Genomic DNA, 119,733 nt, shown 5'->3' with positions numbered 1-119,733 from the left:
GTTAGTGTCGTCTGCGTAAAGGAAACAGTCTTCATGTAGGTAATCATGGAGATCATAAACATAGATAAGAAACAGGAAAGGTCCCAAAATAGAGACCTGAGGAACGCCTGTTGTCAGTGCTCTAATGCAAGAATTAGAGTTGCTGAGTGATACGTATTGTTTCCGGTTTTCCAAATAACTGGTCAATAAGTTCAAAGCTAAGCCACGTATAGCGTACCTCTCAAGTTTTTTAAGCAGGATCTGATGATCTATTAAATCAAAAGCTTTTGTCAAGTCGATAAAGATGCCCATGGTAAGTAGTTTTGCTTCGATATTACGCTTAATCTTTTCAGTGGCATTTACCAACGCTAAGGTTGTGGATTTCCCCGGGCGAAAACCGAACTGGAAAGAGCGTATGCTATTTTTCTTCATTTCATGGAATGGATGTAGTAATTTATGTTTTTCGAAAAAAGAATTCAAGCCTCAGGAGCACTAATTTTTCGAACACCTTACTAATAGACGGAAGTATGGATATATGACGATAATTACCAGCCATTGTCCTGCTGCCTTTTTTGTAAATTGGAATAACCTTAGCGATCTTTAACAAATCCGGAAAAGACCCCTGGGAAAAGATATCATTTGCCAAAGTCGCCAATGGTGCAGCGAGCAAATGACCAAATCTTTTCAAAGGAGCTACCAATATGCCATCGTGGCCACATGAATTTGACGATTTCCTTCATCAGGTGTAGATGGTCCTAGGAAAAGGCTATGTTTGTTTACAGGAGGTAACGGAAACGTTGGCGTGAACTCGGTCAGCTGAGGAACGCTTTTCGCAATGTAATCGTTAAACTCCTCTGCCACGGCAACGGGACTGGTTAGAAGTTCGTCATTGCTTAAGAGTGAGATAGCAGTATCAGCCTTGACATTCCTTTTCGACAGGATGCGATTACTCCCGTTCCACATGGCTTTGGGGCTATCATTAGCGTCAGCGATAACTTTGGAGTAGTAGTTCAATTTTGCTACTCGTAGAACATTCCCAAGGAATCTAATCTATCTAATATGTTAGGAATCTAAAAGCGTGTGTAACATATTCCGGTTGCAGAGATTTGCACGTTGCCACTCTCACTTTGATGTCAATTTTGTTTTGGAATTTGTTTTATTTGCACCGCTTTTTAGTTAGATGTATTTGGATCTTGGAAGTTCCATTCAGGTTTCCAATTCTTTAACACGTAAATAAAGCTTCATCAGCTGGCCTGCAGCGTTGTGGTGAAGTTCACCATCATCATACGCGCCATGCATTCCGAAGAACTACTTCTCCTTTTCTTCTCTTTTTCACATCTCCACTGAGAAAAGCGCTACCCTTCCGTTCACCCGGAAAGAGATGCGCCGGTTCCAATTACACATCGGAGGATCCCCCTTAAGGCAGGTCAGGCACCACAGGTTCCTCGGTGTTGTGTTGTACCGCAACCTGTCGTGGGCAAGACACACTGACTATCTCATTTCGAGGACGCAACGTTGGGGAAATCGGAAATGTGATATGTCACTTTTCCGGCTTCCGCTGGGGATGTACTGAGCGAGACCTTCTTGCACTCCACAAAGCGTTTGTTCGTGGCTCAGTAGTCTACAGTCTTCCTGCGTTGCACGGAGTATCACGGACATCCGAACACAAGCTCCGTTGCGTCTTGGCGCACAGCTTGCGGACCTGCCTTGGCGTTCCGCGTTGCGCTGAGACCAGGATGGTGGTAGCCGAAGCTAGGGAACTCCCAATTGGCGTCCTCCGCCAGAGAGAAACTTTCCGCCACTATTTGCAATTGCGCGCTCACCATCGCCGTCACCCACTGGTACAGAAGCTTCGTAAGCGGAACCACAGCAAAATCGCGCAGCGTGCGCAAGAACTAACGGGCCCTACACCTACCTTCACTGTTGCCCCAACCGCCTCTTGAATACCACCATGGACACTGCCGAAACCAGGGCTCGCAACCATTATTTTTTGTGGTTCAGTTCAAGTTCCGGTTCGAAGTTATCGGTTCGGTTCGGGCTTGGGTTCAGAGCAACCAAAATAAAGAACCGGTTTACGTGTGCTGTGCTAGTCAGTGCACGACATGTGAGGGGTAATATCACGTTCCGGCGATGGCTTGCTCCTCCTTCCACCCTCTTACTCCATCACCTCTACACTTCATAGGTATGAAGAGCCATGATGCACTTCACGACAGTAGATCATCCTTTACTGTACCGAAAAGTGCTGGGAAATGACATACAGCGTACCACTGAACTCCATTGCAAAATGCTATAACTAATTACCAAAGGAAAACAGGCAAGCAAGCGGTCTCGTGGTAGATTGGAGTACCCCAGAGTCCCATGCGCAGGCCGGCAAACTGCTCCCCGTTGAAAAGAAGGCGAGAGGCCGCTCCTGTGTTTTCTTCCTCCATGCTCTGGACCACACGCCAACCTCTTTCCCGTGGTCGCTTGAGATCTGTGTTGCTTGTGGATATCACTGTGGAGTATTAAAATTTACGTCGCCTTCACGATGCGACGCTGAATGAAAGGAAGCAGCCGAGGCAACAATGCAAAGTCTAGCTGTCGTGTAGCACATCTTTTTTTTTTTTTCTTTACACCTAGAATCACAAAAATGTACAGGGATGTCGTGAACCTTTTGGAGGTGAGCTTGTAGGAGGAGCATGGGCTCATCATTTCTTGGTTTATCAATTTGTCCGCTCTATAAATTCGGGAAGATTCCGAGCTGGTGCGCGGCAGTCGACGGCAGGTATAGTCGTTTGTACCGTCTGGCGAACCGGTTACCGCAGCATATTTTTTCGGTTCGGTTCCGGTTCGTTCAAGGGGAGACAAGATTGTTTACGGTTCGGTTCGGCGAAAAATAACGGCTTGTTGCGGTTTTCGGTTACGGTTCAGAGGTTTCGACCCCTGGCCGAAACCATCCATTTCGTCTCACATCCCGGGGGTTGAGCGGCCGAAGAGCCAAACCCCTGCTCCAATCCTCAAGCAGGCTACTCTGGAGTTGATGGACGCTGCATACGGAAACCAAACCGCCGTATATACGGACGGTTCCTGCACTACCGGCGGCTCATCTGCGGCATTTGTAATTCCAGAGGAGTCAATTTCACGTGGGTTCCGCCTATCACACCGCACCTTGGCCACCTCTGCGGAGTTGTATGCCATCCTGTTATTCCTCAAGTCTATTTTGGATCACCACCCTCGCCTCTGGGTGATTTACACAGATTCGCGGGCAGCGCTACAGTGCATAGACAACATGGGCATCCGTGGCTCCTTGGCTCCAGTGGTAGTGAACACCTTGACGACGCTCAAGGTTTTAGAAGACAGCGGCCACTGTCTGACCTTCCAATGGGTCCTAGCCACTCATGAGCTATGGTGGTGATAGACATCCTGTGCGCCCTGAAGTCCCTACAAGATCGCTCCCACTACGTTGCCTTTCAGTGGGTTCCAGGGCATTGTGGAATAACTGGGAACCACGAGGCCGACGCTGCCGCTGCACACCCACAACGGCCTTCTATGCCCATTATACTCTCGAGAGGAGACAGAAGATCCCTCCTCAGGCATTTGTCCGATTCCTGGTCTACCCTACAGTGGCAACACGACATTCCAACTAGGTCCTCTTTGGGAAGTGTAGACTCAACGCTGTCATACCGGTTGCCTGCAAAGCTTCCTCGTCCTCTGAAGTCTCTCATCCACAGGCTACGTCTGAACGTGGCCTTCATTCCGTCGTATCGATACCAGCTAGGCTGTGAGGCTAGCCCTATGTGCAACGAGTGTGGTGTACTTGCCAACGTTGAGCACATACTCCTCCGCTGCCGGACCTATATCAACGAGAGGCGTACACTGCAGTCACAGCTTGCCACCCTTGGCTGCCGCATCCTTCAACTTGTCGACCATCCTCGGTCCTTGGGACACCGCGGTCCACTCCAGGGCGGCCTTACGTCATGTGGTTGACTTCTTTGAGGCGACAGGCCTAAAGGACTCATTATGACCCCAGCAGCGCCCTCGGACATTCCCACCATCACGATCACGTTCAGCATCGCCATCGCCACTTCGATCATTCCCGTCATCTCTCATCGTCATTACTCATCATTGTCACTACTCATATTAGACCCTCTAGCTATGAGGTAGCGTTACACTCTTAGAGTGGAAAACCTCCCCACTTCATCATCACAATATATATGTTGTATACAAGAAAAAAATGGCGTTCCTTCACGATTTTTTTTGCGGACGATCTATCGAACAGATTTTTGTTCTGAAAACGGCTTTGGTATCTGGTGACCGAAGAGATCAGATGTTCTCATTGGAGCAACTTCGTAGCTTTTTATAATTAAAAAGTTAATTACTGAAAGTTAAGTAAGGCATTGCCTTAGGAGACTGTTAATGCCCCCCTAGGGAGTGCCCTTCAGCATATGCTATATTGCAATTGATTTCATCTCGGAAAAAGTGATTGATATATTTTTTAAAAATCTGTTCACACTTAGCGTGGACACCCTGTATCTTTGTAAATACTACATTTTCTGCGCGCGCCAACACCAAGGCTTCGGCTGTTCTGGGGCACACTAATAAAGGTATTATTATATTCTTAATTTATTATTATTATTATTATTATTATTATTTTCATCAACTTATATTGTCGACCGCGCTCAGATCTCCTAAAGGAGCGATGCGAGGAGGCCATGTACCTGCCTTTTGACTTATCCTTCCCCAATCTTCTGCTGATGATAGCAGCGTGGTGGCACCTCAAAGTATTCTGAAATAATAGCGAGAATGAAATAGGGGGAAGGAGGGGGTGGCTGAACGGCTTTTCTTCCGCCGAATCTTGCATAAACTTGACAGAGAACTGAGCTCGGTCGACAATTTGCGCATCTAGAAAGGACGGTTATCGCTGTTTCTTTCTTTCTTCCCTTTTTTCTATCTTTTTTTTAAATGAATAGCAAAGAAGTAGGGAATGCATTTTGCAACGAAATGAGGTAAACCCGACATGAGCTTTCTGATTTAATTAAAAAAAAAAGAGTAAGGTTGACTTTGTAAATTTCGGGGATCGACTCGGAAAATTCACTGTATATCGCCTAGCGAATTTCATAAAAACCATGAGAAATAATGGCAAAAGCTCCTCCGATATAAATAGTGCTGACCCCGTAATGTTCAGACAAGCGGATTTTTATTATTTATCACGTTAGGTGGAGCACGCTACACATATCTCTCAAACAGCAGCTATTTTCTACATTACAGAAGCGCACGTGTTAGATTCGTGGCGCAGTGAGACCAAGGACACAAGGAGGCGTAGCTTCTGGGAAATAAGGACGATCAAGATATCAGAGCAGTTTATGGACTTCCGACATAACAGCCACTGTCAAATACCAGACGTCCGTTCCGTCTGCTTCCTGTTGAAAGGAACAAGTCGCACGTCGGGGGCGGATGTCCTTAACTTCTGTCGCCACCGAATGCTTCACTTGTCGTTAAGCTGTGCATATAGCGCGCTATCCTGGACCGGACGCCCCTCAGGAAGAAAAACTTGCATCCACCACTGCGCACGCTCGTTTCATATCATTAGCCCATACAGTTTCATGTAGACTGAGCTTCGTTACTGAGTCACGAGGAATGAAGACGATAATCCTAATTCTCTTCGTCCAGGTGGCGCCTCTAGTACACTCAAAACCGCAAGCAACAGGGTGTACAGAAAATGAATTCCTGTGTGTCGACGGCAGAAGGTGCGTACCTCAAGACGAAGTCTGCGACTCATTCCGGCATTGCGACGACGGCAGTGATGAACTCTACTGCGAGACGTGCAAGGGCTTTCTGTGCGAAGACGGGAAGTGCATAGACGGTGAATGGAAATGTGACGGTGGTCGGGACTGCGCAGGAGGAGAGGACGAACATGGGTGCGCCGTACGCGAATGCGGTGAGTACGAGTTCCTTTGCAAGCCCAAGAACAGATGCATGAGCAACTACCTCACCTGCGACCGGGAGGAAGATTGCCCCGATGGATCTGACGAGGTCGATTGTGAAAACCGTACCTGTCCTGGATTCAAGTGCAAAAATTTTGAATGCAAACTGAGCAGGTACAGATGCGACAAAGAACAGGACTGTGCAGACGGATCTGACGAAGAAGACTGTCCTCTACCCGAATGCGAGGAAGAAAGACAGCTCTGCAAGCCGGAGCTTGAGTGCGTAGATATTACAAGCGTCTGCAACCTGATGAAGGACTGTCCCGACGGCTCGGACGAGCGCGACTGCGAACATTACAAATGCGAAGGAGGTTTCAAGTGTGGGGACCATATGTGCATTGTGGGCCAGTACAAGTGTGATGGAGAAGAAGACTGCGAGGACGGGTCTGATGAAGACGATTGTCCAATGCCTCATTGTGGGGAAGGCGAATTGCTGTGCGAAGAGACAAAAAGATGCTTGCCGTCAGCGGACATCTGCGATTGCCCGGATGCGTCTGATGAGGCCAACTGCATAGATTAGGTAACGGTGTATGCGTTCATTCATGCTTTCCTTTGGAAGTTCAGCTTCCCAGCGACTTCCGTATCGTTCTGGTCTGGATGACAGATGTCAGCGAATTGAATTCGTAACGGTTCTACACCAAGAACAATTCAGTACCATCTCGTGTCCGTTGGGTTGCTCGTTTCATGACGCGATTGGCAACGCTGGGCTTATCGTATTGCTTATCTAGTTTGATTGTGCCTAATGCATGGCAAGTACAACGCGTGGTCTTTGTTGCTGAGTTATTGGTACAGTAGCTGTCATGGTTACAGTTCTGGTGGTTCACACATGTCACTTCATGCCCACCAGAATAATGGGAAACGCATATCAGAAGGTCTACAATGGGCATGAGTACGGGTTACAGATATATTAAGTTCGAAACCTTTAAAACGTTACAACATTAAAAGCAATAATCACATAACTTAAATTTTTTTACGGCCATTGTCTTGGAGCAGTTGGGTAACCGAGAGCGCATGGTTTCTTCCGCTTTAAGCTGAAATGACTAAAAGGAATAATGTTGTGCAGCAGAGAAACAACGATAGAGGATAGAGTCCGTCAAACGTCTCACTCGGTAGGTCTATGCGCCTGTTCCACGCCAAATGGGAGGGTATTATTCAGCATTGTTCAAGAGTTGGAACTGGTAAAGGGCTCATCTATGTTGTAGTGGGCATTGAATCGCAATAATAGTTTCCGTGGCCGTCCAGCACTTTGGAGTGAACAGTTGCGAAATAAAAAGACAAGGAAAAAGCAGCACCCACCCGGACGCAGGGACGGACCGGGACGAAGAATGGTAAAAAAAAAAAAAAAAAATCAGTGCACTGTGCCGGACGGCCCACGCGCATTAAAACGTTGCTGCCCACTAGAAACTTAGTTTAATGTCCCGTTAATGTCCATATGTATACCCCTATGTATATGTCGAGAAAAAAATGCTTCGTGGTGAAGATTTAACATTTGATGTCTGTTGAACGTACACCACTGTGTGCATCTCCACTGCATTTTTTGTTCTTTTTTGTCCTTTGCAGGAGCCCCTTCTAGAGCTGATCCTCCACCATCTATCTCTCTCACCTTCCGCTTGTACGTGGACTCAACCTGCATAACGCAGCAAGCTTCTATCATGTGGAAAATAAAATACGCTGACACACGGTGACCCACTGCGATGTCATATTCAACGTACAGCTCCAGTCAACCTTAATAATAACACTATAGGAAAAAATTGGTTTCATCTCCAAGCGCGATTACAGCAACCTATGGGGCCATAAGGAAATCTTGATTGAACAAAGTGATTGTGTTACTTTAACGCAAGGATTTCGTTCACTTAAAGGTGTTCTGCACAGTCCGAAAAACGCTGCTACCTTTTCATGTATCTCATAAAGTCCCCGAAGGAGAACAACTCTGGAAAGTTTCGTCGCATTTAGTAGACTCAAACATATTTTAATATCATTTCCAAGTGAGTAAAAACTCGCTGGCTCTCAGCTGTTGGCAACCTGTCCTGCACGAACGGAAGCGGCCGCCTTCGCGTCTCCGCAGTCGGCCGCAACCTGCTATTTGGCTCCGCTGCGCTGCGACTCTCGTCATTATCTTGCGAAATGGCCTTCCAGTCCGGCTCACCTTGACCGCAACTGGCTACCCCGAGATCGGAAGGGCGCACGCCTGACGGCTGGCATGGAGGTGTGACGTCGTATTACACAAGAAAATGGCGCTTCTTTAGAAACGGCGAAACCGAAACCGAACGGTTAAACGCAGTTAATTACCAATGTTCTGTAACAACCACAGAAACCAATGCTAGCGGACTATGAGATTTGAGGTCACGCAAGCGTTATGCACCCAATGATCCGACCGGCCACCGGAGATGTATTGAGCTGTGAAGGTCACATCTCCACATTCATGCCAAAAGCTCTGAGGTCAGAGGAGTACAAGCAGGCTGGTAGACGTCAAGAACAGATTGAAAGCGTGCAGGCATATAACGGTGCTGCACAAGGTTAGAACAAGGACCTAAGATTGCGGCAAGACTGAGCGGCTTGTTGTTTTTACGGGTCAGTTGGGATTGGAGTGCACGTGTTGGAGTATTGCTCTCTGCGAACTGTACAGAGGGCAGTAGATGAGAACGTGTTTGATGTTTGCCACCATACCGCAGTTGGAACACGAACTGCAAAAGTTCGTGAAACGAGAGTGATGTACCGTACCCAACATTAAGTACACCACAGAACTTCTGTAAGGATCAAAGATATTCCAAAGATTGATGGAAACGCGGGCTTTGCTGAAAAGTCAGCGATGAGTGCAAACTGAACGGATGTTCACTTGGAACGAAGCTGGGTGGCTTCCTAATTCGCGCATACTTTGGTCACGTGGTATAGTAGAGGAGGCGATTAAACACAGAAGGACGTAACACCATGAGGTCTTCTCGTCCTGTGTTTTCCCTCGAACTGAAGGCAATGATAACATCAAACAACACGAGCCTCACAACGCCCAATTGCATACTTCAATTGGTTAAAGACAGTTGAAGAAAAGGCACAAGAAGTGGGATTCGAACCAACACACTCCGGTTTCCAGGCAGACATGCTACCAGTTACAGTCGGAATCGAAGGGTGTGGGTTCGAATCCCACTGCTTGTGCCTTTTCTCCAACTACCAGTACCCAACACTGTAGTCACTCACAAGCCAGCTATATCAGAGAAATACAGATAGTCAACGGACGAGAACCTGCGCGTTCAGCAGGCTATGGCAATGTTATAGTGCTGCTACCACCGCGGCCACCGCATAGCCGTGGAAGCCTGTCCGAGGCGGCGACCACCTCCTGCGGCTCCAAGAACGCAGAACTTGCGTACAGAAAAAAATTAGAAAAAGAAATCATGGTGCGTTCCTAACTACATTTTCCACTACAACAATCACGTTTGCTGCTGTTTAAGAGACACATGTCTAGCGATTCGTAAAGAAACGTACGAAACTACGGACCAGGAAAGACAACCTCGGGATAAAGTATGGTAATGACGTGTAGGAGAATACTATATCCGAGAATAAAAATGGAAAAAGGTGGAGTAACAGATCCTGTTTTTTTTTCTTTTTTTTTTTCTGTACGCTCCCTAAAAGTACCATTTACGCTCTTTGTTGGGTATTGGAATCTTGGCAGCGTATAAAAACGACTCCCGGAAGAGCAAAGCGTACTGATCACAGCGAAGAAGAGCAGAAAAGTGTAAAAAGAGAGAAGTCATAGTTATACTCTCTTTTACTGTTTTTTTTCCTCTCTTCCCTTGTGGTGTATCACGTACACTACGTCACCCACGACGTCACCTCTGCCCATATAGGTTAGCCAGTGACTTGGCGCGACACTCCCTTTTGCGACCAGTGTGCACACACTGAACGGAGGAAAGCACCCACAGGACGATCGACGCTTGCAGTAGCCAAGAAGCAAGAGGAGGAACGCGAGAAGAACGGAGGAAGGCGGATCTGAAGGTTCGGAGGCGATTTCACCCACACGATTTCAACAAAGGGGCACTTTGGGCGGTTCCTCGACATGATGAATTATTTTCTGCTTCTTTGCGTCTTGCTACGTCAACGTGTCTTATCCTGCGTCTTATATGGACATTGCTAGCAGCGGCGAAGCTCGCCAGTTACCTCATTCAGGGATAGCAGAAGCAGCATCGACAAAAACGCAGTGTGTATTTAGCGATCTAGACATGCTCTCGAATATGGATATCCAGACCGTATTGTACGCAATCCCCCGATTTATTACGATTTTCTTCTTACTTTTTTCGTTTACTACGAATTTTTCCTCCAAACTCTCGGCACAGCGCTCTTCGGCTATATGGTCCCTGTCACAACATGACCTTGCAATTTTTCCTTGATCCGCGCCGTTTTTTCTATGTACATGTTCCTCATGCGACACGTGTACACAGCAACTGACCATGACTACAGCAGCTACAAGAAAAAATGTTCGTTGTGGTATCAGTTTCCTGTTGCCTACTGCATGGGGACGGGCGGAGCTATGACAATGCTTGTTGCTATCCTTTGCGGCTCTGCTATGGTGGTTGCTGTGACCCTGGCAGCCCCGTACAACGTGTGTGACGTCGATCCAAGGAAAGGTGACATAGAAACCGCTCATTGTATCTCCACAGAACCCCCATGTTTACCCTGCAAGTGGCCTAGCAACCCTAATGTCTTAGCATTTCAGGGGGCTCTTCAACTTTCTAAGATATCGATGTAGCATCTTCTCATTGTGGGTGTCCTCTTTCACGGTCCCCAGTCCGTACGTTCTTAAAGCATAACTTCACCGCAGAACGCGCTCTCGCCAAACATAAGTGACCGTTGTCGTGTTCTTTCATGATTCCTTGCAAATGAAAGGCGTATACGCCTCTTTGTGACAATTTGCGTTTGTTACCTGCTCGAGGAAGGTGTAATCCGAGATGTGGTGGGTCTTGTTCGTCAGTCGACCCAGTGGGCAGTCGCCACTGCGCTTCTCCGCTTTCTCCTATGCTTCCAACCTTGTCAATGCCTTCTGATTGTGTGACCCTATGTGTGACTTTTCAGTTTACCCAAGCAGCACAATGTACTGAAAGTCGGGTGCAACAGGGGTGGACGGTATGTGTCTTATCAATGTTCTTTAGTTTCACGAGTTTATTCAAGGCCTTCCACCTACCCGTCCACCACTATTGCACTCGACTTTCAGTACATTTTGCTGCTTGGGTAGTTTTGTGTTCTTCCTTTCCTTTTCTTCTTTTCTTGTCTGTCTTCCCTTTTTCTTTTCTTGTTTGTCTTCCCTTTTTTCTTTTCTTACTTTCCTTTTCTTGCCTTCTTTGTCTTTTTCTTTTCATCACTTTGTCTTCCCCTTTTCTTCTTTGTCTTCTCCTTTTCTTTTCTGCTTTTCCTTTTCTTTTCTTTCCCCTTTTCTCCTTTGTTCTTGTCTTCTCGTTTTCTTCTTTTCCTTCTTCTCCAATGTTACATTTTTTTTATAGCAAGTCGACCTCCGTCTAGCTGACCTTTCCTTTCTTTTTTCTTACTAAAATCTCCCCCCCCACCCGAGCTCTCGACACAGATTACGAGCCGTAGCCGTGTCGTTTTGTGCAGTGGTTGTCCTGTTCTAAGAATGCATGCTGAAAACTCCGTTCCTGACCATCCCCCATGTCATCGTCATCACGTATTTCTCTCTCTCCCTCTCCGTTCCCGACGTTCAGATTTAGGTCCCACAAGCCCGGTCGCTCGCGACGTCCTGTGGACGACACTACTACGCATTCAATATGGGCGGACGGGATTATTGCATTGAGTCCAAGTCCGAGTTGCTGTTGTGGTCGTCAGGGTGGCAAACATATTAATTTGGACGCATTTAAAAATGCGCTTTACTTTGAAATCGCCATCGAGGAGTATCCTCAACGGTCGTGCAAGCGGGCCCTTGTAGTTATAAAACGACGATAAACACCGGAGACACGGAACAGAAAAAAAAGACAACACGACACGTTCTGTTCTGCTCCGTGTCTCCGGGGTTTATCGTCGTTTTACAATGTACCAGCTCGCCTGCACCCTTGCAAATTCTACCCTTGTAGTTATTTACATGCTTTGTTCCTCAGAAGTCTTCTTGGAATTTCAGCTCATCCACGTCGAACACGTTACTGATGCGGATTTACACGTTTTATGCGGATCCGAAGCAACTTTACAAGCCTAAATAGGTTGCTCAACTTGCAAGAGCGCAATAACTCCTCGTCTCTTTTCTCAGTTGCCTAGAGGATTTCTTTTACTTTCTTTCTCGCTGTAATACATATGAACGTCATGGTCGTTGTGAACCGCCTTGTATTGCCCTGTCAGCCTGCGGGCAGATCCCATTGAGCTGAAGTCACTTGTTTGTGTGCATTCTGACGTCGGTCTCTCTTTGTTGGAGTTTTAATGGCGCATTGACAACAAAGATCATAATGCGCTATCATTGTTGCCCATCCAGGTATTTTTGTGGCAACTGCGGTGGGACGTGCTACGCACCATTTTTTCAAGGTGTGCTGGCTACCGCTTTTAAAACTTCATGTGAAACCGGATGCCAAGGTATTCGTAGACGTAAGTATTTCACGACATTTATGCGAGACTCATGCTTTCAAAGAGAAAAAAAAAATACATGTGACCAAATCAGAAGCCAGAATGATAACACTCAGAATGATAAACGGCTCCGGGTGTGCCGTATGGTGAAGTTCCTAGGTCTCATACACTCTAAGTAAAAAGGGAGTAGTTTTACTCCTTTTGAGGACTAAATGCATTGCCACAAAAAAATAGTCCCTTTCGGGAATAAATGCACGGAAGTAAATGAATGTCACAGAGTAGAGACTGCATTTCACGCACTGTGGTGAGAGTCCCAGGTACATAACTGGTGTGCATGCATGAAAATAATTTGAAGCAAACCGTCAGCCGTAATATATCGAGTTTTATAAAATCTTGCGCCATACATAGGGCAAAATTTGCGAAGAAAGGTGCGCTCTGTGTGGCTGGAAAATTGCTACGTTGGCTGAATTATACAGCCTTATGCCATCAAATTGACCAAGGCCACATATTTACGTAGATTGTCGCATTCAGGAGACCGTTCGCGAAGTTCCGTGACCATTTGCAGTCCTGGGGAGTAAATGTCGGGACTAAATGTCGGGTTAGGGGACTAAAATAAGGAGTAATTGCAATCTAGGGGAGTAGAAGCTGCAATTACTCCCTGTTTTACTCCCTTTTTTTTAGAGTGCACTTGATCGCGACCTGACGTGGTCCGATCACGTGAAGATGATTACAACAAAGGCAACTGCCTCAATTCACTCCCTCAGCAGTATCGTTGATGCATCCTGGGGTTCGTCCTGCATTGATCTTCATCGCGTCCACCAGGTCGTCGTGCTGGGGACAGTGCGTTACAGCCTCCCTGTCTTGCACGCCCTCAGCCACACCAAGGAGCGCGAGCTACTTAACACCCGGGTCCGCGGCCTCCGCATTTGTCTGGGAACACCACGAATATCATATCCTTACTGTACTCTTGCTGAAGCACGCGAAACGCCTGTTCCACTTCTGCGGGATGCTGATGCCCTTCGGGTATATGCGCGCAATGCACTGTTAGAAAAAAAGGTATTAATAAGGTATCGTATAGTCCTCGTGCGGACCTTCACAGGGGTATAGAGCTATACCCCTAAAGGTATAGCATATAGCCCTTTGTTGAGGACTATTTTTTTATACCTGTAACCGAGGTATAAAATAATACCTAAGAATGGCTAAGTTATTGAGCAGGCGATCTATACCTCTAAAGGTATAGATTTTTTCTCTGAGTGTGTTACCAATTGCTCTCACCACTACATCTGCCATATTGACGGGCGTTCTCGGACTTCCCATGTTGGTGGCCGTTGTCTATATGCGCTGCAGTAAATCCAGTTAAACTTGTCGTCGTCACCAAAGGTTTCATGTAAATGCTGCAGACCATTTAAAACACTCTCGAAATGCACGTCTAAACATGTAGTGTGCATCATTCATTCGAAGTGCCTGGTGCCTGCCAAAAGCGACGGCACTTGACGCGCTGAAATACACTGATTATGTAAAGCGTATCAGCACTTATTTTTATTCAATAGTATTACTCTAGTACCAGCACAGGTCCTCCTGCACCTAGATTCTGAACTTTGCGCTATCCCGTAACGCTTGCTAAACGCTCGTGGTCCAGCGTGACGGCAAATGCGCGTGACGGAATGAGCGCGCAGCTTTTGAAAAATAGCTATAACGATCGCAATGTGCAAGATTGAGCCCCAATGCTGTAAGCCGACGCTATAAGACGAAGAAAAGAAGAAGGAAACTTCAGTAGTCGTCGTCCTTAGTCCACGGGTGTCGCGCAGGAAGCTCTTTTATGCCCCCTCCTCCCTAGAAGGATATGCTATGCAGGCGGAAGGTGGACGGTTGCCGTGTTGTGCGACCTCAAACTCATCCGCGGGCTCGTGATTCGTTCGCTTTCACGTCGGGGGCATACGTTGCGTTGCGAGGTAGTTATGTGTGCTACATGCTACTGAAATGATGGAACGGCCAAATAAAGCTTTTCTTCACGCCAAACCCCACAGCGCGTTATCCTCTCTAGCGTTACATCATTACTCATGAGTTCTGCTCCCACATTTGTCCCATATCTGAAAACCATTACGCGCAATTTAAAATTCTCCCCACATTTTCTTAGCAGTCCAACGGTTGCTGTCAGTGTATACCTTTCGTTGCATCAGCAGGGAGACTGCTAATGTTTCTCAATGTGTTTTGGTATGACCCCCGTATACAATATAATTTCTATACTACCGATATCGCTTCAGATTTCAACCTATGCCTGCGCCAATGGATACAAGTGCGTTGAGAAGGTCGGAGAAGATATTCCCACGGTAAGAAACAGCCCGCGAATATGCACACGTACATCTGCACATCTCGGTGAGTGAAGGGTGCTGGGGTGCACGGTACTCGAAATATGTAACAGAAAAGTGGCCGAAGCTTTGTGACCGTAGTACACTCTAAGTTCGGCCCAAGATATGTACCGCGTGAAAGAGTACCCGAACATGGGCCACGCGGTACACACGAGGTGCAGTCCTCAACCAGCAGGTACAGTGCTGGACCACCGCGAAATTCAAGAGCCAAAATGGCTCCAGCTGCACCTCATGTGTACCGCGTGTTTCTTGCGCATGAGCACGTACGCCTTCTCACAATCTGCACACGCTGCAAAATATGTCGCGTGATTCCGAATACCAGTCAGCATTCCAGGTGCGGCAGTACCATAATGGCTCTGCAGTGTCATTCTTTCAAAAATGTGCAGTAACTGCAACCCGTGACCGTGAGGCATCGCGCGTTTGGGAAGAATGCGCTTCTTCACACTGCTGGCAAATCATTTTGTTTTGAAACGTCGGGGAGCGAAGACGAGCCGGGTCGGTCTTTGGAGAAACTCGCTCGTCGCTTTCAAGATTGGAGTCGTTTAAGGTGCGCATTATATCTATGAAGTAATTCTTCGTCCGCAGAGGTATTCTCGTTCCTCTTCGCCCTGATTCTTGTTGTCCTGATCACCGGCTGGACACAAAGACTAAGGGATGGAATAACGAACTCTGTGCTTCATGCACGAACTTTGATGCTTAATTTAGAGAAGCGTAGATTGCGCTTTAAACCTGGATTACACAAGCAGGCAAGCATGTTTCTCAGGCAAGGTTTTCGGCTGTCCGGTATTTTTTTCTTTCTTTTTTTTTTTTCTCTTGGGTTACGTCCAGGCGATGTCGTAAAGGGGTGAGTCAATTATTTTCTGTGGTTGGTATTACTTTCTGCGGAAGTTGGGAAAGAACAGGAATCCAAAAGTGTGGAAAAGATAGAGTGACCACCGAGCAGCCGCAATGATGAAGGAGAGGTGCAGTGGTCAGCGTTCATCCATGCGCTGCCTCGTGCGTTCGACGTTTGTGCATCATGACAGCGCACGCTCGCGATGGACAAGCACTCTTGAAAGGCATGTCATTTTCCAATAAATGTATTTGTTTGTTATATGTATCGTGCCACTGCCTTCCAACACCGCTCCGCCTCGGCATTCCTGGTATCCAATCCAATCCAAGTTGTGTTTTTTAGGCTGTGCTACGTGTATGAAGTGTGTTTCAATTGACTGCCATCATTCAATTGACGTCCGATTCCGTGAGGAAGGGATATTGAACCGTACGGTGCAAACCTTCTACTGCGACATGTGAGAATGACGTACGGAGCTTGCAGGGCATACCGTATTTATCGTGGCGGGACCCTTGTGGTGGCTACCGATGACGACGGCGATGTGCCCCTGCTGCCACGCGCTGCTGCGCTGGCTCGTCAGTCTGCGTCAGTAATGCCGGCACCGTCCTAGCGTGAGGCCACGATCATCTGCCCGCTGGGCCATTCCATCATCGCCGGTGAGGACTCATGTAGAGGAAGACCACCTCCTCTACATTTGGTGACCCGAACGATGAACACCATGTTCGGCATAATTCGGCCCAGTACCATCGCAAAATTCCTGCAAGCCCACCTACGAAGCCATCTCCGAAGGTACGTGCATCGTTCTACCGAGGAACCGCTAGGCGACGACGTCCATTCACCGCGGCTCCACTCATCGCAACGCACGGCCACGCAACACCATGGTTCTACCCAGCTCGCTCATCTACTCAGCTCGCATCGCCATGGTCTCTCACTCTGCGTCACGTCGCCACATGCTTCGCGATGGCACTCCTCGGGCTTTCACCAGCGGCACCTTCACGAGCATCACGCTCCTATACCGGTCCCGCCGTTCGGCCCTTTTACAATCCCAAATTTGGCAACCTTCGCGCAAGTGCAACACCAACGGCACGCTGCCGCGCAGCCTGGAGGCCTTCTCCCACTTCCTGTCCGACGCTACAATGGACCGCTATGGTAGCTCTGTGATACGGCAACCGATCGACCCTGATGCTCTCCACGTATCCGCAGCCTCACCTGTCCAGACCCACTGCCACCACTCTCACCCGTGCATTGCATTCAACATCCTCTTCTCGTTCTCGAATGGCTTCCTGAGCTCGGCAAGCGGACTGCCTGCATACCGACCTTCTGACTCTCTCCTACAAAGCACGACCAACCGGCACACACGCGCCTCACAGCTTCATCAACCATCACTTCTGCACGATGTTCACCGCACACCGGCGCTCTTTCACTGCCGGCCGCGACACTCGAGCCTCGCGCTCACCTGCCGGTCGCGCCAGTCACGGCATCCGACGCCACGGCACGCTTCAGCCGGCGTTTCGGCAGCTCTTCACGGCTCGCACAGCCTCACCCTCTCCTCCCCTGGGACTCTCAGAGCTCTGCCTCCCGTGCCGGTAGCAGCACCCCAGGACCACCACATCGGCAGCGCCTCGCCTCACTCTCTTCCTCACTTTTCTCGGACTAAAGGATAGAGGTGCAGCATCGAAGTCATCATCGGCTGTGACGCTTCGCCAACATGTGCCGTGCCGTCAACCTGTTCAACCGTGCATGTGAACCACGGTCGCCCTCGCTGCCCTCCTCTAGTGAACTCGTGGACATCTTGTGCTTTATCGCCGCTCCGCCTCTGAGGTGGGGAGTGATGTGGCGGCCGGTGTACAACGACGGGGATAGACACGCGCCTGGAGCACCCGCTTCTCAGTTCCACCGGCGCGGCCATGGAGATAGGCCACCGTCATCGCCGGTCGGGACTCATGTAGAGGAGGAACAACACCTCTATAATTGGTGACCCGATAACCCTGCCGCACACTATTTCGGCAAACCTTACCGCATACACTATCCAGCAACTTGACTCCCTTCGAAACAAAGCGGTTTATTTTTAGCACGTATTATTTTAGCATCATTAGTTTAGCTCATTTCATCTACTTCTCTTTATTGTCTTTACGTGGGGTTTACGGCTTTTAGAACGGCGTGGAAAGATACGCAGTCTTCATTTTTAAATTACTTGATTACCGCGATTTTAAATACGTCCCCTGGGCTGCATTACTCCTCTGTTACCCGGACCCTCACATTCATTCAGTCATCTCACACTGAATGAGCTTCAGCGCAGTACTGACCCCTTTGGAGGTAAACTGGCCTCCATACTTTTATTCTGTTTCGCAACAAATAAGATAAGCTCCAGGGAAAACTCCAGAGAAAGAACGACCAGTGCAGGTGTCCCACGGTTTTGCGCCTGAGGCCTTTGTTGTCCACACTTTTCAAAAACCCTTCACCCTTTGAAAGAGCGTGTAAGAAAACGAGGGAAGGAGGAGGGAACATCGTGACGTCAACAACTGCCCTGGCAAGGTGATTGTGTGACTTGCGACGTCATAGGGCCGGCCAGGGGGACGGACTGGGTCGAGGAAGCGTTACCCTTGGTCACGGAAAGCGTTGCCTTGCGTTGGCTGCTTCATTGAGCTAAACTTGACTTGCTTGTTTTCCTAAGTTCTTCGATTGTTATCCTAATTTCGGCATTCTGTATGCGCATCTCATATATTTGTGTTAAATAAATAAGCAATGCATATAAATACCTTGCTTGTGTGCTGTCGTTCGTACGTCGCTTTATTGTTACAGAAGCAAGGAATGGCGGGTGGTGGTTTCTGTTTTGTATACTTCCGGTTCCCGTTGGCTCGCAAATGCATCCTATATTCTTTACGATTTATTTCTTTCGCTAGCAAAGCAACAACAACAACAACAACAACTTTATTTTGGCTTTGGAGAGTGGGGAGGTTAATCGCCACAGGCGATACTCTGTCGATACTACTTCGATGCAGGCGATACTACTTCATATCGTTGATTCAAGACGACGTATATGCGGTAAACATGTTCATCCGTGTCCCTGGAAAGCAAAGGGTTGGATGTGCCGTAGACGACCTCACAGATAGGGCATGATCCACAACGTTTACAGTGTGATACCGATAGCACTGCCCAATTCTACACGAACTCAGAAGGGCCGTACGTACGCAACACAATGCACAGGGCTCGCTTCGCTCTCTTCGCTGGCCATCTTTGTTCCCACCATCCGCCCGTTCCGCGCACTTCTGTTGTGCCACGTGACTTCGCAGGGTTGCTCGGAAACGGAGCAGTTCTACTGTAGTTAGCCGACACAAATTCCTCCACGAACACTACTGTCCACGACCAACAGATGGCTGCGCCCTGCTGAAGGTCGCAAGGGGGGGGGGGATGCGAGATTCCTAGAGTCAATAGATAAGCTTCGCTTCAGAGTATCGACACTGTGTTCCAACAGCGAGCATGCGCCATCTTGTTTTCGCGCCACGGTAGTCACGCGCACGAGCACTTCAGGCGCATTTTAGCGGACGATGCCATATATCGTGAGTGAGTGAAATGTTCCTTTCACATGCAAGCAGCTCATCAAGGTTGACGGCCTTGAGCTCACCTTGACATGGTGAAGAATATACACAATATACACGGTGGACGCGCTCTGGTGGATGATATATAGATTATCGCACAACAATCACACACGCTTCTCTATTCCACAGCGAGCATTACGTTAGCGGTCTTTGATCCTCAACTGGGGACGGTGTGGTTGCGCGGCGCGGTGCCGGCGCGCGATGTCTGTTCTCTAGAGTCATCCTATATTATATCGATGGGGACATCCGTCGGAGGGTGCTTTCTTTGAGTATCTAAATTTGATTGCGCAGTGACAGTGCACCGCGCAGTTGAAATATTCTGCTTGGTGACTCCCGATGATGGACAACTTGACGAATAATGGCGCCGTAAATGCCACGTCCTTGCTCCTTTAGATATTCCTTCTTCCTGAGGGTATCAGAGGTCGGAACATTCTTTCTTACGGATCATGTCTAGGTCTCTTAAGCCATTTACATATTGTCCCAAAGGATCATGTATATTAAGCCATGTATTCTGTTCGCCACACATCTAATGGCAAATTCTACGTGTACTGTGGCTGTACTGTTTATTTGCCTGTTGCACAATGTAGACTAGAAGTTGTATGTGCCCCACAAACTTGCACCCACTTGGGGTCTGTAGCATTTCGCAACTAAATTAATTAAAATACCTTCATCTTGTTTTTCGCACAGTACTCCGAATGTATGATTGAGATGTTCTTGGCTCACTGGGTAAGTGGTTGTTCGAAAGTCTTCTCTCTGAAAGAACACCTTGTGATCAGGAGCGGTGCTAGAGGGAACCGGATGTCCTTTACGCTATCGTCCTCTCCGCTGAATTTTCTGGAGCGGGAACACCCATTTCAGGCGCTTTATATTCCCGTCAATGGTCACAGAAAGGCGTACGCTTTCTCCTCAAATCACGCGTGAGCCTTGACGGATAATGAGCCTTGACCTCGGAAGACCTCTACCCGAGGAACTTAACTACCCACTACAGAATTTTTTACGAAGGAATAGCAAGCCGTCCTTTCTGTCTGACTTTTCAAAATAAACATCCCCCCCCCCCCACTTGATAATGTTACGTGGTGAATTTTTTTGTTCTTACCAGCCGTTTTGATTGTTACCATACGCTCCTGTGTCCCTTCAAATTTATGAGAGCGCCTTCATAACGTTATGTGGTGGTCTTTACGGAGCTTTCACCTTTTCAGCAACGGGAAGCTCTGCATCCGTAATGAAAAGAAATATATTTTCATTTTCCCCAGATTGCGTTGTCTCGGTCTTTCCGCGCCACCCTCAACACGAATGCCGCCACAGTTCCCGGTGAAGTCGGCCCAGGAAGCATGCTAGCTCCCCCTGTCTCCTTCCGTCTCCCTCTTCCCGTTTGTGTGTACACCGCTCATAGTCATAGATGCTTCGCGGGTGCTGGCATGGAAGAAAACAAAGAATACTGAGTTCAGGATGGCATGATATGCATGCGTAACTTATACTTTCTACGACTGCGTTGAAGAAGATTCGCTATTGAGCTTTAGTGCATCGTACGCCATCGCCTTTGCGCACGCAAGGGATAGCGTTGGTGGGTCTGCGCAACGTGCAAACAGTAAAGGGAGCGTCGCGCATTGCGCAGAACCACCACGCTATACATAACGTACGCAAAGGCGGTAGCCGACAGTCACTCTGGTGGTTGCTTTCTGTAGTACACCCTCAGATACGCCTGCCCCTTATCTGAGAAAGAAATGGACGGGTACTCAATCGCATGCGCCAGCCACTGTCCAGCGTCAATACGCTGCGATTGTCTCTGTGTAGGGGAGAAGGTGAAACCTGGAGAAACCACGTGGCGATGTGTCTGTCCAATCACAAGGCACCAATAAGGGGGCATTCATAGACCGGCATGGGCCAAAGCCACCTGGATAGAGAAGACCTGCTTGCTGTCTTTGCTAATTTTCGATCGACTCACGACTTTTAAATACGATGTCAGTATAGCTGTTTTTACCTCGTTTATTTCACGTGCACAAAGAAAACCAGCTTTGTGTGTTCTTTTCGTTCTGACCAGCGTGTGGCTGGCCCTTTACTTTGTAAGGGCATAGGTAAGCTCACACGCGCAACGTGTCAGCGATCAGTTCTGTAGTTAGGATGGACACCCTGTATAGCTGAGGCTGATTAGTATGTTATCATAATATATGTCACTTAATCAATGCCACCCAAAGCTGTAGTTGATACCTAATCCTTATATGTATTCATGCGTATGTCTTAGACATTGGTATAGTCATAACAGTTTTAAGTTCCCATCTTTGTTATTTCGCGACTCCAAAAAATCCAGACCATTCGTACAGGGCACGACTTTTTCGGCAAGCAACAGTAAGGCTAAGGAGGTAATAAAAAAAGAAAAAAATGCGATAAAAGTAGATAGAATGGCGTAAGTACAGGCTAGCTGGTGGATAAACTCCATGATAGGCATGCCCATCGCTCAGATTTGCCTGTCATGGCGGAAAAAGTAGTTTTTATGTTTATGCACAACATGCAAAGTTCCGCCCTTAGTTACGTATGAGCGTACGTATTATTTGAACCGGTTACCTGTATTTTTTTAATGCTCCAGTTACAAGATGGCGTCGGCTGTTTCGGTTCCGTTCAGTTTCGGTTCGTCAAAAATGTTCTGGTTTTCGGTTCGGTTCGACTCTCTGGGTTCGACTACCGTGTCGGGAACGTCAAAAACTACACCCAATTGCCCAAGGGTGGGCAATAATTTATTCCTCATATGTAAAGTACCTGATAAACGAAAGGATAAGATAAAGAGATGACGCAGCAGTTAAACAAGACAACACCGGCCGCATCCCATTCGCAAGACGTATAGGGAGCATAGGTCGGCGCAATCATGGTCGCACTGCCTTATCAAAGCCTGGTGATCGCGATCATGAGTGCGATCACGAAGCACTGGCAAGGCTGCCGCGATCATGATCGCGCCGACTTATGCCCCATTAGGGCATAGGTCCTACTCTAGTACTCTAGGTAGTCCACAGGACTACCCTCTAAGGCCTCTGCTATGATGTGCAATCGTATACTTTGCATTACAGCCAAGAAGGCACGACTTTGATGAACACGACCTCAACCTTGCTGCAGAAGCGGTGGTAAGTATATCCCAGTAAACCAAAAATATCCCAGGTACGTCCCACAAAGGTCGCACACGTCGCATATGTCCGTCACATCCACGCAACGTTACCCGTACGTCCACAATGTGACTTCGAAAATTGTCAAATTTCTATATCCCTGGGACATCTGGTAAATGTAAAAAGAAAGGAGCAAGCGCACGTAATTTTTCGGAGACATCTCGGACACGTGACACTTAGTGGTATGACGTAAGCAAACGGGGAAAATCTGGGGGTTTACTACTTTAGTTACTAAGTAACCACATTATAGACGGTAGCTTGAGTTAAAAACATGATATTTGTCAGGATGGGGTGTCAGGAACGTTCGCAGGTATACGCTGACATCGTTTGCGGACTCAGAAGTTAACAGCAAAGACGTCACCGTTGCAAACGTGATACGCGCCACGCTACACTTGATGAATGTACTCCAACAATTTGTATTTCAGTATATGCTCGCTCTGGTATCTCTTGAAATTCGCGTACGCGGTGGAGGCGCCAAAAAGACAGCCTGCGTCTCATATGGTGAAAGGCGAAAGCACATTTATTAACGCGCGGTCTGCATTGGTCTTGGATTATGGCTGAAAGGTCGTAGGGCACCCCTCCCCAAGTGGGGTGTGCTTCCAGTAGATGCTTTCTTTTAAATTAGAATGTGCAGCATTCATTTGCTATAGCAATCAATCACTATCAATTTCAACACAAAAATAACATAACTTTTAAAATACCCCTGGAAAATCCAAATATCCAAAATAGATGTCTATGCGACGCTTCTGGGATATGAAAACAGTAGAAATGCGGCAGTCGCATGGATGTACTTTCTATGTACGTAAACAGGCTCTCTGTGAAGCTCCCATGGATATTTAATTTGGATGTTAATCCAATTTGCGATATCACCAGGATGTACCTGGGATGTATATGGTTTGCTGGTAGTTGTCCTCCTTGCTCGGCAAATTGGGTTCGTTGATACAAATTTAGTCGCTTATCATTTCGGTGCCCGCGAGAACTTTTCCGTACAATGAACACCACTACAATGTACCACAAACGCGTACCACAAACACACAACCTAAGAACTGCACGTTCAAGCCCCGCCCTAAGGTCGTTCCTATTAGCCGTAATGCCCTGCCGCGTCACGACACAGAAACATAGGTGGAAAGGCTAGAAGTAAAGCTGGGGGAGAGACAGTGGAGGGAGGGAGCAAACGAGCAGGACCCTCTCCCAATGTCCGGGAGGCGCCATGATCGATATTGTGGATTCGGCCGCAGCCATTCCACGTGTGAAGATCAGGCACGTTCGGTGCAATGGCATCCAATCCAATGCAAGTCGCTGCCGCTGGGCTTTGCGTGCCACGTCGTGTGCGAAGTGTGTTTGTTTTGTCTGCCATCACCTGTGCGCTTGGATTTCGTAGGGAACGAGTACCGCACGGTTTAAACCTTATGCTGCGACATGAAAACATGGAACACGGCACTCGTAAGAGACACCGTGCGTAACACGCTAGGCCTAATGGGTCACATGTTGAGATGCCCCCATTCGCTGGCTTGGTTCCCAGTTACTATGAGAGTTCTATGCGTATCGACAGAGCAGCACGAAGAGGACAAAGCCATTCTGTAGAAGACCTTGGCGCTGCACCAGGTATAGCACTGCAGTGCTCTTCTAGAGCACTAGAAAAACAATTTTGTTTTTGTGAAACCCTTTTTTTTTTCTGTTGCTGTTGCTTGGTCTTGTGAATGAGGAAGTTACGACAGTGCTTCGTTGGAGTTGCCGCCAACTCAGAGCTTTCTCGGTGGGGCAGGAAGGAGTATTCCGTCGCGCAACGGGTGGATCTGAAGCGACCCGCGAAACGCGAAAATCCCATCCGAACCGAACAGTGAAACACGCTTTCTCTGCGAGGGACCAGAAAAAGCCGCTCAAAATCTATCAGTTAAATTCGCAAATAGAAAGGGCGAACGCACCCGGGTTTACAACCAGAGACGAAACGTCATTCTGTTTGCTGGTTGACCTTATGTGCGTGTAGCCGAAGGTTTATGTCAATTGTAATAATACCTTACCATAAAAGTTAGGCGAGACCTAGGAGAAAATTAGGCGAAGACAATATCGAAGACCAGAAAATCGTCAACCGTTCCGAAGTAGTTGCTTTCCGAAAAGAAAAAGGAAGAATAGAAGAGAGAGAGAGAGAAAACAAACCCGCGTCTGATTGGTTTTCCCGTGGACGCCGCCATATTGAAAGCGCAGCGCCGTCTAGCCAGGAGAACTGTTCACCGTCCAGGATACGGGGAAAGCAGACGTGTCGTGTGCTTTCCGCACACGCATGCACGAATGAAAGGAAATGAGGGTGGGGAAAAAAGAAGAAAAAGAAAACTGTGCTTATTGCCTGTATTATCTTCATTTCGTAGCGCTGCATGTATCCAGTGGTGCCAAATATGGAGGTCATGCGGCATCTGAATCTATACTTGCGAAGACTCACCGGCTAACGGCAGACACATTCCCACCTGAACGTTGTATTGAACCGGTATATTCAAGGAAATAAACTCATGATTCAGGAACGGACGTTGTGCCCTTGTGTGGGTAACTTTTATAGCTGTTATGTGTTTGACCATGGTATCCAAACGAGCAACTTCATATCGGGCGAGATGCCGTCGGAGACACGAGTTCAGTATCAGCAACACCAGCGAGAGCTGAGCACTCGTGCCCAGTTGAAGTATTACGATATAGAACCTTCCCCCGTATACCTGCGCCCCCGTATACATCATTGCATCACGCTATACATGCAAGCAGCTCTGCAGCGACCACACCAGAGCCTACCTTGACCAGGATGTTCAACGAAAGGAAAGTTAGCTAGCAAGCAAGGTGGTGACGATCCATGACTTGAAAACCCGAGACGAGGTAGGGATGAAAACAGACATACACAAACACGGTCTCAAAATGTTCTCAGGATGTTCTCTCTTTTCGTTGGTTCCTATGAGCAAATCAGCACTGTATATCCTGACATGTAGTCAGGTCTGTGCCATGAAAGTGACATGACAGAACATCGCAACACATTCCAAATTGCGCTGGAACTTTGCAAGAAAATTAGATATGATAGTTTCGTACTATACAATGCCCATTTCGCTGTCTTTGCGAACTGCCAAGAGGCCATCACAGTTTCATGTACATGGCTCTGCAAAAAAAAAAAAGAAACAATAATAATAAATTTTCAAAAATAAAAAGCTCGCCATCTCAACCTCGGGTTCACCCAGGTGATGCTCGACTTGGAAAAGCCGGGCCTTTCAACCATGTTGTATAGGCTGTACATCCGTTTTAAACAGCCACCTTTATTTCGGAGCTGCATGACACAAGAGGAAATAAAGCAGACATATCAGAAAATTCAAACACCTTGTAAATGTACCACCCATGCTTGTTATAACATCCATCAGTGCCACTTTCCGAGCGTCAACTCGCACAGATCACAGCTACGAGGTGTTCCGCCGCACAAACAGAAAGTAAGTCTGGGAAAGTACTTTGCGGCGAAAGGTCTTCCCGGTTACATTTGTAAAAAAAAATGTGTCATGCACCAAGCTGCCATTGCCCCTAATTGTTCAACCAAAAACTGCTTCCACTGTGTCCTTTTGACACATCGACTGGGACACCTCATTTTTGGACGCATAAGACAAAATGTGGTCCAGTCCCAAATGTTCTGCTCTTTGTGATCAGACCTACCACCTACTACCTACTAAGTAAAGTAACCACTTTACCACCAAGTGACCACCACCAAGTGGTCACTTTACCTAAGTAAACTTATCAAGTAAGTACCTAAGTAAAGTGACCACTTTCAATTGACCAATTTTCACTCTCAGACTCTGTGACCTGACAGCAGAAGGAAGATATGCAGGCAGCTGCAGTGAGCGGCAGTGCAAGGGAAAGCGAGAAAAGTTAAAAAGGAGAGGGTAGAAAACTCGAAAACACTTGCGAGTCTGCCTTCAATTAAAACTGTTTTCTACAATATTTTAGCTCTAGGATCTGATGCTCTGAGCATAACAACCAAACTTTTAATCGTACAAAGGAACACTACAACACAAAACATAGTTGGGAGGGGCGAAGAATGTCTTCGTGTGCAAGGTACTTGCGCGGAATTCAGTCTGAGACTCGTTCGCGGAAGCCGATTCCAATCTGTGAACTTAACTGCAAATAGAAAACAGTTCACTGAAGGGAGTTTCACAACATAAAAGCTACATAAATATTTAGAAAAGTGAGCTCTTCAACTCAACTACGCTTGTGTCACAAGTGAGTACTTGGCACGTACTGAGAAGGGAAGTAAACGCATGGTAGGACAACGTCAAATACCGTTTTCGGTTCCATAAACTGGAGATGTTAACTCACAATATTTGTTAGAAATGTGCTTTTCGAATACAACCGCAGAAAGCCTTCTCTGGGAAACTTCTCGCAATCTCTTCAGACAATAATGTTACTACACCACCTTTGACCATGACAAACACCTTTTTCACCTTTTCAACCATTTGCCGTCCGTCACTTCAAAATTATTAAAATATTGTCGCCTTCTTTTATTTCGGAACGACATGTGCTCTTTCATTTACATTTAACCTAAAAACCATGATGCTGGGGGATGAGCCAACTTGCAATAGCTCTGTTTTCTTTGGGCAACACGTTTCATGAACAAAGTAAAAACGAAATGTATATTCTGCTGCAAACAAAGCTTTTTAAGTTAAAACTTTGGAACTGAGCTCTGATGCCTGACCCACACACCTCCAAAGCTGACAAGGACTGCAATTCCAATGCCATCACCTGACTTGGTTATACAAAGGCAGCTTAAGCCACTGATGAGACAGTCAAAAGGAAACACCAGCACACCATGTATAACCATTGTTCTCAAAGGTGCTATAAGTCCCGGGATGAACTTCACGACACAGCACTCGTAATGTTGATAGCAAGGTGAAGTCATCACTGCATTCTGATAAACATTCAAAATTGAAGTGCTTGTTCCTTGAAGTTGTACTGGTTGTCACTCCACAAATGATGCACCATTCAATGTCCTTTAATGGGGTACCTAAAAGCATAAAACAGTTATTAATCACACGCGCAGTATATCGGGTGCCTACGTTTTTGCATGTGGACTATGCAACGAGGCGGACATTGACACGGAGAGCATGTTGCTATCAGATGATTCAGTAATTACTGATTCAGTAACTTTTTAATTGGCTGTTTGGGAGAAACGTGAGATAGCCGAATTGGAGCAAGTCGTCAGTTAAAGCCACACTTTTTTTTTTTTTAAGTCCAGAGACGACCACATACTTTGAGATATCCATTAAAGGGGTTGCGACAGGTAATCCCATGCCATCCCAGCTAAAAGCAAAAACTAGTGTTCTGCGTCGATGTGAACTTGCATTGAAAGTTTCACAGTGAAGACGGCAATAGAAATGGAGAAAACGGGCACTGCGGACACAGAAACTCATGTGGCTCTGACATCACAGACCTTAGCTCAGCCAGTGAAGTCACCCGCGAGAGGTCACATGCTTACGGCTGCCAATGAAAATGGACGCAACTCTTGAGGTCTGTCTGACGGCTGCGCTTCGTACGGAAGTGCGTTTGATGACTTGTACCTCACTAAGTACGACATGCAGAAGAATAATCCTCTTTCCCTCTGTATTCTGGCGTGCAATGCGATGCGTCCACGATGTAACGAACCACATCTGTGAACGTGCCTCAACCCCTTTCACAAATCTTTGCTACGCGAATAGACAAAAACTGTAACTGAATGTCAGCAAAAGCATGAGCAGATATCAGAGCGCTCACCCACATGCTGTGTGCCAGTCACAGCGAATGAGCTAGGGTGGATTTGAATTGTAAATTTTGTAGGATCTCCATGAAGAACTGTGGAGCGATTCGCTTGAAAACAACCCAATTTTGGTTCCCCTAAATTGCAATGGAAGATGCGAGCGGAAACCTTTTGCCCTGTATTAGTCATTGCTAAGGCCCTTCTTTATCTGCGATTCCACGATTCTGCAAAAATTTGCGGAATTGTGGGTCTGCCGCGGAATATGAGGTTTTGCGCAGAATTTTACAGAAACCGCGTGCTTAACTCAGTTTATGCGCGAGATGAACGGACTTTGCTCGTGCCGGGTTGGCTTGAGTTACAGCGTAGATGTGCCAACCGGATATGGCCGCCAAGCCTTGATATGGCCCCATCTGTGTGCTGGAACAATGCTCTGACTCCTCTCTCTAACCCTCAACTCTCTGGGATTCTGGAGTGGAGTGACCCCTGCTTTGGTGTCCATACTGTCAAGTACCTCTGTGTGACAATAAACTCTGTACATGCAGAGAGGTCACTTAGCAAGTACAATTTGATAGTTAGCAACAAACGTCACTCCCTCTCAGATGAAAGTACAATGTGGCTTGTTATGCTAAGTCACAACAGTTTTTGGAGTTGCAACCGTGTTCCTCCACACTAAGAGGTAACAGAGAGTATTTTCTGTATGAACTAGGGCAATTTTCCTTTTACCGCGGAAAAATGCAGAATTCATAGTTCCTTGTTGCGGAATTCAGGATTTGCCGCAGCAGAAAAGGAAGGGCCTTAGTCATTGCTCACTGAATACATAGGCTCTGACGTTTTCGGGAAATATTTTCTTCCAAATTCATGGTGCAAAAATCGGGCAAATAAACATGCGCTCTAAATTCATGCGACTTTGGGTGGAAAAACTTCCAGTATGCTAAATTCAGGGAGGGATCAGGCTCAGTTATTCAAACTGACTGTACCGGTTTGTACAAACAGTGTTGTAACTGCATTTGCCGCCTAGCGAGTTAGTGTGTGTGTTCCGACAGACACCTCCGTGAGGGCAATTTGCCGGGTAAAAATCGGGTTTCACCCTAAAGAGGCAACCTTGAATTCGGGGTGAAAATTCAGGGAAGAATAGGGTTAAACACTAAAACTTGAGGCTCTACATATACAATAGGAAAGCTTATAAGTAGGGCCTGACTTTTTCGGGTTTTATTTTTGGCCAAATTCGGGGGTAAATATCGGGAGATATTTTTTATTTGAAAATTCGGGTGTATTCGGGTTAAATCCCGTTACGGCATATTCTGTCGTCAGGAATTCGGGTGTATTCGGGTGATTTTTTTTTGTTTAATAAAAATTTGTCTTAACATGGAAGTAATGTTTAGCAATGTTATCAAACTTTATTTTAACGCACGCTTATGAGTGTGCCACGCGACCCGGATGTTTTCGGGTAGATTCGGGTTAAACCCGAATTTTACAGATTTCGTTCTGGGGGTAAATATCGGGCGGATACGGGTTTAACCCTAAAAAGTCAGGCCCTACTTATAAGTTGTAGAGGTCTTGAGCATCACTGTTGTGATGCTGCTTGTGATGAGGCTCTTGAATGTAATAATAATTTGTGCAACCACAAATGTACAGCAAGCTGTTCCAATAATTAATAGAAATATTGAACGAATATGTTTTGGGTTTCACATATTCCTGAGCTGCCAACGATACACTGTCCTCGCGTTCAAATAACTCCTTTTCAGTCGTAAGGAAAATGCCCAATCTCCTCTTCCGAAAAATACTTTAAAAAAAAGAAGACTCTCTGCTGTCATGTGTCAAGGAACACACACACCATTCAGATACACATGCTTTTCTTGAGGACCCTAGGAGCTTCCGTGTGTCCAGAGTATTAGCGGTTCTATTTAGGGTCGATTCATACGATGCAACTTTTTGCTGCAACTTCGTTCCCGCTACAGTTGCGCGCAACCGAAGTTGCACCAAAAATGTCCCTTTCATACGGCAAGCAACTCGGAATGCCGTAGTTGTCACCGAGCTCGCCAGATGGCGCGAAAAAACATAACTGCCATCATTTTTGTCCAATCTCACCACGACTTCCGCTCGTTACGGCTTCAATCCGTTGCGAGTTTGATAATTTTGCATAATTTCCACTGGTCAGCGATAAATTCGTCGTCTCGCGTACTGCCGCTGCAATAACTGACACGTGGAAGCCCTCCTGATTGGTCGCGCTTGCGAGGTGGAGCCGTGCGATCGACAGGCTGCAGCCAGGGTTGCAGGAGAAATCGCTCGTGAAGCGATCGACTGTGCAACTCGAGTTGCGCAACTAGAGCTTCGCGTTCACACGGTGCATCCTTGCTGCGCGCAACTAACGTTGCATCGTGCGAATCGACCCTTAAAAAAACAAGACCCGACTTACATGCAGACTTTGCTGCAACACACTTCCGCCTCAATGCCCCATCCGCGGCGCGATCACCGGCCGTAGGCTCTGTGTCATCACGGGGTAGGAGACCAACGGTGCAGACGGACTGCTCATTGTAATGATTGTCTGCGCGAGACTCTGCGATAGCGACGCTGGCAGGCTGGACGATATCGATACCGGCACCACGGGAACGATCGGCGTCACGCTCTGGGGTGCCGGTGTCAAGTCTGCTGTGCTTGCCAGCGGCGCCACGGGTTGCAGGGCAGCCGTCGGGATCACCCCCAGTGGCTGAGTCGTCGCAGCGGCCTGCTTGCTGAGCCTCAGAGCCGCATTCTGTTCCAGAAGGAACTCGTTTGTCGCGGTGAGGTCGCCGACTTGCTTCTTCATCTCCTCGATCTTCCTCCTGAGAATCGCGTTTTCCTGCTGCAGCACGCGGTAGGCCAGGTCGTTGTCGTCCAGCGCCCTCCGCTTCGGTTCGGGTTCGTCGTCCACGTAGCCCACGTGGCGGAACTTGCAGCGTCCCGCGCGCCGGCAGTCGCCTTTCAGGAAGTCCTTGCATAGCGGAAGTTCGTTGGACGAGGCGCTCGAAGAGGTGGAGTTCGTCATTGCCGGAGGCAGTGCGACGTGCAAGGGAAGCCTCCCCGTCGCACGGTATGCTTCTTCCTCCTGTCTGGTACAGTGCAGAAACTTGCAGGAAGGACGCAGACACTCGGAGTTCTGGAAGTCGTGGCAGAAGATGGGCTCGGTGTGGCGAGGGGAGCCGACGTCGTCGCTGTCTTCGGTTTCGGGGTGAACGAACTTGCAGCGCGCACCGCGGTGACAGACCTGGAGAGAAAAATCGAGTCTACGTTGTAAAGGACGTGAGGGAGGCGACAAAGACGAGGAGGAAGAGATAGTTTGTAATTGAGGCAAGGATGTGATTAACCCCCCCCCCATAACTTTCAAGTCTTACATGTTTTGCAAACAAGAAGCTAATGTAGGGCGCAGATACGAACAAAAAGGCACGGGACAAAAACTCACAGAGAATGCTGTAAGTGCCAACCATATTTTCCGCTGTTGAACGTGCACCCCGCCTTTTCCGAAAATAAAGATAATTTGAAAAAAATGTTTTACGGTTAACGCACACTGATGCGCAATGTGAACCAAGAGGTGAAAATACCGGCACTAACAGAGCACTCTCCATCATAAACTTCATGCACTCTCCATGAGCGTTAGTGTTCGCAGTAATCAATGTCTGTATGTCAACATGGTATACCATCTTCTTAGTTTTTACGTGTATCCCCAATGCAATATGTACTCGAAGCCATGAAACTCTGATGAGACAGAGTCAGTGTCGTAGTAGACCTCTGTCCACATGCCGATTTCAGTCTCATAGTTTGTTCTCAATAATGGCCAGTCTTCTCAAATGAGCAAACACTGAACACAGTATCACTGATACCTTGCTTGACAGCATGTCATGTTTTGTCCTCCAACTTCACTAAGTCGCTGTACGATGTCTTTGTGTACTTCCGCTCCCCAACCATCCCCTTTTCCTACTTTCCCCCCCCCCCCGAGTATTGAACAAAACTTTCACGCCCCATCGCAGGCAGCTGTACCAGGGTGTGAGGCTGGAGGTGACCAGACATCCTCCTAACGGAAGCTCCTCCGGGAGAAACCCTCACATGTGACACACATCGGAACGCACACTGCGACAGTTCGTAACACGACGGAAAGGACCTCTTCCGACGCTGCAAACACATAAACGGATGATCACAACACAGGCCCCGGGGTACATAAGAACACAAAAGATTCACACGTGGCAGCTGTCAAAAAAGCCAGACAGGTGTGGCCCATTCAGGAAATGGGCCACACGCTCTCTCTCATCACATTCGCTCTCGAACGGTTGGAACGCATCTGCCCAATATGGCGTGTATCCCAAAGGAAGTCTGGCCATTACTGGGACCTGCCTATACCTGGAGCTCCACCCACCTTTTGAGCCCTCTGGCCAATCACGAGCCAAAATACAGTTCGCTATTAATCCCAGGCTATCCAAGCTACGTTACCCTGTGTTCACTGGGTGCCGACATTTTCTGGGATACTGGATTGGATTAGATTGAAAAGGATATTCCCTGATGACCTACCAACATAGCGGATTTTGCGTGCACTTTTAAAGGCGCCGTCTGGATGGACAGGGGTATGGGGTGTATACCGAAATACAAACCGTTTAAAATAAATCATTTCAAAATAAATGCCCAAATATCCCCGTGTACAAATAAATCGTTCAGAATAAACTGTACAATATTAAATGGCAAAAAATAAATCATTCAGAATAAATCGTACGATATATGTACGACTTGTACATTAATTTTGATGTAGTATCGCGAGGTGAATTCAGTTCTCAGCATATTCCCACTTGTCAAATCCAAGTGAGCCAGTTCAAACCGCACCAAAAAACCCTCAATATTCTATTTCACGTGCGCACTACGTTTTCGGTGCTGTATTGCTCCGCGAGGTCACCGCGATGTTTCCACAAGCAGTTCCCTCGCGAGCTGCTGCTTGTCTCAGTGGGATCTATGATCAGCTGGGAGAGCGAAATCTTTCCCACATCCAGCGCCTAGAATTCGGCGTTGCTATACGTTTCCAAGGATACGGAGAGACTCATGTGGATTATGTACTTTGAATGGCATTGTTTCGTGTTAAAGATGCTCGCTAGAAGCAAGACAATTTAATATTTGGATATTGTGAGCTACGTTCTTTCACCGAGCACAATAACTGGAGAATGTTCGTCGACCTGTTTCGTACCCCTTTAATACCGCCGTCAGATGTGCATTTGAATTATCGTAGAAGTTCTAGCGGCCAAAAATGTTTTTGAACTTAAATGATATCCTAAATGTTCAATAGGTAGCTACGTATTGAACGTGCATTTTCGTACGACCGCGCATGGTGTCGATACCGTGCCTGTGCATGATGTCGAGAGTAGAATAGTAAATTTGTGACAACAGCCACATGTAATGACTATTTTTCGGGTATCGTAATTTCACACGTATGAGCCGCACGGCAGATAAGCCACGGGACCCATTTTTAGGAAATTTTCGGGCAGATAAGCCACACTCTCGGGTAAGTCGCGGGCAATACGACACAACCGACTTGCGCAACAAAGGAGACCGCAGAGAAGCCCATACTTTCCACGGGCCTGCAACTTAAGTTAAGTTCCAACTTACTTTTAACTCTCATTTCACTCACGTCCACATATTTTCTTGCTTCCTCTCCAGTTTCTTTATGGCATTTTTTACCATAAGACGTGATATTCAATCAACGACAACATTTTATTCAGGAAGTAAGAACTGCTGCCATTGAAATGAAGCTGTACCATTGTGCGCCCACAGGGAGTGAGATGCAAAGCGTTCAAATAGCCCTCTACCAGAGACACATCATCAAGACGTTAGTAGACAGTCTGCAACCGAAACAAATTGGAAGGAGAGGGCTGGGTTCCACGACCGGGCAGTTGTTCGCTGCCACCCATTGAAAGCAAAGTAGGACCGAAGGTCGCGTCCCTTTCAGGGACCATCATAACCCCCCCCAAGACTATGGCTTTCGGGTGCGACATTGTTCACCTCTGGCCTCGAGCGTAGTTCAACTCTACCAAATTTGTAGCACTGTCAAACACTATGATGTCATTTGTTTACCAACAGGGAGAAGTCTATTGTTGGACATAAACGAACACGATGTAAGTGTGTTGCACTCCTCCGCAGGCAAATCAAGGTCTAACTGAACTGCTCACACACACTGCACCTGCGTAATGCTATTTTGTGTCCGAAGTAACTTGGATATAACTCATTCTTTTTTTAAGTAACTCAGTAACTGCGAGTTACATTTCAGGCTGAAGAACTTCGTCGTTAACTTAGTTACATTTTTCACACGGTAACTTAGCTCGTAACGAGTTCTTTTTAACTGGTAACTTCTCAACCTATGCTCTTTTGATCGTTGATGAACATTTTCGCATGTGCCATTCCTGAGTGCAGGATGTTCTATGAAGCCGAAGAAATACTGTACTTAGTCTCAGGGAACCCAGAACATGAAGCTTCCTCACACATCAGTCTTTTTTTTTTGCTTTCACCGTGCTAAACGACAAGTAAGACAATCACCTTGCGAAGGAAGTCGCGGCAGACGCTGCTACACGCAGTGCCATCGGTTCCGTTAAGAGTCATGCTGCCTGTGTTGGTGCTGAAATGCACTTCTTGCACATCTCCCATGCTTCAACCACTGGCCATCCTCAATGTTCTGTCACACAGCTTCCTCATAAGCTTACTATGCTCATGTTCATTCCTGCAAGGAAGACACACATACTAAAGAAAGTGTATTGCCAATTGGAACACAAGGTTGCCTAACCCTATAATTTGATATCGAATTCTAATAAATAGCACCGAATAGGAAGAACACTTGTGAGCGCCTGAGATACATGCAAGGATACTTTGGCAATTCCGGATAAATTTTAACGCAGATTTACTTTTTTTTTTTACTTTAAACACCTTTAATACTCAATTCAATCGAGCTACTAGTAAAAATGCAGACTACACATATTTCCAGATGTGTAAACGAGCATCGACTGTTGTCGTTTTTTTCATGTTCTCCTGCTCCGAACCGCTTTCCAGAACACGTTTTGTCTCCGCGTAACTGTGTCCACTCTTCGTGTTTCTTCTAAGCAAATAAATTCATTATGATGTTTCTCAACGCGACCTCGATTGCGCATCGATAAACTGGCTGTTTCATGCATGCGTGTCAAGGCGTCAAAACGCATTCCCAACATATTAGCTGACGCTTCAAACAATACGTGATCCACGTCAGGCATTACCCTTCGGAAACATCCCCCCCAACTTCGAGTGAAGACAGCGCAGAGAGTGCAAAGAACGGTAACGAGCAATGCCTAGCAACTATTCCCTTTCAACAACTCTGCGACTTCGGTTTATTGTATCTGCTTTGATCAGAAAACGCCATTGCGGATGCAGACAATAGTGATTGCCCGGTAGCTGGGATCCTAGCGCTACCACGAACCAGCTACGCCGAGTTCTCAGTATCGTTGTGTGCAGGCATGAACACTGGACAATTAGAAGCTACGACTGTTCCAAGGAACTCACATCCGCTTGTGAAATACTGATGAAAGCAGGGGTAGAAAAACCGCTGGCAGACACGCTACAAAAGCTGACAAAACAAGCAACAAAACATCGCGTACTTTGGGCCACCTAGCGCCAAAATAAAATAAAGTTTGTTTCGGTTTCGGTTTGCGCGGCTCTTGGCTGCTGATCCGTTGCATAATCTATTTCACGTTGGGAGTCCCTGTTCAGGGGACCTTTCTTTTCAAAAGTAATTTCATAATTGTGATTACAAGTACGTGTTACGAAAAATAATTAAATTTCAGTTAAAATTACACTGTAAGAATTGTAATAAATTATAGTTATTTCTGATGAGTTATATACGCGTACGTTGCTGCATTTATTGCAATATGATACCTTTGGTATATGGCTTTATTCTAGGTCCCTAACGAATGTAGTGGAACAAATGAAATGACTCTCACAGTATGACGACTAGAATCATGTGCTCAGTGAAAACACAACGACGCTTGAAAAACCACCACAGAAACGTACCAAATGTAATGTTGTGTTCCCCGAAGAAGCAATAGTTGCAGACATGGTGAAAATGAACCAACGTTTAACACGGGGTAGAATATCGATGTCGTACCGAAGGTAATTCCATGTGAATTACGAATCGCTCCAAAAATGTAATTAAATTTCTGATATAATTACATGTTATCAAGTGTAATTCTGCAGGCAATTAATTACAAAGAATGTAATTAAGTACAGTAATTGTATTACTTGCAGTTTATTACAGGTCTGCTGTTCAGCTGTACAGCTGTAATTGTCGCTGTGGAGTGGAATATCAACATCCAGTTGTTTACGTGCATGGTACCAGCGCTTGCTGTTGTCAGATTTTTTTAAACAGAGAAATGCCGTTTTAATTACAATAATTGGCTATTTATTCGTGATTAAGCGGGCCACTCTATGACCGCACTCGCGACCACCCGGAGCGTTGACCTAATTACTTTTCACTAAGGAACTTTTTTATTATGAAAGAAAGGTTCGAGCTAATACGGAAAATAAAGAAAGAAAGATTTGGAGGGCCTTCTTGTCCCTATTTCCGTCGCCAAGCCACAGTTACTGTCAATCATTCAACGTGGGGCGGACAGCGGAGATGCAGGCTGCTGCTGCCAGACAGACATCAGAGCTCGCGGTGACGACACCTTCTGTTGGAAAATCAGAAACTACGAACAACATATAAGTACGAAGCTTTGAGGGTGCTTTCGAAAATATGTAGAAAGGCCGTACGAAGGTCGTGAAACACCGCCGAGTGATAGCGTCGCAATCGACGCGCACGCCACCTACAGAAGTAGGGTGTCCCTAGAGGACATTTTTGGCATTTATATTTTGCCGAATGTTTGAGGTAGGTTAAATTACAATCCGAAACAAAATATATGGCAAATTTTGTCTTTAGTCGGATGTGATATTTTAAATGCGGAACATGATGATGACGAAATCACAAGGGAACACCACTCCTTGCAGTCAGTGGCGAGCCCGTTGACTGTTTTACTCAACGTGCCCTAACCATTTCAGGTGCTACAAACAAGCGCATCCCAGAGATTATCGACGCACCATTACGCTTCTTGGGACAACGTGATAACAACTACACCTAGTCTCCCAAGCAGCACAATGTACTTAAAGTAGAGTGCAATAGGGGTGGACGGGTAGGTGGAAGGCCTTGAACAGAATTCTGAAACTAAAGAACATTGATAAGACACATACCAGTCACCCCTATTGCACTTGACTTTCAGTACATTGTGCTGCTTGGGGCTGTGCTCTCTTCGTTATCACAAGGCTACAGAACACCGATAGCTTTCTCCGCCCATGATCGCCGCTAGGGGAGCAACTATATGCAAACAAGTCCACTAGTCACATGTTCGCAGAGCGCATAAAAGAAGCCGTCACCAGGACGAATCCTTGCAGTCAGCGGCAAGCCCGTTGACTGTTTTACTCAACGTGCCCTAACCATTTCAGGTGAGGAGATTGTAAACCTTACGTTATAGTTGATATCTCTCTGCCACTGACTGCGGGGATCAAATGTCTGAAAAAAGCTCTGATGGTGGCGTATGTCTTGTCTGTCATGAAGAAATCGTTCCAGATTGTCTAAATCTTACCTGTGCGGAGTGTAGGTTCACATATCACTTGGGTAATTGCTCCGGGGTATCAGAGAGCACTTATCGCAGTAAGCGCGGACCCAAGCCGCACAATGTACTGAAAGTCGAGTGCAATAGGGGTGGACGGGTAGGTGGAAGGCCTTGAACAGATCCTTGAAACTAAAAAGCATTGATAAGACACATACCGTCCACCCCTATTGCACGCGACTTTCAGTACATTGTGCTGCTTGGGGAGTAACTTTTGATACTTGGAAATGTTCAAACCTGCCGGACAACCAAAAATAGGCAAAAACCGCCAGACATAACGAGTACAAATCTCGGTCAACAGCTGTATGAGATAAGGCAAATGTTATCAGCACTGCTGCCTGTTACTGCGAAGGCCGATGACCTTGCTAAAACAACAGATGAAATCAAACTGTCGGTGGAAGTCATGTCAGAAAAGTATGATGAGATATTGAAGAAAAACAAACAAACAAATGGAGCAAGAAAAGGCGCTCGAAGAGCTTGGAACAAAAGCTAGGCGCCTTGAGGAGAAAAGTACTGAAGAACCGGCTCAATTGAGGCAGGAGTTGAACCGACTGGAACAATATATACCAGATCGAATAACATTGAAATTCATGGCGTTGACGTATCCCAGCATGAAGATCTGCACGCAAAATTATGTGAAATCGCAGATAAGCTGAAGGTCTCGCAGCCAGGGGTAGATGATATTGAGTCTGTACATAGATTACCATCAAAGCCCGGGAAAACTCCACCTGCTATAGTTCGATTTGTAAACAGAAGAGTGCGAAATGAATGGCTGGATAACAAGAAGAGGCTGCGAGAAGACAGAGCTAATAGGATCTACGATGATGAAAACATGACCAAAGAGAATAAGAGATTATTCTTTCTTGCCCGAAGCAGAGTAAAAAGAACGTAAAATAAAATTCGCTTGGCATCGGGATGGCGTGACATACGTGCGTCCAGCATTGAAAATCTTGAAGGAAAGTGATCTAGATAAAGTATAACCCCACGGTTTTTGTTCCACATGTTACAGGGTCCAAGTCATTCTTACATTGAGCCTGTCTCTCTTTGTAGACTTGCAGTAAGAGTGCGAAATTGTTTGTCTGTCTGTCACCTTAATGCACAAAGCTTGGTTGCTAAGAATGAAAGTGTTGAAACATTTCTTGACTCATTAAAATTTAATTTTGACATACTTGCTTTCACGGAAACATGGTTCAACCTGTGATGATGTGCCAGTAACTTTTTCTGACTATATATATATATCTAAACGCAGAACGGATAAGCGTGGCGGCGGCATCGCTATATAACACATGTCTGCATTTCACTAACTGTGATGCATTGAGTTTAATAAATAATCATGTGGAAGCATTAGTGATAGAGACATCTGGTAATATTTTTGCGACAGTTCACCGTCCGCCTTCGGGAAATCGAAACGCATTTTTAAACCATATGGAATCTATCTTCTTATATGCAGAGTCAGTAAAACTGCCTGTATACTGATTGTAGGGGATGTAAACATTGATCTGTTAGGAAATTGCATTGCTAGGAACGATTTTGATGAGCTCATTGAATCATTCGGTTGCTTGAACAACATTTCTTTACCTACTCGCCCCTCATCTAATACATTGCTTGACGTTTGCATCAGTTAGAACACACCAGTGTTGTCGGGAGTGTACAGTGTCTACTTAAGTGATCACTTTTTTTTGCTTTGTAAAGAATTCAACTAACATACCGGCACATACTCGACAACTGACTAGATACGATGACATTATTAATGTCACATCGCTAGATGATTTTTATTCACGTGTCTCCAGCATAAACTGGGATTCGTATTACAACGAAACTGATCCGAATGCACTATACAGTGAACCCTCGTTAATATGACCCCCGATAATCTGACATACACGCTTGACGACCATACTCTTGGGGAACAATGCTGTGAAACCTCTGCAAATCCTCCCCGTTAATATGACAATTCCGCATTATGCCCAGAATTTTCGGGAACGACCATGGTCATAATAACGAGGGTCCACTGTACACTATATTTCTTGGAAACTTTATGAAGTGTTATGACGAAGCTTTTCCTGCACGTGAGCTGTCTAGACCGCCTAGAAACGTAAGAAAACCGTGGGTAAATAACCTTCTTTATCAGCGTATCAAGCAGAAAAATGCACTCTTCCAAAGGTTTATAAAAACCAGGGATCGGAACCGGTATTTTTTTCGGTCCGGTCCGGGTTCGGGTTCAGGCATATTGGTTCGGTTCGGGTTTAGCTCCGCTGAACCGAAATTATCAGCTTGAACCGGTTCAGGGATACCGGTTCGGTTCGGGTTCGGCTCAGGGAGAACCCCCCCGCACATACACAGACAAAAAAAAAATCTGTCAGCGGTCGGGGCATTTACAGGGATTGGAACAGTTACTTTTTTCGGCCTCGGTTTAACCGGTCCACGGGCAGTAATTTTGCTACATGCAAGCAAGCTTACGCTCACCGTACACGATTGTAAGAGAAAGGTGTGAGATAACCGTTTCAGGTGAGCAAAAAAAAAGGTCGGTCAGTAGTACAATTAATTCACCTCTGAACCGATTCCCGAACCGGTAACCGTATCAATTCTTTTCGGTTCAGTTCCGGTTCGGCTCAGGACAAGCAAAAAAATTGTTCGGTTCGGTTCGGGTTCGTCAGAAAATAACGTTTTTTTTCCCGTTTTCGGTTCGGGTTCAGTTCTGGTTCCGATCCCTGATAAAAACACGTAATACTGATAAGATAAACGACTACCCGGTTAAAGTGGGAGCACCTTCCGTCAATCAGCCTTCCAGTTATCGGTTTTCTGCTCCATCACCTGAAGCATCAATATTCCTATCTCCCGCGACTTCTCACGAGATGGAACGTATCATACGTGGTTTAGACAATTCCTCTGCAGCCGGCGCGGATGGGCTCAAGGCTGTTCCGATCAAATGTGTAACCCACCTGATATGTGAGCAGCTGTCTTACATGTGCAATTGTATATTACAAACCGGAGTTTTTCCGAATGCACTAAAAATTGCAAGAGTAACTATTATCAGTAAAGGGGGAAGTATAAATGATTTGAGTAACTACAGACCTATCTCTGTCCTCCCCGTGTTTTCAAAAATTATTGAGAGTGGTTAATAATAGGTTTTCAGAGTATCTTTTTAAATACAATATTATATCCCCAATGCAATATGGCTTTCAAAAAGGAAAATTAACAGAACAGGCATTACTACGTGCCAATGAAAAAATTGTGCAAAATATTGAAAATCAGTTATTTACTCTAGGAGTATTTCTTGACATTAGGAAAGCGTTTGATTCTATCCAGCACGACATACTACTAGACAAGTGCCACCGCTCCGGCATACGAGGTAAAGCAAACGATCTCGTAAAAAGCTACCTGGAATCTCGCTCTCAGTACGTAACGGTACACGGCTTTCATTCTGATAAACGGCTAATCCAATACGGAGTTCCGCAAGGATCTATTTTAGGACCCACCCTCTTTTTCCTTTACATTAATGACATAGTAAACATTCCAGGCACCCCTGATATAACGTTATATGCTGACGATACTAATATATTTTTCTCGCATAGTAACTTACAGTATGTATTTGCAACCTGGCAAACTGTTATTTAGAAAAACTGTCATCTTGGTTGGTCTCTAACCGGTTATTAGCCAACGTAGAGAAGACAAAATTTATCGTTTTTCGACCAATTAACAAAAAGCTCGACGTCGTGCCCTCCTTAATCTTAGATTTGCGGCCAATTGAACAAGTAAAGGAAATTAAAATACTGGGTGTATGGTTTCACGAGAACCTTTCTTGGACCACAGACGTCAATCACACTACGCGTCAATTATCTAAATCAATTGGAGGAATGCATCGAATTAGGAGGTTGGTACCTCAGCCTTTGTTACGAGACATTTACTATGCCTTGGTGTACTCAAAGTTATATTATTGTCTGCTAATATGGGGTAATACAACTGTAACTAATTTGAACAAATTACATGTTCTCCAAAGAAGGGCTGTCCGCGCTTTATGATGAATGCTGACTACTTTACGTGCTCTACCGAACGCTTTCGGAATGCTCACGTCCTTACGCTTGGACATATGTATACACTAAAGCTGGGAATACACATTTATAGGGAAGTACGGGAAGGACGTATATGCCTCACGCATATTCCATTCGAACGTCAAGAAAGTTCATGACTCCAATCCTAAGGACTAACTACGGTAAACAGAGATGGGTAGAAATCCAGCGAACCGGTAGAGATGTAGGAAGGGAGTTGCCTCAGGACAGAAGCCGCCGATATTTCGAACAGAGACTGTTCTTCTTCTGGGCACCGTCCTCATCATTGGCATGGTATTTAAAGGGTTAGGTGTGACGTGTTTAAAGGTTCATGCGAATTGTGGGTCAACAGCCCGGAGGGAAGAAAGGTCCGTACGGGTTTTTACGGCGGGAGTGAATGGCTGCTTTGTTAGAGTGTGGAGGGGATTATGTGAACGTAGTGATCTAGGCTACACACCGGTTGCAGAAGAATGGAAGGTTCACGAACACATGGACGAAACGGGACAACAGGCAAGAATTCGCAAGCATAGCGAAAGATGAGGAGGTTAGTGGTTACGTGGGGAAAATTCCAGAACGAGCAAATCTTTTTTTTTTTTTTTTTAAATATATATTTGTAATACAAAGTTGTAGCATGCAATAAAGAGAGCAGAAAGCAGTGGCCATGCAGAACATAACAGATGATAATGGAGGTAGATGGGAAAAGCATATTTTATTTGTGAAGTGTTTCTAGGGTGCCTTGTGATTTGTTGATACCGGACGGGTGAAGAGCGTTGAACTTGTATATGAGATAAGACTCCCTATCACGTCTGTCACGTGTGGATCTAAACCCGGTTTCTAGAATATATAGTTTAATGTTGTCAAAATTGTGACCAGGAACGTTAAAGTGTTCGGCGACTGCTTTGGGGAGTTTGTTGGACGTGTCGGTTCTGTGTCCGGTAAGGCGGTTGTTCATTTGTTGGCCGGTTTCACCAATGTATTGCATAGAGCAGTCGCCGCATTCAATGCAGTATATAACATTGGAGCTTGTGCATGTGAATGCGTGGTTAACGGGGTGGGTGTAATTGCTCGCAGTGCTTTTGATGGAGTTAGCGTGTTGAACGTGCTTGCAACGGTAAACAGAGCATGTCATATCTGATACCACTCTTTCAGAATAAGTTTATCCACCTTCTAACACAACACTATACGGACGTGCAGTTTAAACGCATATTGTGCGTTTACCTTGAAGGAAATTTCAATACTTCTCTTTAAGCTGCCTTTATACTATCACCATCGTTAATAGTTAAACTATCACCCATGATTCATAAAACGTTGATTATCTTCCGAATGGTTCAGAGCTCACAATAGTGTTTGTTGTATGCAGTACACGTGATGTATATATGTTTCTTTAGGAAACAGTATTGCTCTCGCCTGCAATGTAATTGTTGCAAATGGTCACTGATTGCTACTTTTTTTTCTCTCTCTTTTGTTTTCTGTTTTTTTTTGCTTGCATGTTGTGTCGGTCCAGCTGCCTTGTCAGGCTTCCGCCCTTAACGGCTGGTTCACATTTCTGTAAGACCAGAAATGGAAAAGTACTAAAAAAATATATAGCGCATTAGTCCCCTGTACCCCTTCTATTGTGTTATGAGATTTGCTAAGGCTGATCTATCTTCCCTCCTCCTCCTCTTCTCTCTCTCCCTCTCTGTCGCACCTATAATATATATATATAATAGGCCTTATATATATATATATATATAAGGCCTTTTTAGGCCTTGACCTGTCCTAGTTCTTCTGAATTTGCTAGAGCTAACGAGCTTGGAAGAAAGATGCACTTTAGAGAGACCATGTATCCAGATAGTTCTTTTTCTTTTTTTGTCTGATTTCCTTTCCACTGTGATGACACGAAACTGTTGGTAAAGATGACGTCTAGCACCGTCTGTCGGAGATTTCCGGCGCACGTGCAAGAGTCCCAGGTGGTGGAAATTATCCGCAGTCCTACCCCGTGGCACGTACTGCATATGTATCCATATATCTATACCACCATAGATCTATACCACCAGCTCGCTTGCTACCTCCCTATCCTCTCGTTATCTGCATATGTAGTCCCACAAATATGGACTGACTCACCTTATGCGTAGATGTCAGGTCTGGTTACGGGAAACGGAAATGAGAAACGTTACATACCCGAGTTCCTCAGGAAACGAAAATAGAAACTGAAACAATTTGTTTTCCCCTTACCTTTACCGGAAACAGTAACGGAAACGAAATTACAAGCTCGGAAACGTTAACGGAAACGGAATTCACGTGGTGAATTCACGCGCGGGACTTCATCCGGTGAGTTTCCGCGCGTACAAAACCGTGCAACCTCACCACTTGGTACGACTGGATACATGCAGCGCTGAAGAAATTGAAGCAGTAACGACAAAAACACAGTTAATGGCGGCAGCACAGGGCGAGATCTGCAAAATACATCGGGACCAGGGTTGCGGAATGGGACCATCCATTCCATTCCAATTCCATTCCGAGGAATGGAGATTTGGGATAACTCCATTCCTTTCAATTGCTCGGAATGGAAAGGTATGGCCAATTCCCACTCCTGGAATGGCTTGGCAACCCCATTCCATTCGTTTAATTCTATCAATAAAAGAAAAGGGACCGGTACGTAACCGTGCTGGGTAGCCTAGCAGTGATGGAGGAGATTGACATTACCCAGCACGGAAAAAGCACAAAGACAAGGTTATTTCGCCCTTGACCGTGTGCAGGTGCGGTGCGTGTGTGCAAAGTGCGCGAGGGCAAAAATCAGCGTGTTCAAACCGAAACTCCTGCCGGGCACCCAGACCATTTCATTCCGCCTGCGAAAAAATGCCCAATTCCATTCCATTCCATTCCTATGACAGTTTCCCCATTCCATTCCAATCCCATTCCGGGCTCTGACAAATCTGAATAATTCCGGAATCATTCCAACCTCGGAGTGGCAACTCCGCAACACTGATGATCGGTAGTGTCACGTGGTTGAATTTCGTAAAACAGATTCGTGTAACCTCGGAGACGTTGTCTTCACAGTTTCTTTCTTTTTTTTTTTTTGTGCCGAGAGTAACCGCATCGGGATGGTTTAAGGTATGTGTGCGCGCCAATTAAGTATACCGCATCATGGTATATACCAGGATGACGCAGTTCAACTAGCCGTTTACCGGAGAGATTTCTGCAGGGTGAGTTATGATTGCGCATTGCAGCCACCCGGATTTATCGCTGATTCTACGAAGTAATTTAAGCGTTTTCTTTTCCGTGCAGATGGTTTGGTTCACTTGCTTAGACCGGCGTAATGCGCTATCGATGGTGACACCAGCATATTTACGTGACGCGCATCTTGGGATGGGAGTATTATTAATGCTGAGGCTAGGAAAGTCTTCGCCCAGATAATTTCCACAGGGAATGCAAACCATGCATTTTGACTTTTCTGGCGACGCTTCCAGCCCTCTCGCAAGCAGCGCCGCATTGATCCCGTTCAAGGCAATATCAGCTGTGTCACGAGTTTTCCCCTTGTCTGTTCCCACGTAGAGTCACTAAATAAGCTACGCTTCAGAGTAGCGACACTGTGCCGCCATGTTGTTTCGGATGATCTCCAGCGCCATCCATTTAGCGCTCTTCGAAGTGTCGTCTTCTTCCACTGCTGAACTTCACCTTCATCTATTTCTACTGCCAAAATAGAGGTGGGGCTGGAGGTCATCCGAAACAACATGGCGGCACAGTGTCGCTACTCTGAAGCGTAGCTTATTTAGTGACTCTGTTCCCACGATGCGGAGACAGATGTCGGCCGCGTAGACATCAATTCCTCGGCGGATCTCAGCTATGATTAGGTTGCACAGTATAGGTGATAGATCGCTGCCTCATGGGACCCTTTCACCTCATGGCAAGCTCAAGGCCAACCACTGCACAGTACGGTTGTCTGGTCTTTCTAAGCAGGCATGCAGCATCCAGGGAGATATTTCGGCTGAACTCTGGTATCGAGCACGACCTCGGTCAGAGGAAACTCTCGAGCTTCATTCCTCGTAGACCACTGGCCACGATATCGAAAATCCCAGGCGAAATACTTGCGTAGTTTCGCTGTTACTCAAGGGGTTACGGAATACATGAGAAGAGCAGACGCTGGATGTTGTGAGACTGACGGAATGCCCTCTCTGGAAAAACGAGAAAACGTCATCCTGTAACCGGGCTAATGATGGCACGCCTTTGAGAAAAGGAATGCCGCAGCCGTGCGGACGTCCAATAGAGTTACGGGAAACCTTTCTTCCACTAGGCGCCGGCCTCTCACTTCTCCTCTGACGAAGTGACGTCATTTGAATTTAAAGCTAGACACCACATCATACACAACAAACAAGGGCGCCCGTCGCCGACAGTCACGATAATACAGCTTGACATGACTGTCTATATTGTCCGGAGTGCTCGTTCGCAGTCAGATGTGAAGTGCGAATATGATAGTGTCAGGTGCTCGCTGACTTCTGAGTAGTTTGCATCTGTGTCACGATTGCCAGCACTTACACTCGCCTCACGTTTAGTTATAGTGTAGCTGACGACGATGCTAGGTCACGCCCCTTATGAAAATGGATTTTTCCTTTCTGCAGACTTCTTGTGGACTTCTTGTTTCCTGTCTTGATGGTGTGTTGACTTTGACTTCTTGTTGTTCCTGTTGATCAAGTCAACAGGAATTGCTATTGACATCATTTTGACAATCTCTTGAACTACCTTATGTGTACCTTCTGTGGACAAGGTATATAGATGTCGTTGTTGACAGTTTGTGGAATTTCTATACGCCTATGTAACAAGTACTTATTTCAGATGTGTATTTTTCTACATAGATGAATTCCGTATTTGAAAGCATTCCGTCAGCCGACAGCATTCATTCAAAAATCAGAGGGCTCCAGTTCATAGACAACGCAACACTTCTGGGCAAGCAGCAACTCCTCACCGATCTTCAACGCAACCTCGCCACGTTTGGTGGACGGCCGGCTAGGTCGCACGCCAATTGCCCCCTATCGTACGACGGTTGTATGGTCTAAGATCCCTGCTAGTCCCTCCATGCTACTCCATGGCGTGAGATAATGCCCAATATCTCGTTGTACATTCCAGAGCTAAGAAAGAAGGGCAAATCCAGCTCACTGGAAGCCAAGGCAGCTGCCGAGGTCCAGTGACACCTTTCATTCACACTGTGGTGTTGACAGAGGCTCCGTTGATGCAGAGTGTAGGGGCCGCTACTTCTCCTTTTATATGCCATCATTAAATGTGGCATCGCAAGGAAAATCACGATGAAAGATGGAAGTCACTGAAAAGGTTAGCCAGATGTAGGACTCGAACCCACATCTGCTGGATTGAGAGTGAAAGAGAGTGAAAGGAGGATGAGTGGGAGAGAGTGACTGGTTTGTCCCTTCAGATGACGCACCCTGGAAGTCGCTGAGAAGGCGTGTTAGCTCAACTCAATTGGTAGAGCCCTGGACCGGTAATCCAGAAGATGTGGGTTCGAGTCCTACAGCTGGCTAACCTTTTCAGTGACTTTCATCGTTAATTTCTTAGGCAACTTGAGGCCTTGTATGTGATTGTCCCTTCTATGTTGTTCCAGCCTGAGAACATCAGTTCTCTCATGTTCAACATTTGTCGCTTGCGTCGATCCCTGTCGTATGAATGTGCGTATGAGTGTGCAAAAATGTAAGAGTGAATGGAGGATGAGTGGGAGAGAGTGACTGGTTTGTCCCTTCAGATGACACACCCTGGAAGTCGCTGAGAAGACGTGTTAGCTTAGCTCAATTGGTAATTGATAATCCAGAAGATGTGGGTTCGAGTCCTACAGCTGGCTAACCTTTTCAGTGACTTTCATCTTTCATCGTTAATTTCTTAGGCAACTTGAGGCCTTGTATGTGATTGTCCCTTCTATGTTGTTCCAGCCCCAGAACATCAGTTCTCTCGAGGAAAATCAGTTCACCCAATCAGGCACCCAGGATGCTCTACGACGGCTGAGCTTCTGGCAATATTATATGCAGCAGCTGCGGCTCAGGTTAAGGACATTCATCACTAAGGTTGTCATCCTCACGGACTCGCGTAGTGTTCTCCAAATGGTGATGAACCCCACATGCAATAGCATTCTTGCCCGGTGTATCCGAACGTCATGTGCCCAACAAAAGTGTCTGAGGAGACATCTCCTTGCAACCGACCCCCTGCCACGTAGGCATCAGTGCGAACGGAAAAGTGGACCAACTAACATGTGGTGCACACCACAGCACTAGCCCTAGTTTATCAACCACGGAAGACAGCGACAGGAAACTGGTCATCAATGAGGTAATTCTTGTTGAGGTTGGTGTAAAGGTGAGGAGGGCGACGTACTAGTTTGGTAGCGCGCGTACATGAAATAAGGACATTGACATTCTTCTGCTCTTCAGGTTGCGAAATCACTTTCACTAAATCACAATGACTGAGGATTGGCTCTCTAGACACCGCAAATTGCATACATTGTGAGCAAAACGAAACTATCGAGCACATGTCCTGCTTCATTGCTGTGCATATGCAGCTGTGCGGGAGAAATACCTTGGCCATTGCAGGAATTGTAGGGTGGATAACGTCCTGCATCCCAAAGGCTCTTACACGGAAAGAGTCTCCAAAATTCGCAGCCTCCTCTGCTTTCTCCAGGAATCTGGCCTCGCTCAAAGGCTATGATTACTGCTCGGACTTCTCACCAATTCTGGCAGTGACTGCCCAAGTTCTTAACTTTCGGCCGACCTCATTCTTTCATCTGTTATCACATTATCCCATCTCACCCTGGCTACAGTCGTGACGCAGCCCACATAAGTGAGGTCAAAACGGCATGCCGGTTCCGTCATCACCACCATCATCGACGGACGTCTTTCTCGAAGTACGAAAAAGTGGTACAGGTTGGGACAAAAGTTTACGGAACACGCGAGCGATGTATTTTTTCTGCGGTGCGACACCCTAGCGGCTGCCGGAAGAGGGTGAGTTCACTGTTTCGAAGGGATGAAAGGGTGCGCTGTTAACGACACACAGTGGTAGTTTTAGTATCGCTTGGGTGCGTCTGTGAAGTGGAAGCTACCGCAGTGTGTCACTAACAGCGCACCCTTTCACCCCTTCGAAACAGTGAACTCATCCGCTTCCGGCAGCCGCTAGGGTGTCGCACCGCAGAAAAAATACATCGCTCGCGTGTTCCGTAAACTTTTGTCCGAACCTGTACTTTCTCAAAAAGTGCCACAAAAAGAGCGCATGCTTCCCGTTTTCAACAAACCAAGGCCGAGAACCCTTCACATAAATACATTAACTTAAATAAAAATAACAACATTACTCTGAGTGACAGAACTGCTTCCGAGTTCGTTGTGCCGTATCAAATACAATATTTCTATTTCGGATGAAGTTCTGTTAAGTGCACTCTTAAAAAATGATCACCACATAGCACGTTCCTAGCCAACCCTCATCCCTAGTGGCATCGTTCTCTCCCCTTGTTTGTTGAAAACGGGAGGCGCACGCCTTTTTTTGTGTGACACCTAGCGTGATCTTTTTTGTGTGACACCTAGTGGTACACCTCGCGCTTTCCACAGATCAAGAGTGGTAGAGGTATCACTCTGTAGAGTGGTTGGCCTTCAGCGGGCTATGTGTTGAACCTTTGTCTAAAGAGTGCATGCTATCGTCTCTGTACTATGGAACACCTGCAGGATGTACCACACAGGGTCAATTTGAAGATAGAATGAGCGGTTGCTACGTCACCTTTCTGTGGATCGACGTCACAGATATTGTACGGGGTTGCCAGAGTCACCACAATCCCCATAGCCGCACAGGAGATGACGGCGAAGGACATTGTCGTTCCTATGCTCGCCATGAAGACGCGACAGAGCGTATGTTTTGAAATAGCAGTAAGCTCTGGCACTCTATGTGTACACATATAATGACATCGTTCAGGATAACAAATACAAGGTTATGGGCTGGAAAGTGCTATAGGCAGAAGGGAAAGGCAGACTGTGGCGAGCATCTGGAGGCAAATACTGTGCGCAAGAGGTCGAGGTCACCATGCGATAGGATGGGTACGTATTTGCTTAGCTAAAGCTGAGTGCATGTTGTCAAACACTGCTTCCGTTTTCCTTGAACGACGACATAAACGAGCTTCGATATACTGCACGTGATGTTCATACCAGACGAAGGGGCAACATAAACCAGGCTGTTTCACCTAAAGTGATAAAAAATTCTAACTGGCGACGTTCTCGGCGGAGGCTTATGGGACTTTCGGCGATTACCTTCTGGGAACTGTTGCCGCCTTTTACGAAAGCTTTCGACAATTTTCAATTGAGGGAAATTTATTTTTGTCAATTAAAATATGAAAATTGCCAAGGGAACCTCACTTTTTTTTTACAGAAATGTGAAGTCATCCACGGATAACCGCAGATCCAACAAAAACTATGCACAGTATTGCAACAGAAAGAGTTGAAAAAAAATAGTAAGAATTACATTTTAGCCCCGCCTGCTTGATTTTCGCAAAGAAGAGCGCGCCAAATGTGCGTCCAGAGGGGGAGGTGTGCCCAGTGGTAGTGGAAGTACTTCTCAAACTGCAGCTTGAGAGCCGTAATATGTCATTTAATATAACAGAGGACTTGTCACATAACCCGAAGCCATGCGCCACGAACGGACGGTGCGCCGTGAAGGCGGGGCGTCATCGTATGCCGCGATATACGCAGACGCTGTGACCTTTGGTGAGAGTGAGTGGACCTCACGACATATATTTTGGCCCTCGTATACACAACTGAAATCAGGTGTGAAAGCGAGGCTGCGTGATGCATCGAAAGCGTCGCGTATCCCACACGCAAGCGCGTTTGTGAAAAACCTCTGCGTCAGCTGTTACAGGCTTCCTGATGAAGGAAGTTGTGGGCACGGGGTGGCATTTTTTTTTTATTTGTGGGCTTCGCCACCCCCTCAGGACGTGTCGCGATCACTCTGTGGGTCGCGACCCACCAGTTTGGGAACCAAGGCCGTACATAATAATGAGACGAAAATACGTGGACTACATATGGTTTGTGCCTTGCTGGACCCTCCATTGTCCGAAAGGCGAGTTTCCATATTAACGAGGCGAAAATGCATTGAAAAAGTTTGTTGCTCAGAACAATCGTCCATAATTGGAGTTGCACAATTTAACGAGGGACGACTATATTAGATGGGTGTGGGTAACTTGGACAAGCTTGCTCTCCCTTTCACCGTAACGCTGTGGTGAGGATATATATATATATATATATATATATATAGGGAGTGACTTTTTCGGGTTAAATGTCCGTCTCGGATGCGGGGGGGGGGGGAATCGGGCGCTATTTTTAAATCTGTAATTCGGGGAGAAATCGGGCGATAATTTTGCCTTCGGCTGTTTTCGTTTCTCCTCATGTCTACTGAGCCCTACGGCAACTGCACAACTGTTATTACACATAACAACACCTTCTTCATCACTTTCAACTTACACAACACACAAAGATGAAGTGCGCTTCGTACCATTTATTAACCCGCAGCTGCACAAACGAGTAATATGCACAATAGTGACATGTAATGTATACTATACTTACAGTATTCGCATTCATCTGTATAACACAATATTTGATTGATAACAGCGGGATTGATAACAACCCGCGAGTGATATTTAGAATGCTTGGAATGACTACTTACACTATTCACCACATGAGTTTCTGACCCATTTTTGTTCACAAGTAGTATCATTTGCATCTTGAGGAGATCCGATGACATTTGGGAGTGCTCTGGACGGTGCACATATCGCAACTTTGAGAACGCCCTTTCGCCTACCAACACTAGTCCACGAAAGCATAGACAGTGGTGACACACATGGGTGTATTTCTGGGAGCGTAAGTGACCCATTCTTTACATATGTTACACATGGCGACCTTTGTTCGCCTTCGGTGTAAACATCACTTGAAGATTTCATAGTGAATGGAATAACTGGACGGAATAGGGTTTAACCCGAAAATGTCACTCCTTACACATAATCAGCCAGAACAGTGCGTCAAACGAACATCCGGTCAGTTGTTCACACAGGGTCACAATGTCACTTCTTGATACACAGTTTATTGCATTGAAGATATCAGTTGAATAATCGGTCAAAAGTCTTTATGTCAGAAGGTGTCTGGCGTTTATCCGGTGAGTTTCCGCAGGTAGAGAACCAGATGCCGTATGACCTCAATATTTGGTAGCACTGGATACATGCAGCGCTGAAGAAATGAAAATAAAGACAGAAAACCGTTAATGGAGGCAGTACAGGGCGAGATGTGCAAAATACATTGGCATCATCGCGTGCTTGAGCCTCGAGAAACAGATTCATGTAACTTTGGACACATTTTCTTCAAAGTTTCTTTTCTTCTGACAGTAACCTCTTTGGGGTGGTTGAGGACTTCTTATACCTCGAATGAGAAGCAACTGTAATTTTCAGTCTGGGGTAGTAACTAGGTTATAAGTAACTATCATGGTATAACTGCTTACATTTTACTAGTTACTTTTCTATGAAAGTGCGAGTCGTTACAGCTTTTGGTTAAAGTAATTGAATTAAAGGAGCTCTGTACTGAGAGACCGAAACTTTTGTAATGTTGAGTCTGGTAGTAGGGAGTGACCACTGGCTGCCGGAAACACACAGGGGATTTGGACACCATTAAAAGACTATCTTTGACTTTGCTGACCAAGAGCGAGGGAGGCTCCGCCTCGAAATGGCGCGCCAATAGGAGGACTCGGGAGGCGGAGCGCTGCGACCTCTGCTCTTGCCTAACAGATGGCGCATCGGTAGCTCTCGGCTCGGAATATGTGAGCCGCTGTCGTCTGCTTCTTCTGGTAGAGCTACGACCTTGAAGCCTCTGCTCTGCTCTCGCATAATAGATGGCGCAACATTGGCGCTCGGTAAGGGCACGTGTGGTCGCCATAACTTTGAGCCTCGACCTTGAGACTGGCCGGTAACTTAAATTCCGATGACGCGGCGATAGCAAACCATAGTCCGTAGTTTTGACGATTATGCTTCATGGATGTGTCATTACATTACCAAATTTTTGGCCAGTTCGACGTTTCGCTCCGCTCTTATGCGTGAACATTGTCTCAGCTCATGAAAAAGGAAAGAAATGTTGCTGCTTTTGTTCTACTCCTCGCACTGAAATAAATCATTTAAAACAATTGTACTGCGTGTCTTTTTCTTTTCTTTTTGTAAGTAGTTATGCAAGTATACTCGTAGTTTTGACGATCATGCTTCACGGATGTGTCCTTACATTACCAAATTTTTGGCCAGTTCGACGTTTCGCTCCGCTCTTTGCATAGCACGCTCCGAGCCAAGCTTCATCCCGAATCACATCGTTCTCGACCCTGATTTGTTCAGTAAGGAAGGCATCAGCCCCAACTCATCATCGTTTCTTCATGTGTGTGTGTGTACCAATTATGTACTGTATAATGGCTACAAAAAGGCTCATGCCTCCCGTTTTCAACAAATCGGGGGCGATAACGATGTCATTTGGGATGGTGGTTGCCTACACTCTAAAAACACAGCTTCACCGCATCGCACTCTCCTAAACATCCATGAACCGAATGAGAGCTTTCTCTCCCATTGATGAAAACGGGGTCGTACACTCCTAAAACACAACTTTACCGCGTAGCACGTTCCTCAACAACTATCATCTCGAATGATATCGTTATCAGCCCTGATTTGTTGAAAATGGGAGGCGTACGCCTTTTTTCATTGTGACACTTTTGCTGTTCATAATTGTCATAAAGGCTGCCGTTTTCAACAAATCGAGGTGATGGTTGACTAGGAGCGTGCTATGCAGTGAAGTTCATCTATAAGGGTGTACGCTATTTTTGTAGTAATTATGAACTGCACAATGCCACAGAAATGGCGTACGCCCTGCTTTTCAGCAAATCAGGGAAAAGAACGATGTGAACTCAGGATGAGGTTTGGCTAGGAGCATGCTATGTGGTGATGTTCATTTTTATGAGTTGAGGAACGTTCCAAGGAACGACGAAATGTTACACTTTTAGAACAGAACATCACCACACAACACGCTCTTAACAGAGCATCATTTCGAGTGATATCATTCTGTCTTCTTATTTGTTGAGTACAGGAGGAGGCGCCTATTTTGGATATGCATGATGTGTCCGATATACACTCACTGCAGCTACACTGTTAAAACAGAACTTCACCACATAGCACGCTCCTAGCCAACCGTCATTCCGAATGATATCATTGCGCGTCCTTATTTGCTGAAAATGGGAGGAAGCGCCTATCTGAGACACATTATGCTTGTCCCAGATAGGCTCCTCCCCCTGTTTTGAACAAATCATGACACAGAATGATATCATTCGGTATGGTGGTTGGCTAAGAGGGTGCTATGTGGTGAAGTTCTAAGAAGTTTTAACACTGTAGAGACCAAGAATTTCAAGACGATGACATGCTGAAAGCCAGCCGTTGCACAGAATGATGGCGCTACCATTCATGATTTGCGAGAAAAGGGGGCGTACGCCCCCTTTTGTGACGATTCATGTGACAAAAGGGGGCGTACGCCGATTCATGACGATTCATGTGACTTGGTAGGTGTCACAAAAACGCATACGCTTACCGTTTTCAACCAGTCAGAGGAGAGGACATTGTCATGCGAGATGGCTATGCACGTCATGACCCCGCGAGTTACCACGTTTGGTTTGAGGAGATAGCATCTTTTTGTGAAAATTAATGTGTATCCAAAATGCCATAAAAAGGCGTGGACCTCACATCTTCAACACATCAGGAACAAGTTCTGCACGGTTTTATGTGGTGAAGTCCTATTATTCATTTGTAAGTATAGTAGGTACCTGTACTTACCACAGCTTCCTTGGCGAGATTGATGTCGTGTTCATCAAATTCGTGTATTCTTGTCTGCAAGGCAAAGTGTGACAACATAGTATTGCAGAAACACTTGCGGCACATGGAACTCCACGCTCCTAGCGAACATTGCGCATGACATCGTTCTTTCCGCTAATCCATTGATTACGGGATACGCCCTTGGAGCCAGCATCATGAGGTAGAGTATCCCCCTGGCGATTAATCTCCCCACTCATCATCATTCAAATAAAGTTGCTGTTGTTGCTGTTGTGACACCTATGCAGTCACGTTAAGTATCACAGAGATGTGTTCGTCTCACTCTCTCCATAACTCAGGCGTTATAATGGTGTTATGTGACAATGTTCTCACTCAAGAGTGCACATGAAAAGGAGTGCACTGTGGATGAGAGGTGCACTAGAGGTCTTTGCGCCAGGTCTGTTCCTTAGAGTAAATTTGTGAGGTTGCGAGTTTTGGTAGCCTGTTCAGAATAAGAACCTTCAGGGAACAGGATGTCCCTCACTATGCAAGACCTGGAGTGTGAAAGGTGTGCTTCCTGCATTGTGTGGTATGCTCAGCATTCTGTTAGGATATGTTCGATAGTTTCCGAATCATGACATTGACCGCAGCTGGAATCCTCCCTGGAATTCATCTTGAACGGCTGTGAGTTCGTGAACGCAGATTCTGTGCGTATAGCCGGTCGAGCATTGTCTGTTTGACTCGGGGAAGGTCTTTCACGGCAAGAGAGTGCTGGGTGATTTTGGATGATGTTGTGTATACCAGGAGTACGCACTTCAACTAGCTGTTTCATGGCCACGTGCCTGTCGGTGTTGGCCGGAAGTGGCAAGGACGGACTGCAGCTAAGGTGTGCTGAGGATGTTAGCTGGTCCGCCCATTCGTGGCGTCTGATGCCGACATGAGGCAGGGTCCCTTGGAGAGTAAGATCACCTCCGATTAGCTTATTCTGGGCACATGACCTCCTTATACAGCGGGCAAGGATGCTACGACACATGGGGTTCATCACGTTCAGAGGGCACTTCTCCAGTCCGTAAGTAAAACGGCCTTCATATTCCTGTCACCTCTACCGCAGCAGCTGCTTGTTGAAGAGTTGGCAGTCGTGCAAGATATCGGTATCGGTTTCATAGATGAATTTCCGGATGCAACCGTCCCTTGAAAGCCATTCGAAAGCCTTTGCCGAACACTCATATTTGTATTTAAAGTTAGGCACCGGATCCAACACGACAAACAATGGCGCCCGTCGCCGACAGTCACAATTATGCGGCTTGACATGACTGTCTATATTGTTCGGAATGTACCTTCAGAGCCAGATGTGAAGTGCAAATATAATAGCGTCAAGTGCTCGCTGACGTCTGGGGTGTTCGCATCTGCGTCACGGCTACCAGCACTTACACTTGTCTCGCGTTTGGTGCTATATGGCTGCAATGCACTGTAATAGAAAATCAAATAATAAGAATAATAATTTGGTGAGGTTCAGGCCTGAATAACAGGGGTCAACAAATAGGTTTCCATTATGGTTTCCATTAGCGTCCTTTGAATCCTGTTTTAATCTCCTTAATCTCTGGTAACAGCAAGGAAACATTTTTTTAAAATTTCTGTATGTATTTTGGTTTCCAATGAAATTCCGGTAGAAACCGTTTCTCGTTTCCGTCTCTGTTTCCTGTTACAATCGCTGCGCATACGTCGCCAACTTCGGCTGCAGCGGCTAGGGCATGTTCTATCTTGTCGGCTCTGAGAGTGACTGTGTTGGTCGCCAAGAGCGTGTAGTCATTTCTCGAGTATATGACCACCATTGGTTGTCTTCTTGGAAACGCATCGGAAGCCTACCATAGCTCAGTACCATATATAGGTAGGTTGGTCCAGTTCTTCGAGAGGGCGAGGAACGTCGCGCTTGGCCAGTATCGGGGCAGTCGCTATATCGGTTACATGTGCGTTGAGGCTCTGCACATAAGGGCCCCTATGATCATGTTGTAAATCTCCTTGGCCAGCTGCACCATTTTTGTACCTCGCAGGCAGTTGTCGCTGCGCTTCGACATTCTTACGCATGAACTGGAGAAGTTCCTCCTCCGACAACTGCTTGCGCCGACGTGGCATGATTGCAACCACGGTGTGGCGTCTGAAGACGCCGCGTGCGGCCCACGTGGGGGGGGGGACATAAATCCGCCATCATGTAACTACCCTCAAAAGGAGGTTTCCTGCAAAACTTCCACCCTTTCAGGGGTCATAGAAAACGTCATTTTGAGATCACGTGACTTTGTTTACGTGTTGCTTTGCGGCTTACCGACATATTTCCGTCACCATAAAGCCAAGAGATGAACGTGTATTTCCAGCGTAAAGTATGCGGTGCTTCTTCCGCAACATGGTAACCCATTTGTCTTTAGTTTAACTACATCGCATCGGCTCAGTGAGTCCTGCGTGGTCGTAATCACGAATCTTTGGAAGTCGCCAACAGTACGAGGCCTTATGTGCAAAAAAATGCGCGTTTTACTGCGAGATTATATCGGATAAAAATAATTACCGTGGTCGAAAGACATCCAAAAAGTCACGCAGAAACAACAACCGCATTGTTTACAAACGGTTTGACCGCCGATCACGGGCGCGGCCATCTTTAAGGCCACGTGTGCCTTGACAACAACAACAACTTTATTTTTTACCTTGGAGAGTGGGGAGTTTCATCGCCACAGGCGATACTCTACCCCATTGCTGGATGGAATGGGGGGAATAAAATAACGAGCCCCTTCACAATAACGATCGAAGTCCGATGGTGTACAGAAATGTCGGAAGAGCTTTGAGCGCAGAGCCTTGCCTGACGCAGAATGTGCCTTGACGTTTGCTGTGACGTGCGACCAGAACCTGTACGGGACGCATTGCCTTCGCCCAGCACGCTTTCGTCTACGGAGCAATACATTGGATGCCACCCTTGTGCTGCGGCCTCTCTCACGGCGATTTTATAGCTGAACACGTAGACAGCACGTGATCTGCAGCCAACGAGTATGGGGCTTACGCTGCTGCATATACTCCGTCTTACGAAACCTCGGAGAGTTCGCCCATAACTGCTATCGCATTTAAAAAGCTCTCCGCCCACTCATGCACGGCAGAATCGTCGTCAGCTCCTTTCGATTTTTTTTAAACTTTGTGTGTGTAGCCGCGGAGTAACCATGTCACTTTGAACGAGCTTTCGTTTATGTTACTCTGCCGCAGGTGTTCTATTTAGGAGAATATTCGTAAACGGCGACTTACCCAATTAGCCTCGAACACCTCAATGATACACTCGCCGTCCTGTGTGCAAAGCAAAACAACGCCATTATTATTTATTTATATAGTTAGTTGTGGGATGCTACAGGCCTTAATTGGGTCAAAGTAAGATTTACATCAATTAACATTCGGCCAGAATGTCAATAAAGGTGTCTCGAGACGACCTGTAAATGCCAATAAAGTTCAAAATAGAGCTCCAATCTTCGATAGTTCCCAGACAGCACCAATATTCAACGCAGTCAGTCCTGCACTGGAATTATTTCAATGCACAGGGATGGCTTAAAGGAGTGCAGAGGGCCATCAAAAAATAAAAGTAATAAAATAAATTCAGATGAAGATGTCTGATGAAAGTGTGTGTGCCGTTTTACCGAATAGCGCAAACGGTTTCGATGTGTGCCAATTTGTTTCCCACACTCTTAAAAATGAACTTCACCGCATAGCACGCTCCTAGCCAACCATCAGCTCGAATGATATCGTTATCTGCCCTGATTTGTTTGTGACACTTATGCTGTTCATAATTGTCATAAAAAAGGCGTACGACTCCCGTTTTCAACAAATCAGGGCAGGTAACAATATCATTCGAGATGATGGTTGGCCAGGAGCATGCTATGCGGTGAAGTTCATTTTTAAGAGTGCAGCTAAAAACTCACATAAACATGGCTCCGTGCCACTCCGGGTATAACGAGGAGGAGACGGAAGATTCCACGTCACCGATAACGTTACAGAGGCAACTCGTTCTGGTTCGAGGTCAACGCCCTGTCCCTTCGCCGTAAACCAGTTTTGCCAGTTCCCCAGGGAACTGGGGATAGAAGGAGCGGTCGAATGATGACCGATCCAGGAGCAATGCTTTTTCAATACCCCGAACAGCCGAGTAGCAGACATTTCTCTGGACCAATCACGATCGTGGACCCTGTAGCGTCAGCTCGACGTCCCAGGCAGATTACAGGCTGCTACTACTCTCCACCGCCGCTGCGCACGGTCGCTTTTTGTGGCGTACATTAGATTAAATTTCCGCGATAATTCTCTATGGGTGAATTAATGAAATGGATGAATCTGATGTGGAGACGTGTAACGAACTCCGTCTTTGATATTTGCTGGCGTTGGCACTCTGTCCCCGAGAAACTTCTACCATTTGAGGCACGTCACTGGGGCCTGGTGTGGACACACGGTAGCGCAGTATTGAAGGCTCCCGGGTAAGGCGAGGGTGTCTTATATCTACACGGGACGCACACGAACACTCTCTTACCTTTGGAATGTCGTCTCCAAATTCCTCGTAGCACTTGTGTCCATTGGCACAACCAAAATTTGCGATCTGATGAAGAATTGATAGTAGACTGTGACATACATATTTATAATGAGCCTACGTCTTCTTTTAGTAGCATGACATGGTGCGTTTTTCTGTTTGTAATAGCACTTATAAATTATGAATGTTGAACGGGGTGGAAATGTATATTAGCTCGCTTTTTCTTGATTGAGTTGTGCAATAAAAGTAATTCAGCAACCGCTGTCTTCTGTACAGAAGAGAATTTTTCGATAGCTTGTAACGTCAGGTAGGTGTGTCATGTGCAGTTGAAACAAAACACACTAAGGCGTAGTTCTGAAGACGGGTTATGATTTAAAAAAAAATAGTTGCGCAAGGGCCGTTCGAGGTTAACGGGGAGTTTTGCCCAAGAAAAATCAATGAGTAAACCTAACTGAATAAATATTTCGGAGCACGAAGTGCAGTCCTCTGTCAGCGGCACATGCAGCTGTCGTTGATGTTGATGTTGACGAAAAAAATAGGGACAGATTGATTTCGTCGCACGAAAAATTCGGCTACTCCCATAAACAACCTCCTCCCCCCCCCCCGAAGAGAAAAAAAGTAGAAAAGAAAAACCCGCCGCTTTCGCGATAACTATCGGCCAAAGGCCAACTCACGGGTTAATGTAGCGCACAGTGCGTCACCACGGTCCTAATAGACTGACTCCACCGCACGCGTCTGAATAATCGTCAGAAAAGCTGACAAGTCAGCATCCCTCTTGTCAGGTGGCCAAGGACCCAACACTTTTACGAGGTAAAAGTTGCGGTTGTCCAGTCGGTCGAGAGCAGGTTTCATTGTAGCCCTTTGAGGTGCGAATCTAGAACAGTGCACGAGGACGTGCTCAGTGACATCCACTGTTGCACGAAGTGTACAATTTGCTGCATCAGCCTTCCCAGTTTTATGAAGCAATTGGCGCCCATACGGAACGTTCAGACGGAACCTGTGCAAGGGCGTCCGGATAGACCGAGGTAACGTGGACGCAAATCTAAATTTGAAACGCGGGTCAACCAGATGGAGCAACGAGGAGTTCCCGTCGTCTTGTAGCCATTGCTGCCTAGTCATAGTCTGTGTAAGATACCTCAATATGTCTTGCACATCCGCTTTGGCGTACGGTACTAGATGTCTTGATGAGGACAAATGTGCTAGACTAGATGCTCCATCAGCCGCTTCATTCTCCCGTATGCCCGCGTGTCCAGGAATTCATTGAAGTATGATGTCATGGCCAGCTTCCCTACATGTACACCGTCAGAATGTCGTGGACTATGGGTACCTTCCACTCGTTACGCAGGAATGATATTATTGCTTGTAGTCCAGCCCTTGAATCCTTGAAAGCCAAGCAACGCTCTGCCCTCAAAGCTCTTTTCGCCTTTCTGGATACCATAGGTCTTCAGTCCTTATTGTGAAGGGGCTCATGATTTCATTCCCCGCATCACTACCAGCAATGGGGTAGAGTATCGCCCCTGGAGATGAAACTCCCCACTCATCATCTCGCAATAAAATTGCAATAAAATCGCTGCAGAGGGGTTTGCAACCGCATATTCAAGAGCGAGTAGTATAGTATGGCGACTAGTTCTGCTCTTGTTGAGGATGATCTGTGGGGTAGAGGTGTCATTCATTACCCGTTGGTCTCGGGGACAACAAAGCGAGATGCAGACCCGGCTGCAGCCGTCGATCTATCGGTGGAAATAGCTGTCCTGTTGTGGTTATTTTCCATTATGGATAGACAGTCTGGCTTCAGCGTAGCGGATGGCACAGCTGACCTTCGGTGCACACCGGGCAGAGTACACATAATTTAGGTACCACAAATGTCCAAGGGGGTTGCTGGGTCTATTGTGGATGGATTCCTTTTGGCGAAGCTCTGATGTAGAGCAATCGCTGTGAGGAAACGAGAGTTTCTAATCATAGCTTTGCATGATAGTTGATGTCTGTTATGCCGTGTGCAGAGACGGATGGAGTGCCGCACTGTTTCTTGCGCTCCCAAAATGTCAATTGGAAGTAGAGCCCTGCACGGGCCGACTTTTCCGAGCTCGACCCGGCCAGGGTGCATCGAAAAATGGCCCGACCCGGGCCCGGACCTTCATATTTTTATGTGGCCCATCCTGGCCTGGCGCGGTGGTCCAGTGAGTAGAGCCCGGCTCAGCCCGGCGTCTAAGCGAATAGAGCCCGGCTCGGTGACTCGGCGAGCAGATCTCGGCCTAGTATTTCCAGCCGTGACGTACGCCTTTCTGGCGCTTATCAAACAAAATTTTAAGTACATTTATAAGATAAGACAAGACCACAAACATACAAGTGCTGGCAGTTTAACACCGTAACAGCACGAGACCAAACGAAATCCAGAACGCACGCGGGCATGGGCGTTATAGTTACACCACGGTCCCTGATAGCTTCCTGGTCATGCAGCTTCTCCGTAACTCTATGAGGAAGCTTTGCCCAGGGACCGGAGCGCCCGCGTGGTGGCGCTGCCATCGGAACGCGGGAGAGAGACGCCTGCGTCTCCCATTGCTTTTCACGTTTTTTGGCTGTTGTCGAGTTATAACCGTGTGCTAGCAGCATGCCAGAGACATGCTGTGTTACCAAATACGCTCTGGGTATTTGTGGGGTGGCAAGGTACACATGTTTGCTTTTCCTGTGTATTCTGACAAACGTGAGAATTGGAAACGTGCCATCTATCGCATTGGTGGTGTGTAGTTCAGTTTTGACTCTCCACACACACGTGTCTGCGAGAAGCACTCTGACCACAGCAGTGTCATATGGCACGACGAACTCGTCATCAACGGCGATAAAGTGCTGCACAAGCGTGGAAAGTCAAAGCTTCGAGAAGATACAGTGCCGCGCATATTCGACCGCTGCCTTCGTATCTGAGCACGCCAAAACTGCGAAGTCGTTCCATCAGACAACGATGCCCGGGAAACAGCCCCGTAAAAAGAAAGCGTCTGCCGTAGACACCAACAACGAACTCAGTGCTTTTATGGATAGAATCTGAAAGAAAATTGCTCATGCAACTGGGCCTTTTGAGCTGATTTGGCTCCCTGGGATGTTTTGTAAAAATCGTGCAATCGCGATCTAGCGATCGCGTGAAATACTAAGGCAGCGTTCACACGGGGCAGCTTTTTCCATCAACTATGAGCAACTTTGGAGTTATTGGCAGTCGGCCGACACGCCGACACCGGCAACCTCCAGCAACTCGAGTTGCTCGTAATCGCTCCTCGAACGAAAAGTTGCTCGCGTGCTGGCCAATCAGCGAGAGGAGTACTGTCACGTGGCTCCCGAGGGCGTGGAGGATTTCGTTCGTGCACTCATGGGTTCAAATCCTGCACGTGCAGCTCAAAAATGACTTGTTTCTTTTTTTACGAACATCACGAAAATATGTCAATTGCAATTCTAGAATGTAATAATGATCTATTCGCGCAAAAAAAGACTATAATTTGACAAACGGTTGATAAGGAAAAGACTCCACCAGTTCGATTCGAACCCACACTCTCCTGTCACCGTAAGGTTGCTTGTGGGTGGAGCTACCGAGTTGCTACATGTGAACGCGGCCTCTAAGTGGTCATGTAACTGTCTGCGATTAACTGTAGAAAGTCCTTTACACGCTAAATAAAGTACGCATTATTAAATTTGTTTAGCATGGCAGGATAAAAAGGCCGCTCGAGATTGATTCACGTAAGCATGTCAGATACATGGCGGTTCCTTTCAGTCCCGTAAAAGAAATGAGGTCGAGACGATAGATGACTAAAACAAGAGATTAACGACAAGGACACAGCGGTTAAATTTTGTGACATGTCTGTCAGTCCGGATCTTTTTAGGCGCTATACTTTTGTCTTCATCAGCTTCGCGGCAACAATTGAGAGTAACTCATCTGGTACCTCGTGAAAGGACTGGTGTGATTGCGATCGGCCGATCGCGTCAATTAGTACACCGTCATGGGCGCAGCAACTGTCCTCAATTAACTGTAAGAGGTACTGTACCCGCTAAGTAAAGTACAGATCACCTTACCACCGTGCCCTATGCACATAAACTGCGCCAGAATCTCCGGTTGAGGGTTTGAAGATAGGAGACTCGCAACAATACATCCGTGCCACTCGAAATGGTCGGCAGCGGCTTTCCGCATAAAATAATGCCGAACAGAAAACGATTATTCGATTATAGTTGCTGCAACCATTGCAGGGAAACCATAGCAATAAATAATTTTCTCGTGGGATGTCCGCAAAAGCGCAAAAACAGCACTGCACCTGCCGTTCCCATGACTGGCCCGAGCGGGAGATTCTACCGCGTTTCCCACCACGCGGCTCCCGTTGTCCCCAGGCCAACTTTTTGATGGAGCTGCATGACCAGAAAGCTATCAAGGGACCGTGGTTACACTGTCAAGTTTTTGCGGAGGTAGAGGATGCTGTTGACAAACTCCTTCTCCCAGTCCCTACCTCTCTAACCAAGCTTTGCCAACGTGATTGTGAAATACGTGAGGAGTGAGGAGCAATGTGAAGTGGCTTTGAGAATGTTCTAGAGGGTCAAATCATACGCATAATGGTGTGTCCTTTGCTTGTCTTTGAAATATACAGGGTGTCCCAGAAAACGTGTCATTGAATTATAATAAAAAAACTACTCCACCTAGAATCATGCGGTCAACGGCATTTGTTCTTATTAGGTTTTTGCCACTTTGTAAAGTTAATGTCATGTACCCCAAGTTTAATTATGCAAATATTTGCGAACTGAACTCCAAGGGAAGGTCACTTTTTTACCCCACCAATATGAAGACCGTGCCGAATTCACTCAAATTCATAATAATTGTCAGTGGTATTCACGAGCTATCCCATCGGAAAAAGTAGCCGAATACCATGCTTTTCGGAGCACCGGACCATAACGCGCGCTGTCTTTTTGAGCGCAATCGCTCGCAGTCCGACGAAAGGAGGTTCCGAAGCCAGCCCACAGAGTGACAGTAGAAAAAGTAACAGTTCCTAAAATTGGGAGAGGGAAAGCATTATCCCAGCGAAAGTCGGACGTGATAAGCCATGCCTGCGTTATCTCTTTCTGCGATGCCGGGGTGGGCTGGGTTTCCAACCTCCTTTCGTCGGACTGACAAAGACTGCGCTGAAAAATTCATCGTGCGCTATTCTGTGCGACCTCCGTAGAGCATGATGTTCGGCTATTTTTTCCTATGGGATAGCTCCTGAATATCCCTGTCAAGTATAATTAATTTGAGTAAATTAGACACGCTCTTCACATTGGTGGGGTAAAAAAGTGACCTTTACTAGGCAAATTTCCGACTTAAGCTCGCAAAAATGTATATAAATAAACTTACGTCACACGACATTCACATGAGGAGGTGGCAAAAACCCAGTAAGAACAAATGCCGTTGACCGCATGACTCTAGGTGGTGTAGTTTTTTTATTATAATTCAATGACACGTTTTCTGGGACACCCTGTATGCACAGGAATGACGCGAGCGCGTGATGATATGAACTACTAGTCCTCCATTGTGTGGAATTAGCTGCGTGACCCGGCCGAGCCTGACTCTCGGAAACACGCTTTTTGGCCCGGGCTCGGCCCGGCCCGGAGCACACAGCCAATAACAAGCCCCTCCCGGGCCGCGGGCCGGGTCGGGGGCCCGTGCTCGTACAGGGCTCTAATTGGAAGTTCTCTGGCCTCTGCAATAACTAGTACATTAGTGGCGGCACGAGGTACACTTAGGCATACTTTGTGACTTTTGGCTAAGATGCTTTGTAGCATCTTCTCACATGAGTCGCATATCCCATGTAAGGCAGGTAGATGGTAGGCCAGCATCTGCCGTATCAGTGTACTATGGAGAGTAGGGCCCTCGTCGACATTCTCCAGCGGGAGCCCGTTATACGACGTATAATGTTGACTCGTGCGTCGGCTTTGCCCTTAATATGATTGATGCTAGCAGCTCATTAAAGCTGGGCATCGATAGCTATTCCCTAGAATCGGTGATGGCTCTTTATCGCCTGGTTCTGAAGTCTCCTTTGAAACTGTGACATTTTTTTCGAGTAAAGGGAAGAAAAACAGTCTTCTCGGCGGATACATCCATGCCCCTTTCTGTTAAAAAGGCAACTGTACCGTCTATTGCATTCTGGAGGCGTTGCTACAATGCTAGTAATTGTACTCCGTAAGACCATATATGTCGTCGGCGTAAATACTAATGTGCACGTTTTGGGCAGATAACTTGGTAAACTTGCCCAAACCACGTTGAAAAGCTGGGTGCTCAGGATACTGCCCAGTTTCGCTTTGCTGTTTCTTGCGTGTTCATCTCAAAGTTGACAAGGACATGCAGTTCCTTACATGGGCATGCCTCCGAGGTAAGTCTCCGAGGTAAGGCCACGCAGCGGCACTTGTCGGGAGAGAGTACCATCGCATTCTCAGCGTCGTCTGCTAGGGAGATCAGTTCAGTGCGGCTTCCCCTCGGCGAGAGTATTGGTATAGTTCCTTCATGCGCGACATCGACGATAGGAGATCGCTCCGCCACTGGCTGGGGATTTGAGACAGCCATGTCCCCAACAGTATTCTCCTATAAGGCCGCATTGAGTAGTGCACTCTTAAAAATGAACTTCACCGCATAGCACGCTCCTAGCCAACCATCATCTCAAATGATATTGTTATCTGCCCTGATTTGTTGAAAACGGGAGGCGTACGCCTTTTTGTGACAATTATGAACAGCATAAGTGTCACAGAAATGGCGTACACCTCCCGTTTTCGACAAATCAGGTCAGATAACGATATCAATTGAGATGATAGTTGGCTAGGAGCGTCCTATGTGGTGAAGTTCATTTTTAAGAGTGTGGGCTCACCATTGCTAGAATACCCGCCAAGTAAACTGAAAGGAAAATGCACAATGCACCACCAACAACAATTAGTTATCACCAACTGCAAATATACAGGATTACGTCGCAGCACAGATTTTTCTCAAACTACAATAATGGCCAGCGCTAATTAAGCGGCCACATTTGCTTGGGACATATTTCCTCCTCGCAGAAGCTTCCGACAATCATTTCCGTATTAGAAGCATACGCACTCTTAAAAATGAACTTGACCATATAGCACGCTCCTAGCCAACCATCATCCCGAATGACAACGCTCTCGCCCCTGATTTGTTGAAAACGGGAGGAGGAGCCTATTTTGTACCGTGCATAATTGCCACAAAATAGGCTCCTCCTCCCGTTTTCAACAAATCAGGGGCGAGAACGTTGTCATTTGGGATGATGGTTACTAGGAGCGTGCTATGTGGTCAAGTTCATTTCTAAGAGTGCGGAACATTTGCGCCTGCGATTGGTAATACTCGAATAGATTCAGGGCATAACACACTCATAGCCAATCGTGGTCCCAAATGCTATTGTTCTCGCGTTCGACTTGTTCGTTTTTTTTTCTCTCGCAGAAACACTGTGACACATACTTACGTCTACAAAAACTTTGGCATCCGGCTTACTATGAAGGTTCATTAGCGGCGGATAGCACACCTTGAAAAAGTGCTGCGTAGCACGTCCTACTGCAGTTGCCACAAAGATACCTGAATGGGCAACGAAGGATGTTGACAGCACTGATAACACTGTCATTTCATCTGAATACAATTTGACAGCATGTTGAAAAAGCATCACAGTATAATAAATAAAGTAGCACCTTAATGAAATTTCTTCTCCACAAGAAATCCGGAATGCGTTCTAAGTGCGGAAGAGAAGGACGTCTGTCGAACGCACCATTATGCACGGCACAAAATAGGCTCCCCCTCCCGTTTTCAACAAATCTAAGGCGAGAGCGTTGTCATTCGGGGTGATGGTTGGCTAGGAGCGTGCTATGTGGTGAAGTTCATTTTTAAGAGTGTGGTTCCGAGTTTGTTATGCGGCGTCTACACTCTAAAAATAGAACTTCACCGCATAGCCCGCTGTGCGCCAACCATTGCCAAGAATGATAGGGTTATCGCTATTGATTCGAAGATAGGGGTGAGCGTACACCTTTTTATGGCAATTATCATATATCCACATTGCCACAAAAAGGTGTATGCCGACCTCTTCCTTCGAATGAGTAGCGATAACCCCATCATTCTTGGCAATGGTTGGCGCACAGCGTGCTATGCGGTGAAGTACTGTTTTTAGAGTGTAGCTATGATTCTATTTCGGATGAAGTTTTCTTAAGTGCAACTCTTAAACATGAACTGATGCCTGTAGCCAACCATAATCCCGAGTAGCATCGTTCTCTCCGCTGATTTGTTGAAAACGGGAGGCGTGCGCGTTTATGTGACACTTATGCAGAAACGTTAATTGTCGCAAAAAGGCGTACGCCCTGCGCTTCCACAAATCGAGAGTGACAGAGGTATTACTCTGTACAATGGTTGGCCTTCAACGTGCTATGTGGAGAAGCCTCTCTACTGCGGAGTACCTGCGCACATGCATGCACACAGGGTCACTTTGGAGATAGAATGTGCGATTGAAGCGTCACCTTTCCGTGGATCGACGTCACAGATGTTGTAGGGGGCAGCTAGAATCATCACAGTCCCCAAAGCCACACAGGAAATGACGGCGAAGAACATTGTCGTTCCTTCGCTCGCCATGAGTGAGTCGGGAATGGAGACACAACAGATAATATAGCGGCTGTCTTTGTGTACACATATAAGAGGGAAAATGACATCGTCCAGGATGATAAATGCAAGGTCATGGGCCGGAAAGTAGCTACATATATGTCATAGGGAAAGGTACACTGTGCCGAGCACCTGGAGGAAAATATTGCGCGCAAAGAATCGAGGTCACCCTCGATAGCTAAAGATGTGTGCATGTGTGCAAAGGATGCAGGTGATGCTCATCACAGACGATAAGGTAAGAGATGTTGCCCTATATAGAGAAGTGTATTTGCACGCACTGTGCAAGAGTGGGTGTACTTGTGTATACGCAATTTCGGATTTTGAAAATTGGGGAGGGCATTTAAAAATGAAATGATGCATGCAAGTGAAAGAGTGTCGCGGCGAATAGACTTCTACCTGGGAAACGGCATCAGGACGTTGGTTGACAGACTGAAACCGAAACAAATCGGAAGGGGAGGGCTGGGTTCCACGAATGGGCACTTGTTCGTTGCCTTCTACTGAAAGCAAAGTAGGACCAAAGGTCGCTCTGTGGTGGCCTTGTTTGTGGCAGCTCTACGTTGTACATTTGAACGGCTAGGATCACCAGGTGCTTAAGGTACTTGTGTAGCCAGAGGGGTGTTCTGGGTGTTCAGCCCCGCTAAATGGTACCTTTGGTAGTGAATTGAGGAAAACGAGGGAACCCTCCTCTTGATGCTTCCAGCAGGACAGCAGGGTCTACTTGTGCTTACTGCTGCGGAGCTCTATGCAATGGCTCTGGCACTCATCTACATCAAGTCTCCCACCAGTGCCACTTCATGGATTATTTATAGCGACTCCAAGAGTGGCCAGAATGCGTTTGTGTCTGACGCCATTTCTACCCCCTATACGAGGTCATCACGTCTTACAACTCCTGTGCTTCAGCTGGCCACGGCGTGATATTGCAGTGGGTACCAGGTCACTGTGGATTTCAAGGAAATGACGCAGCTGACGCTGCAGCATATCGGACACATCAGTCTGCGTGCACGCGGAAGGTGTTCTTTTCGCGTTCGGACGCGAAATGCACGCTTCGTTCCCTTCGAGAGCGGTTCAGTAGGAACCTGTGGTTTTCTGGCAGTGCACCGTCCTCTGTGCTGTTTACCATCGACCCTGAGTTAAGTTTCCGAAGCCCCTCAGTCTCTTCCGCGTTCCATGGAGTGCCTTATCCACCGCCTCCGGCTGAATGTTCCCTATACTGCTCGGCTGCTTCACAAGGTACACTCTAAATCGTTTTACACCTTAAAGGGTGTAAATCAAAATGTTCATGGCGCACACCTTTTAAGGTGTATTTTAGCACCCTCGTGGCAATTGGGGTGTAAAGGGTGTAACGCCGAATAAAACTGCTGGGTTCGTGGCAATATGCTGGTAACTCTGTATTCACAATTACCAGCATATTGCATATTGAGGTCCATATATGTATGCACATCAAGGTGATTAAATATATGTGTAAACATGCACAGCCGACAAACAGACAACCATCTATGGCATGTCAGCTGTGCATAGCAATGAAGCATGGCAGCTGTATATAGCTTTTTCGTGAAATTGTAGACCTTCTCATGAGCAGGTACCTCCCCCATATGCATGTTCATTACTTAGAACGTTGCATTTATTCGTTTCTTCAAGGCTTTGCAGTGTTGTACCCACAAATATCTAACCCCTGTAAAATGCATTACATTGTTCATTATCCGCGACTCATCAGGGTGTTTGGTCCTCTCCTAGCTGTATGGTGTATGCGTTTCGAAGGGAAACACTAGCATTTTAAAGATGTTACTAGAAAAACTCGAAATTTTAAGAACATAACCCTTTCATTAGCAAGAAGACATGAATTTTATCAAATGTATGTGTGGTCATAATCAGAAATGCCACATTTACTGATGGTTCCGAGGAGATACTACTTCAACATGCCCCAGAAGCAATTCAGAGTTACATTCATAACCGTGACATTCACGCAGAATCTATAGTCTGTGTGAAAAGTGCAGTTGATAATGATCACACATTTGCTGTTGGCTGTGTTGTTGCCAAAGAATCATCCTAGGAGGACTTACCCGTGTTCGTTGAGATTGCAGGCATGTATGTTATTAACTCTGATACCATTTTTCTCATACAAACATTAACTGCAGTTGAGTATGATGAGCACTGTCATGTATTTGTTCTGTCTTGCAATGAGGAGCAACGTGTTTTAAGAAATTTAAGCACTATCTCAACAGATCTTCTAAATCTGCATACATTATCAGATGGTAGACGTGTTGTAAATCCACGCCACGCACTTTTGTAATGTAATTTCCCGTTCCCTGTTGTTGCATATATTTACTTTTGTTAATGTGATCGAAAATAAACATACTCCCTTTATACACCCAGGCGACACACTAATGACCATATTTCACCTGAGGGTGTAGTACACCATTGTTACACCCTCAGGAACTTCCAAAACAAAGTTGTAGGGTGTGAAAGGGGTGTGATCTTTGTTAATACACCTATTTTACACCTTTAAAGGTGTGAAACGATTTAGAGTGTAGGGAAGGCGGACTCACCCAACTGCCCTGACTGTGGCGCCCTCGAGGATCCAGAGCATGTACTGGTGTTGTGCACGCGATACTCTGATGCCCCATCGAAACTGCAGCGCTCGCTCGCGGCCCTAGACAGTCGCCCTCTTGGGTTATCTACGGTTTTTGGTGCCCGACCCCCGCATGAAAGTCTGGCCGTGCTGCGTGCCTTGGTCTCGTTCCTGTATGATATTGGTGCCGACGATAAGTTTTGACTTCTGTGCCTTTGCTTCCATTACTGTTTTCTTCTTCTTTACTGTTCTGACTTTGTGTGACTATTGCTATGTTTTCTGAGTTGTCTACGTTGTTTGGAGTGGCCGGCTTATACGTTGGTGGTGCCAATTTTCTCAATTTTTTTTTAATTTTTCACTCAGTCACTCCTCTGCCACGTAAAATCCCCGTAGAACCCCTCCCGAAATATTTTTTTTTCTGGCTACGCCGCTGGTCTGGAGGCGTGATACATGGATGCCGACCCTGTAGCACTCTACAGATCGTGTTGGTCCGTCTGTGCTGCACTCAAGGCATGAACAACATGCTTCGCCTCGTTCAAGAAGAGGTGAAGACCCGGGATTTTTCCAGCACCTCCACTTCTCCTCACACCCCCGAAAATCATGCAACATCGAAAACGCAGGAAAAGCAACAGATATGGTCGTCGCGAGTACGCCACCAACGAAGGTCCTGGGAACATCTCTCTGATGAAGACCGTTCGGACCGAGAACGTGAAGGAACGCACGTTGTCTACTGCGAGCAGAGATTTTCTCACCTTTTGCTCACTCGCTCTCCCTCAGGGATTGGCCTCAGGGTGAGATGGGGTGTGCGACTTCTGTAGGACGAGGGTGAGGGGGTCGAGTGTCGCACTCGTATTTGCTGCCATTTTTGGAAAGTATTCTGCCCATTTCGCTGGTATTTTTGGCAGTTTTTGGCAGTCCTGTTGAAGACGACGCTGTCGTCGAAATGTTGACTGCAATGCCAATTTCCCCATATCTAGTTTCAAGAGGCTTTACAGCGTAATATTCTGTAACCTTATACTAATGCAAGACCCCTATCATTAGACAATGCTGACCTTCCCATAGTCTAGTTTTACCAGTTTTTGAAATGCAATAAATTGCAGTTTCGTACCAATTCCTTAAAGCTTCCGAGTCCCTTTGTTTTTGTATTTTTTTCTCTTTTCTTTTTTCGGTTACCATCCTTGATCCGCCCGCCACAAACTAGTCCCTGTGTTTCCCATTTGCATGTGCTGGTTAATTAAATAAACGTCATGACATTTTTGTTTTACTTCGTCGGGCTTTGCTACCTGTGCTGTAGCAATGGTCACTCTGAGACAGGGCTAAAAACCTGTAACAAAATAGCTTCGACCTATAGTGATTTTTGTTCGATAATCAACTGGTTTCGGTTCACAAATTTCTTACGCGGAGCAATGCAGGAATACGCTCTTTCGCTCAACTATCCTGCGCTCAAACTCGTGTTCATCCGCTTGCATTGGTGGCCGGGGAGCGGGATAAGGAACAGCCGGGAGCGAGGGTTTGATATGGCTTCTCCTGTTCTGCTAAACTCGTAAACAGGATTGCGGTCGTGTCACTGGATGGGCCAGCTAGTGCGCCTTTATCGCCGTAATGATATGCATGTAGAGTAGACACACATATATAGGCCTATGTTACATATTTTGCATTTTCCTAATTCGAGTAAACCCAGCTGCAGTTACTTTACTAAGTATTCACTTGACGTTTTCTTGGTTTGGGATTCTTGGACTTATCCCCTTATTGCGTAGAGAGGTTCAATTTTTGGACGAATGTTAGCACAGTTCCCACTGCAATCAGCCCAGGGCCCACACCAACCTCCTGTGCTCCACTCCTTCCTCCAAGAGCTGGGTGATGCTGCCAGTATTCAAGGGATAGCTTTGTCTAATCAGAGACTGACACAAGGGTGCTGTGCACCTTTATTGCAATCGTGAGATTTATGCGAGGTTGTCAGACAAGCAGGTCGCAAAAACACGAGAAGGCATCGGAACTTTTTGTAAGCAATAAACCATGTTCAGTGCCTCCCGTGACAAAACGAGAAAAAGTTCTGCAGAAGATGTTCAAGGTGCCGAATTTCATTTACTTTCTCTCATTCTTATCCACTCATGCCCATTTTTTCATGTTCTCTTGGCCATCCACTGCGCTCATTCGCTGCATCATCTTGGTGGGGCTGTCACCACATTGTTTCACAACATGCAACGAACAAAAAGGGCACGATAGCGGCGGCGACTATTTTTTAGCGACTTTGTTTCAATTTTAGCGACTTTTAGCGACTTTTCGGGGAGCCACTAGCGACTTCCTGCGAATGAGATTTGGCAACAGTGGCAGGTGGCATGGCAGTTGGAACTTGGACGCGTCGCAGCAAGTTGGTTTTGTCTTCAGTTGCCGTTGCAAGGATGGTGTATCTCCTGTGCAGTATTTACGTGTGTTTTAGTGCGCTTTGTAAGACAATGCGATGACAATGGTTCCTGTGCAACACATTGTCGATTCCCCGGAAGAGTTTTGGCGCCAAGAAGACGTAAACGGCGTAGGGGCAAAACGCACTGTGACACGCCAATCGGACTTCACGTCGCGAATGTTTACAGGTATGAGTGATGACCGTGATGTTTTGATTACTATTAAATATATGTTTCATTTTAGAAACTTAGGAGGAACTTGAAGAGAAACAGGATAAGAAGATTCCGAACGTACGGTGAAGAGGAAGGGGGTGTATGTCGCGACCTGCATGGAAAACAGGAGTGTCATGTGTCATTTTCTCTAAGAAAGTACAAGATGTGAGGTGGCCAACGAACGAAAGCTCCCAGTGGTCCGTGAGTGCATCGCACAGTCAGGCATATACTTTGTCTAGACACAGTGAGTGATCAGACTTATACTACGTAGTATGAACATGTAGATATGTATTGATTATTTCTTTCTGCTCAGTGTATGCTTTTAGCAGAATAAACGGTATTTACTTCAGCAATATGTGCATTTCTACGCATTATTTTCGGTCATGCATTCAGTGGTCCCAGCTGCTAAGTGGCCGGATCCCGGACCACTTAGCAGAGGGGACCACTGGATCAATTCCACTGGTTCCACTTCAAGTGGGACCATCGTGAAGCTGGTTCCACTTTCAACTGGTTCCAGTCACTAAGTTGTCCCACACTCAAAGTGGGACCTGTCTTATAAACAACTTTGAAGTGGTCCCACTCCAGATTTTTGCCTGGAGGGTCCAGGCTGACAGCGGTCCCACTTGCAGCACCATCCACAAACTGGGAGACCAGTTCAGAGTTGGAGCACTCCAGAGTGGTCCCATTCTGAAGTGGTTTAACGAACCGGTCCCCCATGGGACCACTTGACAAGTGGGACCAGTTCGTTAAACCATTTTGAAATGGTCCCATTCCAGATTTCTGCCTGGGATGGATTTCCCTTGAAAGCACGAAAAACGAAGGAAGATGATTACCTTCCCCGAGTACCCATATTTGAACTGAAAGGCAGACACCATATCCAACATGACAAACAAGTGTGCCCATCGCCAACAGTTACGGTAATACGGCACGACATGACTGGTGTTTATTTTTATCCTTTACATCATTTTTATACAAAAGTCATGAGAACAGCACAGATGTCGCGATTGTAGTTGAGTTATACGGCCTGGCGGACATCCTCTCGAAGAAGGTATGTGACTGCATGACAACTAATTACCCGAAATTCATTAATTATCTCTTAGATTAGGTGATTTTTGGCAAAAGCGAGATAGAATGAAAAGCTATTCTCGTTGAAAGCCATTAGACATCTAACAATTGATGTTCTGAGGCTGAGACGAGTGAAAGTGGAATGAGTGAGTGGATGTGTTTGTCCCAGTAGTAAATATTCAACCCAAGTCTTACACAAAAAATCCACAGCAAGTATTGCACATTTTACTTTTAAATTACTTTAAAATAGTCATTTTAAAATAGTGCATAATGTGACTCAATGCAACTCGTGTCGTGCATTTCGAATGTAAAACTCGGGGTGTAGAAAAATAACTAAATAGAAAGAGAGCAGAAAAGAGAAATAAGTTATTTGAATGCCAAGGACGCCATCTTGAAGAAATCACTCTGCTACAGGCGGCTGGGCATCGTTGGACACGATGGTTGCAGATATCGACGACAGGTGGCAAGCTAGTTGCAAGGCATAGTTGCACCAGATGGCGCCACCATGATGTCGATATGCCTGAAAGACAGAGGGAACAACAAAATACTAGTGGAGGGTAAAAACAGCAACAAGAATGACACTCACGGAGCAAAGGCTCAGATGAACATCACTACGAAACTCAACGGAGATGACAACAAGAAGAAAATACTAGCAGCAAGGAAGTAACCGCTAAACAAGTGTAACCATGCGAGAGCAGAGAGAAGATGATTAAGATGAGCTTGCAGGCCTAATCGGAGCGTCACTACACATCGCTACGAAACGGCTAACAAAAGATGACAGCCATAAAACGTTAATGGGAGGTAAAAATGAACACCACTAAAGATGCGACAGCACGGAAAAACGGCTTCAGACGCACATCGAGATGAAACTCAATGGCATGAAAGTCACTGCTAAACAAGTCCAGTCGCGCGGGGAAAGCCTCAAGACGAGCGCGGTAAAAATGCGCCAACATCGGGAGAAAAGCATAACTGCTACGCCAAATCGTTCACCTTTCCCCATGGTGACGGAGCGTCTCCTCCCGTCGACAGCGAGGCTTCAACTCAGGTCCCCCAAACTCACCTTGGAAAAGCGTGCAACGAAGAAGGCCGCAACTAGATACCCCACTGTTGCCGTTCCGGATCACTTCAGCGCGCTAAGTTTAGCGGCAAAATGTTTTTGTTGTTTCTGCGAATGAATCTAGTCTGTATATGTGCAAATAAAACGCGTATAACAACTTTCTCTGTCGTGTTTCACTTTTTGGTCCCGTTTTTAAACGTGTTGAGCGATCCTTCGATGACTCGGCCTGGCTTGGATTGTGTTTCAACTGGATCTTTAGCGCGCTACAATCCACGCAAGCCAACGTCTGGTAACAATGGGGTATCTAAGGGCGGCCTCCGGCATTGCACGCATCGGGATAGGAACAAATACATGGGAAAATGGCGACCTTAGGGGACCTGCTTCAACTGATGCGGCGCGGCGACACCAGAGCGAACGATTGCATGTCCTCTGCCCACGAGAGCAGTGACTAAGTGACTGAGAGCAGTTTGGCAGTGCGCCAAAGAGTACAGTTAATTTTTGTTGTGGTAGTCCATGCTACGCACACTAAGACTTCTTCAACGTTAAACAGTGCGCGGGAATTCGGCAAGAGCAGTTCACTGCCTGACCACCAAAGTGTCGCCCATTATTATAATTTCCTCGCGATGTAAAGACAAACCTTATCCGTATTAAATTGTGGGGCTGAAATTTATTGTAAACAACAGTCCATAATCCAGGTGTCGTGTAATCAGGTGATGAAAAAGGATGAGGTATTCTTTATCGAACACATAAGAGAATTGATTGTGTCAACGTGATACATAAAAAAGGGACATCGGATTATTCTGCTGTAAGCTTGCCAGTCGACGAATCGCAGGTGACAGTTATGGCCAGCATGAGAATCTGAAAATATGCACAAAATAGTCCCGTGTAAGGTATGAACTATGCTCTGGCAACAGCTCATTACAGACAAAATAACATACTCTCACATTGCTCGTAATGCGCTGAACTTAATGTCAGTGCGATGTGAGCCAATGATATTTGTTGCGTTTCGTTCATTATGTTGTCTTCTGAGGGACAATAGAGAGGCAAAAGATTCCGCTTCGTCGTGCCTTAGTGCGAGAATTTCCGAACATAAGTGCCTAAGTGCAAATGGGTACGCTGCGTAGTAACTCAGTTGAAAAGAACCTACTTTCCAGTGCAACGGCGACACTAGGGGTCGCGGCACGCACCGAGTGAAGCGACAGAAAAGGGTGACACGCCACACCAGCTCCACCGCTTCGTCAAACAACATCCATCATAAGCTTTCTTGTTATAATACTGTTTTTTTTAGTGTTTTTTCTTTTTTGTTGGGGTGAGGGGTCGTATGATATAGAGATTAGTCACAAACGTCATCCCTCAATCCAGAGAGTACTAGATTCGAAATGACGAAATCGCCGCAATGATGTATAGGTCCCTCGAAGATTGATTCCGGTTTTCCTTCGCTGTCGCTTGCTTTTTAGAGGACTATTAAAGGGGCACTAAAATGCAAAAACAACTTGCTCCCAAAGGAGAGTCCGTGTTTCAATTGGTGCAATTCAAACAAAGTGAGTTCATACAACGCTACCGTTAAGAAGAAAAACGCAATGAAAACAGAGACGTCTGTGGAGGCAACGAATGGGATCCCAGGAAGCAGAGATTGGCAGCATCCAATGAGACAGCAGGCGAAGCGCAACGCATACCTATCGTGGGTGTGTGGATTTGGAACGGGTACGATCGCAGTGTTCCGTATATGCGCGGTATGATATGCGCACTGCTGCATTTTTCAATACCGAGTCACTGAATTGTAGCCCGCAACAGTTCTCGCGAATGTTCCACTGACAACATTTATCTTCACGTCCTTCCGACAGCGATGCCAGTCCGCTTCGCCACGCGCACTATGTTTTTCACTATGCTCCATGGCGTGGCACCATGGACTAAAAGCACCGATGCCCAGATGCCCGAGCTGACGTGACGTTCACTGCTTGGCGCCGAAGCAAGAAAGAGTCCGGTATGATTTTGATTGTAGCTCCATAACGGAACCAAAGTTTTGAATTATGATAAGTACGAAATTAACATAGCGTGTGACGTAATTTGAAGTGAACTTGTTTTTGCATTTTAGTGCCCCTTTAACGTTGAAAGCACTGAAATTACTTGGATTGTCATGTAAATAATATTAACACAGTACGGTAACTCTGGAACACAAAATGTATCCGAAGTGGGTGAAGGCATGGACAGTCAAAATACGGATCTACATTATGGGGGCAAACCTGCTAGCGACAGCGTCGCTCTCCCGCGTATGACGTCATGTGAATAGGGTAAGGTTGGGCAAGATGAGACAGAACTTTGCGATTGAATATGAAATTTTAATGTTTCGTGCGTTTTTTTATTTAAAAAACTAATCATTGGCGTATTCTCAGGGTTCTAGAGCTTCTGATCTGAAAATGCAGAGCAGGTTTAGCTGGTATAAAATAAGCACATCATAACGAGAAATTCAAAAATGGAGAGTGTGTCATCTTCCCCAACCGTCAGGGCAAGACGAGACATCGCGTGGGGCAAGATGAGACACGCCGCGATAATGAACTATACAAATTAGATTTTGCGATCATGCAGACAAAGTAAAACCTGTAGGCACCTACGCAACCCCCTTGAGCCCACCGTCCACCTGATGTGCAATAAAACCACGCAGAGCCCGGTACTATTTTGCTCTGCCATTCTTTGCAAAGACGGCACCGCCAGTCTGACGTGTCGTTGGACGTTCGCTTTTGCGTGCGCTTCTGCTTTACTGGAAATAGCCTAGGAAGCAGGAAAATTTGCTGGAAAATCCTAGGCAATATGCAAAAAAGAAATCTCTAAGGAACAAGAATTAAGCCACCTGATTTCTGAATTACATTAAATTTAAATTGCATTAGGTTTCCCGTCTTGCCCCGTGCATATCACGAGATGAATTATTTTCTCTGTTGAACACTGGCTAACCGAGAGCGCGCCTATTTTGCATATATCTAGATGAATGAATGAAGAAGTAGCATGTGGACCTACATTGAGAGCGAAACGCTAAGCCTGCGAAATACTGCTAAACAGGTGACAAGAAAAATGGCTGCAGAAAATCGTGCCACTTTTGCAGGTCTTTACATTCCAGGCAGAAGTAACCGATTTTTTTTTGTCTTTCCCTTCAACGCAAACACCAATCCGGATAATTCTCACATGCAGTAAAGCGGCCATGCAGAGCCACCTATGAGTAAAGTTTCACGCGCGTAGACCAAACCGTCTCCAAGATATGCGGCGTCGACCAAAAGATGTCGCATCTTGCCCCGCGTCCCATCTTGCCCCACCTTACCCTAAAACCCAAGAGTCACTAAATAGGGAGCAGAGTAGCGACACTGAGCCACGCCGGAGAGCGAGGTCGCCACCTTGGGTCCTGCGCGGCTGCGTCGCCTAGCAATGGGACGCCAACCCACCCTTCTCGGCCCGAAAACTGCGCGCAGCCGAGCAAGCTCGCAACCGAGGAAACCGGTTTTGGATGGAGGGTACTCAACATAGCGGGCGCGTTCGTGGAAGGAGAAACCACGTGACACTGTCGGCCCAATCAAGGACACCGAACGGCGGCTCCAGCGTGGAAAAGGAATGCGATACTCTGTACCCCTATTTAGTGACTCTATAAAACCCCACCTACACCTTATTGTGTATCGCCTGCTATGGTAAGAGACCCATTATTGCTGGAGGGGAGGGGGGATGGTGACACACAGAGTTTCCCCACTGGGTGACTCACACCCCAGTGACGCCGCTGTCTCAGTGCTGTAGGGCAAAGGTGGGCCTTCTCTGTGCTTTACTTCGAAAGATCATGCGTCTTAGTACTTCAGCGGAAAGCAATCGGTTTCTTTGTGCAAAGTGCAAAGAGGTTACACTTTGTATAGCGGTGATGATGATGATTTCAGGTTTTATGGCTTCGTATAGTGCTCTAGTTAAAAAAACGCCTCTTTCCTGTGCCTCAGCGGAGAAGACTCCGCTCCATAGAGCTTTAGTGCAGAGGATTCCTGTCCTTAGTGCATCGGAACAAAATATTCTGCTTCCATCGCGGCTATCGACAATGCGGAGTGTGCTCCTCGTTGGTCTCCTAAAACCATACGTCCAATCATAACAGGAGGTCGTTCAGTGACCAATCAGATGCCTCTCCGCATTGTCGCACTTCTTGGAAAGGAGGATAGGGATAGCGTACTAACCTTCGCTCCTCCGTCCCCATTTGAGATAAGTTTCACGAGAACAATCATGAACAGTAGGACAGCACAAGACAAAGGTTCTTAGACTATGCTACGCGCACAAGCGTGCAAGAGGAGTTGGAATTGCATGTACTTGCCACAGCCAATTGAAGGCTGAAGATGCCGAGAGATCCCCACGCGTAGCCAACGTAGTCCATAAGCAGCCCACCGATTACGGGTCCCGCGAAAAGCCTGTACGGCAAAAAATATACATCATATACGACACTCTCCGCGTTGACAAGCTACCGAGCTAAATGTTCATTCACATTTTCAGCTAAGAAGACGGTGTTTAGCGGTCGGCGGAACTCACTAAATCGTGTGTAGCGTCTGTTCCAGAACACAAGGTTGCCTTATCTGGCTTCATATAAGTATTCGTTCTCCATACGCATGATACACTCTGGGCCGGTCACGGGTCATTGTGAACGTCATCGAATACCTGACCATAAAAATGGCGGTGCCGATGGCTGGCAGCCAAACCATTTTTGCATAGCGCGATTGCTTCCTCTGCTTTTATGACGTCTGCGGTCTCAGTATGTGTTTTTCTCTTTCTCCAAAATTCTTGCAGTACAATACGTAGGTTTGCAACTGCGGCATCACACTTTCGAGTTGGCGCGATTGCGCAAAGACGCCATCACGAGTTCAAAGAGTAGCGCTTGGCTATAATACTCACTCGACCAACGCTCGCAGACCTCGAAGGAACAAGCGCAGCGTCCTACACGTCTTAAGCTTATGTCTAACGTCTTGACGAGTGCCCCGTCCCTTCTTCGTTCGTCAGACCATCCTCTTCTTAAACCTTTAAGCGCCTGGCTGGCAGCAACGTTGAAAACATTATTGAACTCGCCGAGGGGAGGCTGGATGCCGGCACGTATTGCGAGTGACATACACGGGTGCGGAAAAAAGATCCAAGAAGTTAACACGGTGGGTCAAGGAAGGTCCGAGTGCACACTTGCGGCATTCCTCGGGTGTCACTCTAAGCCAATTCTGGTACTTAACTTGCACAATTTTACTGTCACACCAGTACACATGTCTTTCTTCATAGTTTTTTCTTGTGTGCACGGTCTGGTGTATGTGACATGCACTACCGTGCAGGTACCCAGCGCCCCTCGGCGAGTCGAATATTCCTTCGTCCAATGGTCCAATGGTACGAGACCAATGGTTCCTTCGTGGTCCGCCAGTCGGGCGCTCATAAGAGTCAGGTCACGAAAATGGGAGATTGGTTCAACGTGGCGAGGATAGCACCATAGTGGCAGAAGTAGACTATTTGGGATGACCCCTGTGGAGTTTCCGGGAAACCCTCAAGGTCCCCAGATCATTCCCCTCTATTCCCGAAACTGGCGCCCATAGCTTCATTTTTGTCTGAATAATGGTTTTGCGGAACTGCAAAAGTAGAGTGATATGTGGATAGCGCTGTCATATATTGGGTGGGTGTAAAGCGTTGTGTGAACTGTATTTCAACAAACTTCCTAGTAACTTGGACCAGTTTCAGGACTTGGGATATATTTCGGTTTTTGGGATGGTGAGATGCAAAGTAAAACCCCAACGGATCATTCTACTGTTCAGGGCACACGCTAGATCCAAAGCGGCAGCACAATTCGCAACAGCTAATAGCGCCACCGGCGACGCCAGCCTGTTGTAGACAGACTTCGACCATCTCATACATCTTTGACCATCTACTAAGACCATCTCATTTAATTGGGAAGCGCATATAATATCAAAGACAGAGTCCTGTACTTATTCGATTATTACTCCAGAAACTCGTGACCAGTGATGCACGCAGCACAGTTCCAATTACATTGTATGATTATAAAACACTGACAGGAACACGTACCCAAGAGAAAAGGCCGAGGAAAATATGCCGGAAAGCAGCGCAAATGTCGACAAGTTATCCGGCAGCCGTTTCACTTTCCTGGAGAAAAGAAAGATATCTGTTAAAATTTCTTCTGGTGCGTTCAAGTTTCAGGTCCCGTACCCACATGCTGAACGCATGTGCGGAAACCGCCTATCTCAGTTGAATGCGGCATGCCGCATCGCACGATCAAGGAAAAGCGGAACGCGGAGGCGGCTTCTCCCGCACCGCGGCAAGAATTCTCCACTCCGCGTACGCATTCCCGCGTGCTTGTGCCGCATGTGAATACCCGGCGTAACCCACACAGCTTCCCCACAACCACGTCAAGCGTTATTTGGCCTCCTCTGCTACATAAAGCGTTATTTGGCCGCGTATATCCACATGCGTCAAATGCGCGCGGTCACGCCTTATGCGAAGCGGAAAATTCTTGCCGCGGTGCGGGAGAAGCCGCCTCCGCGTTCCGCTTTTCCTCGACCGCGCACTGCAAGATTTTAGCGGCATGCCGAGCGTATAGACTGCCAATTAGGTCGCCAACCGAGACTGAGTCACGCTCTTGCTGTCGTCCGGCCACACACGTAGCCTGCAGCACGTTGACAGCGTCGTCAGCGTCAACTGAGAGCCGCGGATCCTGCTAGACGTTAGTGGCTACTGGGCGGCAAGCACTCTTTCTTGCCGCCCAGGGGCAGCCCGCGGGCGGTTTCCGCACGCACGCACGCACGCACGCACACGCACACGCACACGCACACATACACATACACACATACATACATACATACATACATACATACATACATACATACATACATACATACATACATAAACATTTTATTTCCATCAGTAGATGGGAGGAGTCGAGGCTAAAAGCTGAATGGCTTGAGAAGTGCCTCGACATGTGTACCGCATGTGGGTACGGGGCCATAGAGAGTGTTAGATCGTTGATAACATGTACACGTTCGAAGTATACTATCTACGGCATAGAATCAACGAATAATAAGATTCTGAGTTACGCATGAGGCCCGTCGGTGCCAATAGCTAGGATAACTTTGCGGTGTCCTTACCAAACCAGCTACTAAAGCTGGCTCACTTTTCTGGGCATATCGAATGCAGCAGCGTCGGGCAGAATAGGAAAACAAATTGGAAAAAAAAAATATGGGGCATGCGGGAATATGGGATATACAGGGACATATAGACATATACAGGACATATGGGTACACGTACGTATATAGGAAACATATAGGAAAACACGCCTGACAATTCATTCAGCTTCTGTGGTGCCCTAATGTGTAAGGTAACAGCAGTCGGGGCCCATGAAGTACAGAAAAATAGACACACCCAATCGCATGTTGCGGCTAAGGAACGGCACTTCGTGAGAAGGCACTTGCAGTAGGGCTCGAACACAGAGCCTTACGATTGTCATTCCCTCCTCAACAGATGAAGCTTCAGGTAAAGACACACACCGACCCTGTACGCGTCCTCGTTTAATCGGATTGTCTGCAGCTGTTAAGCGATTTTGAGATTGCTTAAGATATTTTAAGAGTTATATTCAACTGTAAGATGCGCGCAGATGTCATATGCACGAGCCCAGTCAGCCTACTGGCAGCAGATTTTTGCTCCGGCACCCCATATTATAGAAAAATGTGTGAAATAAAAAAATCGAAGTACAGCACGTTCTAAAAACACAACTTTATCGCATAGCTCGCTGTGCGTCAGTGTGCCGCGCGCCACGAATAATTGGGTTATCGCTACTGATTCGAGAGAGAGAGAGGCGTACACCTTTTTGTATGAATTACCACGTATGCAAGTTGACACAAAAGGTGTACGCCCCCCCCCCTCTATTTTTGAATCAGGAGCGATAACCCTACACTCTAAAAACAGAACTTTACCGTATAGCACGCTGTGCGCCGCCCATTACCAAGAATGATACGGTTGCCGCTTCTGATTCGAAGAGAGAGTTGGGTGTACGCCTTTTTGTGGCAATTATCATATATCCAAAGTGCCACAAAAACGCGTACGCCCATCTCTCTCTTCGAATCAGAAGCGACAACCCTATCATTCTTAGTAATCGTGGTCGCAGAGCGTGCTATGCGGTGAAGTTCTGTTTTTAGAGTGTATCATTTGTTGCAATACTTGGCGCAGAGGGTGCTATGCGGTGAAGTTCACTTTTAGAGTGCAGAGAGTCAGATTTTTTAAGCAAACCAAAAAAAACGAATGGCATGTTTACATGGGTTTGCTGTTTAACGGAACTCCCCAACATAATGTTGAAATAAAAATAACTGACAGAGGAACCACCTTCCTGAGAGCTCTGTCATTCGAAATCAACTTATTTCCAGAGTTAAGAGTTTTCTGTCGAGAGGGCCCACGGCGGACTCGCACATATGCGGAGGAGCAAGCGGGAGAATCGCCTGTGACTCCGCCGGGGGAACGGTCTTTGTGACGTCAAGATGTCGTCATACTGACGTCGGGCATGCGCCTGTCCGCGCGGGAATTTCAAACAGTATGGACTCCGATGCTTCCCGCGAACAAATTGTACCGCTCAAGTTGGCGGCGAATGGTGAAGCAGGGACTCGGTAATATAGGGAGTGCACTATATACATTAAAAACAAAAACAAAATCTACGCAGTGGTGCTTCCTTTTTTTTACTACCTTCTTTTAAAGGCGCACTGAAATTCAAAAACTTCTCTTCGCCGAATGAAGGATGCCGTAACCTTGACACCAACACAAAAGAACCGGACTCACCCATTACGTCCCCCTCTCTCTCCCCCTTAAGAAGCGGGATAGTAAAGAGCGACCTCCCATTGGTTTCCTCAGACGTTCGGGAAGGCCAATTGGAGGGCCCTTCGTTGCAGTTTAATGCCCCTTTAAGAAATCACAGAAGCACTCAAAATGGAACATTTCTGTACGGAGCTATTGCCGAGGAGCACGAACCCGTATTCATGTAATCAATGTTACTGGCTGAAATTGGGGAAAAAAGGAATTCTACTTACACGCTGTAGCTAATTGCGTGGACGAATAAACAAATGTAATAGCAGGAGATGCCGACGCCAAGGAGGACTTGACTGATGCACACCAGAGGTAATGTCCTGCACAAAATGTAAATGATAATGCTTCGCAAAGACTATTGTTGCCAAAACTCTTATGTATCAGAGCAAGCGTTTGGGCTGGTTGGTTCATATTGAATTAAAAACAATTAAAAAACCCCAGTGCTGGGTAGGACAAGGACAGAGGATAAAAGGACAAGAACCGGCACTGAACTGCAACCAAGTGAAGTATATTTATTTATTTTTTTTTTCGAGCAGTTGGGGTGTCACTGATTTGCTCGAAAAATTAACTTCACTTGGTTGCAGTTCAGTGCCGGTCCTTGTCCTTTTATCCTCTATCCTTGTCCTACCCAGCACTGGGGGTTTTTAATTGTTTTTAATTCTCTTATGTGTACGTGTCAAAACATATATGTGTCTTATGTATACGTGTCAAAGACTAACTGCATCTTTGGCCATTCTTGGGAACGTTGTTGTCTTGGATGTAAGATAAGAGTAGGAGTAAAAGGGGCTACTTCCATACACTCTTAAAGAGAAGTGTGTACAGTGACTCATTTTCGGGGAGTACACCCTTGTCACATTTATCACTCCCAGTGGAGTGTACGATTACTCTCCAGTAGAGAGTTGGGTCTCCAAGCTCCCTGAAGGGAATGAGGTGACTCCTTTTTGACAGTAATGGTACTCTCCACAATGCAGTGATATATGTGGCAGGGAAAAGGAGTTAAAGTGCGCCTTTTTTTTCTAATAATGCAGGGAGTTCTCTTGCTTGATGACGCACACGCGTGTTTGGCCATTGTGCCTAAAGCGTTTGAACGCTGCAGCTCTAAAGGGCCACCATTGGCGGAAGGGTGTTTGCCGAACCTCTCCCTGAACTGCCATTAAATATATTTACTGAAAGACCTTTTAGAGTCACGTGAAATCGTTTAATTTTGTTGTTGTTGTTGCGTTATTTTTGCAACGGTCACACCACGTCAGTGTATACAGCATACGCAGCCTGGCGATCACGTAGTGACACGTGACATCACTGTCACGTGATGTCACGTGGCTCTATAAAGCCACGGACGGACTTACACGACGGTTTGCCCTAAGAAGCTATCGCTTTAAAACGCAATTGTTACATATTTCCACTCACGGCGTCAAACCGACGAATGGCAGAGGACCTATGATGACAAAGGCCACCAGAACGCATACTCCTCCGAAGATGCTAATGTACCGGGGATCCTTCTGTCAAGACAACACATAGGAAAAGATTATCTCGGTAGGCACGGCCGATCTTAAAATGAAGTGAGTATGGAATGGAGGGCGCTTGGCATTCATTCAGCATGACAGAGACAGTGTACAAGGAAGCACCACTTGTGACAATCATGTGTCATTCTTGTACCAGGTCGTTCACGAAGGTTCTGAGGCTGCAGAACTGAGAAACGGCTGAAGCTATGGAAAGTTTTAGTAACTGTTCTTCTTCATACATCCGCTACGAGCTCAGTAGTGAGCGGTTCATCAGCATGAACTCAATGATTAAACAAAAATCATCTTTTATACCTCAAGAAATAAAAATTTTATTTCTAAATTTTACTTCAGCTGCTTATTCGGCACTTCATCGGCGGTTAATCAGCATGAACTCATTCATTGAACAAAAATCCTTTTTAAGGGTAAGGTGGGGTGTGGCATTTTTTGCTCGATGTAACCTGTCTCACAGACGCGTTGCTCCATGAGCTTGAAATTTTACTCATAGGTGGTTCTCCGTGTCTGCTTTATTGCATGTGAGAATTGTCCGGATTGGTGTTTGCGTTGAAAAGAAAAAAAAAATCGGTTACTTCTGCCTGGAATCTAAATACCCGCAAAAAAGGGCCCATTTTCTTGTCAGTTGTGCAGCAGCGTGTCGCAGGCTTATTCTGTCAGTGTAGGCCCACATCCTATTCCTTTATCAATTCACCTAGATACACGCAAAATGTGGGCGCTCCTTGTTATCCGGCGTTTAAATGGACCCGATTATATGCACGGGACAAGACGCGATAACTTGATCGAATTTAAATTCAGTGCAATTTAAATTTAATGCAACTTAGAAACTGATAAGTCAACTATCAGGCAGCTTCTAGCTTGTTCATGAGACAACCTGTATTTTTGAATCACTTGTTCTGTGCTTATTTTTAGAACCGGCAACGTTCATTCTGATTTACAGATCAGTAGCTCTGGACCTCTGAGAATGTGTCTATGGCTAGCGTTTCGAAAAACACGAAAAATAATTCCATATTCAATTGCAAATTTCTGTCTTATCTTGCCCCGCTTTCCCATATACCTCAAAAAATAAAAATTGTACTTCTAAATTTTACTTCGGTTGCTTTCGGCACTTCTTCCATACCGACAGGAAGAGTATAGTAGTAGATCAGTAAAAACTACCCCAGAAAAAAAAAGTGACAAAACAAGACAGGGTGATTTCTTCGAGCAGTTAGTTGGTTTTGGTTTACGTATTGGTCTTTGGTTTACATATTGGTTTTGGTTTACATATCAGAGTACCAATGCGCTCTTTCAGTCGGCTGTCCGCCTGTCAGTCGCGTGTTCATTCGCGTGGTTCACACATGGTGGTGACGGAAGACAAACGCCACACGGAAGTTACGATTCAGTACTCTTTCTCCCTCTCTGCCCAACTCTTTTTATCTTTTTTAAATTCCGTGTTAGCGTCGCGAAGCAACTGTGGCTTTGGGCGCCGTACAGACGTGGACAGATGGAGAGAGGACAGCAGAAAGCAGTGGAGGACAGGGGGGCTAGTATGTGTCCTGTGCCGACTTCAGGAGGAACTGTGGCGACACTCGTCAGGAATGTCTTCGGAAAACCCAGGGAAAACCTCAGACAGCTCAGCCGGCGACAGGATTCGAACCCGTGTCACCTCCCAGTCTCGGCGTGGAAAGCGATCATCCTAGCCACTATGCCACTCCCCGACACCAATACCGCGCTCGCGGTGCATTCACCAGCAGCATCACCATGACATAAAAGCGCCTCACTTCTAAAACGACGGCACCGCAAATGTTACGCACGCTTCGGTGGAGAAGAAGAACGAATGCCAAATTGAATGCTGTAGCAATTTATGGTAATGGTTTCTAATTATTGCGTCAAAAGAAAAGGAAAAAAGGTGTAATTTGAATTTTGAGATCACATGTTACTACCTACGCTAGCTTCTAAACTACGGGATATCATCCTGTGTGCTATCTGCCAGTTGTATTCTTCTTGAAAACAAACAAACAAACGCGAATACAACCGTTCAGTTCTGTCAAGCTTGATTTCTTATCAATATTTTGAAATATAAATGGATGAAGAACGCGCCTGCATGTCTATGGTTATAAATATACTCCTAACGTGGAACTCAGCCGCATAACATGCTCCTACATTCTTAGAAATGAACTTGGACAGATTGCACGCTCCTACACTCTTAAAAATGAACTTCACCGCATAGCATGCTCCTAGCCAATCATCATTGCGAATGATATCGTTATCTGTCCTGATTGGTTGAAAACGGGAGGCGTTCGCCTTTTCTGTGACAATTATGAACAGCATAATTGTCACAAAAAAGGCCTACGCCTCCCGTTTTCAACAAATCAAGGCAGATAACGATATCATTCGAGGTTATGGTTGGCTAGGAGCGTGCTTAAGAGTGTAGACTATCTAAAAACGGAACTGCACCGTGTCTCTCGTTCTGCATCAACCATTGCCGGGAATGTTGGGGTTATCTCTCCTGATTCGAGAAGAGAGAGATAGAGGCGTAACGCCTTTTTGTGTCACTTATCATATATTCAAATTGACACCAAAAAGGCGTACAACCCCTCGGTCTTCGAATCAGAAGCGATAACCCTATCATTCGTGGCAATGGTTGGAGCAGAGCGTGCAATGCGGTGAAGTTCAGTTTTCAGAGCATAGAGTGTACCTCTTCGTGCCCTCCCGGAACGACCACATTTTACAGAACTTGACTTACAACTGACTTGCAAATTCTTCCTAGAAAAACGCAGGTTGACGCGTAGACGCCACCAGAAATCATAAATACCAGGCCGACGACAGCGTGCGTCAAGTGGAACTGAAACAGCAAAGAGTAAGGTCAGCAATCCACACCGTGAAACCAGAGCTACCACATTCTTAAAAATGAACTTCACCGCACAGCACACCATAATTTGGCGGGAACGGGAGCCGTTCGCCTTTTTTGTGACAATTATGAACTGCATAAGTGTCAGAAAAAAGGCCTCCCATATTCAACAAATCAGACGATATCATTTATGGTGCGCTCCTAGCCAACCGTCACACCGAACGACAACATTCTCTCCCTTGATTTGATGAAAATGGGGGGCGTACGCCATTCTGAACCAATTATCAACTGCATAATGCACGCCCTTCATTTTTAGCAGTTAGGTGCGTGCTATGCTGTGAAGTTCATCGTTAAGAGAATATTATGTCGTCTCAAAACAAAACTTCGCCACATAACAACGTGGAAGGTAAACCACTCCACGGTTATCAATAGGGATTTGAAGGAAACGCTGGAGGCGTACGCCTGTTTGTGTCAGTTAACATAAATGTACATGTGAAAAAATAAAAAGGCTGCTGCCTCCAATTTTCGAAAGACCACACTTCAAAAATAGTTTCACCGCAGAGCGCGCTCCTACAGGCAACCACCGTCCCGTATGACGACTTTATCCCCTTGATTTCAAGAATACAGGAGGCGTACGCTATTCTTGTGTCAACTATGGCCTGCATAAAGCAAAAAAAAAAGGCGTACGCCCTTGCTTTCAGCACATCAGGGAAAAGAACGAGACGATAGAGACATCACTCGAGACCATAGTTTAATTGCGTTTTTTGTATATCATGGAGATGATGGCGGTGAAACTTTCTTTCGTCATTGATGCACGGAGTGCTAAAAATCACGGCAAGAAATCTCACATTTTAGATAAGATTCAGCATATTACGAGGAAACATTATGCATTCTCAATGCCTTCTAGATTTTTCTTAAGCGTTGGGTGATTCCCTTATTTTTTCGTTTTTCGATGCAGAATATCCTCCAAGCCATAAAATGAGTTCCTGCAAAGTAAATATGTGTGTGCTTCTAAAAATTAACTTAACCACGTAGCACACTTCTAGGCAACCATCACCTCGAATGGCATCGTTCTCTCCCCTGATTTGTTGTAAACAGGAGGCATACACCTTTTTTGTGACAATTATGAACAGCATAAGTGTCACAAAAAAAGCTGTACGACTCCCGTTTTCAACAAATGGGGACAGATAACGTATCATTCGAGATGATGGTTGGCTAGGAGTGTGCTATGTGGTGAAACCCATTTTAAAGAGCGTACACTCATCATTCCTTTGCAGGAACTCATTTACATTACACTTTTAAAAATGAACTTCGTCACATAGCACGCCCCTAGTCAACCATCAGTCCGAAATGACATCGTTCTCTCCTTTGATGTGGTGACACTTATGCAGTTACGATAATTGTCACAGAAAGGTGTACGTCCTGTGCTTTCCGCGAATCAACTATGGTATCATAACTGGGCAATGGTTGAACTTCAGCGTGAAGTCCTGTTTTACTAGTGTAGATGAGCTAGAGAGTGAACGGTTTGTTCCGCACACGTTTTAAAAAAAAAATTCTCGCACATCACAGAACGTGTGCTTCTCCCCTCCTGTGGCCAATGACATACAGCGGCGCAGCTCAAGCATGTATACGTTGATTTCGTCGCATATCACTGGGCGTTGCCATGACGACCCCATATTGTAGTAATGGCGGCAGGGTGAGGTCATGCAAGATGGCTGCGCTCTGGGGGAATGCTGTATTGCGTATGGCGCATGTCACTGGACGCCGCCATGAGGACCCCATACTACTGTAATGGCGGCAGGGTGAGTCAATGCAAGATGGCTGCACTCTGGGGAAATGCCCTATTGCGTACGGCGCATGTCACTGGGCGCGGTCATGACGACCTCATACTCGTGCAATGGCAGCAGGGTGAGTCAATGCAAGATGGCTGCACTCTGGGGGAATGCCGTATTGCGTACGGCGCATGTCACTGGGCGCGGCAATGACGACCCCATACTACTGTAATGGCAGCAGAATGAGTCAATGCAAGATGGCTGCACTCTGGAGAAATGTTATATTGCGTACGGCGCATGTCACTGGGCGCGGTCATGACGACCCCATACTCGTGTAATGGCAGCAGGGTGACTCAATGCAAGATGGCTGCACTCTGGGGGAAAGCCATACTACTGAATGGTAGCAGGGTGAGTCAATGCAAGATGGCAGCATTCCGGGAGAATGCCGTATAGCGTACGCCTCATATCACTGGGCGCGACCATGGCGACCCATACTCATGTAGTGGCGGCAGGGTGACGTCATGCAAGATGGCTGCACTCTAGGAGAATGCCGTATTGCGTACGGCGCATATCACTGGGCGTTGCCATGAGGACCCCATACTACTGTAATGGCAGCAGGGTGAGTCAATGCAAGATGGCTGCACTCTGGGGAAATGCCCTATTGCGTACGGCGCATGTCACTTGGCGCGGTCATGACGACCTCATACTCGTGCAATGGCAGCAGGGTGAGTCAATGCAAGATGGCTGCACTCTGGGGGAATGCCGTATTGCGTACGGCGCATGTCACTGGGCGCGGCAATGACGACCCCATACTACTGTAATGGCAGCAGAATGAGTCAATGCAAGATGGCTGCACTCTGGAGGAATGTTATATTGCGTACGGCGCATGTCACTGGGCGCGGTCATGACGACCCCATACTCGTGTAATGGCAGCAGGGTGAGTCAATGCAAGATGGCTGCACTCTGGGGGAAAGCCATACTACTGAATGGTAGCAGGGTGAGTCAATGCAAGATGGCAGCATTCCGGGAGAATGCCGTATAGCGTACGCCTCATATCACTGGGCGCGACCATGGCGACCCATACTCATGTAGTGGCGGCAGGGTGACGTCATGCAAGATGGCTGCACTCTAGGAGAATGCCGTATTGCGTACGGCGCATATCACTGGGCGTTGCCATGACGCCCTCACACTAGTGTAATGGCGGCAGGGTGACGTCATGCAAGATGGCTGCACTCTGGGAGAATGCCATATTGCGTAGGGCGCATATATCACTGGGCGCGGCCCTGACGACCCCATACTCTTGTAATGGCGGCAGGGTGACGTCATCCGAGATGGCTGCACTCTGGGAGAATGCTGTATTGCGTACGGCGCATATCACTAGGCGCGACCATGGTGACCCATACTCGTGTAGTGGCGGCAGGGTGACGTCATGCGAGATGGCTGCACTCAAGGAGAATGCCGTATTGTGTACGGCGCATATCAGTGGGCGTTGCCATGACGCCCTCACACTGGTGTAATGGCGGCAGGGTGACGCCATGCAAGATGGCTGCACTCTGGGAGAATGCCGTATTGCGTACGGCGCATGTCACTGGGCGCGGCCCTGTCGACCCCATACTCGTGTAATGACGGCAGGGTGACGTCATGCCAGATGGCTGCACTCTGGGGGAATGCCGTATTGCGTACGGCGCATGTCATTGGGCGTGGCCATGACGACCCCATACTACTGTAATGGCAGCAGAATGAGTCAATGCAAGATGGCTGCACTCTGGAGGAATGTTATATTGCGTACGGCGCATGTCACTGGGCACGGTCATGACGACCCCATACTCGTGTAATGGCAGCAGGGTGAGTCAATGCAAGATGGCTGCACTCTAGGAGAATTACGTATTGCGTACGGCGCATATCACTGGGCGCGGCCATGACGACCCCATACTGGTGTAGTGGCGGCAGGGTGACATAATGCGAGATGGCTGCACCCTGGGAGAATGCCGTATTGTGTACGGCGCATATCACTGGGCGCGGCCATGACGACCCCATACTCAAGGCAGGGTGACGTCATGCTAGATGGATGCCGTATAAGCGGCACGTGAGCTGCGAAGAAAAAAAACAAACAAAGCACGGAGCCTTCACCACGTCACTAGAGCATCGTGTCGGCCGTCTGCGGTTGTTTCCTCAGATTTTTTTTCTTTTCTTTTGTGAATTCGATTGTACAGCTATAACAGACCGCAGAGCTAAAATATTTTGCATGCATAGTGACACTTGGTGGACAGCTTGACAGCTTGGTGGACAGCTTCGAGATGTTCTGCGACGACTAAAATCGAACTGCCCGCAAAGAACGATTAGTGCAGAGTGAGCGCAACGGCTGTGTTCCGCGCACCTTTGAAAAACCCCTCTTCATCAAAAGATCGTGCCAGACACTTTACACTTATGCTGTTCATGATTGTCACAAGAAAAGGCGTATGCCTCCCTTTTCCGACAAATCAGGGCAGACAACGATATCCTTCGAGATTATGGTTGGCAAGGAGCGTGCTATGCAGTGAAACTCATTGCTAAGCGTGCAGAACTTCGCTATATAATATCGGTCGCAGCAACTGTCATTCAAAATTAGTATATCGTCTCTCTCCGGACTTGTTGAAAACAGGAGATGTACGCTTTTTCTCGACAATGTACTGCGAATAACATTGTGTTCCAAAAAGGGGCCCGCGCTTCCCATTTTCGAGAAATCTGGACAAATACCCCTATCACTCGGGACGATGGTTCTCTTGGACCTGTCATGTGGTGGAGTTCTCATTTAAAAGTGCAGGTGACTGTTCTCATCACCCGTAGGCCTGTGCAAATAACTGTTCTCATAACCCGTAGGCCCCTTCGTAATAAAGTATCACGTACCTGCTCCAAGTGTGTGGCAAGAGTTCCTTCATTGAAGCCCAGCGTCACAAATGCGGATACCACTGCGAGAAAGTTGACGATGATGCGCCAGTCGCACACTTGTTTCATCGTCACTGTAGACTCTGCGTCGACCATTTCTGCAACACAATCACTAACACATTATCAAAACAGCATTTTGCTCTAGAATTACCGAAACTTGTTGCTTGTCATGACATTGAGATACGCAATCAATTCACTGTGCAGTAGGAAACCAGCAACTTGCACGAATGCCAGTAATATTCAGTCAAATTTTATATGCGGCATGAATCTCTGCGATAACTGAATGAAAAATGAATTTACATTTCGCATTGCTCAAGCCCGATTGCCTGATTCATTAACTACCGCAGAAGCCACCATGCAAAATGTTTCCGGTGTCCTATAGTAAAGAAATAAAGCTTGCCCTTTCACTGACTTTTGTACGCTTTAATTTACGAAAACGCCTCCCCGTCCCGATATTCTCGAGTGATGTAATCGGACCAAAGTGACATCGAATCGGCGAAGCGAGTTTCCGCGCTTGTTTTCCATCGACAATTCAGAGTACTTATTTTGTATCGATCGTTGCTAGAGCTTAGAAGTTTATAGGAAATCCAGCGAACCGGCGAGGAAGTATTTAGGGAAGTGTCTCACGACGACAGCCCCTGAGATTTCGAACATACTGCTATAGCGCTTGTTTTCTATCGACCATTCCGTGCCGCTTGTGTTCTGTTTATCATTACAAGCGTTTGTTTTCTATCGACCATTCCTAGCTCTTGTTTTCCATCGACCACCCTTAGCGCTTATTCTCTATTCACCATTTTCTACCACTTGCTTTCTCTCGATCCTTCCTACTGCACTTGTTTTCTAACGGCCATTGCTTGCGCTTTTTCAATGTCGACCACTTCTTGGCGCTTGTTGTCTGTCGATCATTCCTCACATTTGTTTTCTATCGACCACTCCCTTGTTTTGCACGCGCTTGTTTTATGTACCATTTCCTGCCGCTTGTTCTATTCATTATTCCTAGCGCTTCTGTCACTATTGACCACTTCCTGGCTCTTGTTCTCTATATATCAGTCGGCGCTTGTTTTCTATCGGCCATTTTCTACCACTTGGTTTCTCTTTCGAACCTTCCTGGCGTCTGTTTTATATCGATCATTTCCAACATTTCTTGTTCTGTCGAACATTTCCTGCCGCTTGTTTTTATCGATCATTCATAGCGCTTGGTTTCTCGCGACCATTCGTAGTGCTTATTTTCTATGGACCATTTTTCAGCACTTGTTTTCTATCGGCCATTTCCTGACGTTTGTTTCCCATCGACCATTTTATAGGGATTGTTTTCTACCATCTGCTTCTTTGCACTTGTTCTTTATCGACCATACATAGTGATTATGTTTCTGTCGACCACTTCCTGGCAATTGTTTTCTATCCATCATTCCTACCGCTTGCTTTCCGTGGACCACTTCGTGGCATGTTTCTTATCGGCCGTTGCTAGCGCTTGCTTACTATCGACCGCTTCCTGGCACTTCTTTCCTACCGATCATTCCTATAACGCTTGTTTGCTATTCACAATTTTCTCGCGCTTTTTTCTATCGTCCATTTTCTAGCGCTTGTTTCATATGGACCACTTCGTAGCGTGTTCCCTAACGATCATTCCTAGTGCTCGCATTCTAGCGATCGTCTATAGCACGTGTTTCCTATCGACCATTGTTAGCGCTTCATTTTCTATCCATCATTCCTGGCGCATCTTTTCTAGGGCCCATTTCTTGGTGCTTGTTTTCTCTCTATCCTTCACAGTACTTGTTTTCTATCGACGACTGCCTGGAGCTTGTTTCCTGTCTATCATCCCTGGCGCTTCTTTTTTTAAAGACCTGGCGCTTGTGTTCTATTTGTCCTCCATAGTGCTTGTTTTGTAAAGGCCACTTCCTGGAGCTGGTTTTCTGTCGAACAATTCTTGGCACTCTTGATTTCTATCGATTGTTTCTCTCGCTTCTTCCTTATGGACCACTTCCTGGTGCTTGTTTTTATCGACTACTTCTAGCGCTTCTTTTCTATCGATCATTCCTGGCGCTTCTCTTCTAAAGACCACTTCCTGCAGCTTGTTTGCTATCTGTCCTTCATGGTGCATGTTTTCGAATGGATCACTTCCTTGCCCTTGTTTTCTACACTCTAAACCTTTTCACACCTTTAAAGGTGTAACAACGTGCATGGCGCACGCCTTTTTAGGTGTAATTTTGGTAACATCATAATGGAGCACGGTTTCGCACAAATTTTCTCTACTCGAGTGTTGTCTGTCCTCCAAAAATTCAGCCTTGCAACATCTCAACATTGTTCAACAGTAGTGTAGACACTTGCGCGTGCTCGATTATTGATAGCGATGCATATATGCATTAGCTCGTATCTACGATATCCAAGACATAATGAAAGCAAGATTTGCACTCACACTTGATCTTTAGTAATGCTTTCCAAATTTTGCAAAATATCATCCTGGAGATGCAATGTTACGCAACCAGGTTGAATGTTCATAGCGCACACCTTTAAAGGTGTGAAAAAGTTTACAGTGTATCTATCCTTCACATAGGTTGTTTTTCTATCGACAACTTCCTGAGATTGTTTTCAATCGAACAATTCCTGGCACTCTTGGTTTCTATCGATGGTTCCTCGCGCTTCTTTCATACTGACTTTCTCTGAATCCTTCGTAGCGCTTGTTTTCTATCGAGCCTACCTAGCGCTTCTTTGTCTATCGACCATTTCCTAGCGCTTCTTTGTCTATCGACCATTTCCTAGCGCTTGTTTTCTATCGATCCTTTCTAACACATGTTTTCTACCAATCATTCCTGGCGCCTAAGTGCTTTTTGTATCGACCACTTTCTGGCGCTCGTTTCCTATCAACCATTTTCTAACGTTTGTTTTCTATCGATCTGTCATATGGTGCCTGTTTTCTGTCGATCATTCCCAGCGCTTGTTTTCTGTCGACCATTTCCAGGCGCTTGTTCTCTGTGCTTCTTTTCCAATCGACCACTTCCTGGCGCTTTCCTATATCGACCATACCTAGCCCTTCTTTTTCGATCTTGCACTTCCCGTCGTCTGCTTTCTAAGGATAATTTATATCCCTTGTTTTCAATTTTCTATCGATCCTTTCCTGGTCCTTGTTCCTGTCGACCATTTTCTAGCGTTTGTTTAATATCGACCATTTTCTGGCGCCTGTTCTCTGTCACTCATTGTTACGGCTTCTTTTCCAATGAAACAATTCCTCGCGCTTCTTTTCTATCGATCATCCCTAGCCCTTCTTTTCCGATCGAGCTCTTCCCGTCTCATGTTTTCATGGATCATTCATCGTTTCATTGTTTCCTATTTTCTATCGACCATTTCCTGGTCTTTGTTTCCTGTCGACCATTTTCTAGCGCTTGCTTTCTATCGATCCTTCCTATCGTCTGGTTTCTACTGAATATTCTTAGCCCTTCTATTCCTATCGGCCACTTCATAGCGCTTGTTTTCTATCAACCATTCCCAGCGCTTGTTTTCAATCGAAGTCCACTTTGTGGCGCTTGTTTCTCTTCGACCATTTTATTGCATTTGTTTTCCATCGAGCTTACCTAGTGCTTGTTTTCTATCAGTCATTCCTAACGCTTTCTTACGCACTCCTACACTCTGCACATAGGGTGTAGTACACGGAAGCCTAGGTTGTACAATAGGAACACCCAGATGGTGAAAAATTGCCACTCCATTATTTCCCAGTTTGTCCAAACGACTGTTTCAGATGCGGGAAACACAATCAGCATTGTTTTGTTATGTGCTTGAGGAGTCGATAGCCTATAGACGAGTCGGTTCGCTACTCCTTCGAAACGAAGGAGTAATGTTCCATGTGAGTTCGGTTCGCTGAAATTTTCAATTTCGGTTTTCAATCTCTTGTGTGGCATAGGTATTAATCAGATTGCAATTCTCTTGAGATTGCTCTTTGCAAACTTGGCTTCTAACAGTTATTATCTTTCGGAGAACTGTTTCTCACCAATAAGGAGTCTCTTTCGGAACGATTACTATGCCCTGGCTATCAGCAGTAACAACAACAGAAATCAGGGGTCAAATTTTCTGTATACAGGGCGGTGTAAGCTTTCAGACTTACCAATTTGAGGGAAAGTAATGGCAGTTAAAAACGATAAGACTATCAGGGTACAACCGACGACAACGAACGGTAAGAGAAATCCCCCTGCCTGAAACAGAAAAGAAAAGATAAGCATAGTTAGATTTCTCCGTGCTCCCTATACCACGTACACTATACGGGGGGGGGGGGGTTGATAGAATGCAAAGGAAAATAAGGAAATGCCAGCCAGGCTAATGCCGGCTTGCTATTCCAAAAAGAAAAACTCAAAATAAACAAAAAAGAGAGAAAGGAAAAGGGAGAAAGACAAGGAAAAAGTAACGAAAAAGAAAAGAAAGAAGCAGAGCAGAGACACCCCAGTGGTATTCAACTGAACTGTTGGAAGAGCGCGTTTCGGGCTGTTCCACTAGCGGTGTAGGGGTGCCCGTTGTTACACAAACACTTCGAACGCTGCCGTTGGTTTTGGAGATGCTGCGGTGGAATATGTGATGCACTGCTGTCTATCCTCAATGAATTCGTTTCAAGTGCATGTAGTATCACCGAAGTTCCATTCGGACGCACGAGATGGTTCCTAGCTGCCAACGCGGCCACGCCTCAGATATCGCCGATATTAGCGATATCACCTAGCGCGCATCTCGCATAAACAACACAAACCAATCGCGATCTCGATAACAGCATCTTTAGAAAGCAACGCCCGCCTTCTAAGCGTTTCAGTAATATCAGACGCCCCTACACCGCAAGTGGAACAGCCCGAAACGCGCTCTTCCAATAGTTCAGCTGAATCCCACTGGGGTGTCTCTGCTCCCGCTCCACCGGTCGAAGCCGCGTTCAAGTTAAGGTTGCAGGGAGCTGTACTATTACGTTTGAATTCACACATTCGCTTTCCCAAGGTTACGCTAAGCTTACAGGAACTATATGTATGTCCCTCTTTTTCACATTATTAATGCGTTGGCAATACAAGAGTCATGTCAAAGTAAAAACGGCGGTGTCGATCTGCGGACGCACGTGCAAGCCGTAGCGCACCGAGCGGAGGAGGGACCGGTGCGTGACGTTATTGGGGAGGTGCCGCTGCACTCTTAAAAAAAGGGTGTATTGTAACTCCTTTTTGGGAGTAAACCCCTGCCACAGATATCACTCCGTCTAGAGTGTACAATTAGGTACTCCGAAAAAGGAGAAGATTCGTCAACTCCTTACTGCAGAGTAATTGTACACTTCAAAGGGAGTGATATATGTGGCAAGAATGTACTCCCCAGAAAGGAGCGGGAGCGGGTGTAGAGGAGCGGGGTTGGCAGCGTGCCAGATGCGCGGGCAAGTCCGAGGGTGCGAGTGAGTGGTGGGAAGTTTGAACAATGCAATCGAGAGCGAATCAAAGGATAGAGGCAACAGAGAAAGGAGCAAGCAAAAGAAGGAACCAAAGGCTTATGCTAACGCATTTCCAAAGGATCCCCCAGTGGATCTTCCTAGTTATTATTATTTTTTATTATACTATATTCTTTACCATATTATGCGGTCCATGAATTGCTCACCTCGTACAGAAATCCTCCGATGAAGGGTCCAATAAACAACCCCAAACCAAATGTCGTTTCCACCATTGGCTGCAAAGAGTAACATGCTCACTTTTCTACACTTTCAATAGTACATTCTAAGCGTGGCAAGTACGGACCCGTAGCCCGTACACAGTGGGTCATGTCCACCAGCTCTGACCTTGCCTAACTAAACTAAACTAAAGATGCCGTCCACTCTTCAAACGGAACTTCAACATACGACACACTGAAGGCCGTTTATCATCACCGTTTATCCGTCCTGATTTGTGTAATGCGCAGGGCGTATATCGGTTTGTGACAATAGAAATAACTGCATAGGCTTCACGAAAAGACGTATCCCTCTAGTTGTCAACAAATCAGCATTCCTAGAATCGAACTTTACCGCACTACGCGCTCCTACGCTCTTAAAACAAAGCTTCACCACATAGCACGCTGAAGGTCAACCATTGTACAGAGTGATACAATCCTATCATTCTTGATTTGTGGAAAGCGCAGTGCGTACGCTTTTTTGTGACAATTAACATTTCTGCATAAGTGTCACAGAAAGGCGTACGCCTCCCGTTTTCAACAAATCAGGGGAGAGAACGATGTCATTCGAGATGAAGGTTGGCTAGGAGCGTGCTATGTGGTGAAGTTCATTTTCACACTCTCGGAAGTCAACTTCACCGCATAGCACGCTCCCCGCCAACCATCATCTCGAATGATTTACGCATTTTTTGTGACAATTATGCTGCTCATAATTGTCACAAAAAAGGCGTGCGCCTCCCGTTTTCAACAAATCGTGGCATATAACGACATGATTCGAGATTATGTTTCTTTGGCTATAGGAGCGGGCTACGCGGTGAAGTTCATTTCTAAGAGTGCATAGCACGGTCTGTGCCAATCATTGCCCTTAAAGGAGCATGTAACGTGTTGAGAAAAAAGTTCTCTTTTTGACCGCATTCAAATATGTCACCATTGTATTTTTACACAATAAATACTCTTCGAGCGAACATACGTATTGCGCCCACAGCAGACGTTTGATTTCCCCGCTCGCGCGAGACTCTCTGCTTTTCTATGGATGCCACGTGACAAGCCAGGGAACGCGCGCCCCGATGTGACAAAGAACCTGCATCCACTCAGAGGAGGGATCGCGGAGTGACGTCAGCCGGGATCTGCCACCGACACGGTATTGCTAATATCTGTCCAATATTGGGATAAGATGTTGTGCTGCTTGGGAAACGACAGTTTCGAAACTCTTCAGTTTCGAAATCGACTGAAACTAATGCGAGCGTCCCCTTCAACAACATTCTCATGCATTAATTGGCGTAAAGCGTCCCATCTTTTTTGAAAACCTTGGTGCGTCATGCGTCTACTCCGTTCAAGCATCGATGAAAACTCAACTCACGACACTAATTTCCACGTGATCCGGGAACTCAGCCGCGACGATTGCGTAGCAGCACGTTATAGCAGCGGTGAATCCAAGGGACTCGATGATCCGTAGAGTAAGGGCCAATGCGAAGAAAGTTGTGCCAGGAGGGGAGTACATCATACAGCTGAAAAGAAAAATAACATATAGTCACCGGGATGTTGCGGTCCAGAATAGAAATAAAAGTGAGTGTTAGTGTACGCTATAGCCGTTGCGTACGTAAGGGATTTCTTTATGTTTTCCGCGTGCACAGAACCACCAACGCTATTCCGCGATCGTCTGCCCGCTGGGACATTCCATCATCACCGGTAAGGACTCGCGTAGAGGAACACCACCTCCTCTACATTTGGTGACCCTAATGTGATTGCACTTCGTGAGCTGCGAGGTAACCCCTGCGAGGTGGAACTGCCACCCAGCTTGAGAAAACCAGACGCTGGGGTTGGCGCTCCAAAAAGTGGGAAAAAGTGACCCGGACGAAAACCACCATGTTCTCGGTCTCTTACCATCCCAAATTTCGACAGCGACTACCAACATTAGGCATCAATTCGGCCCACCTCATCACCACCAAGCCCAGTGCAGACAGCAGTCGATGGCGCTACGGCACAACTCGTGACTCCCCGAGCACGTCGTAATAGGAGGCCACCATCTTCTCGCTCTGACCCGGCACCCTTCGACTTCGACGCCCCGTACCGGTCGCGGTACGCCGTGGTCCCTCACACTTCGCCAGGCCTCCACGTACACCGTGATGGTATTCCCCGGAGCTACTAGCGGCACCTGGTCGAGCAACGCACTGCCTTACCACATCGCCAAGCCGCTGGTCACTCGCCTGAACGACGCGTCAGCTTGGCAACTCTTCAACACGCTCGTGACTACGGCTCACGTCGTTCCCACAGCACACGTCCTGTCTGCCTGTGCCACCCTCCTCGACGCTCCGGTACTCGTGGCCCACCAACGACCGCCAAATGGCTGGTCATTCCTGCACCATGCCTTTTGTCGCCGCGTCACTCGCTCTGCGTCTGGTGAGGGGGGCACTGTGGTGGCCGCCGATGGTGACGACGATGTGCCCCTGCTGCCACGCGCTACTGTGCTGGCTCATCAGTTCTACCGGCGCCGTCCTATAGCGTGAGGCCACGAGCACCTGCCCGCTGGGACATTCCATCATCGCCGGTCAGGACTCGCCTAGAGGAACACCACCTCCTCTTCACCATGGACGCTTATGCGACAACTGAAGTTTTCTCACTTTGTTTTTACTTTTTTGTGTGTTACAGCGACAGGGCGATCTGTGCTCGTACCAGAGTAATACTATTGCATAAAACTATGTGTTAGTATCCTTTACAGCGTCGTTACATTTCAGCGTGTCAAGTTGACAATCAAATTGAAAGTCGACTGCCGTGGCGTGCGTAATTAAAATATGTTACAGTGTATTTCGAGAGCCGTTGATTTTAATGATCTGAAACATTCACATGAAACCTGTGGGGATGACGACGGGCATAACTGGACTTACTGCAACGTGTAGACAACGTCCACCAACATGGGAAGTTCGAGAACGACAGTTTGTTCATGTTGGTAGGCCCACGCCACGACGAAGCAGGACGTCGCGCTCCCGCCTAGGCAGTCTCGCTTGCGTGATGTAATATTGATAATATAACGAAGCATTCCAATGCCCCTCAGCTGCCTCGTGATAAACTCACCTACAGCAAAACACGCCCGGTGACCGGTGTTGTAAGGGGTTACGTTGCCACACCCTGCCATAAACGCTGCGGCGCACACGGTTCCCGTGGCGCCATCTATAGTCTGAGCTGAGCTTTTTGGGGCAGACCAGAGGAATTTCCGAGGAGGTAGCAGAATAAAAAAAATTGGGAGGGGTTCCATGGGAACTTTACGTGGGGGAGAGGGTTTCGCACTCGCTTTCCCTGTCCCAAATGCGCCATAAAAGGTAAGATTTCGGGGGTTCGAACCACCGAAGCCGCCCGCGCCCCTGACTACGCCAACCATTGTAGGAGATCCCGTTCGTAACTCGTTTGGTCTACCGTACTTATCACGGCGCCTCAGTTATTGAGATATTTCTCTTCGTCACCTTGCTCTCCAGGTATTATGGTTGATTGTGGCAGACATTATAAGAGTTATACGGTTTCGGCATACTCACCCCATGATAGAACAGAAGATACCTTCGACCAGCATCCCACCGCATAGCAGCGGCTTGGCTCGAACGTGCTTGGACAGCTGCAGGTAATCAGACATTGTCAATCATCATTCAAATGCGCACGGTTTGAGATTCCCGCGACACATCTGCGTGACGTCAATGTGACGACACTGTGACGACATGAGGGCGCTCCCTTGGCGCCCGCCGCAGAGAATACGTGAGGAGGTGTTGAACAAAGCGCTCAGCGTAACGATATTGCCAAGAAGGTCACCGAAACGTGAAAAAAGCTGATGAGGAGACTCCTCCTCCTTGCTCCCCCGGGCGAGCGAGCGACATATCCCGGCAGTCACGACAAGACCCGCATAACTCTAGAAATACGTCAATCCCGTGTGGAAGGGCTAGCAGGAGAGTAGTATCTAGTCAAATCGTCCTGTTACGCATATTTATTTCACTTACGTTAGACAGCAAACTTCCCTTGAAAGAGGCGCTAAAAATTTCTCCTCTTGGAATGAAGGGTGCCGTTACGTTGACACAGACACAAAAGCAACGGGATACATCGGTTGCGTCGTTCGCGATTTTTTGAGCAAGAGAAACCGTAATTTGCTGTCTCCCTTTCTTAAGACGTGCGATAAGACGAAGAGGCCTCCGATTGGTCACCTCGAACGGTCTCCCGCGATGATTGGACAAATCGTTTGCGGAGACCAATCAGACCGCGCTCCGCAATTGTTACCCTTCTTGAGAAGGAGAGGGAAACAGCACAATGCGGTTTCTTTCGCCCATTAATGGCGAACCACGGAATGGACGACTCCTGTTCCTTTTGCGGTGGTGTCAAGGTAACGACATCTTTTATTCCACGAGGGTAATTTTTTGCTCTTTAGTGCATCTTTAATTTCCTGACTTAACATACGCGGTAGTCGCTCGGTAAGAGTTTGCCGCCGCTCACTAACCGCGCCAAAATGAGCACAGGTGCAACAAAATTTACACATTTGCATCAACAACAAGCCCTTACACTGCAGCGAAGCATAGGCGTTAGAATTTCGACTTCGTTGCCTCGCAGTCTATTAGCTGCTCCGCCTCGCTCTGAATACAAGTAGGAGGAACTTACAAGTTTGCCGTAGAAAGGAGCTGTAAGGAACACAACAAACTGGTAGATGCCGATGACGAGGCCGAACTGAGTTGCTGTATTTTCTTTCTCTTTCGCCTGCACCGCAACAGATTCGTAAGAATATACATCCGTTAACACATGCTAATGCATGGGACCTGAAGAACGAAGCACAGAAGGCCGTGAAATCATATACAAAAATATGTTACCAAAGAGGAGCGCTGAAGTAACATAGGATTGCTTGAAACTCTATACGCTCTACCAAAACCGATCACGCAAAATAATTTACCTAAACGTTCTATTCATCACTGCGTAATTGAAATTACGAAAATATCCTAAAAATTAGCCTTGCGTAGAGCGTGGTGACCTTGGAGGGGCATCCCGATCTGCTGCCGTGACGTACGAAGCACGTGTGACGTTGGAGAACCGCAGCGAGGAGCCATAAGCGATCCACATTCCCGCCTCGTCACGAAGTTACGTCGACACCACTCACTCTCTTACGGGCTCTGTGAAGGAGCTGAGTGGTGTCCAGAGTGCGTTCGAATGGAGGACATCGATCACGCTCTCGCCAACTCACGTGGCTCAGTGGCAGAGTTCGAGGTAAGCTCCTTTTTTTGCTAAATTGTAACTTCACTCGGTACTTTTGCGCCGTGGTAACTTTCAGAGGAACTCGTTTCTTTTTTAGATAACTTTGCCGAAGTAACTCAGGCTAAGTTCGAAGTTACTTTTAATTCGATTTTCACCCACGTCCACATATTTTCTTGCTTTCCCTCCGGTTCTTTCATAGCATTTTTTTGCCATAAAACATTATATTCAATCAATGACAGTATTCAGGCGACAGTATTGTGCGCCCACAGGGAGTAAGATGCAAAGCGTTGGAGAGACGCTTTCTGGAAGGCTACTTAAACGGAAACTTCGCAAGGAGTCGAAAAAACTTACGAGATACCGAACACAAACCGCCCCCTCGATACCGAATACAACATTCGCATTCATTTTGCGCGAGTAATTACTTAGTAAATGATGGCAATAGCAAACCGAAACCGAAATGCGAAGAGCGAAAACAGATCTCCATACTAGGGCGGTTCGTCCAGAGGAGGATTCCGTGACGTCATCCAGCACTGTCGTCTGCTTCCAAGCCTGCATTCTTTCACCCCCTGCCGGATGATGTCAGCAGTCTGTTGCTTTAAGCGCCCTCTCGCTTCACAGAGGCGAAACGCTCGCTTCGTAATAATTTTTTATTTCGATATATTCGATTCCGAGATATATTTCGTACACATGTCCCTGACATCCCAAAGATTACAGATTTGTGGTGATTTTGATTACAGATTACAGATTACAACCTTTGTGGTGATTTTGTTGCGGAGTCCCACTTTAAGTCGCCGACAAATCGCTAGTATATAACGCAACTTCAACTTTTTCAACCCAAGAAACGCAAGCACAAGCCATCTGTCCACTGAATCCGGTAATACGCGCATGCGCGCTGGTACGCACTGCTTCAAGCAGAGACGCGGATAGCTTATTGGAGGAATGCCAAGCGTGGGGAACGTGTAGTGTTACGCGATAATGACGCACTAGTGAGGCAATAGTGACGCGCTTTTCTGCCCACGGGTGCAGAAAAGGCATCCCGCTCCTTCACCCAGCCTACTCAGCCCACAGCCCACTCAGTCACTGTATAAGTCAGGCAACGAACGGAAACGATGCACGCAATCACGGACGACGCAGCGCGGGAATCATGTTCCTTTTGTATTGCTCTCAAGGTAACCGTATCGACAGTGAACTTACCTCCTGTGGGAAGAACGGAGCCATGAGGGCATAACAGCAGCCGAGGAGAAGGCCGGTGAAGCAGATGCTGACGAGCACTGTGATGGATCTCTTGTTCCACGGGAATTTCTTCTTCTCAGTCTTGGATGGTTCATGGTTGTTGGGGGTGGCAGCTACGGAGGTAATGGTCCATACGGTGTCATTCTTCTCATAGCGGTGAAGCACTGGATCAGGTGTCATCTATTCGATTGTAACATTCTCATGAGTGCCATCTTTTTCGGCAGCCACGAAACACTTTGAGGGAACGCAACTGTCGAAAGCAGAATTCTTAAGGAGTCGCTCTGCCGATGTCCTGAGCTACGCTGTATGCTGTACGAAACATATCCTGCTGCATAATCTACGCGTTGTTTCTCTTTAGGTGTTGCAACTCGTAACTGTTGATGTACAGTACAGGAGTGGGATCATTTTAGAATGTCAGGAATAATTTTTTCACGCACATATACGATGTTTCTGTATAATATACTTCTTATGTGATATATGCTTTATATCTACGTGTATTCATCTTTATAAATTATACCTCTAATGACTTCACGAACATGATTAATGTAATAGCACATAAATTATATTTTTATCAGATTGATAACATACATTCTCCGCTCTCGAACAGCGGAAAACTCTCGGAAAACAGCGTATATCTTATTTAGTCTACGAAAAGAAGGTGCCTCAATGATTCTTTCATTCTTTAATTTCAGTCCTGTTTACGAAAGCTGTGTATTTCTGTCAATTTTTGAAGATCTGCTGAGCCTCCACAAGTTTCGATGACGGGAGGAGCGGGTCACGTAACCATAAGCCCACAAATCGCAATGATGTCATGTTCAGGAGAGGAGACTTGTCTCCTAGCAACGACGCCGGCGTCCGGGAAGGGTCACGGGGTGGAGAAGTCACGTGACACTGATCGAAAGAGGGGGGGAGGAATGGGAGAGACGTCTTCTCGCTCCTTTGTGTTTTCTTCAAGGTCGGAGAGGTCGGATGTGTCACGTGGGGCTTCGCTAACGGAGCGCAAACAGTGGGCCCCCCGGAAGACGCGAAGGGCAACAACGTTGCCAGATGAGAGCCGTGCGCTCAGTCAGAGCCTAACATGACGTCACAGGTCTGAAAATTAAAAATTAATTTTCTCTCGCTTTCGCGTCACGTAGAGCCAAACTATTTTGCAGGAATGTAAAGCGAGACAAGGCGATTTCAGTAACACAACTTTGGTAGGATTCTGAAGACACGAGATTTAGTCCGTAGTGGCACTTTAATTTGATCTCATGTCATTCGGGATGGTGGCCGGCTAGGGGCATGCCATGCGATGAAGTTCTGCTTTAAAAGTGCGTTTAAGGGAATGGGCGCATGCGTTCCAGTCGATTTCGAAACTATCGTGTCGTTTTGCTCCTCGCTTACCACTGAGCACGGTATCGAAAATCCCACGCGAATAGTAGCGCAATTTGACTGCTATTCGGTGAAATACATGACAAGCGCAGATGCCGGATGTTGAGACTATGCTGGAATTCCGTTCTGCAAGAGGGCGAAAACCTCATTCCCTACACCACCAATCAGGGCACGGACTTCCGAGCAAGCGTCTGGTTCGAAGCCCCACTCTTCTGACGGAGGCCCTCTCACTCTTACTGTCATGGAGTGACGTCACGCTGATGTCGTTGTCGCCAGAGTTTCCGCGGTCGGGGAAGCACCGCCCAACTTTAAAATCCGCGTATTATTATGTAACCACTTTTCGGACAAAAGAAAATAATAAGTAACTTGCATTACACATTAAACAATACAAAATAATTAATAATATGATTGCAAATTAAATTTAAAAAAACAAGGAGTATCTGTTTGATGGATGTCGCGTCCAGAACGCCTTTAAGTGCATTGAAGGGCTTTAACTGCATTATAATCGTGATGAGGACGGCAGAGGTGGAGATTTTTTATTACGTGTTAGCACCGCGAAGCAACTATGGCTATGAGCAGCGTACAGACGTGGACAGATGGAAAGAGGACAGCAGTAAGGAGGCTAGTATGCCTCTTTGGTCGACTTCAGGGTGAACTGTGTCTGCATTCGTCTGGCAAGCCTTCGGAAAGACTCAGACAGCAGAGCCAGTGGTAAGATTCGAACCCATCACCTCCCAATCTTCAGCACGACCATGGCTACCACCAACGAGAGGGACGTCTTAACCCGGTCGGCGATGCCGCCGGTAGGTTAAGATTAACAGAAGACAAGTGTTTGTCCAGGGTCAAACTAGAGGCACTAAATAGGGGTACAGAGTATCGCATTCCTTTTCCGCGCTGGAGCCGCCGTTCGGTGTCCGCGATTGCCCCCCCCCCTCCCCGATCGTGTCACGTGGTTTCTCCTGCCAAGAACGCGTCGTTATATTGAGTCCCCTGCATCCAAAACCAGTTTCTTCTGTTGCGAGCTGGCTCCCCTGCGCACTTTTCTCCAGCGGAGAAGGGGGAGATTGGCGTCCCATTGCTAGGCGACGCAGCTGCGCCGGACCCAAGATGGCGCTGTCGCTCGCCGGCGTGGCTCAGTGTCACTACTCTGCTCCCTATTTAGTGACTCTAGGTCGAACCACTAAGAGGTGCCAGGATCACATTGCGGCGGATGCTCCGCCTTCTAAAGGCGATCTTTCAGGAATTTCTTTTTTGGACGTCGCTGGCTTTCCTTCTAGACAAAAAATAAAAATAAAAAACGCTAACGGTACGTTGTTGGGAACACCTCACTCATGTGTTGCTCAAGGGACTCAGCAAAGATGGAACCGACGCCTCGTTCACTCATTAGTTTAGTACTCTAAGGGATACGTAATTTAGTCTTACCTGATTAATTACTGATTAAGCACAATAAATAAAAAAAAGACACTGGAGTCTACGGTACATGACTAACAAGATCTCAACACCTAATAAATTTGCGTATATGAACATATACGCAAAAATAAGCATGAGTAAATATAATTTAATATAACCTATTTTAACTAGCTTAGCACTTTCTAAACTTCCAGTGTTTGCTTCAATAACCATACTGATACCACTAAATCATTGTATCGTTTCGCAACTAGAATATAGTTTATTCGAGCGGCTTCAATACTTGGACCCGTAGACGACATTGTTTGATTCGTCTCAACACTTCGTGTAACTCTACTGCGTAACCTGCCCACGTATTTGTTATGGTGATAATTCATAAGCGTGCGCATGATACAACTTTAAATCGATATCTTAATAGGCTGCGCCACTAAACATGGAGATTTACGTCGAAACACTGTTAAGGCCACGCAACAACTTTATTATTCAGATCAGCAACAGTTATTCCAACAGTGATTCAGATGCTGCAGATCAGCAACTGTTATTTTCAGCTAACCTGGCTGCGAGCGAGTTATGGGGTGTAGATAAGTTTTCAGATTATACGACGAGAAAACATTCACGTCCCCATTCAATGAAAAAAAAAAGACTTACTTGAAGTGGATCAACAAGTTCTTCTCACATTAACTTGGATGATATTGAAACGTTACAGGCGAGTAATCACCAAACCAAGTTATCGAGTTTTCCTTCGAACACAGCGAAGCATATTTGTGAACTGCACTTCAGACTTTCCCGGGAGGATGTTACATCAAAGGTGCTTCTAACAGGGTAGCAGATAATATATTAGCAGACACGACGAAATCAGAGAGCCTTAACAGCATTGAGACGCAAGCACGTGCTCTGCAGACAGTGAAAATATGTCTGCGAAGACGCGGAAAACACGCTTTCTTATCACATTCCCTGCATGTTAGAAACATTACGTCATTGATGATGTATGCCAGAGGACAACGTGTTAAGAGGACGAAAAACGCCGAGGCCATCATAGTAACCCGTTCCTCACGCTGCACACGTCGATGGCAAATGTTGACATTCAGGGTGTTTCACCTAACTTGAGCCAATGTCTTTATAAAAAAGAAAAAAGAAAGAACGGCGGATTATGGAATGCCAGGACGAACGAGATTTGCTTTGAAAAGCCACCTTGCGCGAGTCAGTACGTTTTTGTATTACCCCGTATTTTGTATTACTGAGATTAATGTTGTTTCTCAATGTGAATTTTAGAGCCGAGTCGCAAAGCACACTCTGAAATTTTCGTTGAAGTTTGCAATCACGTACGTTCCACGTATAGTTGTCTTTCCAAGCTAAAACGAGGAAGGAACGACATTAGCAAAACGATACTAAGTAGTAACACTAAATAACGTATTACTAAAAGGATGCTAAAAACGGTACTAAATACGCGATACTAGGCCTCTCACACGTGCTGTGAACCAACGAAATCTCCTTTTTCATTTCATGGCTCAATATTTTCTTTCAGTTCGAGTCTTGGGGTAGCATCTCAATCCGCCGAATTCCAGTCCTCTGAACGCACCTAAGCAGATTTGCTTGATTTTTTTATTCGCAAGCAAAGTCGAGATAGGTGCCTTAATAGTAGCTCCCTCGGTGTAGGGTGGAGTCATCTGTTGCAGAAGCGAACGCCTCAAGGCCGCCATATTGAAGCTCACCCTAACCATGCATGACTGCTTGTGTTTCGATTTCGCCCACTTTTTGGAACCTCCTTGCCATGAATTTACTCAACTCCTAAATGTATCGTGAAGGTAAGCGTATAGCTACACTCTGGTGAGCGCATCGCGAGCTGTGCGTGGGCGTCAAGATGGCGAAACTTTGCAGCAGACGACGCGGTTGCCTTCACCCTACACAGAGGGAGCTAGTATGCAGGTAAAACGGTTCGGGGCGACGTCTGGTGACAAATAATCCCGAATACGTCAAGCAACCGTGATCTATGTTGCCCACTGACTTGCTGCTCCTGATGGCTACCAACTTGTTTCGTTTTAGACTCAGTGTTATTCGCGGGTAATGCAGTTGTGCCGCCGTACTCGACGAGCAATGCGCAGCTGGTGACGGCTGCAACACACTGTTGCCCGTAATTTTCAATTTTCATTTTCTACAAAAAAAAAAGAAAAAGAAAAAAGAAACACAGGCGGAAAGGAGAGGAGGAAAGGCGCCGCCCGGACACCCCATACCTCTATGAGACGACCGCGGCATTCCTTTTCTCAGTCATTGATCGGTTACAGAATGAAGTGTACTTATTTTCCGGGGACGGATTTCCGGCATACCCTCAATATCCGCCGTCTGCTCTTGTCATGCATTCCGTCGAATAACAGTGGAACTACACCAGTATTTCGCGTGAGATTTTCGATGCCGTGGTCAGTGGTCTGCGCTGCACTCTAGTTTCGAAATCGACTGGAACGGACACAACTGTCTCTACCAATGATGAGGACGGTACCCAGAAGAAGAACAGACTGTTCGAAATATTGGGGGCTCTCGTCCTGATGTTCTTCCCTTCCATTTCCCGGTTCGCTTACTTTCTTTTTACCCTTCTGCCTTACTGGTACCATGGTACCTCCTACCCTTCTGTCTTATTCCAGGAAGATACGTTCAAAAATGCAGTCTCGCATTTCTGTGTTCATCGCAGTCTGTGTCCCCAGTAGTAGTTCGTTTGCGATTACTGCGATGTTTTCAGGAATAGAATCCCATATAACATCATAGTTATTCCCGAACTAACTGCTATTTACGGAAAAGCGGTTCAGTCGGCAATACGGTATCCAATCGCAAAGAAAACCACGCGGAAAGAGACATTGTATACGCTCTCCCTTTACCTGGAGGACCGACGACATTGCTGATGACATCCCACTCAACGTTTGAAAACATGGCCAAATAGTCATCGAAACCAGTGCCGGGCGTCACAGCCATTTCGATGGGCTCTGCTGTGCAGAACAACATCCTCATTGCACACAGGAATGCTGAAGAATATACTTCTCCTTCTTCCTCCACCACTAGGTACAGTTGAATACACAGAATATACAGAACATACAGGGTGTGTGCAGAAAAACATGACCCGCATTATTACATGTAACTCGTTGTCTACTTAGCCGATGAACTTCCGGTGGCGCACGACGGCGTATTTATGCGTGCGAAAGCTACAAAAAAATCCTGGAAGCCATACTCAGTGTAAAAAAAATAAACAGAGCGCGAAAACATGGGCTTCCATGCATTAGAATAGGGCGGTCATGACAGTGCATTGTAGTGCATTTCCGTCTCATGAGAATTATGTGCAGGCACCGCTAGGGGTACTGCCGATGAGCATCCATGTGGGACATCGTTTCGATTTATGCACCGACAGCTCCCCTAGCGGTACTTGAACACAACTCTCCTACGTGCACCATGTTGCCCTTTCACATACACCCTGTTGTCCACCATGTTGCCCTATTCTGATGCACGGAAGCCGACGTTTTCGTTGTTCCATTTATTTTTTAAGCTGGGTATGGCTTCCACAATTTTTCTACAGATTTCGCGCGCATAAATGCGCCATCGTGCGCCACTGGAAGTTCGTTAGTTAGGTAGGCAACAAGCTATGTGCCTAAATGCGGGTCATGTTTTTCTGCACACACCCTGTACTTCTTCTTCTTCTTCTTCTTCTACCAATGAGATAATGGCCGTGAGCCACTAAGGGAGATTGGCCAGGACAAAAGGGGCGTGAGATGTTTGTCTATGTCTGTGCAGTAATGATGGGGACTACGAACATACTTGTTGCTATTGTTGTTACCACGGACACGCGAACAAATGCGTTTCTTTGTCGTCTCGCCAGGTGCGCCGGATAAGAAAGCGTATGACGTATAACAATATACAGGGTGCCCGGTGAGAAAGTGTCATTCAATTTCTAAAAATAGGTTTAACTTCAGAAAATTATGAAACTACGTGGAATACATACACACAGACTTTTACCACAGATTCAGGCCGTTCGCATTCGCTCATTCGCTAATTAGCAAAATTAGCTTAATTAATTCGCGTCACACATTAATTAAGCTAATTTTGCTAATTAAACTCAAAAATTAGCCAAGTAGAGTTAACGTTTTTCTTGATGAATTCGGAAGGCAATGGCCATAGCGCACTATTCCAACCGAAATCGCAGATTTTTTTCAGAAGATTTGTGCAAAAATTTGGCAGCCGCAAAACCATCATCATCAAGTTCATCGCCAGGGGGCGATAGCTACTCTACCGTATTCTGGTAGTGATGTGGGGAATGAAATAATTGAGCCCCTTCACAAAAGGGATCCTATCGTCATCGTTCTATGCGTTTGCATAAAGAAGCTCTTGCTGTCGTCTGCTATGGTAGTCGTACGCGACCGCTTCTGCGCGTTGAAAATTCAGATTTCCGCTGGCCAATCATGATGTAGATCTCGCTGGCCGATGAACAGCGCCCCTTGCGCATCGTGCGGATGGGCTGCTCATGGAGGTTGCCGATTATGCCATGGGCGTTATAATCTAGTAGGTCGTAGTCGCAGGGCGTCATGGATTTGACCGTACATGTGCCTTGCCTTGTAGAGGCTAGTAAAGGCTATGATGCCTTGACATATTTAGTGTGTTGAGCTGTATTAATGTTGTAGATCTCTGTGTCGCGCTATCGTGCATTCACCCCCGCAATATCAATGAGTGGAGCGCATCAGAACCTCGCGTATAACTATGCTAGGGCCCAGGAAAATCCTTATTGTTTGTCAGATAGATGTGAACATTAACAATAACTATATAAATGAATACCGACGAGTGTATATCGATGTCTCTTGGATAAAATCGAAACTCTACTAGGCAGTCAGGTCGCTCGACAATAATGCTCCAAACAAGTACCATGAAACATTCGAAAGCTTCACGCACCTTCTTGATGATAAGTATAGTAGAAATTGCGGTCGACTTTAACGAAATTTTGAGACAGTCCATTATACGAAGAATACTTTCCTTTAAATTTTTGAGTAATTACATTTATTTAGAAATGCCTTACCATTATGGTCATCCCAATTCTGTATATGTAATGTAATGAATTACATTACTCATTACTTTTTCATGCTCTGTGATGCATTGTTGGCGTCAGTACCTTTTTTCTCAAGTAGTGACGCTACTTTGGTATTACATTTTCCCGGATGTCTCTAATACAGTCCAATGTGATGGTTAAACACGTACTGCAATGGAACGTGAATGAAAAGTGATAGTAATTGGAATACGTCCAAAATCGCTACGTATGAATGATTTCGTTGAGAGGCAGAGCAGTATTCGCAATCTAAATGAGCAACCATAGATAAGATTGACTGCAGGCAGAAGGTGTTGGTGTTGAAAGACTCGCTCAGTCCTCCTCCTTGGTGAGCTGGTCGGTGACGATGGTGACTGGGCAAAACCAGCTTGAGGCTTTTCCTTGCCTGTGCCGTGCACAATTCGCAACTGCTTTAGGACATGCCTCAATGAATTTTCAACCCAAGTAACAAGTAATGTCATTTCACATTACCCAGCCGCATTGTAGTGACATTATATTACGCTATTTACTGCTCCGTAAAATGTAACGCATTAGCATTACTGATTATGGTGTATCACCGGTAATGCATTACTCCGCGACTCTGAATGCGTCCAGCTCTGCAACTCTGAATGTCTCCTTTCCTAATTTGCTGAAAATAGGAGGCCTAAGTCTTCTTGTGGTCCCTTGAATATGTGTTAAGTGCCACAAAAAAGTGGTACGTCCCGTTATCTCTTAAAATCGCAACCGATAGCTGGCACTCGCCTTGGTGCAGATCCTGTTATGCGGTGAAGCACAGGTTTTAAAAGGTGGTGGCAGTTGTGGTAGACGGGCAGCGAAAGGGGGTAAGCTTGTGTGAAAACTGGGAAATCATGGATCCATATATCTTCGGGGATATATAAGGGAACCAAAGTATATTACGACATGTTTTTGTTGTTTTTGATCTTGGCTGGGGCGACCGCCCCTTTCACCTTGACCGCCACTGCATCGCATGATGACAACCTCAAATGTTAATTATCCGTAATAAATAAGGCGTATAGAACCATAAACTCCCGAAAAGCAAAAAAAAAGATAGGACAGATAAGATAGCATAGACGCAGGTAAGGAAATCGATGAAGACAACGGCCTAAGCATGGAGAGAATAAGAATAAGACAACATATGACAGAATAAGACAGAATAAGAAGTCTATGTTACCTTATTATCTCACAGTATCACGACTTTTTCTCTTGTGTTTTTTGTATGTAAGTTATGTTCATATACTCGCGATGCTGTAACTCATTATTGCTGTCACCCACTTCCTCATGTAACGTCCCTCAAGGGACCTTTGGAAGTATAGTGAAATAGATAAATAAATAAATTACGTTGGCACTGGACGGAACTGAGGGCGGCGGGACAAAATAACAAACAGTTATGCGAATAACAAGAATGATCGTACAGTTGATAAAGACACAAACGGTTGATGAGCTGCATACTCTGCGCATAGTTTCCTTATACACCTAACGATGGAAATAACGCGCGTCTGCTGTATGACATGACATGACATGTAGGACATGAGCACATGTTGCGTGACACGCTTGTCTCAAGCTCAGGAGCAGAAAGCAAAATAGCGGCTTTGCAGTTCTTAGGTGTAACGCGACTGTAGTTGCTTTCACCACTGTCAACCTAGAATCTCCCGAAATATCGCCCTTACTTACATTTACGTTATCTCCTGTGTAGCTTCCAAGGATTCACACAATCTTTACGCAGCGTACAACAGAGCTCCTCCCCTAGGCATTCCCCGTGATGGCGTGGACGGTCCGACGTCGGTGACCGCGTTCTTCCAAAGGCTCCAAAACAGAGGCTCAGTTTCTGCGAGAGCCGAGAAGCGAAGGGCGAAGATAAAAGAACAGCTTTGGAAGATAGCTTATGTTTGCGACATAAAAGGATGCAGCGTAACATCGTAACACGTGGAAGAAGCTGGTTTACACAACAGCCGTCCGTGAGCTTTCGCTATTGCGCACTGGTGAAAAAGATACGTCCTACGACCTCTCTGACGCCACCTTATCACGTTTAATACAGCGCTCTCCTTTATACGATGGGAGCCATAATAAAATCATCAGTGCCTGTTCTCTCTATAAATACTGCGTAAACCTGGGTAAAGCGTGGCATTTCTTGCACTCTGTAAAAAAAATACCGCATGAACGGCAGAGTGTCAAAACTCTCATCGATGGTGTACGGAGTGCTAACAAAATCGTGTCAAGAATTTTCAACTTCCAGTTTCGTATCTGTAAATTGCGAGAAAATAGATTCCGCTCTATTTGAGACCGAGAAAATTTGATGCCGATACCATTTTGTGGTGGCGTTGTTGGCCTTACAAATGTGAGCAGCGCGACGACTGTAGCCCAATGGCCAGATGAAATGGTGTGCTGTCAGGAGATGACAGTGTAGGAAGCAACCAGATTCGATTTGTGTTGGTCTAAAGCCTTTTTTGTGAGCATTACTAAAAGAGCTTGCATTTTGTCGAAAACGCGCCGTTTCGGAAACGCATCGGAGCACACAAACCTGTGTGTGCGTGTATCGTTTTTTTTTCGTTTTTTTTTTTTTTATGCAGATATAATTTAATGGCGTGAAGGACTGTCCGCGTTCCCCATTTTTCGATCACAACGCAAAACCAGAGTTAGCTTGCGTTAGTGTTCTCGCTTCAATGCAGAATGTGTTTGTCATTGACGATCCGATAGCGTAATTGGAAGAACTACATTGGAAACTCTTACTACTTTTATCGGATGTCTTCGGCAAACAAACAGGAAGACGTTCTTCCACAGTGCCTCCTGGTTTGCAGTAAATATAGCAAGACAGCAATGTGTTACGCACAGGGTTTTCTTCCTACAGTTTTGGTTCACGTCCTATGCTGTTCGTTAATATGACACTTCGCTTTATGACAAATATGTGCGGGAACGGCATATCGTATTACGTGGTCCTTAACGGTCGGAGCTAAACCCTTAGCTCGGAAGGCGCCGACATTCCGAACAAAAAGTCTTCTATTGGGTATTGGCGCCGAGAAGTTTGGGAGTCGCCCCCTGGTGTTCACTGAACGAACCTTGTCGTGGGGATGTCCCCGGGCCAGTATTCGCACATTGCATTGCGAATAAAGGCATTGCACGTGTTAGGGGCTGTCCAGCATTGATATTTCCTGGTGATTCATGAAGAAAACGACATATGTGTTCCAAGTAAATCGCATTTTTATTCCAATATGACAGTTTTTACTGTAAGTAACAGAAACGAAACCGAAACGGGGATCCCCAGCAAGAGACGGCGCAGTGGCGCCGCTAGTGAGGGTCTCGCCGCCAATATACAGTGCTCAGCATTGACAGTGCATCACCAGATCACGGCACTTTTCCGCTTTTCCGTGGCACTTAGTGGTTCGTTCTCGCTACCGTAGGATACAAACAGTTAAAGAACGTATTTTCTCAATAAGCAGAAATTCTATATGGTAACAAAAACTTCACTTTGGTGACACTGAGTGGGGGGGTGCTTCATTGCCATGAGCGGTGCTCTACCCCAGTGCTCGTGGGAATTTGGTGCAGATTTCGTGTTAGCGCCGCAAAGCAACAGTGGCTATGAGCGGCGTACAGACGTGGACAGATGGAGAGAGAACAGCAGGAAGGAGTGGAGGACAGGGGGGTTAGTGTGCGTCCTGGACCGACTGCAGGGGGGGGGGGGGGAGGGACTGATCCGACATTCGTCTGGAAAGTCTTCGGAAAACCCAGGGAAAACCTCAGACAGCACAGGCGGTGACAGGATTCGAACCCGTGTCACCTCCCAGTCTCGGCGTGGAAAGCGATCCTCTTAACCACTATGCCACGGGAGCTGATGAAGCACATCACTTAGCACAAGTATTTTTGTACGCGGTTTTCTGATCTGCATCAACAACTTGCTGAGCATGTGGAGCAATTTATCTCTGTCATCGTTCCTGGGATGTCCCTCTGTATTCGGTGTTTTTCGATTCAAACCGAATGACGGAAAATTTACCCGGCGTATGATTTTCGATGTTTTTCTATTAAAACCGACAACGCGGAAACCCTAGGTATAACTAGGGAAGTCCTCTTCCACAAAATGTTGTCTGCGTAGGGGATGGGGTTACGGATCGCTGGCTCACATTATTCGGAGAGAGGGCAATGAGACTCATTTTAACTATTTCCCTCCCGCGCCGAGAAGTGTGTCTCCAGAAGTCGCCAGGTGTCGTTATACTGTGACCAGAAACTGTATAGCGCTCGAATTAGCAAGGGCGAAGCATTCCGCTTACCCTTAAACGAAACGGCGTTTGTGGCTCAATGGCGAACTTGTCTGCTCGACGATTACGACGCCCCCTACGTCGAGGTAGAACGTGGCACGGTACAGGTTGCTTGGACACGACGTCGACTTCAGCGTGGCTCCTAGACAACGCAGATCGTGCGTTGAAATTCCAGCGGCTGTTGAAAGGCCCTCGTGGCAAAAAATATATCGCCAAGTGACTCGTTCTACCAACGAGTCGTTCATCATTGTGTTTGTCACGTGACATAAAGCGCGTATCACCAATAAGCGCATGCGCGCAAAAACGTGATTCCATAAGAACTTTCCGTTCCACCCGGCCAACTGCGTCACGAGGACTGCATGTTTAATTTTTTTTTTTTCGAAACGACGAAAACGCACTCCGCGGTTCAAGGTCTACGACTGGCCTGTTATTTCTTCCATCTGAAGCACTTTACTTCAATTAAGCGAGTCTCACCGTTAATGTGTGATATCAGGGCTGAAGCTGAGTCAAGGCTACTGTGGCATAACAACGAATCCGAATTTCAGGAAAGAGATTTCCGGAACAAAGAATGTTGCGGTACAATGCTAAGAAGAAGTGTAGCACACGAGGAGAACATGATGGACATGCAGGGCACAATCTTCTTTGTCTCTTTTCTTTTTCTTTTTTTAGGCACGTGAAGTAAAGAAAGGGCTTAGCAGAAAATATATATACAGGGTGTCCACGCTAAGTGTGAACAGATTTTTTAAAAATATATCAATCACCTTTTCCGAGATGAAATCAATTGCAATATAGCATATGCTGAAGGGCACTCCCTAGGGGGGCATTAACAGACTCCTAAGGCAATGTCTTCATTAACTTTCAATAATTAACTTTTTAATTACAAAAGCTACGAAGTTGCTCCAATGAGAACATCTGATCTCTTCGGTCACCAGATACCAAAACCGTTTTCAGAACAAAAATCCGTTCGGCAGATCGTCCGCAAAAAATCCGTGAAGGAACGCCATTTTTTTATTTATTTGGTTTATTGCGCATCTTCAAAGAAGCGGCTTTCCTTTACCCCCAGTGTGAGAGAGTGAAAGAGCACAGTGCCGCCTCATGCGTCGAAGATTAGCTTTAACTTGCCGTTTAACTTGCGGAAACAAAACAAAAACACAAATCTATCGGGTGACTCTATCGCGACTGCCCTTATCTTGGGCTGCATTTTCTGTTTTCTTTTAATCTTTTTCCAGGAGGCAAGAGGCGATAGTGTGCTCTTTCATCCTCTCGTATTGGGGGCGAAAGAAAGACGCGTCTCTAGAGGTGCGCAATGAATAAAATAAAGAAAAAAATGGCGTTCCTTCACGAATTTTTTGCGGACGATCTATCGAACGGATTTTTGTTCTGAAAACGGCTTTGGTATCTGGTGACCGAAGAGATCAGATTTTCTCATTGGAGCAACTTCGTAGCTTTTATAATTTAAAAGTTAATTATTGAAAGTTAATTAAGACATTGCCTTAGGAGTCTGTTAATGCCCCCTAGGGAGTGCCATTCAGCATATGCTATATTGCAATTGATTTCATCTCGGAAAAAGTGATTGATATATTTTTAAGAAATCTGTTCACACTTAGCGTGGACACCCTGTATATATATAATGTGGTGTAGTCTCTCTGGTTCAAACGTCTTTAGAAGTTCATGTTTTCAGGGTGTATGAATTATATGTTCTCGAATTTATCACACTCGCAAAACGGAACTGCACAACAAGGTCACAACTGCTCTCTTAAAAATGAGTTTCGCCACGTAGTTCAGTAACGTTGACGTTTGGACGTGCTGGTACGACAAAAACAACAACTACTACATTAATGACGGTGGGATTAGGCTGCACTCTCAGCACAGAAACGGAACAGAATGGGAGGCGTACGCCTTTTTTGTGACACTTATGCTGCTCATAATTGTCACAAAAAAGGCGTACACCTCCCGTTTTCAACAAATCAGGGCAGATAACGATATCATCCGAGATTATGATTGCCCAGGACCGTGCTATGCGGCGAAGTTCATTTTTAAGAGTGTAGTTCACAAAGTATTACCCAAAAGAAGACATCTACGCTGTTAAAATGGATGGTGTGGTGGTGATAGGGCTTGCCGTTGTCGGCCTCACGTATGTGGGCAACGTCACGACTGACGCCCTGGGGGAATATGCGTCCTGGGCCGACTTCTAAGGGAACTATGCCTCGTGTGACATGCCACACGAAGGGGGAAAGTGTTGCAAGCCGTCGGGTGACCTCATTTTTGATAAGATAGCTCTGATTCCCGCACTCACCGCGCGTGTTTGTTCCGTGGGTAAGGCTTGTAACCCTTTCCCCCTTCGTGTGGCGTGTCAATGTAACCTCCTTTCTTCGCAGCTTTGCGCTCAAACTACGAGCCGTCAAAAAAGAGGCGGTGCCAAGGGCTCATTTCTACGGATTTTCGGCGAATTTATTTCGGCAATTGCCAT

At 46.4% G+C, this 119,733-nt stretch overlaps 3 protein-coding genes and 1 long non-coding RNA gene across 8 annotated transcripts; 2 read left to right on the top strand and 2 right to left on the bottom strand.

The window, feature by feature from the left end:
- Positions 1–5,359: 5,359 nt before the first annotated feature.
- On the top strand, positions 5,360–7,627 carry LOC135366008 (sortilin-related receptor-like). Its single transcript, XM_064598665.1, has 2 exons — positions 5,360–6,462; positions 7,503–7,627. Exon 1 carries the CDS (start codon positions 5,596–5,598, stop codon positions 6,460–6,462), a length of 867 nt encoding a protein of 288 aa, XP_064454735.1. The 5' UTR covers positions 5,360–5,595; the 3' UTR covers positions 7,503–7,627.
- Positions 7,628–25,704: 18,077 nt separating this feature from the next.
- LOC135366556 (zinc finger CCCH domain-containing protein 10-like) lies at positions 25,705–37,923 on the bottom strand. 2 transcript variants are annotated; one of them, XM_064599306.1, is made up of 4 exons: positions 37,828–37,923; positions 34,727–34,907; positions 30,600–31,427; positions 25,705–27,454 (listed from the first exon to the last, which is right to left on the bottom strand). In XM_064599306.1, exons 2-3 carry the CDS (start codon positions 34,832–34,834, stop codon positions 30,630–30,632), a joined length of 906 nt encoding a protein of 301 aa, XP_064455376.1. In that variant the 5' UTR covers positions 34,835–34,907; positions 37,828–37,923; the 3' UTR covers positions 25,705–27,454; positions 30,600–30,629. The 2 variants fall into 2 exon arrangements, with proteins under 2 accessions (XP_064455376.1, XP_064455375.1); XM_064599305.1 differs by lacking the exon at positions 37,828–37,923 and adding an exon at positions 35,717–35,807.
- On the top strand, positions 37,611–105,287 carry LOC135366557 (uncharacterized). The gene is made up of 3 exons (XR_010414216.1): positions 37,611–37,687; positions 103,703–103,946; positions 105,104–105,287. It is a non-coding gene; the product is annotated as an uncharacterized LOC135366557 (long non-coding RNA).
- LOC135366554 (MFS-type transporter SLC18B1-like) lies at positions 75,849–117,463 on the bottom strand. 4 transcript variants are annotated; one of them, XM_064599301.1, is made up of 15 exons: positions 117,276–117,463; positions 114,688–114,841; positions 105,129–105,347; positions 103,350–103,445; positions 102,248–102,324; positions 100,081–100,228; positions 98,676–98,744; positions 97,174–97,261; positions 93,039–93,175; positions 88,276–88,374; positions 85,444–85,535; positions 84,261–84,356; positions 81,259–81,336; positions 79,525–79,622; positions 75,849–76,059 (listed from the first exon to the last, which is right to left on the bottom strand). In XM_064599301.1, exons 3-15 carry the CDS (start codon positions 105,345–105,347, stop codon positions 75,908–75,910), a joined length of 1,449 nt encoding a protein of 482 aa, XP_064455371.1. In that variant the 5' UTR covers positions 114,688–114,841; positions 117,276–117,463; the 3' UTR covers positions 75,849–75,907. The 4 variants fall into 4 exon arrangements, with proteins under 4 accessions (XP_064455371.1, XP_064455374.1, XP_064455372.1 ...); XM_064599304.1 differs by having other exon boundaries at positions 79,529–79,622; positions 117,276–117,462; XM_064599302.1 differs by lacking the exon at positions 117,276–117,463 and having other exon boundaries at positions 114,688–114,983.
- Positions 117,464–119,733: the final 2,270 nt, after the last annotated feature.

Source organism: Ornithodoros turicata, chromosome 8 (genome assembly GCF_037126465.1).
Source record: "Ornithodoros turicata isolate Travis chromosome 8, ASM3712646v1, whole genome shotgun sequence".
Lineage (NCBI taxonomy): Eukaryota > Metazoa > Arthropoda > Arachnida > Ixodida > Argasidae > Ornithodoros > Ornithodoros turicata.
This window is presented reverse-complemented; position numbering and strand designations above follow the sequence as displayed.

Coding starts and splice junctions, on each gene's coding strand:
- LOC135366008 (XM_064598665.1), top strand. CDS start 5,596: ATGAAGACGATAATCCTAATTCTCTTCGTCCAGGTGGCGCCTCTAGTA.
- LOC135366554 (XM_064599301.1), bottom strand. CDS start 105,347: ATGACACCTGATCCAGTGCTTCACCGCTATGAGAAGAATGACACCGTA. Junction 98,745..100,080: donor ATCACGTGGAAATTAGTGTC/GTGAGTTGAGTT, acceptor TACTCTTTGCAG/CCAATGGTGGAAACGACATT. Junction 88,375..93,038: donor TTGCCACACACTTGGAGCAG/GTACGTGATACT, acceptor TTGCTGTTTCAG/TTCCACTTGACGCACGCTGT.
- LOC135366556 (XM_064599306.1), bottom strand. CDS start 34,834: ATGGGAGATGTGCAAGAAGTGCATTTCAGCACCAACACAGGCAGCATG. Junction 31,428..34,726: donor GCCGCGACTTCCTTCGCAAG/GTGATTGTCTTA, acceptor TTTTCTCTCCAG/GTCTGTCACCGCGGTGCGCG.